The sequence below is a fragment of the Adiantum capillus-veneris genome, chromosome 1, assembly GCF_014529385.1.
Source record: "Adiantum capillus-veneris isolate H3 chromosome 1, ASM1452938v2, whole genome shotgun sequence".
In the NCBI taxonomy this organism is placed as follows: Eukaryota; Viridiplantae; Streptophyta; class Polypodiopsida; order Polypodiales; family Pteridaceae; genus Adiantum; species Adiantum capillus-veneris.
This window is the reverse complement of record NC_140931.1, coordinates 134,477,565-134,621,743: the sequence shown is the minus strand read 5'-3', so window position 1 is coordinate 134,621,743 and position 144,179 is coordinate 134,477,565. Positions and strand designations below refer to the sequence as shown.

Below are 144,179 nucleotides of genomic sequence, written 5' to 3'. Positions count from 1 at the left end.
CTCTCTATAATGTGGGTGCCCCTCAGTGCAATGTGCGTGACAATCTCACTCAAACAAATGGAAACTCTCAAACAGAATGAAACACAAAAACAATGGATAACAACAGAGACACAACAGTGGACCAGAACATGTGGAATCGACTAGCTCAAAGGACCATGTATAGACTTTGGCGTGGCAGCACACTCAGCTCCAGTCCAGGACTCACAGGTACAAATGGGGTGTCGAGGCTCAGATGTGCTGGGATGGTGAAGCAGTGCTCTGTGTAAGACTCGCTCTAGACGACTACGTACAAGATAATCGAACTGGCCCCAAACGACTACTCATATGTACAACCATAAAGAGCCACCAACGGCTCATAAATGCCCAGTCAGCTAAGTCTATCTCCAAACTGAGTGGTGGTGGTGACCTGGCCACGATGTCCACTAGACCACCGTAGGTACCTTGCCACGTGTCACTCCCAACCCAAAGGGCCCGTCCAGTGTGAACCAGACCAACTGCAGCTAACTGTCCAACTGTCTGCCTGTCCTGTGAAGTGACACTGTAGCCCTACTACACAATGATGGGAGTCTTAACTCTGAAGCCAGCTCCTATAGAGGAAGTATGGTTAGACAATCTACCTTATGATATGGACATGGATGTACAATCCTTATATGGGGATTGCGAATCTGAAGCTTCATGGAAGTATAAACCATTGACCTTGAAAACACTACCCTTTTTACTTAGGAGATAACGAGGATGAATCCATAGTGTGTAAAACCAATAAAGTAAAAAGAGCAGAACAAACTTTAGAAGTAGACAACATCATTCAATCATGTCTACACCCATCCAATGCACTCTTACTTTGGGAGAGCTATTGAAAATCAGGCCATATCTATGGAATGATCTACAGAAAACCCTAGAGAAGGTGAGAATAACATGACTAATTTCAAAAAAATTGGAAAAATTGAAACACGAAATGGACAACAAAAAGATTTGATCTGTTCCAAAGAACAAAGTCTAAGCATACTACAAAGGGCAAGAAGGAAAGACAACCCTTCCCGTGAAATATAATGACATAGAAACCATGGCAATACTGGATAGTGGGGCAGTCATACCCATAGCCACGAAAGCAGTATGGGAATCCTGGGGACAACCAGCCATTAGACAAACTCGAATGAAATTGCAATTGGTTGATGTACACATTGAAAGACCATTAGGATTGCTTTGAAAAAGTGATAGATAGTTAATTCCTGTGGGATTGAATATCAACATACTTTTGCCATAGTAGACTTTGGAAAGAAACTCAATTACGAAATCATATTGGGAAGACCTTTCATGCGACAAGTACACCTCATTCAAGATTGGGGAAACAACTATCTATACCTGAAACAAGTGGGATCAATAACCAGGGTTAATCTAAAGGATCACACTTATAGAGATGTCATGAAAACATCAATACAAGAATTCGATTCAGTCTCTTCGGCTGAAACTAAGCTTCCATCTTGGTCGAACATACACTTCTATTTGGATGTGTGGAGCTTCAGAAAATGGGATCTTAAAACGAGAAGAATGTATCTTAGAAAGGGATTGCACAGGCGAAGCTTATGTACCTGAACTCTTTTCAGAGTATCTGTTTGACACATTTGAGTGGACTCAAATTTTAGCGACAATGGATGTATGTGTAAATACATCTATGCCTACTTAATTTTGCAATGAGGACGGCTATAACACAATTCCTATACGAATGATGTCAATCCTCCACATTGAAGACGAAATTTAGGAATCCAAGGACTTGATGAAAGCTTAACAACTCTTTTCAGACCTCTACTATGATGCAACAAATGAGTTAGAAGAACAATTAGCTACTTCTGATGATTCGGAGTCGGAAAAAGAATTTGTGCGAGCCAAACTACTCATGAAAAGAGGAGAGGAAAAGTTTTTTGACTTTCCTAACCAGAAACCAAGAAGACAGAAATGGTATAGACGAAAAAGAGACACTAGAAATCTGAAAGCTAGACCTATGCCATTAATCTCTAGTAGAACACGATTCTTGATGCAGATAGATGCACATGATTATGTCAATGACAAAATCAATGGTAGATATCCTTTAAACAAAGATCATGAAATGACGAAAACATTAAGAAAAACGAGAAAAGAAACTCAGGCAAAGTAAAAAAAACAGGACAAGTATTCAACCACGACAAGAGTAGAACAAAAAAAAAAAATCAAGAGTTAAGAAAAGCTCTAAAGGACATATATACGACTGAAATGCAAACCACTGAAGAAGATGGTAAAGATGTAATGAGTGTTCCATCCCATTACAAGAAATATACTCTCCAAGATCGAAGAATCATAGTCGAACAACTTGTTAGAGAACTACAAAAACAGAACGAGTCCTACGAAGGACCTGAAAACGCAAAAAATATAGATTTGGTCGAACCAGGAGAAGAGCGTAGACCAGCCTATATCGCAAATGACCTACGGAAGAAGGAGAAGGGCTTTTGTTAAGCTTACTGAAAGAATACCAAGATATTTTTGCTTGGTCTTACAAGGATCTCAAGGATGTTGATCCAGAAATCTATCAACATACCATACGTATGAGAGATGACATAAAACCAAGTAGACAAATGTCATCCACATACAATGAAATATTTGTTAGGAAGATCAAAGAAGAGATTGAAAAGCTAAGGGAAGCTGAATTCATTTATGAAATTAAACACACAGATTGGGTGTCTCTAATTATGGTATTACCCAAGAAAAATGAAAAATTACGAGTGTGTCAATCTCAAGAAAGTGAATGCAACTACCATTAGAGATAACTTTCCTCTTAGAATCACTAAGCATGTTTTAGAACGAGTCGCAGGAAAAGAAGGTTACAGCTTTTTAGATGGCTTTCCCGGATACAATCAACTTTTGATTGACCCAAAAGATCATCATAAAACTACTTTTGCAACAAAATGGGGTATTTTTGCCTATCGGGTTATGCCTTTAGGGTCAACTAATGCGTCGGTCATCTTTCAAAGATTAATGAGCCATGCTTTAAAGAATATCTGATGAATTTTTTGGAAGTATATATGGATTATCTATGCGTACATTCATCAATCCGAGCTAATCATTTTGAACACCTCAAAAAGGTATTCAAAAAATGTAGACTTTATAGGATTTGTTTAAATCTCGAGAAGTGCACTTTTTTTAAAATGTCATAGCTACTGATATGGACAAAATTCATGTTATTGTTGATTTGCTTAAACCGACAACAGTCAAGGGGGTTCAAGCCTTCATGGGACATTGTGGATATTACAGACGATTCATTTATATGTACGCTATAATTGTAAAACCCATGTATAGCTTGATTACACACACTATAGACTGATGAGTGTGAAGAATTCTTCATGAAGCTTAATCAAGCTCACTTCAGCTCCAATATTGAAAGCACCAAATTGGAATAAGATATTCCACATACATGTAGATGCTTCCAATTTTGCCATTGGGTGTATACTAGCTCAACGAGGAGACGAGAAATTTGATTTTTCTATTTCTTATGCTAGTCGACATTTGAACATGGCGGAAAAGAATTATACCAACACAGGAAGGGAAGGATTATGAATGATCTATGCCGTAAAAAAGTATAGACATTACCTATTAGCAAATAAATTTGTGTTTTTTGTGGACCACCAAGCTTTATTATACTTGGTCAACAAGCCATGCAACAGAGGAAGAATAGTGAGATGGTTTATCATTCTTCTGGACTTTGATTTCACTGTAGTTGTGAAAAAGGGCACTACTCATCAAAGAGCAGATCATTTGTCAAGGGTTGTTTCAGGGAACCACCTAAAGGAGTAGATGATGATCTACCAAATGCATATCTATTCTCCGTGGAAATGATACCTCGATGGTCGGAAAATATGATGTCATTGATGACCATAGCTCAAGTGGAATCACAAATACCACTTCCTATTACAATCAAATTAATTGAGCAATCGGCTATGTATTAGTTACTAGCTGGTAGGATATATAAAAGAAATCAAAAAGGAATATTGCTCTTATGCATCAATTCTAAGGAAAAAACCCAATACCTAAGTCAAGCACATATTACCATAGTATGGCTTCACGTTGCAGAAGATCAAAACTATGCAACGGATTTTGAGACTTGGAGTATTTTGGCCAACTATGAGGAGTGATGTTCATTCTTTTGTGAAAAATTATCTTCGATGTTAAAAACAAACACCCATACCTCATGTAACATTGTCCCAAATGTCGCATGTTCTTAAGTGGAGTAACTATCTAGTTACTTACTTATACAACCGAACATTTCCTGAGGATATGAGACGCCGTCAAAGAGCAATTGAAACAGAAGCAAAAGACTATGCTCTTATTGGAAACCAATTGTATCGGAGAGGTAAGGATCAACATTTGCGTCTTTGTACAAATGAAGGCGAATATATTCCCATTATAAAACAAGCACATGCTGGATTAGCTAGATGTCACTTTTCTAGTGAAACAACCACAAGAGCAATCTTAATGGCATGAATATGGTGGCCAACACTTTTTGCAAATGCCAAGGAATATGTTCGAAGGTGTGATGCTTGTCAACGAGCAAAAATGCCAACACGTGTAGATAGCATACCCTTAAAACCAATGATGGGGGTTAGAGCTTTTGCAAAATGGGGTATAGATTTTGTTAGACCAATACAGATCTACTTATAAAACCCAAGCTCAGTATATCATTGTAGCTATGGACTATTTGACCAAGTGGGCCGAGGCTAAAGCAACTCAAAATAATGATGCCCGAACCATTGCCGCATTCTTATATGAGTATGTGTTCACAAGATATGGAATGCCAATAGAAAGATTGTGAGTGATAGGAGAACTCATTTCCTCAATGAGGTAATTGAGTATCTGCTTAATGAATTTATGGTCAACCATAATAAATCAACTCCCTATCACCCACAAGCAAACGGACAAGCTGAGCATATGAATAGAACTCTTAGCTCGGTATAGACAAGGTTAAAGGATGCAACATTTAAAGCTGTTTTGAATGAAACTCGATAAACCCAGAGAGAAACATGGAGATTCATTTCTCAGTCTGTCCTTCCTGAACTAATCACTTTAGTCAATACCGAGCTAAGAATCTTATTCGTATGCTCAGCTTGTATGTTTGTTTGTGGGTGATAGGGAGCTGATTCGTTATGGATGACCATAAATTCATTAAGCAAATACTCAATTATCTCATTGAGGAAATGAATTCCCCTATCACTGACAATTTCTATTGGCAGTCCATATCTTGTGAACACATACTTATATAAGAACGCGGCAGTGGTTCGGGCATCATTTTTTTGAGTTTCTTTAGCTTCGGCCCACTTGGTCAAATAGTCCATAGCTACAATGATATACGGAGCTTGGGTTTTATAAGCAGATGGCTATATTGGCCCAACAGATTCTATATCTCATTTTGCGAAAGCTCTAGCCCTCATCATTGGTCTTAAGGGTATGTTATCTACTCGTGTTGGCATTTTTGCTCGTTGACAAGTATCACACCTTCGAACATATTTCTTGGCACCTACAAGAAGTGTTGGCCACCATATGCCTACTATTAAGATTGCTCTTGCGGTTGTCTCACCACAAAAGTGACCTCCATCTAATCCAGTACGTGCTTGTTCTATAATGGGAATATATTCGTCTTCATTTGCACAAAGAAGCAAATGTTGATCATTACCTCTCCGATACAATTGGTTTCCAATAAGAGGATAGTCTCTTGCTTCCGTTTCAATTTCTCTTTGACGGCGTTTACTCATATCCTCAGAAAATGTTCGGCTGGATAAGTAGGTAACTAGATAGTTACTCCACTCAGGAACATGCGACATTTGGAACAATGTTACATGAGGTATGGGTGTTTGTTTTTGACATCGAGGACAAATTTTCACAAAAGAATGAACATCACTTCTCATAGTTGGCCAAAATATTCCAAGTCTCAAGATTCGTCGCATAGTTTGATCTTCTGCAAAGTAAAGTCCTACTATGGTAATATATACTTGAATTAGGTTTTGGGTTTTCTCTTCAGGAGTGATGCATAAGAGTAATATTCCTTCTCAATTTCTTTTGGATAGCCTACCAGCTACTAGTAACTGATACATAGCCGATTGCTCAATTAATCCGATTGTAATAGGATGTGGTATTTGCGAATCCACTTGAGCTATGGTCATCAATGACACCATATTTTTCGACCATCGAGGTATCATTTCCACAGAGAACAGATATGCATTTGGTAGATCATCATCTACTCCTTTAGGTGGTTCCCCTGAAACAATCCTTGACAATGATCTGCTCTTTGATGAGTAGTGCCCTTTTTCAGAACTACATTGAAATCAAATTCCAAAAGAATGATAAATCATTTCACTATTCTTCTTGTGTTGCATGGCTTGTTGACCAAGTATAATAAGGCTTGGTGGTCCACAAAGAACACAAATTTTTTAGTATGTAATGTCTATACTTTTTTACGGCATAGATCATTCCTAATCCTTCCCTTTCTGTAGTGGTATAATTCTTTTCCGCTATGTTCAATTGTCGGCTAGCATAAAAAATAGGAAAATCAAATTTTTCGTCTCCTAGTTGAGCTAGTATATACCAACGGTAAAATTGGAAGCATCTACAAGTATGTGGAATATCTTATTCCAATCTGATGCTTTCAATATTGGAGCTGAAGTGAGAGCTTGCTTAACCTTCATGAAGGATTCTTTACACTCATGAGTCCATTCAAAGTGTGTAATCAAGCTATACATGGATTTTGCAATTATAGCGTACATGTAAATGAATCGTCTGTAATATCACAATGCCCCATGAAGGCTTGAACCCCCTTGACTGTTGTCGGTTTAGGCAAATTAGCAATAACATGAATTTTTATTCATATCAGTAGCTATACCATTTTTATACACTATATGTTCAAGGATGTTTCCTTGTCTACCTATGAATGTGCACTTCTCAGGATTGAAGCAAATCTTATAAAGTCTACATTTTTCGAATACCTTTTTGAAGTGTGCAAAATGATCAGCTCGGATTGATGAATATACACATAGATCATCCATATATACTTTCAAGAAATTCCTAAGAGATTCTTTAAAAGCATGGTTCATCAATCTTTGAAAGGTGGTCGGCGCATTAGTTAACCCAAAAGGCATAACCCGATAGGCAAAAATATCCCATTCTGTGTAAAACCAGTTTAATGCTGATCTTTTGGGTCAACCAAAAGTTGATTGTATCCCGAAAAGCCATCTAAAAAGTTGTAAGCTTCTTTTCCTACGACTCGTTCTAAAACATGTTCAGTGATTGGAAGAGAAAATTTTTCTCTAATGGTAGCTGCATTCACTTTCTTGAGGTTGACACACACTCGTAATTTTTCATTTTTCTTAAGTACTACCACAATTGGAGACACCCAATCTGTGTTTAATTTCATAAATGAATTCAACTTCAACGTAACTTTTCAATCTCTTTTTTGATCTTCCTAGCAAATGTTTCATTGTATGTGTATGGCCTTTGTCTACTTGGTTTTACATCATCTCTCATGGGTATAGTATGTTGACAAATTTTTGGATCAACATCCTTGAGATTCTTGTAAGACCAAGCAAAGATATCTCGGTATTCTTTCAGTAAGCTTAACAAAAGCCCTTCTTCTTCTTCCACAACGTCATTTGCAATGTAAGCTGGTCTACGCTCTTCTCTTAGTTCGGCCAAATCTATCTTTTTTTTTTGTTTTCAGGCCCTTCGTAGGACTCGTCCTGTTTTCGTAGTTCTCTAACAGGTTGTTCGACTATTTTCTTCGATTTTGGAAAGTATATGGATGGAACACTCATTACATCTTTACCATCTTCTTCAATGGTTTCCATTTCAGTCGTATATATCTTCTTTAGAGATTTTTTTAACTCTTGATTTTATTTTATTTTTCGACTTTTGTCATGGTCGAATCCTTGTCCTGTTTGTTTTTGCTTTGCTTGAGTTTCTTTTCTCATTTTTCTTAATGTTTTTGTTATTTCAAGATCTTTGTTTAAAGAATATCTACCACTGATTTTGTCCTTGATACAATCATGTGCATCTATCTGCATCAGGAACTGTGTTCTACTAGAGATTGATGGCATAGGTCTAGCTTTCAAATTTCTAGTATCTCTTTTTTGTCTATACCATTTCTGTCTTCTTGGTTTTTGTTAGGAAAGTCAAAAACCTTTTCCTCTTAGTAGTTTGGCTCGTAAATGTTCTTTTTCTGACCCCGAATCATCTGAGGTAGCTGAGTGTTCTTCCAACTCATCTGTTCCATCATAGTAGAGGTCTGAAAAGACTTGTTGAGCTTTCATCAAGTACTTGGATTCCTGAATTTCGTCTTCAATGTGGAGGGTTGAGATCATTTATATAGAAATTATGTCATAGCCGTCCTCATGGCAAAATTGAGTAGGCATGGACGTATTTACACATACATCCCTTGTCGCTAAAATTTGAGTCCACTCAAATGACTTAAACAAATGCTATGGAAAAGGTTCAGGTACATAAGCTTCGTCTGTGCAATCCCTTTCTAAGATATATTCTTCTCGTTTAAGCTCTCGTTTTCTAAAGCTCCACACATCCAAATAGGAGTGTCTTTGTTCAACTAAGATGGAATCTTAGTTTCAGTCGAAGAGATTGAATCGAATTCTTGTACGGGTGTTTTCATGACATCTCTATAAGTGTGATCCTTTAGATTAACCCTGGTTATTGAATCCACTTGCTTCAAGTACAGATAATTGTTTTCATAATCTTGAATGAGTTGTACTTGTCGCATGTAAAGTCTTCTCAATATGATTTCGTAATTGAGTTTCTTTTCAAAGTCTACTATGGCAAAGTGTGTTGATATTCAATCCCACAAGAATTAACTATTATTTTTTCAAGCAATCTTAATGGTCTTTCAATGTGTCCATCAACCAATTGCAATTTCATTCGAGTTTGTCTAATGGTTGGTTGTCCTCAGGATTCCCATACTGCTTTTGTGGCTATGGCTATGTCTGTCCCACTATCCAGTATTGCCATGGTTTCTATGTCCTTATATTTCATTGGAAGGGTTGTTTTTCCTTCTTTCTTTTCGTAGTATTCTCCGACTTTGTGAATTGGAACAGATTGAATCTCTTTGTTGTCTATTTCATGTTTCAATTTTTTCAAAATTTTTACGATTAATCTTGTTATTCCCACCTTCTCTAGGGTTTTCTGTAGATCATTCCATAGATATAGCTTGATTTTTTATAGTTCTCCCAAATTAAGAGTGCATTGGATGGGTGTAGACATGATTGAATAAATGTTGTCTACTTATAGTGTCTGTTCTGCTCTTTTTACTTGAGTGGTTTTATACACTATGGATTAATCCTCGTTATCTCCCAAGTAAGAGGGTAGTGTTTTCAAGGTCGATGGTTTAAACTTCCGTGAAGCTTCAGAATGGAATCCCCATACAAGGATTGTACATCCATGTCCATATCAGGAGGTAGATTGTGTAACCATACTTCCTCTATAGAAGCTGACTTCAAAGTTAGACTCCCATCATTGATCTCTCTAACTTTTTTCCATAAGTGTTCTGGCAAGGATTTTTTTTCTACGAATGGAATTCCGTCTAAGGCCTCTTCACTGTTCGGCACTATAATTTTTGGCTCTTTTGTTTCAAGATGGGGTTCTACTATCACTTCGGATTTTTCTTTATTGTCTCTTACCACAAGCTCCTCAGGTTTTGCCATACTTTCGAGCTTGGGCTTTTGCTTTTCCAGCAAATCTTGCGTGATTCTTATCAAATTTTAATAAGATTCAAACTTAGCTGCTTCCATGTCTAGAGAAGGATAGTTTTTCCATTTGTTTTCCATGTTTTGGCCTTCTTTAAGTCCAGCTTGGTAGGCTTCCAAAGCTGCATATATAGGCTCAAAAATTTTATCAACCAAAATTGATCCTTCAGATTTCACGGTGGTTTCTTTGATTTCACTTCCAGTTTCTTTCACCTTTTCTTGGAATAGCTTTTTTGCTTTCTCCTCAATTTTTGCCCGTTGTTTCTGTTTGCTCATCTCATCCTTTTGTTTCTGCTTCTTTTGGTCTTTTGAGAGGTAATTTTTGTATTCTCCGAATCATCAGAGGAGTTAGGTTTTTTTTTTTTAGCCAGGACTCTGGTGATTACCTTGATTGGAACAATCAGTTCACTTTCAGATGAGCTACTAGGTATCACTTGGACTACGTTCACTACTGTTTTACCCTTGTTTAAAAGATTTTTAGGACAATCTTCTCGGAAGTGTCTCCCCTTTGTACAACATTGTATGCAATAAGCTTCAATTGGCTTGAGGGGCTTGTAAGGCTTTGGGTATTCATTTTTCCAATGATCATCTGCACCACAATTATGACAGTTTTCAGTTCTTGGCTTAATCATGGGTCTTACCATAGGAGGTATAACACCTTGATTAGATACATAATACATTGGTGCAAGCTTTGGTAGAGTATAAATCACAGGTTCTTTCATTGGTGGTGGATGTGGATTATACCAATCTTCTTCTACCATTACTGTAGATGGACTAGGCTCAACATAGGGTGTAACATGCACTAGTGCTTGTTCATCTATGACTCCTTCCGGATGCATGTACTTTACAAGCACTGCATTATGTTCAAGATATGGAGGTTGTTGACCCAACACGGGTTGAGGTATTTCCATTCCCATCGGTGATCTTTGAGCTAGGGCCATATTAGCCTGATATTTGTACATGGGTTGTCCTTGTGACCTCATAGGCATGTATTGAACATTCCTATCATACTTTGGTCGATAATAGCACTCATTAGTCTCATGGTTGGTCCATTTGTCCTCGATTTCACACCATTTTTGCGGTCTAATCGGTTGTCCCTGTTGAAGTATCCCTTGTCCTGGTCCCCTCATAGGTGCTTTTTTCATGTTATTCATCATGTCATTCATCCTTTTGAGCATGTGTTTTATGATTGAAAGTGGTGCTGCAGCAGTAGTACACACTTGTGCTGGTTTAGTGGATGCTGTTTTCTCACTTTGGTTATCCTTAGGGATATCTTCTTCGTTGAAAATATCACAATTGTCTCCTGAGTCAATAGCATCTGACACTCATTCTTCTAGGGTTGTACGTTTCTTGCTATACAATATAGCTTGAAGTTGTTTCTTTAGCAGTCCCTCTAGAAACAATGATACTAGTCGTTCTTCTGCAGGTATCTCTAGCTCTGGACATCTGACAATATATTGTTTCATTCGAGTTGCACAATTCCTAACAGACTCACCTTGTTTCTGTTTAAAACTGTAGATTTGAGGTACCGTATTGTGTTTGATGTCCGTTTTGAAACAAGCAGCTACAAATCCTTCAGCTAATGTGTTCAAGTCCATGATTGACCTTGGTGGAATGTTTTGGAACCATGTTAATGCTTTTTCATTCTAATGACATTCCAAACCCCTCAATTTGAGTATGGAAATCGAATATGCATTTTGCTCTCAACATTTGCTTAAAGCTTGCTAAGTGGTCATAGGGATCCCCAGATCCATTGTATTTTTTGATCCATTTTTGAAAATTAGCTGGTCTAACACGTATGTTTGGTTCAACTCTCGGTCTCTTGGCAGTTGGTCCCGTTTCGAGTCCTTCAAACCAGTTTGTTGGAAATAGTGACTCATGTAGTCCTGGATTGGTTTTAGTGTCACCCGGTTTTCTTCGTGATGAGGTGATTTCTAGTTTCTTAACATTACTCTCAGAAGATCTCTCCCGGTGTTCTTCTCTTGGAATAGTTTCTGGGCCTTGCCCAATATCCAATCCCTTATGGAGTCTCCTGGGTATTTGGTTTGTTCCACCTCCTCAAGAGTCATCATAACAAAGTTGTTGTTATAACAATCTCTAAACATGTAGATTGGTAGATCTACTAAACCCTTATCTTTGATCTTGAAGATATAGATGATCTTAATGGGTGGTTAATTGTCCTAATTTGGCATGCGAGGTCCACGGAAGATCCTTGACGTTTCTATCCTCCCGACAATAGACTCCAATCCTAGGATTGTTTGTACTAAGCCATTTCAAAGGTCAAATCAACTTGATCGTATCCCTCAAATTCTAAAGTTGGTGGTCCTTCTTTTGATGCCATATCTGGAATTATGGTGTTTTCTTCTAACTCCCATTTGTCTATCACGTCAGGGTTTTCGACTTGTAAATACTGAGTTCCGTTTTTATCCATGTACATTTTTTCTTGTTTGTTTGCCCTGAATTCCTCTTCGAACTCAATACCATGGTCATCAATGCGAATAGCATACTCTTCGTTAGAATCCAAGTAAACCTAAGCTCCATGGTGATTAGTCTTATAAAAAGAGAGTATATGCTTATAGCGCACTGCCGCTCCGATTTCTGAGTGAGTCAAATAGGAAGATATTTCAAATGTTGAATCTGAAAAAGTGTCCGAGACTTCTTCAAGGATAGTGTGCTAGGGATTGCCTTGATTCACACTCTCTTCGGTGGATACTCTACTAGAGGTTTCTCCAAATATGCCTTGGTTTCCTAGTATATGACCAGATCTAAGGTTCATATAGACTTGTGAAGCTCTAGATAGAGTACTTACCGTCGGATTGACTTGTTATCAGCTTTTTTTCCACTTGACTGGATTGCAACTTCTATCATGCTACCGATTCCTTATGTGCAACCTGATTCCTGTATCAATCTTGATTAAGTTAGCTATTCTTTCACAAAGACTGTATAGTTTTTGCTAACTATTGTGATTGGTTTATGTGTATCACTTCAAACCGAGCTAACTGAGTCAGCAATTGAGACTTTCAGATTCTACTTTGGCAAAAAATCAAAAGATTAATCTGCAACCTAGAAACCAAGTGAACATGTACCAATTTGGATGCGATTGAACTCAAAATTTCTCGGTGGCCTTGTATTATATTGGTCTATCACTGTACAAGTTCAAAAGTCAATATCGGTGTCTGTGTCAAAGTAGTAAATACGTTTATACTTTTTGGCTTGATTTGCCAAGTATACAACCTGTTAAGGTCCTTGGACAAGTTTCACTAAGTTTGGGCAAAATCTGTTCAAGTTTTGCAACTGTTTCGTGTCCGAAGACTCTGATTTCAAGAATCTGGTTTAAGTCTCACTTTTGTGATTCAAAATCCACCAAAATTGATTTGTGTGGTCTAATTAATATGCTTGACCTTGTGATATACTCAAATGTGCAAGATTATCAATTTTTGAAGCAGATGTAAATAATCGCGATTATTTACTCCAACTAATTTTTTGCAAGTTTTTATCCCAATCTTGACACAGATCTGTTAAGCACCTCAACTTAAGGTCTCTAGCCAAGTTTCATCAAATTTGGACAAAATCTTTCCCAATCTACACTCAAATTCCCGAAAGTCAGTACAAACTTTAGCTTTTACCCACTTTTTTGTCAGTTTGGTGATCCAAATTCTATGTGCCTTTACAAAAGTTGTTCGTACACATGCAATGAGTCACCGGTATCAAGCTTGGTAAGTTTTGAGCTAAAAGTATAAAATCGCGATTATTTACTTTAGGCCTAAAATGAACATTTTTTTGTACTTTTTAAATGGACAGTCTTTTCATGAGCTATTTTAAGTTTATGAATCAAGTCAAAACTTAATTTGACATAAAATATCAAGAAAAAGTAAATAACCTGAGTTTTGTAAACTCTTGAAATTTTTACCTCAATGTGTCATTGAGCTTACCCATTGGCTCATACAACTTTTAAGCATACTCTCCAGTCGATTGAGTGGTTTAGAATCTTTTCGTGTTATTTCTCGTCGTAGACCTGAAATTCTGCAACTTCAAATAATAACTCACAATGATTTCTTGAGAGAGCAATGTTTTGAAATCCATCTCGGATTCTACTTACCCTACTCCTAGGTTCTATTGCAATGGGGTTGTGAAAAGTGTCCACAAACACTTGTTTTCTTGTTTTTTATGGTTTTTTGAGCTTTGATCTTAAGATTTGTCTCGTCCATCAATCATTCTCAAAATCTTAACCTAGTTTTATAATCTTAAAGGTACTCAGCAAGTACGATTACTTCCAAGCTACCTTTACACAGCAAAAGACGACAATATTAAGCTATACGGTTTCTTAAAAAAAAAGTTTTTACTCTAAGAGATCTTAAACGAAGTTAAAGGATAACTTCACAAGATGTTCGTGTTTTTCTTTAGTTTAGGTCTCTTTGATCTTCGGTAGCGGTGTCAAATGTGGGACGGGTGTCTAACCTCACTTCTATCTTATTGCAGATTTATCAAGAACCATGACTAAATTATCAATCCATGGGACGAAGCTGACTCGACTAGTACATAGAGGCTACAAGAGGTTGTCAATCTCTCGGAAAACAACAAACAACTCGCATTTAACTCAAGCTACACTCAAGTGATTGAAATCACCAAAAGCGAATCGCTCATTAGCAAACAAATTATATCTGTTACAGCATTACATGACATCCAAATGTGATGAAACTTCTAGGACAAGTTTATAAGACCTAAGTACATATGCTTATGGTCTCAAATTTTACTTTAGGTCAAGTGAAAAAATTGTGAGTATTAACACCAATGGATTTTTGACCTAGTCGTTTTCAACCCAAAATGCATCTAAATGCTTAGCAATGATGCCCCAATATCCCATCTATACTTAGTTTTTTATTTTAAAGTGTAAATTCCTACTTATGATGAAATGAGATTGCAAGTCAGCGACGCCAAAAGCTACAAAATATTGTGAAATGCTTATGTCAATGCGTAGAGCTCTTACCTGTGGCTGCAAGGCAATAGACGCGACTGTAATGTGATAACCGGAGAGGGAGTAGGAAACGCGAGAAGGAGAGAAGTGAGCGTCGTTAGCTCAGGCTATCATTATCCAAAAACTTGAAAATAACTTACAAAAATTGGCTTCTATACCTTAGCCAAGGTTTTTGGTGGTCAAAACTAATAATATGTGAGCTCTAACTACAGATGGGTAAAGACATGTTGATACAATCTGAAAGCTTGTAGCTCTGGCTTATCAATTATAAGGTTTATTCAAAAAATAGGAGTTACAATATTTTCGATTTATCAAAATAATAAGTGTTTTTACAATGAAAGCTCCAAAAAATGGTATCTGAGTTAGCTTGCTGCGAACATCATGCACTCTCAGATCAGAGACAGTTGGGACGCTACGTGTTGGAGATATAGAGACACATGGATACTCTTCTATAGCCACCTACAGAGACACGGGGAGGGGGGAGGGAGACAGTCACGACTTACATATTTTTTCTAGAGGACCACCTCCTTTCCACTCCTAGATCCACCGAAGGGAGTGACTCCACTGAGGGGAGTGACTCTCAAGCAGGTTGAGACGAGCTAGGCCAGATGACGCCCATGTGTTACTGGATGTTGGGCCCCACGACTTCACCGTAGAGAGATTGAGGAGATCCATGTCCGAGCATGTTGAGTTACTGAGGAGAGACGAACCCAACTGATGGCTCACCTAGGGTTCATCCGAGCAACCCTTACGACCCTCCCATGCACCACATCTTACATCCTCCCATCGACACAGGATCGAGCTAGCCAGCCTGATGCATCTACACAGTTGTACTACCTGAGCATATAGAATGCAAACATCTCTAGTATTAGAGCTACATTGCTCCCCCCCCCCCCCCCCCCCCCCCCCCCCCCCCCTCCCCCCCCCCCCCTCGAGCTCCCTGTAAAGAAACGAAAACAGGGCTTGTACTCTTTTGTATTAAATAAGCTGCAACCATAGGTCATGATACAAACATATGGGCAAAAACGTATACTAAGGATATCAATGAGAAAAATGCCCATACAATCACACGATTCAAAAATCATGATCAAATAGCGAGGCGAAAATGACATGAAGTCCACTCGCTAATTCAAACCTTCATGACTTTGTCAAATGCTCGATCCTCACAAAATAATGTAGCGAGATCATCCAATTAAGCCTTCCTTACTACAAGGACCTCAATTGTACCTTCAAAGACGATTTGGGATAATTACTCGGGTGGGTAAGAGCCTTTTTTTTCCTACGCACCAGAGGGCCCATCGGGGGCTTCCAAATATTAGCCATGAAATATGGTCGGGCAAGGGCCATGTACCATCGGGCAAGAGCCACATGGGGACTTCCAAATATTAGCCATGAAATATGGTCGGGCAAGGGCCGTGTACCATCGGGCAAGAGCCACGCGTAGGCATCACCATGGCCACCTAATTGATGCACCACGTGTTGGGAACGACAGAGATAGCAACCAGCTAGGAACCTCCTCCTCCTATGACCCACCCGAGGATGAGGAGAGCCCTAGCAAGGTGAGCACAAGGTGTCCCTCTAGAGGTGACCCAACAAGGGATTTGAACAACCCGTAGATTGAGAGGCCAAAGCCTTACCGCTAGACCAACTCTTTGGGGACAGGTAGGTAAGAGCTTGAGTATGATGTTTAGGTGGCATCTTATAGCCTGTTGCTAGCACTACTGGTGTGAAGCAAGGGTGTCCACACTCTTGGACATTGTTTGGTCCCTACGTTAAAGCAAAGTATGATATTTGGGTAAGGAACAAGGACATGGATCTAGCACACATCCCTATTCAAATTGTGGTATGTCATTGCCTCCATCTTTATCGCTCTTTTGTTAGTTGAGTTATTCACCCGCTTTAAATTATAGAGCTGATTTCTACTAGTTCAAGAGGCTTTGATTATATGAAATGCATGGTTTTCCCTTGTCAAGAGTTCTCACAAGCATAACCTTTGATACATTCTACATTAAAGCACTGTGCAAGGAAAGTTTTCAAGGATGGTCATGGACTTCTAGTGAGTTTATGCCAAAAGAATTACATCATAAATCTCTTGAATTTTAGGACGACATATCACTTTCTCATAAATAAATTCCAATGTGTACCAAAGCCTTCTTGAAGTCCGTAAGCAACAATACAATCCTTCTCCTTTAAATCAACTATCCTCCATGACAATTTGAAGGGTAACAAGGTGCTCAATGATGTTATGAACTTTCATGGAAACCTGATCGCCTACTTTTCTTCAATTGGTGCACTTAATTTTTCTTCTAGTATAGCTCCAAATAGCTTTGCAATAAGGAATCCAACCAGTAGGTGGCCAAAACGATTTTTTCATTTCCATTATTATCGTTGATAGTTATCTACTTTGTTTATGTCTCGTCTTTATGTAAAGACTTGATCCAATAGTGGTCCAATCATAAGGCATGCCATGATGATTAGAAATATTAAGCATTTTAAACACATTTAAGCATTTTTGGATTCATACCTTGCAATCCCCCTACCTTGTGGCGGCCAAGTTTTTATTTCTCCACATATATACTCAAGACGGTCCCCAAAGAAATGGTCTAACGGTAAGGCTTTGGCCTCTCGACCTATGGGTTGTGGGTTTAAATCCCCTGTAGGGACATCTTGTGTTCACATGGTGATCATGTTGGTAGGGCTCTTGCGCTTGGACACTCAAGCGTATCCTCTTGGGGTGGGTCGCCTGAGGAGGGGGTTCTTGGCTGGTTGCTACGAGTTCTCTTTGTCATTCCTAGCACATGGTGCATCAATTAGGTGGCCATGGTGATGCCTACGCATGGCTCTTGCTCGATAGTGCACGGCCCTTGCCCGGCCATGTAACATGGCTAATATTTGGAAGGGATAAGCACCTCCCCCTGTGGGCCCTCTGGTGTGTCGAAAAAAAAATGTAAAGACAAAAGATGCAATATGAAAGAGAAACCTTATCGTGACATCTCGCCTACACTTAGTTGAGCATATTGTTCACTTCGTCCCACGGTCTTCTCTTTTGTAGAGAAACACGCTGAATGCATTTACATAATTTTGGTAAGTTTCTTTATCATCGTTTGCATCTAAACCCATTGAGATTCTTTACCCAAACATTTCTTCCATGGACAATGTTGAAACCTCTAAGTGGCATGTATTTTATGCTACACATTTCTTTTGTATGTTTGTCTTTTGTAGAATTTGTTAAATCATAGAAGCATGTATAGGTGCTTGGTCAAATTCAGTGCAAAGCCGAAATGCTATGCATGATGTTTTTGACAGAAGCATATAGCCAATCACACTATTCTTGATGCACTTTCTACATGTAAATCCATTAGTGTCTTTCCATAGTACTGCACCGTTTTCAAAAAGCATGCCGATAATATTACAACAAGTGAAAGGGTCACGAACGCTTTAAAAAACAATAAGAAAGTGATAAAATTGTTAGGTTGAATTAAACTGGTATCAGTGTTTGGGAAAGGATTGCCTCAACTTAGTCTTGAGCCGATTGAAAATCGAGACTAGCTAACTGCAAACCATGGTAAACGGAAGAAAAACCGATGAAATATGTGAGAAAGTCGTCTAAAAATTTTGCAAATCTCAGAATTTCTGCTAGTATTTTTTATTTTCTTCTTTGCGAGGAAGAACCTCGATCAACAGCCGTTTAATAAAAGTGACTTTCTCAAACGTTAACACTGACGGGAATCAAGCTATAAAATACAAGAAATGTAAAGCCACGTGAAGTTGTGAAATGAAAGGTGAACTAAAAAGAACTAATTAATATATATGCGTGTGTATAGAATTTATTAGAATTATGCAAAGTGAAGCTTCACTTTAGCATTCGAAAACAATAGAATGCAAAAAAAAACATGTGTGTCTGTGTGTGTATGTAAAATTTTCTAAAATGTATGCAGGTGAAGCTTCACTTTAGCATTCTAAAACAATAGAATTCAAGAAAAGTAAAGACATGTTAGGATGTGAAATGAAAGGTAAGTCTCCATCATGTCAGGATGTGAAATGAAAGGAGTCTGCCTAACCCAACACAACACTAAGGGTTTCTTTTAGAAAGCCAAAAATACAAAATCCCCCGCCCTCCCCAACCCCCACAAACACACACACACACACACACACACATGAGTTGAAAAGTAAGGGCACAATTAGAATGAGAGAGAATTAGAGGGAGAGCTAGAATAGAACGAGATACAAACAAAAGAATTGAGGTATATATATATATATATATATATATATATATATATATATAGAGAGAGAGAGAGAGAGAGAAGGCAAAAAAAAAGGGAGAGTTACAAGAACAAAAGGGAAACCAGGGATTGTAAAATGCTTGCAAGGATGTTTCTATAACTAGACATGCTATGATTCCCTCGAACACTTTGTTTTGGCATCTCTCTCTCTCTCTCTCTCTCTCTCTCTCTCTCTCTCTGCATGTGTTGGAGATGGACTATGTCTTATGACTAACCTTTTCTGTGAACCTCCACTTGGTCCTTTGATATGAGTATGAAATGAGTTTACGTGAAAATTTCTTATAGACATGTGGGATGCCGTGTTTGCAAAGTCATCCAAAAAACAAGATCAAAGCCTTGAGATGATACTATTGAGCCCTTATTTATTTGCATTATTAGCATAATCACTTCCTAGCCTATGAGTAATTGCTTAAGTATGGCCATGTTCTTGGGCATCCATTGAGCCACTAGCCTCTTTAATGAAACTACCAGTGATCGATGAAGATTAGGTTCTTGCTTTAGCATTTGGGGCTTCTCTTAATCTATATTCATTGACTTCCCAATAAAACCCTAGATTTATTTATTCACTACACACTCATTGGGAAAAGTTTTGGGGTCACCCTTGGGTCTATAACCCTCAACTAGAGGGTTTCTAGTGCTTGGAATCATCTCTAGTTCAATTTTTCTTTAGTTTCTATTTTACCCATTTTTATTTAGCTCCATCTCTCATGATTGTGCTCATCTCATTGCATTAGATGTGTGTGTAAGAGGCCCTCACGACCACCTTCTCGTACAGCCTCTAAGATCTTGATTTGGGGGTAATTTTACACTCCACTCAAGAGGGAGATTAATAGTGTCATTGGGGTGTGTGTCACCTTGCTTAACAAAATTATAAGAGGCTTTGGTCAAGGTTTTGCCACTTGAATATCCCCATCAACCTTAAGTTTGTGTGGTTGTGTGTGTGTATAGACAACGTATTGTATAACAACTAAAAATTCTTAATGTGAACAAGATTTAGGACATGATAAAAAGGATTAAAGACCAAAAACTTATCCATAATCTTCAAAAAGTATCAAGCTGTAACGTACGTAAATTTAATGCCTCATCTGAGCATTTATAGCAAAACTTGGAGATGTTACTGCATTCATCATGCACAACATAAAACCAATTATTATTTTGCCATGCATGAACTATAGGATTTGAGTCTTCAATGCACTTTTAATCGATGTCCACTGTGGGAAAGAATTAAGCTTGTTACTAGCCATATCCATGTATGTTTGGTTGGAGAAGTAGGGGCCAAGAAGGTAGTCTTCACACTGTGTAGCCTTGTGATTGCACACTACCACCTTTATGTAGAACATAACAAGTGGTTCAATGGTGTTTTTTGAAAAATAAGTGGAGTGATGGGGACATAGGCGAGAGCGAAGTGGTTTTTCATCAACATGGTAATGGGGGTATCCTCCTACACATCATGATTTTTGATAGTGGGTGATCATATCCTAGATCTTATGGTAAATTTTAAGCGTGTTTACATCCTTTCAGGTCTTTCCCATGTATCTGTAGAAAAAACGGGTGGAGCACATTTTGGTAGTCAATTACAACTAAACATGGTTTTGGTCTGAAAAGCAACTTATCATATTGAGTACCCTTTTGACAGACTTCAATCCAACTTCAATAAAGCTCAAAGAGTGCTTAATATTGGGCACTTTCACATCGTGGGTGGTCAACCTGTTGAGCTTTGGGAACCCAACTTATAGGGTGCTTAGTCTAAACTTGTCCATACATAAACATGTAGGCCTTTGACTCCGAAGTGGATATACTCCACCAGACGAAGAAAAATCCACTACAAGAAATTTAACATAGGTTTAGTAGGAGAGCACCAATTTGAATGTTGTTCTTGCAAGGGCCCCTTCACACAATTAAAAGTTGAGATGTTTAAAATCCCTTTTACACCAGACATTTTGAGCCATGAAAATTGAGGCATTACATCCTTCTATCACAAGCACCATTCTTTGGACTCCTTCCATGTCAAAGCACTAAAAAACCTCTTCCCACTTTAAATGACACTCCCCCAATGTCTTTTAGTAGCAACGTTTATGTGTGCACTGCATAAGGAACCCAAGGTACTTTTCCTAGATAGCTAAGCAGGCACCCTTGTAGTTGGAGATGTTGTCTATCGCAATAGCTACTGCCTTTTTGGCCCCCAAGGCAATTGATGGCATACTCATACACATTTTCCAGTTAGAGTTCTTCTCTTTGAGAAAGGAGTTAATAGTATCCATAAACATTGATACCTTGACAACGAATTTTTTTGGCATCTTGTCCATTTGTCAAGCTCTAGAGTAAAATTAAATGTCAAGACAAAGTTAATAACTCTTTACTTCAGTGTAGCCTCCGTGTTGCTCTTAACTTTGTCCACGTAGGAAATCTAGATTTTAGTGTAATTGGACTTAAAAAGGCATTTTCTTTTGAATGTGGACATTAATGCGTCTCTGAAGAGGGGATTCCTTATGACATTGAAAGGAATGCCACATGCCATGAAGGCTTGTGTCCACTTTAGTTGTATATTTAATATCATTCTTGTCAAATGTTGTATGCAATTTTTTGTGGGATAGAGGCCCTGCTAAATAGACCAGAGCTCCAAACAACCCCTCCACAACTACTGATTGCAAAAGAGTAAGGACCTTATGGGGGTTGAGGTGATTACATTGGAGCTTGATGTCTACATCCTACATTCTATGTATGTGCACATTGAAGTGATTCCATTGGAGCTTGTTGGCTGCATTCTATGTATGTGCACATTGCTCATAAGTTTGCCCCGATGTTGCTTCATTCATTCCCATCCATCATTTGAGGAAACCTAGCTTTTTGCATTTTTTTGTTTCATAAGCTACTAAGGTACTTGAATGTCTCGAGGTGAGTCGTTGTATTCCGCTGCATTGGTGCCTACACCAAACATGTGCTCCTTGTTGTGGTTTGCATTATCATGAAATGTTTGGTTGCAACTCCTACCTTGGAGATGAAACACACCTTTTCCATTCTGTGGCTCATTCCTATACATCCATTCCTTGACTTGCACCATGATTCATAGTTTTTGCAAATGGTTTCCTAAAAAAAAACAAAAAAAACAAAAACTTAAGCTTTCCATTTTTTTTAAAAAAGAGAGGAAACCATACAGCTAAAATCTTCGTCTATAGAAGAAATGTGAAGGTATGAAAAATAATCACCAATGGAGGTGACAATAATAGTTACTTGGAGGGGGGTGGAGGAGAGTTTTCTCATACTTAAAACCGTAGGGTGCCAAAAAGATTATACAACCTTTAGAAGTACCAATGGAATTCTTTCTAAAATCCAATGTGATTTTATGGGACTAAAATGAATTAAAAATGGGTTCTAAATGGCCTTGAAAGGGTGTACGAATGCCAACTAAAAGGGGGTTGTGGGCTAGCTTGAACATGGCTTGAGAAAGGAGTGGTGAATATTTCTCAATAGGAAAGTAGTGGATAAATAACTAAAGGAAAGGTTTAGAAGGGGATGAACAAAGGAGACATAGTGATGCTATTTTCAAAATATCTTATGTTAGAGAGTTGATCTCTATAAATGGTGCAATTCAAATAAGAAATGGCGAGATCTACAACTTTCGTGTTGAACACTTTTCAAATAGAGGAGTGCAAGAGGGTGAAAAAAGTGAATTATTGTTGCACAGGGGGACTAATCGTAGCCTTCAGAACAAGGCATCTTCCTTTCAAAAGGCTCTCTCTCTCTCTCTCTCTCTCTCTCTCTCTCTCTCCACAATAAAGATCTCCATATCTACTTTTCTCTGCTATGACTCTCATCGAGCTCTATGCATCAATGGTATCACTTTCATGTTTTAATCATATCTACTAGTTTTTATAGTAGCATCTCTGCTTGCCAGTCTCAAAGAAGACTATGGAGAAGTTATTTGTAATAAATCATCCATGGAACTCAGTAAGCATGGAACCCTATAAGTAAAACTCTTCTAAGGAGAAGCATGCATATCTTTCTGAAGATATTTGTGTGTGTTTTGTGATGCTTCTATAGGAGGAAGAAGAGATGTCAAAGAAGAGAGAGAGAGAGAGAGAGAGAGAGAGAGAGAGAGAGAGAGAGCTCATAGCTGCAAATTTATTGGTAGAGCCATCTCCCCCCTCCCCTTCTTGATCCACATTCTCTTGTTTACATCTCCCTCCCCTAAGCACAAAAACGAGCATAAATATACACGCCCACATGTACGTAGAAATAGATCCACACATTTACTGTGATGTACACACACTCATATGCACACAAAAATATGCAAGAAGAAGATATACATTAACTTTGTTTAGTTCTGGTTAATTTGTGTGCTAAGTACTTTTGTTTTGATAATCTATTTATTATTTGACTTTTTAAAAAAATTTAGGATACTTTGTAGCCAAATTTTGCAAATCATGTTTTTTGACTAAGAATTTATGCTAAGTTCAATTAGTTTGTTGATTAATGTACTCATTTTAGTTTATGTTTCATGAAATACTTAGTTAACGTAGGGATAATTTAGAGCTTGATTAGGGTTTAGGGTTAGTTTAATTTTAATGTTTTTAGGTTTATCTTAGGGTTTGTTTAGGTTTAGTTTATGGTAAATGATGACTTAGTTTAGGATTATCTTAGGGTTTAGAGGTTGGTTTGACTTAGTTAAGGATTAGTTAAGAGCATGTGGTGCCCTCCTTTAAAGTTTAGGTTAGGCTTTAGGGAGACATAGATTATGGTTTAAGATGGCCTAGTTCAAGATTAGTTTAGGATTTAGGTTGACTTAGTTAAGGTTTAAATAAGTCTCTTTATGGTGCAACATTGAAATTGTCATTGGTTATCATTATCAACTTTTTGATAAGAAATTTACTAGATCCAACTATTATAGATCAATTTATTCCAAAAACAATTCATCGGTATGTTTGGGCCGAGAAGAATGATCCACCTTGTGCATGTATTTCCGATTTTGTGTTTGAATACCAATTGATATCAATTTATAAGGACTCTAAAGGTGGCCATCTCATAGACATTTTGCAACTTGCAAGGCAAAAATAGCAAGGACCGTGCATTTTGGATGGATGTTCTTTCTAGAGAGCTTTATGAAAGCATGAGAGGGCTTCATGTATCAATTGGCACACCCATGGAAAGCATGGTTGAGGGTTGACACAATTTCTCTCTTTTTTAAAAAAAACCAATATAAAAATATGTTATTAATTAAAAAATTATTTAAAATTCAAAAGGCCATTACCCCTTTTGACAGGAATGGAAATCCTTGTGTTTTTTTAATTAATAAGATGTGTTTTTCGTACTCATGATCATAAAAACAGTATTTGAGTAAAGTATGAATTCTTTCAAACATATGTAGGATTTCTTTTTTATAGTTAACACAGCTAACAAGACGTATACAACCCAACAGTATAGTTAGAAGGGGTTATGAACAACCAATTCCCTTTTAAAAAAAGTCCAAAATCAACCAGCTCTCAACCCTAAGCTTTTACATTTATACAAGTGATGCCTCTTAAAGCATACCATGATAAGAAGAGTATCACCTAAGCTAGAATACTGAAATTTTTCTTTCAAAATATAGGTGAAAAATAGTCTCACTCTACCCAAAAAGGCTCTTTTACCAGAAAAAAATTCAGAAGCATCTAGTTTTTTTTCCAACACACCAGAGGGCACACAGGGGGAGGTGCTTATCCCTTTAAAATATTAGCCATGTTACATGGTCAAGCAAGGTCCACGTAACATCGGGCAAGAGCCACACGTAGGCATCACCATGGCCACCTAATTGATGCACCATGTGCTAGGAATGACGAAGAGAACTTGTATCAACCAAATAGGAACCTCCTCCTTCAGTGACCCACCCCAGGAGAAGGATGCACTCAAGTGTCCAAGGGCAAGATACCTAGCAATGTGAACACTAGGTGAGCACAAGGTGTCCCTCTAGAGTGTGACCTAACTGGGGATTTGAATCCACAACCCGTAGGTTGAGAGGCCAAGCCTTACAGTTAGACCAACTCTTCAGGGACGAACCATCTAATTTTTTCTCCCGCACATCTTGATGTGGATTTGCTCATGGTCTTAAGCCGGTATTGATTGATGTGATCTAGATTTCATTGCCATTGTTTTGGTAGAGTAGGGTTTTCCCAAAAAAATTGTTGAGTTTGTGATAGGTTCTAGACACGTGCTTGAGCTCGGTTTTGGCTCGTGTTTACATATGTTCTTTTGTTTGCACTCTCATTGGCAGTTGTCACACTTATGCATTGGTGATAGTGTGTTTCAGAAGAGAGATTTTGTGGTTGATGTGGTTTATGCATCAAAAGTGCAATGCAATTATTTTGAGGTGCATCTTAGGACCTTAGGGTGCAAAAAAGATGATGAAGCCTTTTAAAGTGCAATTATTTTGAGGTGCATCTTAGGGCCTTAGGGTGCAAAAAAGATGATGAAACCTTTTAAAGTGCCAACAGAAATAGTTTTGGATTTCAATTTTGGACACTGCTTGATCAAGCAATCATTAGCTTTACAATAATAGCAACACATCTTCTTTTTGCCATTTTCACCAAAATTCCCAAACAAAGTGCTACCAACATAAGCATTAGGAACAGGTGATTTACCACTTGCAGAAGAACCATGAGAAGTGGCTACATTGTTGTTATCATTTTTCTTTGAGTATCAATAAATGCATGTTCAATTGCACCCTGTTTAGCCCATTTTCTACACTGTGACTCTTACAAAATCAATGTACATAATGCATCAAACTTCACAACTTCAAGATTTTCTTGGGTCATAAGTCTCCAAGTACTAGCAAAAGTCTTGTAAAAATCTGGCAAAGCATAAAAAACAGCCTGCACAAGGGAACTGTCGGGAATGACTTCTCCTGCATAAATAAGTTGCTCATTAATATCCTTGATACCAGCAAGGAAAGTGTCCATTTCATCTTCCTCATGCATAATCTTGGACTCCAGTTCTTTACGCAGCAATGCGATTTTAGCCTCATTGTGACTTGCATAAAGACCAACCAGAATACCCCAAGCTTGTTTTGCAGATTTAGCTGAATGAATTTGAGGAGTACTAGTGCGCTTCACAAAGAACGCAATCAATGCATGAGCTTGCGCATCTCTAACATCCCAATGAGTCTGCTCAGCCATAGGCAAAACAACTCAGGCAACATCAACCCTGCCACCAAAACATGCAACATCCTCAACATCACCTGCATCCTCAGAACCAAGACATACATCAATGCCCTGCACAACATTCCAAACGCCCTTTGACACAATAACATGTTGAATCATGTAAGCCCACATTGAATAATTGTCCCCATCCAATTTATCCTCAGTAGAGCAAACATCTTGAACACATCTGTGTTGTTGTCAGCCATGGTGAATGCCTGCACGTGATGTGAAAACTTCCCGAAAAGAGGAGAAACAAAGCAAGACCAACATGTGCTATATAGCACAACCTTTAGAAGACTATAAGGGACCTGCTATGCAAAAAACGGCAGTGACAAAAATTTTGCACAAAATGATGAAATTGCCTCTGCATTGCTTGTAATAGAAACGGAGGCCGAAATAAGCTAGAATGGAAAATCTGAATAGACTAAGCTCCATGAGCTTGCCCCAAGTAATTTTTGACATGTTGACGCTCACCAAAGCTCATTGAAAACTGAGAAAGTGAGCAGGTATGTGCTAGTGATGCTGATGACTAAGCCCTGGAGTATGCAACATGCTCAGATACCAATTGTTGGAATAGGGTTGCACACATCTTGGAGAAGACAACGGAAGCTCAAGGCACACAACAAAAAGTAGTAGTACTTAGTGTCCAATGAAAGATAAGATAGCCCTAGAGTGATGGCGTGTATACAATGCATTTGGGGGGGGGGGGGACCTCCTAATGAGGGAAAAATTTCCCCAACGGTTCTAAGTGTGTTCACACACATCATTACCACATGTATATGGTAACAAAATGTAATGGGAATGGTTATGCCTTGAATCTACATAAAGTTTATGTTTTTGGAACAATCCAAACCCATTACGAATATGATTTAAAGCTAATTTGAGTTGAAGGATTTAGTCAATGCTTACAATGTATTGCATGAAAAGTAACCGTCAATGTAAAATTTGCAAAAGCAAACAAAGAAAAAGATTTTCTCTTGCTTGACTTTAATTTTTAAAAAATTCTTCATTTACATTTTAAAAGTTTCAAAGTATATGCATACAAAAGGAAGGACATTTGCGGAAACTATGTCTCTCAAGTAGTACTAAGTATACTTACTTTCTACTGCAAAACGATATGCTAGCTACAATGATTGGACATGCTTGCAAAAACCTTTCCTTCCACACATCGAGTACTAGTTATTTATACTACGGAATGGTGTCAATGTGCTAAGCTAAATGAAAACGGACCTAGTTCACCTTTTCTCGAATAAATATGCATAGTCAAGGATGACTATGATTCGAAGGGTGAAGTAGTGCCACCAAATTTAACTTTGGTCAAATGATTCTCTCTCTAGAATTGGCCCTTATAAAGAGAGGAAATAGAATAAGTAGAAGGACCAAGTTTACAAAGATGGTTTTAAGATGCTTTTCAAGGCCTTAGGGTAACAAAAGAGTGAAGCAACCTTCAAAATTACCAATGCAATCAGTTTAAGGTGCATCTCAAAATTGTAGGGTGCCAAAGAGATGATGTAAATTTTAGAAGCACCAGTGGAATTCATTTTGGAATCCAATTTGATTTTATGAGAATTAAATGATTTAAAAATGGATTTTGAATGCCTCTGAACATGAACGAGAATGCTAGCCAAAAGGGAGTTGTGGGCGAGCTTGAACATGGCTTGATGAAGGAGTAGTGGATACTCGTCAAAAGGAAAGTAGTGGGGAAAGAAGTAAAGGAAAGGTCCAGAAGTGATTGAATTGCCAAAAGGAGATCTTGTGATGCTATTTTTGAATATCTTACGATAGATAGCTGATATCTAAAAACGGTGCGATCATGATTAGAAATGGTGAGATCTACACCTTCTCGTGTTGAGCACTTTTTGAATAGAGGAGTGAAAGAGGGTGAAAAAAGATAATTACTATTGCACAGGGGCTAATCACAGCCTACAGAGCAAGGCTTCTTCCTTTCAAAAGGCTCTCTCTCTCTCTCTCTCTCTCTCTCTCTCATGTTTTCATCATGTCCACGAGTTTTTATAGAGCATTTTTGCTCACCAAGTTTGGAGAAGAAAATGGAAATATTTGTCATACTTAAACCATCCATGGAACTTTGTAAGCATGGAACCCTGAAAGTAAAACTCTTCTAAAGAGAAGCATACACATCTTTTTGAAGATCTTTTTGTGTCATTCGTGATGCTTCTATAGGACGAAGCAAAAATGTCAAAGAAGGAAGTAGATGGCACTCCTTCAAAGAGAGGACTCCATGAGTCTATGTTTCTTATGAGAGATGACCAAAATTGGCTCGGTTAGAGACATAATGGCGTTCTCTAACCATTATAATGGTAGAATGAAAAGACCACCTTATGGGCAAGTTGGTGCACCATGATTGTATTTAGCTTCATTAAGAGCTTCATAATACAAAAGCCCCTATGGAGGAGGGGAGTTGACCATCTGGACCCTTAATACTCTCTCTCTCTCTCTCTCTCTCTCTCTCTCTCTCTCTCTCTCTCTCTCTCTCTAAGTTTCTACTCATGATTATGTGATTATGTTATGAAGCTTTTTTTAAAAAATCATTATTTACAAGCAATAGATTACTCAAATTTTGTTTTGATTATTTATAGACTGAGGAGATGAATCTGTTGGCAAAATGTTAGGGATGCCTAATGTCATTTGCATGCAGAGGGGTGAGAGAAGAGAAATCCTAGGCAGATGACCTGTGCGGTGTAGAGAGGGGAAGAGAGAGTATCACTTTGAGGTTCGGCAAGAGGCACTTAATGCCTCCTCAATACCCAAAGCAGGTCAAGTCGCCCAACCAAATATACTTTCAAGGGCAAGTTCCCACTCAAAAAGCATTTCCATGAAAGTAGCAAAAGAAGACTGGCAAGGGAAGTTCACACCCAAGTGAGCACCTCCATCCAAGGAGATACATCCCATGAAGGGAGAAAAATTATATGGCACAACCCAAAAGCCAAAGAAATAACATGGTTCCACTGATCGCAAGGTGTAGGGTTCAAATTTGTCCTATTAAAAATTACCAAAAAGTGTTATAGTTCCAAGGAGCACCCCCATTTTTTTTCGCAGAGTGACATTCTTCAAGACAAGAAAATTGTCCTCACTCATGGTCTAGAACCAAGCTTTTAGTTATGAATGGCCCAGAACTATAGTCATGTGTATAATGCCAGGTATGTACAAGATGTAATCATGTACTATCTAATGCCAGTCATCCCAAACCAACAGAGACAGTAAGCGAAAAAACTGCTAGTGTAAGCCTTAGTGTAAGGCAACCTATTCCAATAGTTCAATATCCTTGGTAATCAAACCTGCTCTTTTTTTTTTTTTTAAGTATGCTTAATGCACTTAGTTTACTGCGAGCCCGCACAAAAAAACCAGAGTGCAGAACGAACGAGTTTTCTTTTCAAAAAATTACTAGTATGGTTGCTAAGCCAAACCATTTAGATGATATATATAAAAAACCAGAGCCCCTATTAAAAATATAGAGAGTGCAGACCTGAGAAACGCCTTTCTTGTTCACAAGCTCCATCGTTATGCAGTATGCAAACTTCAAAAACCCTCAATCGCTCTTTATATCAACACTATCACAACGCAAAGAAGACTAAGTGAGGGGCTCATGGCCAACCCTCACCTTTTATAGAGGTTTTGAAAATGATGTAGACCAACAGTCGGTTCCTTCCCCAAAGTGTAATGCATTAAGCAACAGCCGCCTCGGCCCCATAGGGGGATTGAGAGAAGAAGATCCTCATTACGTAGTAAGCGGTTCCAGAGGGTACCTCTGTGTGCACTATACAGGAAGCGACAGGCGTGATCAGCACCGCAAACCTATCAGCGACCGCCTAAGCTCATAGTGAGATTAAGTGGGAGAGGGGAGGTGGAGCGCATCATGCAGTAAGTGTGATGCATAGAGCTCCATGTGTAGAATAAATTGTAAGCGACAGGCGTGAATGCCTTGATCTACTCAAGAATAGTTATTGCCCTGCTCAGTGCTGTCCGCCAGTGCATTAAGGTCATTATTTTAACTTTTGATGCTCCTTTTTTAAGTTATAAGTCCAGTTTATGCTCTAAGGGGCCAAGCCCACAAGGCAAGGCCGGGGGGGGGGGGGGGGGGGGGGGGGGATTGGGTGGGTGTTTTTTTCTGTTTTTATAAAAAATCATCTTTTTTTTGGGTAAAAGAGGAGTCCTTTAATTGTAAAAAAGGTTCAAGAGATGTTTTTATAAAGAAAATAGAAGAAAATATTAGTTGTAAGAAGATAACTTAAGAGTGTGTGTGTGTGTGTGCGCGCGTGCACGCACGCGTGCACGTGTGTGAAGCATTGTTGAGTCAAATTTAAAATACTATGATTTAGCCTTTGCAACACAAGTAAAGGCATGCGGTGTGGTGGTTTAGTGTGGCAACTAGATTTGGAAGGGCTCAAGGTTGTGGGTTCAATTTTCCATCATCTTGCAACTTTATTGAACTTCAAGGATCTACAATACTTCCTTTAAGGTGCCAATCATGGACCTTGTCTTTGCAGGCCGGCTAAATCTTTTTGCTATCGGACTTCACACTCTTTTGGTCCAATATAATTTGTTTGAGGTGCTCTACCCAAAGGGCACATAAAACGACTCCAAGGGCTACAAGCTTCTTTGGCATTAGTGCCAAATGCCATCAAGGGCTTATTCCCATAGTTCCTTTAGGTAATTTCTTTGTTAAGGGGATTTAACACAACCCAAAAACAATGACAAAATTTGCTCCAAATCCTACCCTCCAAAGTTTTTTGGGCACAATTTTGAGTAGGTTTTTGTACAAAACCCTATGTGCTCACTTTGTACTAAATTTCTTTCAGGTACCCTTCTCCTCGCTCAACTTAGGCTCTAAGGGTACTATATACAACTATGTTTGTACCCGGTGTGAGAGGAATAGGCAGTACCTTGCTTAAGTAAGACCTTCCTTAAGGGTCGTAAAGTTATGCATATTTAATATTTAATTGAATCCTACCGAGAAATCAACAATATGTGATAAGCCACTCATGGCGAGGACGTGCTAAAGGGGAGGACAAAAGACAACAAGAAAAATAAGCAAAATATCAAAAGACAAAGACGTAGACCAACAACAAGGACATGAAAGAAAAATAACAAGTATATCATGGCAACAACCAAGATAAAGAAGAAAGTCAACTTGTGTAGGGAAGATCATCCTCCAATCAACAAAGAAAAATAAAACTCACGTGTAAATGTGAAGCTCTTTTGTATGTCTCTATAACCCTCTTTGTGTAGGAGAGGATTGTGTCTCTTTACTCTAGTTGTAAAGGAAGGCTTGTATGTGCCTACACCCTGTGTGTTCAAGTGGATTGTGTGTATATACCCTTTATGTCAAGAAATAATTGGTGTTGTGTACCTCATCCTTCGTGTGTATTGACTCGTGAGAAGAGGCAGTGTCTTATGATTGATCAATGCAACAAATACCACAAAAGAAGGGATGTTGAGATGTGAGCTTTTGTTGCATCTCTTGTGTGTAAACACCCTCTACTTGTGTGGAAGCTTAGGTGGACAAAGCCATGTGTAGACCATCTACAGACCATGTGAGTGGTTTTTGTGGCAAGCCTAGCCATTAGTCTTAATCTTACTTGCATGTGACATCACCCTTTGCATATGCCCGAGATGCCTAGCTCAATGCTATAAAACAAGCTTATGTGTACACTTTTCAATAAGATAATCAACTAGTATGTGTTGATATTATGCCTCTCTTGCATTGACAAATAAGTAGGCTCCTAGTATGAATGAATGTTATAGTTATGTATCCGCCATATCCATGGGTGACTAGCACGTACAAATATAAAAGAGCCGGGCATGGGCTTTTGATCAATATCTTTGGAATGTTTCTTAGGATGGCCTAGACTCCTTTTCATTGCTTCTCACATTAATGAATTATCATTCTTTCACATTACTTCAGTGCTCCTTTGAATCTCAAATGTTATAGCAGTTGTGAAACACACACAAGAAATTCCAACTCTCATAGCTATCTTGCCACTTTTTTTTTTTTGTTCATAACTCCTCTTCAACCACTAGTCACTAGTAAAGAAGAAATCGTCTTCAACCACTAGTCATTTAAAAAACAATTAAAAAAAAACTTTTTAAGATATATAGCATTAATCAATGTAAGACATCCAATTTGTCCTCCATGATCAACATTTAGAAAATATTATTGTTGTCAACCCTCAATGATTGCACTTAATGCAAAAGTTGCTCATGTAGAGAAAAATATGCACAAAACCAATGTGTCTAATATAGAACAATCCGAAAAACACTGCAAAGTACTAATTTGAAATAGTTTAAATTATGAAAAAATAATGTACTAAAGGGGCAAAATTGCTTGCAGAGTACTACTTGTTGTAAAAATAGAGGTCAAAATATGCTTGAATTGCATTCAAAAAACATCAAGACAGCCTTCCCAAACATTATGTCACTCCACGAACACTCATCAATTATCACCTCAACCAGAAAAAGTGAGGTAGGAGGATAACGGCGATGTTGCCTAGATATTGAAATTAGGGGTAGCAGGAATGCACACAAAGCTTGGAGAAGAAGAAGACAAAGCTCCAATGGCATACAATCTAACGAGTATAATTGATTGTGCTTGTACAAAGATAAAGCTTGTCCTAGGGATACGGGCATGAATAGAAATTAAAAAAAAAACTAACGAGTGAGGAAATAAAGTGCCTTAATGGTCCTAAGTGTCTGCATGCACATTGTCATGATAATAGAAAGATGTGTAAATCAGTGAGATTTGAAAAAAAAAAAAACTTTATTACCATTGTGTGATATTTGCATTACAACTATGTGTAATCTGTGAGAGTAAGTTAAGCTTAACATCACAATTCCATATGGGCTATATTCAAAACGTAAAAAAACTTTTGCCTTTTGTTTTTGTACATATATAAGCAATGCACTTCTCAATCTTTGTGTAGACTCCATTAGAAGCCTTTACGTTCCATCTACTAGCTAAAGACTACTAACACGTTATATAAAGCTCTTCACAAAGGTAGTTGATTTTGTGTGAGTTTATGACACTCTCATCCATTCAATCTATCATCAGTTGTGTTTCATGCAAGTTTATAATACATAAATGAAGGATGATAAGAAGCTTCATCATAGCCAACTAAATGACTAGTTTAGCAAGCTTCTTCTATACATCAATATAGCACTTAAAACATGCCCCCAACACCCTCTTATTGAAAATCTCCAACAATATAACAGCCAAAGGGATAGGCGCCGAAAGATGCTCAAGGTTCAAAGCAGCTAGTGAGACAACATTGTTCAATTACTACAAGCCTTGTGTGAAAATTATTTTTCAATACTATGCAGCTACGAGAGGCCTCGTGAGCAAATTATGTTAATGGATACATTAGACCTGGAAGATCCTATTCTTCAAGAACGACCTAATCTTGGGAGGAAAATTTTGGAAAAACCAAGCCATCCTAATCTGCACACAAATTGACCACTTCTAATATCTCAAAAAAGTTTGGAAGTCTAGGAACTGGCGCATCTTCGAAAACCCCACTCAACGGCCACTTTCAAAGATATTATTCAAGAAAGTAAAGAAGGGATCATTTCTATTCGAAAACACAAGAACTCTGAAGAGTGGAATCAAGCAATGAAAGCCCTCGGTTCTCTTATCAATCCCTAGAATGTAACTATCTAAGAAACTCTCGCATGTAAAGGGTTGTGTAGCTATGAACCATGTGTTATCACCCCTCAAGGCACATACCATACTTGAGGATAAGTATACATTTCTTTTTGAGTTAATATAGCACCTCCACTCACATTGTGAACATGGCCCACAAAAAACAAAAATCAATATAGCATTTAAGTCCTCTTGGACAATAAATTCTAGTTGGATTTTAACTACAAATGCAACCGTATGCATTGGTAAGAGTTGCCAAAGCTATGTGTTAGTTAAGAGGTGTTGTGAAATGTACTTGAAACCCTTGGAGATCGACCTTCTAATTTCTTGCTATTCGTAGAGATAAATAAGTAAGGTCTCTTAAGAGCCAGAGTAACATCATCTCTTGCATAAGGATTTGGAAGACTATTAATAACCTTAGCACCTTTGAAATTCTCATAGGAGATCACAAAGATATAAGGTCCTTCATTTTAACCTTTTTCAAAGCTTCCAAACACATATTTTTCAAGTGTATAAAGACAGTTTATGCTATAACTAGACATTGGGCTTATCCTTTGAGGCAAGAGCAAAACAAGGAAAGATAAAATTTTGAAGATTTGGCAAGAAAAGAATTTTTACATAATCATACAATACTAGACTCATATGATACAAGCACACTTCAGATACAAACCACACATTCATAGAGAATCCAAATGAAAAAGTATGTTGTGGCCTTAGCACAAGAAGTTTTAGATAATCTCTCACAATAATTCCCACATTGTACCTCAACATCATGAGCTTCTGCGAGGGAGGCACCGCATACCTAGCTAGGTACGATTGGAGGCAGGGGACCGTCGGCCCGGTGGGGGGGGCGGCGGTCCCCTGCCCCCAATTGTACCTAGCTAGGTGTGCAGTGCCTCTCGAGAAAAAGCTCATGATGTTATGCATTGTAAGAAAAACACTGAAAAAGACTCTGTTTTCCTACATGAGAAAATTTCTAAATCTTCAATACAAAGAACAATTATGCTGAATTGAGGCTAAGAATCAAAATTAGTGTTCTACATTGACAACTTCAATCTCAACTTGTTTGGTAGGTAGAAGGCAAATACCTTTAAAATCTTAGGCACCAGTTACCAAAGCAAGTTCTTAGTCAATAAGCATAGGCTGTGATACCATTCTTTGACCGTCCCTCGTGAGTAAACAACGTGCAAAAATCTTGCACAGTGACTCATGATCCATGGATAACCTTATCCTTCCATTTTGTCCAATTACAACATGCAATTGTGAAGCTTTACATGTCAAGTAGATGCTTAACAGGTAAAGTTTTTGTCCCCCTCCTGATGTAGCTTTAGACTTTTCTCTATCAATACTTCAATGAGACGAAGTGAATGGTGTTATAAATGATATAAAGAGCTTTTGGGCTTTTTCTCTTTTGGTCCCTTGAGAGCTGGATAATTTTTTCAATGATGTCTATAATGGCCTTGTTACCTCAAAAGTACTTTTGTCAAGTAAGAGACGACTTATTGAAGGAAAAAAATCCAAATTGATAAAAGCCAAAACATTTTTAGAGGCTTCAATGTCATTATATTACAAAGGACTATAGGATCAAAAGAGCACTCCAAAATGTAGGAAGTAAGTATAATTGTTCCCAAAGGTTAAATATGATAAATGGATACAAATGAAACATGCCACATGCTCTATGAGAGAGAGAGAGAGAGAGAGAGAGAGAGAGAGAGAGAGAGAGAGAGAGAGAGAGAGAGAGAGAGAGATGTTATATTAACGTCTTCGAAAGGCCAAAATGACCTATGAAACCAGAAAGTTACAATTAGTGAATCTGATACCATGGCTGAGTACGGCAAGTACAAAGAACTAAAACTAAAACACTAAGGAAATGGATCTGAAGCCGATCCGGAACCGAAACAAGATAGAGGGAGGGGGTGGTGGGTTCAAATGAAATCATTCATCGGTCGTTGTCGTTGTCAAATCTCATCAATATCCTCCATGGTCAGTACTCTAACTGGGCGTTTTGCATGTCGAGCTAGAGTGATCTGGATCTTCTAGTGCAGCCTTCGTTGATGGTGGGAGATCCCCCGAGGTCGTGGACGTCTGCATCTGCCTAGCTCAATGGCTCGATCAATCAACGTACCTCTAGTGTGAGTGGACTCTGAGATGTGCTGTGATGCCTGCTCCTCTGGTTCTCCCCTGGCTGGTGTAAAGAAATCTGTGATCTGTCTCTGAGATTGTCTCTCCCTTGCTCAACAAGCTCTCCGTAAATCTGTGCAGCTCTAGTAGAAACAATCTGAGACATCTCTGATCCTCGTATCTCATGAGTCTAGAAAATGGTCAAAACCCTCTCTGAGCAGACAATGGAAGCGGCCTCGTATGTTGGGCAATGACATGTGTAGTGCAGCTCTATCTCTGGCTCTAAGCAACATAAGTGACATACCCTGGCCCCTGCTCGTGCTTCTCAAAATCGACCAATCTCAATCTGGAGCTGATGTGAGAATGTGCGTATTTGACCAATAGCGCATCCTATCCCACGAGATAAGTGCATATCCATGTATGCAAGCCTAGTCACAAAATCGTCCTCCGTGAGTTGGAGAAGATGCTCTCTGTAGAAGGCCATCTTCGTGCCCAAATCCTGTCGTTTGTATCCATGTGATCCTGGTATCTAGCTGAATCAGATCATAACGTATCAGTCTGGTGATCTCTGTCCGTGTGAGAGATAGGGAGGGTGCATCCAGGGAGGACTGAAATGGAGGCAAATCTATCCATGTTGAAACCATGCGACTAAAACCACGTTGTCATATGTCCATACCAACATGCTGTATCGCCTTGTAGCACTAGTTGTCGAGACGACTCCAAGGCAAGCTGAGCATATCTATCTCTGGGGAGGTCCCATAAACTGTGCATAAAGGATACTAATCTAGTCAATGCCTCGACCACGAGGGGGGGGGGGGGGTAGCTCGACTCGGATAATCTCATGCGGCACTGAGGCCTTAGCCCGAATCATCCGAGCGATCATAGAGACCAAAGGCCTCTCCATATATCTCCATCCATCTGTGCTGCGAGATCTCCCATGATGGGCTGCTGAAGGTCCCCATGCTTGAACTCCGTAGATCATAGCTGAGGTCATTAGAGTGTCAAAAAGCCAAAGCTTTGTTCGCGGTTCCTGAAACTGAATCTGCGAACACATCTTCTCCAATCTCCCAAGGCTGCATAGGCTCTCATCAGTAGTCTTTGATGCTCTCGTCAGTGAAAATACCGGTCTACTGAAGACTACCCCAAGATAGGTGTATGCATCTGTGTACTCCATAGTCTCGTGGCCATACGTAAATGTGGGTGCTGACCTCTTGACCCACTGTGATGTGGTGTTGAAAACCATAACCTTGGTTTTCCCAAGGTTGATAGATAATCCATTATCACGAGCAAATGTGTGCAAAGCATCTAAATGACGTTGCATCCCCTCTGGAGAGTCAGAAATCAACACAATATCATCAACATATAGTATTAAGGGAATCCATGCCCTTGCTAGCTGAGCCCCTCTATCTCCCTGTTGCTCTACATAGTCTGAAAACTCATCCACATACATCCCAAAAAGAGTCAGAGATAGGGGGCATCCCTTCTTCACTCCAATAGTGGAGTGGACCATTGCAGACATTCCCTCAGTAGTGCGTACTTGCCCCATCATTGTCTTGTATAAAGCCAAAATACCCCATATCAGCTCTATAGGCACATCCATGTCCTATAGTCTATGTATATGTCTAGCTCTCGGCATTGTGTCAAAAGCTTTGCGGATATCCACAAAGCTACAATAGATCTTCTTGCCATGGTGTCAACCCTCCTCAATTATTTAGCTCTGAGTGTATTTGGTCAAGAGTGGAGAAACTTCTCTTGAATCCTGTCTGCCCTGGTACTCGTATACCTTCTCGCTCTGCCCATCTAGTTAGCTCTTGCTCCAGAGTGGATGCATACAACCTAGCCAATGTGTGACCAACCATGATGATGCAATAATTCCCAAGAATCATGGGATCTCCTTACTTGAAAATAGGCACAATCGTAGACATACTCCAAGTCTCAAGGAAGCCTTCATACATGGCTCAATTAAACATCATAGCCAAGAAGTTCTACAAGCATATCTCTGGCATGGATGAAGTGTTCTACTACCAGGACATCATGATCATGTGCTCTCCCTGTCTTTATCCTATCAATGGCTTTCCTTACCCTCTCGGCAATAAAGAAAGTACATGTCTTAGGGCATGTCTTTGGTGGGCCCAACAAAGGTGACTGCCTAGAAATGTTGTGTAGAGAGATGTGGCATATTCCCCCCATGTCTCTACGGAGGTGACGGCTGGTGTTGGTGAATGCTCATGGAATAGCCTACATGTTTTGCCTGAGTCTTGACTCATAAATAGTTGGTAATACCCATGAGCACTTCCCTCTGTAGTTTGATCCTCGTCTCTCTACACACATCATACTAATTGTTCTGGGGCATACTCCCAAATCGTCTCCGTGTAGACTAGCTATGGGGGTATGCCTCTGATGGTGCATCATGGAGCGTCTCTAAAGTATCATAGAATAATGTATGGTGATGGGCAGTCATAGCATTGAAGTCCCCTAGTATGATAATGTCACCATCTCTAGAGGCATGTCATTATCCAAAATAGCAAAGGGGGATTGTCCTCTAGATGGTGCATATACTAACGTGCGAGGAGGAAAATAACAAATAGCAATGTAGAGGTATCTTCCTATCTCTGCCTTTAGCCTCACCCACACGTACCTAGCCTACTCATCCCTGCACGCTATATATATCAATGGCTACAACTCATTGAATAAAACTGCCACTCCCCCTGAGCCCCGCCCTTGATGCTCTGATCTGGACTCCTATCTGCAAGTTGTCTCCCATGTATATCTACTCACCTGTGGCATGGACTACCCAAGGCCTTGATGTGTCTCAAAATAAAAAATGATCTCTCCCCCAATGAAACTATCCTCAAAGGCACCTACATCAAGACAGAGTGACCCACTACAATTCCGCGCTGCCATCTTTAGTGTGGTCCCATAGGTCTCGCACCGTCATGCGGAGCGCCACTCCAATATCACCACCCTTCCATCACGATACAAGGCAATCTTCCCTTTGTCCCTTGCCGCTCTAGTTTCCGGCATTACCTCTTGCATAAGAGCAATCTGCAAGAGGGTGAGGTCATCTCCAAGAAAGATGCCCGTCTTCAAGAAGTCCTTCGCTTCCATGGAGAGAGAAGCTTTATAAACATAAAAATCTACGACCTGGGTAATAGAATGCTTATTCTAATTCCCTCTTCTTATTCAAGGAGAGACATCCGTGTGTGTGTGTGTGTGTGTGTGTGTGTGTGTGTGTGTGTGTGTGTGTGTGTGTGTGTGTGTGTGTGTGTGTGTGTGTGTGTGTGTGTGTGAGAGAGAGAGAGAGAGAGAGAGAGAGAGAGAGAGAGAGAGAGAGAGAGAAAATAATATTATCTATAGTACAAAGTTATTCATCTTCAGCCTACCTTTTTACATATTAGAAGAAACTTATTCTGTCTTAGCTGGATCATAGAGTACTTTTAATTCTGACAATACATTTGAATCGAGACGTAGAACATTGCGTCTTTGTGTAAGGACCCCCTAACATTAGTGCTCAACCCTCTCGACAATTACATGGTTAAGGATGACGAGAGTGACAACATAATCTCTTAGAGAAATTGTTCAGTAAAAAGCATTATAACTTTCCCTCATGTTTGTATCCCAAACAAATTAAGTTCCCCAAAAATTCTAGCACTAAGAAAAAAAAAACTTATTCTGCAAATTGAAAGCCCAATGAGAATCAATACCAAACACTCAATCTAAAAAATAAGTCTCCTCCCAAACTTCTACAAACACCTCCCATAGTGTTCAGGAGAAGCATATCTCAGCTTTAGCATTGAGCCGGTTGCAAATTCAAGTAGGCCAATTGAGAGAAGCGTAAAAAGAAAATTTCCAGTTGAGTTTTGCAAGAAAATAATTTGATTTACAAAATTTCTGATTAAGAATTGGCTTAAAGGGATTTGTGTATGTATAAGGTATCTCTGGACGAAGGTTTGCAACCACCAGTAGCTATGTAACTTATGTCTATCCATTGTGGGAATGATGATAATCCATTACAAACAGCCTGGTTCATGTACCTATTAAATAATCTGTATCTACGTAAACCTCACCGAGAGCCGGCAGTTCCTAGATTGTATTACAGATTATGTGCATGCCATTCAGCAAGCCAAAAATTAAGCTAAAAAGCTAACAAAAATTTCACATTCAGGGGAAGTCAATATCCCTGGTAAGCTTCCTGACAACCAAGCTCCACTATAACCCAAAATATGGCAGGCCAAAAGTAACAGATTCTAATTTCATCATTAAGTGTGACTACCTGGCATATGCAAGGTCAGTTAGTGTGATCAACTAGTTTCTCATTACAATCATATATTTTAAAAGGATCAGCATTCAATCTCAACATATCACCCACAGATGGCCAAAGATGACAGGCCCATATGGTGCTATATATAATTATACCGATTGGTATCCGAGGACCAGCACTACTCCATCGTTTATCCGCAAGGTCCAGATTCCACCAGTAAGCTCATCAAAACAATGTAGGTTATAAATAATAGCCTATCAAAGCTTTGTAGGTCAGATTGCACCGATAAGCTTGCACGCAGTAAAACGCTCATCATGAATCACACTAGAAATCAACAGAAAGAAACCCAAGACTAAGAGAGGAGGAAACTGCTCACCTGAGTCTATATCATGGTCTCCAAGTGTGCCAAGGCAGGGCATCTCAAAAAATGGACATCTTGTAATGTTCCAGATACCACATGCAGCAATATACAGAGACCTTGCATGTGTTTAGACAGTCTTTTTTATAGATAAATTGTCCAGGTTAATCGTCCACCCACTATAGGCAACCACGGCCCAGGTAACCAAAAATGTCACTCATAGTAATGGTTAGTAAGAGAGGTAATTTTCAAAAACGCTCAATTGGTCAAGCTAACGAAACATGTTAACAGAAGGGCTTAGTCAGGTTTCTTAAGGAAGTGTTCCTACCAGCCGAAGTGATTATCAAAAGATTGGGTTAAGGTTGCTGCCAGAAATGGAAATTTTGAGGGATAAAAGCTGTGCGCGCGCGTGTGTGGGTGGGTTGTGGGAATCACTTGGATACAACCATTTTACAATTCCCACATTCATCGCCTTCTGAATTGTAAAAAACAAGGTGATGGCAAAATAGGACTTGAACTCAGCATGCTCAGTTTGGAGCTTAGTGGGCCGTGGCAAGGCTGCTGGGTTAAAAAACAAACACACAAACACAGAGAGAGAGAGAGAGAGAGAGAGAGAGAGAGAGAGAGAGAGAGAAAAGAAATGATATACTAACATCTTCAAAAGGCCAAAATGACCTATGAGACCAAAAAGTTATAGCGTGGTGAATCTGATACAATGTCTGGGTACCAAAAATAAAAAAGGTACTGAAAAAAGGGCTACTATAGAATCCTAAACTGCTAGATGCGAACTAAGCAGCTAGCTGGAACTGTGTAGGATATGAGTAGGGGGTGATGAAAGTAGTAAATGAGGGCTAATACAACACAGTGTGTAAGCTGATACAAAGGTTGGTACAAGATGAGCAGGGTGTACAATCCTCAAAAGAGCTAAATCACAAGAGATCCATCATCCGTCTCGCTAGCAGATCTAAGCAATCTCCTCCACGGTCAGTAGTATGACAGGAGGTCGTGCATGTCGGGCTAAAGTGATCCGAATCCTCTGATACAGCTTCTGTAATGTTGTGTAGTCCTCCGCAATCATGGGCGTCTGAATCTCCCTAGCTCGGTCGCTCTATCGATCGCGTGCCTCTCGTGTGAGGAGAATGTGAGCTCTGTTGTGGAAGCTGCTCCTCCGGCTGCCCAGTGTTCGCTCTAAAGAAGTCCGTGATCCGTCTCTAAGACTGGCTAGCCTCTCCTCTCATCAGGCTCTCTCCGTGTCTGTGCAGCTCGAGCAAAAACAGTGCCAGACATCTCTGGTCCTCGTACCCCATGACTCTAGAGAGTGGCCAAAGCCCTCTCTGAACAGGCAGTGAAAACCGCCTCATATCTCATAGTAAATTGGGCACTGGCATGAGAAGTGCAACTCTGTCTCAGCTCCATGTGACATAGGGGACATGTCCTGGCCTCTACCCAGTACTCCGTTGTATCTACCAGTCTTGACCCGAAGCTGGCGTGAAGATGTGCGCATCTGGCCAATAGCACATCTTGTCCCACGAGATAAGTGGGTCTCCATGTATCTGGGCCTCATCACAAATACAGCTTCTGTAATGTTGTGTAGTCCTCCACAATCATGGGCGTCTGGATCTCCCTAGCTCGATCGCTCTATAAATCAGCGTGCCTCTCGTGTGAGGAGAATGTGAGCTCTGTTGTGGTAGCTGCTCCTCCGGCTGCCCAGTGTTCACTCTAAAGAAGTCTGTGATCCGTCTCTAAGACTGGCTGGCTCTCTCTGTGTCTGCGCAGCTTGAGCAAAAACAGTCCCAGACATCTCTGGTCCTCATACCCCATGAGTCTAGAGAGTGGTCCAAAGCCCTCTCTAAACAGGCAGTGAAAACGGCCTCATATCCATAGTCACAAGGGACGCATTCCGGGACGGGGGAACGGGGGACAAGGGACGGGGCTGAAATGGATTTTTAGTGTAAAAAAGAGAGCGGGACGGCAAGTGGGGACGGAAAAGTGGGGACGGGAAGCCCGAAAAAGGGCATCCCCTGTTACTATGCTCATATCTCATAGTAAACAGGGCAGTGGCATGAGAAGTGCAACTCTGTCTCGGGCTCCATGTGACATAGGAGACATGTCCTGGCCTCTGCCCGGTACTCCATTGTATCTACGAGTCTCGACCCGAAGCTGGTGTGAAGATGTGCGCATCTGGCCAATAGCACATCTTGTCCCATGCGATAAGTGGGTCTCCATGTATCTGGGCCTCATCACAAAACCATCCTCAATTAGCTGGAGAAGATGCTCTCTTCAAAAGCCATCTTCATGCCAACTCCTGTGCCGGCTGTATCCAAGTCCTCCTAGTATCTAGTTGAGTCAGGGCCTGATGGATGAGCCTGGTGATCTTGGACTGTGTAAGAGTCAGAGAGGGTGCATCCCATGAGAACTGGAAGGGGGGCCAATCTGTCCATGTTGAATCCATGTACTTGAAACCATGATGTCATCTCCCCATAGCAAAATGATGTATCTCCATGCATAGCTAACTGTCGAGAGGACTTAAGTGCTAGGCGGGCACATCTATCTCTAGGGAGGTCCCATAAGCGGTGTCTAAAGGAGACTGATCTGGTGAGCGCCTCAACCACTAGTGGGGGGACAGCTAGCTCTGCTCGAACAATGTCATGTGGTACTGAAGCCTTGGCTCTAATAAGCCGCGAGATCATAGAGACCAGAGGCTTCTCCATTTCTCCCCATCCATCAGTGCGACCTGACCTCTCATGATGGTCAAATGAAGGCCCCCATATCTGAACTCCATAGAGCAATGCAGAAGCCACCAAAGTGTCAGAAAGTCAGAGCTTCGTCCGAGGCTCCTGAAACTGAATTTGTGAACACATCCTCTCCAATCCACCCAACGCTGCATAGGCTCTGGTCAGTCTAGTCTCTGCTTCTCTCCTCAATGAAAATGCTGGTCCACTAAAGACCACCCCAAGGTAGGTGTAAGCATCTGTATACTCCACTGTCTCATGGCTGTATGTGAATGCGGGTGCTGATCTCTTGATCCACTGTGGGGTGGTGTTAACACCATAACCTTGGTTTTACCAAGGTTGACAGACAAAGCACTATCGTGGGCAAACCTATGCAAAGCATCCAAGTGACGCCGCATCCCCTCCGAAGAGTCGGAGATCAACACAATATCATCAGCATATAACAATATCGGGGGGGGGGGGGGGGGGGGAGAGAGAGAGAGAGAGAGAGAGAGAGAGAGAGAGAGAGAGAGAGAGAGAGAGAGAGAGAGAGAGAGTTTGTCTTGAATGACTGTTTATTCTGATTATAAGGATATATGTTTTAATCATAAAACATGAACATATACCACTATTGGTGCATTATACAGGCTGCCCCAGGACGATCTCCTGAAAAAAAGCCAAAAACTATTAAAACTACTGGAATATAATTTATCTTTGAAATATTGTAGAGGAAATCACAAGTGATATCATTGACTTGTGGTAAGAGTTGCTGAGCAATACCGTCACAAAGGGCTTCATGTGAGATTTGAATCTGTGAATATAATTGAGGTCTAAAATAGTGAGAATATTTGATCACTGTGGTACTTCATAACTATACAAACTGGTCGACTTGTAAAAGAGAGGTGTATGTATTGTGTCAGTCTACATCTACTCTATGTTCCCAACTGCGAGTATTTGTCTAGGTTACCGCCGCAAAGCCTGGAAAAGAAATGCAAAGAAGGTTAATGTAATAATGCAACAGGGAACATTAACCGAACGCACTAAAAAAGCATAATTCAACCACTACAAACAGGTGAACAGAAATGATTCAAGCCGCATATTCATTTACTGCTTGATCTACAGATCCAATCTACTATGCTAAAACTCCCTAGTTCATAAAGATGAAGCTTAATGTCAATGCAATAAGTACAGGGTTCATATAATAATTCCCATGCCTTTCATACTCAATAATCATTGATGTAGCTCTGATAAACCCCAAGCCCTTTCATACTCAATAATCATTGATGTAGCTCTGATAAACCCTGAGCCCTTTCATAATTATATCAATACCTCCATGGTTGCAATAGAAACAAACAAATGCTTACAAACTTGGAACAGAAATTGCACCTAACACAGGAAACGAGCTTGAGTATTTTGAAGCCATTTAAAGAGACATTTCTGCAAAACATACCGTGCATACATGCCACAAAGTGCTTGAATTCCTGGAAGTTTGCCCTTTCAAGAAGAGAAGGGGTGAGCCTCGAGTACAAAAATGATGACAAATGATGAGCCTCTGGGTCATCATAAGGCTTGGCATCTGCCACAATTTTTGCGAAATATCCTCTGTCACAACTGGCTCTTGTATTAGTGCTTGAAACCTGAATTCCTGCCTCCCAACAAGCATTGAACACCTGCATTCATTTTTGAAGGCCTGTCAGGCAAATTATACTTTGCAGAGAAGAGTAAGACAGTAGAGGATCTTTTTTCTTGCTAGCAACCATAGGCACAATCTCCTCCTGGCAGTGTGAGGTTTTGACATTACGAATCATAATCGTATCAAAGGAAGAGATCACTCAGAGATGTTCAAGGAACAATGATTTTATATCTTTGCCAATTGATGGCCTTTCTTCACACCTAGCTTTGCCTCTAGTACTCTCTCAGTGTGCACAAAAAGTGGAAACCCAGATCTGCTTGATAGTGCTTGGCCCATGACACTGTCACAAAAACTATGTACAATCCCACTCGACAAAAGAGGGCACAAATCGCTCGCCAAACCATATGTGCATGTGGGAAAATGTTAAGGCTTGGACACTCCAACCGAGAAATCAAAAGCAACACACGAACAGAAATTGCAACAAACTGAACTTTAATATATATATATATATATATATATATATATATATAGATAGAGAGAGAGAGAGAGAAATGAAATGAAATGAAATGTTATATTAACGTCTTCAAAAGGCCAAAATGACCTATGAGACCAATCAGTTACAAAATAGTGAATCTAATACCATGTCTGGGTACAAAAGAACTAGAAGTGGAACAAAATACTACTACTACTACTACAATCTAAAACTACGTGGGTGTAGCAGCTGATACAATAGGTACCCGGTAAACTGGATGTAACAGTGTGAGAAACAAAGATGGAAGAAATGGTGAGGATCCATCCTCATCTGCACTCTGGATGTCGAGAGAGTATGGCTCGAATCTTCTGTTGTAGTCTCCGTCGATGCTGTGTAGCTCCTCTCCTCAGTCGCGGTCGTCTGTATCTCTGTAGCTCCAATGCTCGGTCGATGAGAGTGCCAGTAGTGGTCGAATGAGTGTGGGACGAGCTCTGCAGTGGTGGCTGCTCCTCTGGCTGTCCCATATCTAGTGAAAAGAAATCTGTAATGTGTCTCTGGGACTGCCTCTCTCTAGCTCTCCCCAGTAAAGTGTCTCTATACCTGTGTAACTCAAGTAGATATAGTCCAAGACATCTCTGATCCTCATAACTCATGACCCTAGATAGAGGACCAAAACCCTCTCTGAATAAGCAGTGGAAACGCCCCCGTATCTCATAGAACACTGTGCAATGACATATGTAGTGCAACTCTGTCTCTGGCTCTCTCTGGCATAATCGGCATATCCTGCTGTCTGCTGGTATCCCTCTGAATCTACCGGTCTCAATCTCGAGCTGATGTGAGGATGTGCGTATCTGACCAATGGCACAACGCAAACCATGAGACATATGTGTGTCCATGTAGCTGGGTCGAATCACAAACCCATCTCCTGTGAGGTGGAGAAGATGCTCTCTATAGAAAGCCATCTTTGTGCTCAACTCCTGAGGCGGCTCTATCCATGTCCTCCTAGTGTCGAGCTGGATCAGGTCCTGACGAATGAGTCTAGTGATCTCCACCCGTGTAAGAGACAGCGAGGGTGCCTGAAGAGAATACTGGAAAGGGGGCAACCTGTCCATGGTGAAGCCATGCGTCTGAAACCATGAAGTCATCTGTGCATACCAGCATGAAGTGTCCCCCTGTAGAGCTAACTGTCTGGAAGACTCAAGGGCCAATCTAGCATATCTGTCTCTAGTAGTATCCCATAGGCTGTGCACAAAGGACACTGATCTGGTAAGCGCCTCAATCTCCATGGGGGGGGCAGCTAGCTCTGCTCGAATGATCGCGTGAGGTACGGAGGCCTTGGCTCTAATCAATCGGGAGATCATAGATACCAAGGGCCTCTCCATACCTCTCCAACCATCCTGGCCTACAGAAGGTCCCCATACCTGTACCCCATACATCATAGCTGAGGCTACTAAAGTATCAAAGAGCCATAACTTTGTCCGAGGTTCCTGGAACTGAACCTGCGAACACATCCTCTCCAAGCCTCCCAAGGCCGCATAAGCTCTGGTCAGTCTAGTCTTTGCTGCTCTCCCCAAAGAAAACCTCGGCCCAGTGAAGACTATCCCAAGGTAAGTGTATGCATCTGTATACTCCACAATCTCTTGACCATACGTGAAGGTCGGTGCCGATCTCCTGATCCACTGCGGTGTGGTGTTAAACACCATGACCTTGGTTTTACCAAGGTTTACAGACAATCCACTATCCTCTGCAAAACTGTGTAATGCATCCAACTGTCGCTGCATACCCTCTGGTGAGTCAGAGATCAAGACAATATCATCAGCATATAACAACAATGGGATCCACGTCCCTGCCAGCTGGGCACCTCTATCACCCTCTCTGTCAATGTAATCAGACACCTCATCAACATACATACCAAATAGAGTAGGAGACAATGGGCAACCCTGTTTCACCCCGATAGTGGAGTGAACTAAGTCAGATATCCCCTCTGGGGTGCGTACATGTCCCATCACTGATCTGTATAAAGCCATAATCCCCCAAATCAACACTGTGGGCACCCCCATCTCCTGCAGTCTGCGCATCAGTCGAGCTCTCGGTACCATGTCAAATGCTTTGCGGAAATCCACAAAGCTACAATAAATCCGTCTCCCATGTGACCTGCCCTCCTCAATGATAGCTCTGAGTGTCAGAATATGGTCAAGAGTGGAGAAACCCCTCCTGAAACCTGCCTGTCCCTTTGCCCGTACACCCTCACCCTCTGCCCAGTTACTCAACTGCTGCTCAATAATGGATGCATACAATCGTGCCAGTGTGTGTCCAACCATAATAGTGCGGTAATTTCCAGGCTCTGTAGGATCACCTGCCTTGAATATAGGCACAATAGTAGACAACCTCCAAGTCTCAGGTAATCCCTCACACATGGCACGATTGAACAACACTGCAAGAACCTCCATCAGCATATCCCTAGCATGTATAAAGTGCTCCGCTACTAGACCGTCATGATCGTAAGCCCTCCTGGTCCTCATCCTGTCAATGGCTCTCTTTACCATCTCAGTGGTAAAGAAGGTGCTCGTAGGTGGACATGGCTCTGTAGGATCTGGAAGGGGATCCTGCCCAGGAACCGTATATAACGATGTCGCATACTGGCCCCACACATCAGGAGAAGTAATCACTGGGGGAGGGGAGTGCTCATGGAAGAGTCGCCATGCCTCGCCTGAGTCTCTACTCAAGAACAACTGATACAAGTCTCGCTCCATCTGGGCCAGGTAAGCTCGTTTCTTCTTTCGCACAAGGCGCCGGAAAGCAATCCGCGACTGTCTGTAGGTGATGACTCCTAAATGAAGATCCCTCTGAAGCTGGGCTCTCATCTCTCTGCACTCCTCATCATACCAACTATTCTGGGGCATGCTCCCAGAATGTCGCCTCCGATCCGGTTGAGTGTGTGGGTATGCCTCTGATGCTGCATCATGTAGTGTCTCAGTCAATAAAGTAGTGCACTCCTCTACTGAGAGGCCTGGAGCAACTGTGCATAGACGATCCCAGATCGCCTCTGTATAAACCGAGTCAGTCTCTGGTGTAAATGTATAACGGGTGTGTGACCTGCCTCCTGATTTCTGGGCTGTACTAAACTGAAAAGATACGGACAGTGTCAAGAGAGCATGATCCACTGCTACGCCCACTGGTCTGGCTCCCACCGTGAAATCCTGAATACAAGGAATAAAGCTCGGCTGTGTCATAACATAGTCCACTGTACTGGCCCCATGTCTGTGTGGAAAGCATGTGAAGCCTGCTGCTCCAGGAAACCGCTGTAAGCCATTAAGTATGGCTAGCCCATGTGTAGTCGTCATCTCCGTGAGGTATCTCCCATACTCAGTCTGCTCTCTGTCATGTGAGCATCTGTCAAACCCCAGCTCATCCACATCCAACTCTCTAAGCATCTCATCTGAGGTGTCGTAGAAGACTGTCTGACAGTTGCCCGTTCGAGCATTGAAGTCTCCTAGGAGGATGATATCACCATCCCTAGAAAACTCCCATATATCATCATCTAGAATTGAGAAAGGCGACTGCCCTCTGGATACAGCATATACTGACGTACTGGGGGGGAAGTAACATATAGCAATATATAGAAATCGACCTGTGTCAGCTCTCAGCCTCACCCACATGTATCTAGCCTGATCATCTCTCCGTACAATATGTAGTAGTGGCTGTAGCTCCTCCCTAAACAACACCGCTACTCCTCCTGAACCTCTACTCCCATGCTCAGATCTCGTGACTGTTCTGTGGGCTGTCTCCCATTTGTATCCCACCACATGTGGCAACAGTTGGCCAGGGGCCTGGTGAGTCTCTGAAAAGAAAACAATGTCCTTGTCTCTGAAACTGTCCTCAAAGGCACCAACATCCAACCTCATAGACCCATTACAATTCCAAGTCGCCATCCTCAATGTGGTCCCATAGGTCTCGCACCGTCATGTAGAGCGCCGCTCTACAATCACCACCCGACCATCTCTGTAAAAGGCCATCTTCCCCTTCTCCCTTGCCGCTTGAATCTCGGGCATTACTTCTCTCATATGCGCAAGTTGTGAGAGAGTGAGGTCATCGCCTAAGAAAATACCTGTCTTCTTGAGAGTAGGTCTCTTCCTCAAGAATTCCTTCTTCTCTTCCAATGAAGGGAAGCGTAGTATGAGAGCTCTTTCCTTTGAAGATTCTCCGGGGCCCTCACTCTTCTTGCCCACTCTCCATGCCTTTGTGTGTGAAGGCTTCTCCACCCCCATCATTGATGTGAGGCTTGTGACCTCTTTTTCCACATTGTTTATGTCCTTGAGGCCGGTTACCCTCACATGTAGAGCCCGCACCCTCCTTCTTTGTTCCTCTTCGAGGGTCATGTTGATAAGAGTGGGTGTACAAGGAGCTTCCTTACCTTTCCCTTTCTTGGCAACCTCAATCCATTTTTCGGCCTCCTCTACTTTCTTTTGCGTTTCGGATATGACCGCGGCCCATGACTTCTTCTCCTCATTGATGTTGTCAATTTCTTCCCTCAAAGAGGGCTGAAATTCCCCCTCTTCAAGCCCATTTTTTGACCGTGTTTCCAACACTTCTCTGTGGAGGTCCAAAATGCTATTCTCCAACGTGGCGATCTTGTTGAGAAGATGATCCTTCTCGTCCTTCCACCTCTTCTCCTTTTCTTCATTTTCTCGGAGGAAAACGGTCTTCGCGTTCCTCCAATCTTCCATCTCTTTTCTCCATGCTTTCATTTCCAATTCAATGATGGAAATTCGTTTGGAGTGAAGCATATATTTGAGTTTGCTTGTTGCCATAGGTGAGGTTGGGGATGACATGAGAGAGAGAGAGAGAGAGAGAGAGAGAGAGAGAGAGAGAGAGAGAGAGAGAGAGAGAGAGAGAGAGAGAGAGAGAGAGAGAGAGAAAATGAAATGAAATGTTATATTAACGTCTTCAGAAGGCCAGAATGACCTATGAGACCAGAAAGTTACAATGTGGTGGATCTGATACAAAGTCAGAGTAACAAAAATGACAATGACAAAATAAAATGACAGAATAAAATGCTATGGAATCTGAAACAGCTAGGTGTGATCTAAGCAGATAGGTGGGATAGCTAAATCACAGATCACAAAAGATCCAGCTAGGTGGGATAGCTAAATCACAGATCACAAAAGATCCAGCTAGGTGGGATAGCTAAATCACAGATCACAAAAGATCCAGCTAGGTGGGATAGCTAAATCACAGATCACAAAAGATCCAGCATCGGTCGCTGGCGGATCTCATCAATCTCCTCCATGGTCAATAGCCTGACCTAGCGTCGTGCATGTTGGGCCAAAGTGATCCGAATCCTCTAATGCAACCTCCGTCGATGCTGTGTAGTCCTCCACACTCGTGGGCGTCTAGATCTCCCTAGCTCGGTCGCTCGGTCGATCAATGTACCTCCGGTGTGAGGCGGCGAGCTCTCCTGTGGTAGTAGCTACTCCGGGTGTCCAGTGTCTGCTCTAAAGAAGTCTGTGATCCGTCTCTGAGACTGGCTGGCCTCTCCTCTCATCAGGCTCTCTCTGTGTCTGCGCAGCTCGAGTAAAAACAGACCAAAGCATCTCTGATCCTCGTACCGCATGACTGTGGGGAGTGGTCCAAAGCCCTCTCTGAACAAGCAGTGGAAGCGGCCGCGTATCTCGTAGTAGACGGGGCAGTGGCATGTGTAGTACAACTCTATCTCAGGCTCCAGGTCACATAGGAGGCATGTCCTGGCCTCTGCTGGTACTCTGCTGTATCTCCCAGTCTCGATCCGCAGCTGGTGTGAAGATGTGCGTATCTGGCCAATAGCACACCGTATCCCATGAGACAAGTGGGTGTCCATGTATGTAGGTCTCGTCACAAAACCGTCCTCCGTAAGCTGGAGAAGATGCTCTCTGTAGAGAGCCATCTTCGTGCCCAGCTCATGTGCTGGCTGTATCCATGTCCTCCTGATGTCTAGCTGAGTCAGGTCCTGGCGGATGAGCCTGGTGATCTCGGACTGTGTGAGAGTCAGAGAGGGTGCATCCAATGAGTACTGGAAGGGGGGTAGTGTGTCTATGCTCAACCCATGCGCCTGAAACCATGATGTCATCTCCCCATACCAGCATGCTGTATCTCCCTGCATGGCTAACTGTCGAGAGGACTCAAGTGCAAGGCGAGCATATCTGTTTCTGGGAAGTTCCCAAATGCGGTGTATGAAGGAGACAGATCTGGTGAGCGCCTCAACCACTAGCGGGGGGGCAGCTAGCTCTGCTCGTATAATGGCACGTGGTACTGAAGCCTTGGCTCTAATGAGCCGTGAGATCATAGAGACTAGTGGCTTCTCCATGTCCCCCCATCCATCAGTGCGACCTGTCCTCCCATGATGGTCCAATGAAGGTCCCCAAATCTCAGCTCCATAGAGCAATGCAGAAGCCACCAGGGTGTCAAAGAGCTAGAGCTTCGTCCAAGGCTCCTGAAATGAAATGTTATATTAACGTCTTCAAAAGGCCAAAATGACCTATGAGACCAAATTGTTACAAAATTGTGAATCTGATACCATGTCTGCGTACAAAAAGACTAGAACAAAAATACTACTACTACTAGAATCCATCATGGCTCGAACCTCTGTTATAGTCTCTGTCGATGTTGTGTAGCCCCTCTCCTCAATTGTGGCCGTCTGGATTTCTGTAGCTCCAGTGCTCGATCGATGAGAGTGGTCGAATGAGTGTGGGCCGAGCTCTGTAGTGATGGCTGCTCCTCTGGCTGTCCCATATCTAGTGTGAAGAAATCTGTAATCCGTCTCTGGGACTGTCTCTCTCTAGCTCTCCCTAGTAAAGTGTCTCTATATCTATGTGAAGAGAGAGGAAGAAGAAGAAGAAGAAGAGAATTCTAACGTCGTAGGAAACTATCCCCAGAGACCTTAAAGATCTATCCAACGAGGAGAGTTGAACTCAAGACCTGTTATTCAAGAGGGAAATGGCATAACCAATCTACCACACTTGGGTGATAGAAAGGTTATACCATTTTCCTCTTTTTATTAGAGCACACACACACGCCCGAGAAAAAGAGAATTTTAATGTCGTAGGAAACTATCCCAAGAGACCTTAAAGATCTATCCGGCGAGGAGAGTTGAACTTAAGACCTGTTATTCAAGAGGGAAATGGTATAACCAATCTACCACACTTGGGTGATAGAAAGGTTATACCATTTTCCTCTTCTTATTAGTGCACACACACACACAACCGAGGAGAAGAGAATTTTAACGTCGTAGGAAACTATCCCAAGAGACCTTAAAGATGTATCCGACGAGGAGAGTTGAACTCAAGACCTGTTATTCAAGAGGGCAATGGCATAACCAATCTACACACTTCGGTGATAGAAAGGTTATACCATTTTTCTCTTTTTATTAGCGCGCGCACACACACACCCGAGAAGAAGAGAATTTTATCGTCGTAGGAAACTATCCCAAGAGACCTTTGAGATCTATCCGACGAGGAGAGTTGAACTCAAGACCTGTTATTCAAGAGGGAAATGGTATAACCAATCTACCACACTTGGGTGATAGAAAGGTTATACCATTTTCCTCTTTATTAGCACACACCCCCGAGGAGAGAGAGAGAGAGAGAGAGAGATGAAATGAAATGAAATGTTATATTAACGTCTTCAAAAGGCCAAAATGACCTATGAGACCAAAAAGTTACAATTGGTGAATCTGATACCATGTCCGAGTCCGGAAATAACAGAGTTACTGAGAACTAACACTAAAACACTGAGGAGAAAGGAAATGGGGGGGGGGGGGGGGGGAGGGGGGGTTTGTGGGTTCAAATGAAATCTCTCATCGGTCGCTGTCAGATGTCATCGACCTCCTCCATGGTCAGTACTTTGGTTGGGCGTCTTGCATGTCGAGCTAGAGTGATTTGTATCTTCTGTTGCAGCCTTCGTCGGTAGTGGGAGACCCCCCGAGGTCGTGGACGTCTGGATCTGCCAAGCTCAGTGGCTCGGTCAAGCAGTGTACCTCTAGTATGAGTAGGCTCTGAGATCTGCTGTAATGACTGCTCCGTTGGCTCTCCTCTGGCTAGTGTAAAGAAATCTGTGATTCGTCTTTGAGACTGTCTTTCCCCTGATGTCCTCAGAAAGCTCTCCCTAAGTTTGCGCAGCTCTAGCAAGAACGATCTGAGACACCTCTGATCCTTGTATCTCATGACTCTAGAAAAAGGTCCGAACCCTTCTCTGAACAGGCAATGGCAGCGGCCGCGTATCTCATAGTATGTCGGGCAGTGACATGTGTACTGTAGCTCTATCTCTGGCTCTAAGTTACATAGGTGACATATCCTGGCTCCTGCCGGCACCCCTCGAAATTGGCCAGTCTCGATCTGCAGCCGATGTGAGGATGTGCGTATCTGTCCAATAGCGCATCTTATCCCATGACATAGGTGTGTATCCATGTATGCAGGCCTAGTCACAAAGTCGTCCTCCGTGAGTTGGAGAAGATGCTCTCTGTAGAAGGCCATCTTCGTGCCCAACTCCTGTGTCGGCTGTATCCATAAGCTCCACGTATTTAGTTGAGTCAAATCCTGACGTATGACTCTGGTGATCTCTGTCCGTGTGAGAGACAGGGAGGGTGCATCCAGGGAGTATTGAAGCGGAGGTAATCTATCCATGTTGAGACCATGTGACTAAAACCATGTTGTCATCTGTCCATACCAACATGCTGTATCGCCTTGTCGAGCTAGTTGTCGAGATTAGTCCAAGGCAAGCGGAGCATATCTGTCCCTGGGGAGATCCCATAGACCGTGCATAAAGGATATTGATCTCGTCAATGCCTCCACCACGGGGGGGGGGGGGGGGGGGGGGGGGACTAGCTAGGCTCGGATAGTCTCATGTGGTACTAAGGCCTTAGCCCGAATCATCCGAGCGATCATAGAGACCAGAGACCTCTCCATACATCTCCATCCATCTGTGTTGCCAGATCTCCTATGGTGGTCTACTGAGGGTCCCCATACCTGAACTCCATAGAGCATAGCTGAAGCACCAGAGTGTCAAAAAGCCAAAGCTTTGTTCGCGGTTCCTGAAACTGAACCTACGAGCACATCTTCTCCAATCCGCCCAAAGCTGCATATGCTCTCATCAGTCTAGTCTCAAATGCTCTCCTTAGTGAAAGCACCGGTCCACCGAAGACTACCCCAAAATAGGTATATGCATCTGTGTACTCCACAGTCTCTTGCCATACATAAATGTGGGTACCGACCTCCTGACCCATTGTGGTGTGGTGTTGAACATCATAACCTTGATCTTCCCAAGATTGACAGACAATCCACTGTCACGAGAAAATGAATGCAGAGCATCCAAATGACGTTGCATCCCCTCTGGAGAGTCAAAAATCAGCACAATATCATCGGCATATAGTAATAGCGGAATCCATGTCCCTGCTAGCTGAGCCCCCCTGTCCCCTTGACGCTCTACATAGTCCGAAAACTGATCCACATACATCCCAAAAAGAGTCGGGGATAGGGGGCATCCCTGCTTTACTCCAATAGTGGAGTGGACCATGTCAGACATTCCCTCAGTGGTGCGTACCCGCCCCATCACTGTCCTTATAGAGCCAGAATACCCCATATCAGCTCTGTAGGCACACCCATGTCTTGTAGTCTGCGTATAAGTATGGCTCTCGACACTGTGTCAAAAGCTTTGCGGGAAATCCACAAAGCTACAATAGATCCTCTTGCCATGGTGTCTACCCTCCTCAATAATAGCTCTGAGTGTCAGAATCTGGTCAAGAGTGGAGAAACCTCTCCTAAAACCTGCTTGCCCTTGTGCTCTTAAGCCCTCTCGCTCTGCCCATCTACTCAGCTCCTGCTCAAGAACTACCTGCTTCAAGAAAGATCGTAGTAGATACATTAAGCAGGAACTACAGTTGTATCTTGATCCCTGGAGAGGTCAGAGAGATGTGTTACATGGAACAGGATAGCGAGGTTGTTGGGTGCTCCGTAGAATCAAGAGCTCACCATTGTACAGATGCGGTACCTAGTGGTTTTCTTTCACAATTTTTCAGTATTCCTCTCACCGGTGGGCAACCTGTAGCAAGCTACAGTGTCACTTTCATAGGACACACAGTTAGTACAGTTGGTCTGGTATGGTTCACACTGGACGGACTCTCTGGGCTGGCAAGGATACGGACGGAGGTCTAGTGGACATCGTGGCCAGGTCACCACCACCACTCAGTTTGGAGATAGACTTAGATGGCTGACATTTATGGGCTCTTTATGGTGGGACATATGAGTAGTAGTTGTTGAGTCATCATTATCATCTTCTTCATATATGGTCCAACGTCGTCGTCTAGAGTAGAGAGTCGACACACAGCACGTCTGCACCTTCCCTTCACATCTGAGCCTCGACACCCCCATTGTACCCGTAAGTTCTAGGCTGGAGCTGAGTGTGTTGCCACACCAGAGTCTGTATTGGTTCCTTTGAGATAGCCGAGTCCATATGTTCTGGTCTGCTACTGTGTCTTTGTGTTGATTTGTTGTTATTTGTTGTTTCCTGTGTTTTCATTTTGTTTTGAGTGAGATGTCACGTACATTGCACTAAGGAGCACCCACCGTAGAGAGCACGACACACTATCCACGCTACAGTATGCTAGAAAACCTCTGAACTACGTAGACGGGATGTCTGGGGAGCGTTTGGTTGTATGCTTGAACCTCCAAGCGACACAGGCTACGGTCCGGGGAGCGTTTAGTTGTATCATTCCTCCAAACTCATGGCCCAGACCTTTTAAGGTTATTTGCGAGGGGAGTGACGAGGTTGTCGTTGAGTAGCTTCATACCGCAGACCATCTATTTCAGGGAGTGATCAACGGCGTTGTTCGTTGTATCTTGTAACATGCATATGTGAGCATTTGTGTTGCATAGTGATGTGCCAACCACAGAATATTCCTTATTGGATGAGATTTTTCTGAGAAGCCAACGACCCAAGATATCATGAGCTCCAATCTGGAATGAGACTCCTTATTGGATGAGATGTTTCTGGGAAGCCAACAACCCAAGAGATCAAGAGCTCCAATTTGGAATGAGAAAATTGATTGTCCCTCGGAATGTCCCTCGAAATGACCCTCGAAAATTTTTGAGCTAACTTGAGTTGTTTTACAGGTATGTTGTAATCGAGGACGATTACTTTCTTTTAAGAAGGGGGGATGTCACAAATTGCTGACGTGTCAAGTCACTGAAGAACGTAGCCAACGTGCTGATCCTTGTCGAGGGGCCCAAACCCTAAGTGAAGAAGTAGAACCAGCAGAAGTTTTACCAGCTTGCAAAGTCTTGCCAAGTGGCTTATTTTTAAAGAAGAGTTCCCACCAACTTATAAAACCCCATCCGATGGGGCCCAAGTGACTGAAGGCATTAAAATAAAGCATCCAGAAGACCTGTGAATTCAACTGATGACGTGGCAGCAACTATATGGACGCTTCGTAAAACGCGCTGACATCCTGTACGGAATTCTGCAATTTGCGCTGACGTGGCAGACTGTACCGAACTCCACGTTTTACGTTGTAAGTGCTGACGTGGCAGACTGTACGGATTTTCGCAATTTACAGGCTGGCAGCTTTTCGACAGCAGATGCTTTTAGAACTTTAAGCTTTTCATGTAACTGCTTTTGAATGGCCAAGGGCCTTTAAATATGAAAAGTGGACTCTCACTCTAGCATTCTACCGCGGGCAGATGCAGAGCAAGAGCCACAGAGTGTACCTTGTTCAAGCAATATAAAGAAATACCGAAAGGGGCACCACGGCTTAGGGCCAGTTGTAACAGACTTGGACACTCCAAGTCAAGAATCAACCGCGACAGCACCAAATAACCACTTCAAAACAATTCACAGATCACAATAGATTTGCACTGGCCCAGCGGAGTTCCGTGCCTAGAGATATTGCCCCCAAAGACTGGCGCCCCTTTCGGTATTTCTTTTTGTATTAATCAATCATCAAAGTACAAGAGAGCAGTTAGGGTTTCACTCTCAACTCTGCGTCCAGATGCTCTGAGAAGTGAGGCCCTCACCCCACTTATTTAAAGGTTACAAGGGATGCCCAAAAGCAAAGCCCCAAAAGCTTCAAATCAAAAGCAATTGCTCTCTCTCTCTCACTCTCACAGAGAGTCAAAACTTGAAAGCAAAAGCATTCTCTCTCTCTTTCTCATTAGGTAGAGAAAAAGCAAAATTTGCGTCGCTCGTCTTTCTATTAAAAAATTTATAGCCTCCGCGATTTCCGGAAATTAGGGTTTCTGGTAGAAATTAGGGTTTGCAGGAATTTTAGGGTTTTTGGCAAAAATTAAGGTTTCTGTTGTCCGCCACGGCATCACTTTGTGACATACCCCCCTCTTGAAAGCATTGTAATCGACCGCGATTACACCTGCAAAACCGACAAAAGCCATAAACCGTCTTTAGCAGACATTGACTGTTAGTACCTGCATACTAGGAGCACACATCTAGCACATGTACAAAATCGACAATCACAACACACGACATCACAGGACATCACCAGACATCACGAGACATCACATGACATTCAACATTCATTCGGATCTTAGACCATGATTTATCGGCAATGTAGCTAGCAATCACATCTAGGTCCAAACGGGACCTCAACGATGTCCAATTGACTAACCCCTATTGCAACCATGTCTATTCGAGATCAATCAGACCAAAATGCTGCAGTCATTTCGGCTATCAGTTCCTGCACTCACAAGAAGTCAAGAACAAATCAGTATCATTATCAGGAATTCCATTTCATAAAGTCATCCAGCAGAATACTGTCAGCTCTCAGTATCCCTGAAGCTCAAAGAGACATCAGTGACTTTAGTATCAAAATCGAGGCATCTGTTGACAAAGGAGCGGAGTAACTCCCCTCTTGTGCATCCCACTGCACCAGATCTTCGGCCAAGCTGAGTTTCTGGGTTCCGTTTGGAGTAAACTATGCTAAACCAAAACATCGAGGTAAAGTTTCACAATCCGAGGAGTATCCGCTAGCTCCTTCTCCTCCATTCACTTCGCATCAAATGCAGGAAAGTTCTTGAACTCAACCAAGAACCGCCTTCGGACTTTACCTTTCTTCGTATCATTATGTGCCAAAATCTGTTCAGGAACAAGGATCTCCTCGTTTTCTTTCACTGCGGGTTGCTCATCAGGCTCCCCATCATCAGGCACATCACCCTTAACACGGTTCAAGAGACTCACATGCAATGCATTATGAATCCTCCAAGTATCTGGTAGTTTCAATCGGAACGAGACATCATTTATCGTCTCAGTAATCTGGAAAGGTCCGTAGTATCGCATACTAAGCTTTGGAAAAAGCCTCTCCTTTCCCTTTTTCTTCCATAGGCGTGCATTCTCAAAAGTAAGAGCACCCAATCATCCTCCTTCAATTTCAAGTCGCGACGATGGCGATCCACTGCCTTTCTCTGTCGTTCTTGAGACTTCTGCAAAGTCTCGCGAACCTTGGCAAAAGTCGAATCCAAATCTCGCGAATATTCATCTGCTTCCAATATCTAATCTTTCGTGCTCAGGAAGGATGGAACCTTCGCAGCACTTTCAACAATCTCACATGGCATCTTCCCCGTCGAAGAGTGTATCATGTTATTATAGGCAAATTCCACCAAAGGTAAGTTCTTTTCCCATTGAGTCTTCTGATCCAAGATACAACACTTCAATAAATCTAAAATCACTGAATTGGCAATCTTAAATTGCCTGTCAGTCTGCAAGTGGAACGATGACGAGAACTGCAACCGCGTGCCAATGTTCTCCCAAATTGCCTTCCAAAACAAACTCATAAATCTGGGGTCTTTGTCGGAGACAATCGTCTCAAACGTGCCATGTAATCGGAAAATCATCGTGATCATTCGGTGTTCTTGGGAGATCAAAAATGAAATCCATTGCAATACTTTCCCAGGGGTGGGTAGGTACGGGTAAAGGCTGTAACAATCCCCGTGCCTTATGCCTGTCAAACTTGACCTTCTCGCATACCAAGCAACTGCGCACAAACTCTTCCACATCCTTTTTGAGTCTCGGCCCAAAGAAGTATTTCTCTACCCCCTTCATGGTGGTAGCAATGCCGCGGTGACCCGTAAAAAGTGGATAGTGGCATTCAGTCATAACCTTTTCCCTCAACGGCTGTGTAACGCACAACATAGTCTTTTTCATCAAGTAGCCTTCCCGAAGGGAGTATCCAGCTACTGTCTCCCCATCCCGTATCCGTGTGAAAATATCTGCAAAATCTGTATCTGTGGCATACTGATCGACCATATCCTCGAAGCTCCTATGATGTATTGCGAAAACAACCAGAACCAACGGTTTCCGAGACAAAGTATCTGCCACAATATTCTTTTGTCCCTCACATGGACAATCTGGAAGTGGAACTGTGACAAGATGTTCGCCCACCACATCTGCTTTTCCGAAAGCTGCTTCTGTGACAAGAAGTAGCGCAAACTCTGATGGTCTATAAAGACAGTAAAATCCGCTCCGAGTAGGTAATGCCGCCACTGAGTAAGAGCATGGATAACCGCCAAAAGCTCTTTCTCATAGATCTGTGCTATCATCTCCGGCCTAGAGAACAAACGGCTCTCGCAAGCTATGACATGGCCTTCTTGCATCAAGACCGCACCCAGCCTACGACCACAAGCATCACAATATACTTCAAATGACTTCTGCAAGTCCGGCAAAGTCAAAATAGGTCCAGTAGTCAATTTCTCTTTCAATGTCCGAAAGGCAGTCACCTCTGTGGTCCCCACGAAAAAGGTACTCCTTTCTATGTCAAGGTATGCAAAGGAGAAGCACCCTCTGCAAAGTTTCGTATGAACCGCCTGTAGTACGAACACAGTCCCAAGAAGCTTCTAACTTCATGGACATGTCTTGGCCGGGTCCATTTGCACTCCTGCTGCTGACACAATGTGTCCCAAAAAGTGTATCTCTGGTAGGAAAAATTCACTTTTCTTTGCATTAATCACTAACGTGAGATCTCGTAATGCCTGAAAGACTTGAAGCAGATGATCTCTGTGTTCTGCCTCATTCTTGGAGAAAACAATGATGTCGTCAAAGCAAGTGCCAACAAATAGCCTGTACTCTCGAAAAATCATGTCCATCATCCGGTTAAATGTCGCAGAAGCATTGGTTAAGCCAAAAGGCATCACCAAAAACTCAAATAGCCCAAAAGTCGTCCGAATAGTTGTCTTGTAGACTTCTCCTGGCGCTATCCTGATCTGATGATATCCACTCTTCAAGTCAATCCTGCTAAAGCACGAGGATCCCTGTAACCTGTCGAATATATCATCGATCCTAGGAATCGGAAATCTGTTCTTGATGGTGATTTCGTTGAGAGTGCTATAATCGATGCACATTCTCCAAGATCCGTCTTTCTTCAAAACCAACAACACTGGAGAGCAATACGGTGAAGTACTAGGCTGGACAAGACCCTTTTCCAAGAGGTCTTTCACTGGGTTCATAATCTTTTCATTCTGTACTCGGCTCACACGGTAAGGTGGCCGATTTGGTGGCGTGCTTCCAGGTATCAGATCAATGGTTTGATCTTCAGGCCCTCTGAAAAGCAATCGGCATGAGTGTGGAGAGAAATCTTGCTGTTCTTTTGATCAGGTCAAAACATATTCAACCTTTATTCATCGTTCAGTTCTCTTCCAAAAGAATGAGTAGGAAACTGAAGTTCATCAAGTACAATCTCTAAGCCCTTCATTTATCAAAGTTGCTTTCTCGGCCCGGTAGTCAACCACGGCGTAGTTCTTGTGGTACCAAGGGATCCCGAGTAGAACGTCACTCGCGTGCGCTGAACACCCCTGTCATTGCAAACAAAGTTTGCCAATGCTCGGTGTAATGGCAACATCCCATCCGGGTGCAAGTAGACCTACCTCCGCCTATGGCGTCAGTCTGTTGGGCGTAATTTCCAAATCGAGCCGTCAATTCCAAGTGAAAAGAAGTTGGCCTTGGCTCCTTCAAAAGAGCTTCCTGATCCTTCACTTTGCCCCAAAAGTGGCAAAGTTTGTACTTTCATTCATTAGATTCAGTGCAGGTCCCACGCCATGTGGTACCAATTCTGCTTTTCTATCTGCCTTTTCTGCCACATTCCTCAGCTGCTCTCGAACTCTCAGGCCTATCGTCGTCTTTATCATTCTGTTCTTTCTATGCCTTATTATGGCAGTTCGCGGAGATATGTCCGTGTTCCCCGCATCCAAAGCACTTCCCCTCTCTGATGAAGCAAGCTCTCTCCTCAAGAGTAAGCTTGGGTCGTGCATCATTTTTCTCTGGGTTGCTCTTTTTCTTTCTACTTTCATTCCCAAAAGTCTGTTCGGCTCGTTGTGTCATGGCCTCATCTGTGGGGTAGGTCAGACTGCCAGAGTGAATGGCAAAGCCCCGCTTCGCATGACTCATCAACTCCTTAATAGAAGCTGACTTCTGTTCCAAGCAGTGATCTCGGATCTCTGTAGGTAGACCCAAGGTAAACCGCTCAATCTATTCTCTGAACGAGATCTTCTTGAATGAAGAGGCGGGTAGAAAAGAGTTCCAGAATCTTTCACAATAAGCATTGACTGTATCTTTCTTGGTCATCCGAAGATGGTTCCAAGCAGCTCGTACATCTTGTTCATATTCTTGCGTCAACCAAGAAGAAATAAAAAGCTTCTTAAATTTCGGCCATTTAACTGGCGCACTCTTGTTAAAAGAAGCGTGGACCACCAAGTACGAGCATTCCCCTTAAGGTAAGAGGTAGCTCTCCCAATCTTGGAGTGCTCTGAATAGCGTCCTCCCGCGAAAGCGATGTCAAACTGTTGTATAAAAGACAAAGCCTTCGAAGCATCTGGGTATCCTGAAAAGTATCAAACTTGTTCGAGTGGCCACCTTCCTTAAACTCTCGGACTTTCTTGCTTTTATCTTCAAGAAAGTCATACTGGTTGGCTTTGTAAAAATTCTTCTTGTTCGCATAAAACTTTCTGTCATCGGAATCTGAGCTGTCTGTAGACGAGTCCTCAGTAGAACTGTCAGTCTCTGGGCGAGATGTAGTAGCCTTCTTCTTGCCCTTTCCGAAGCTTTGTTTCTTGCTTCGCTTTTTACCTTTTCTGTCTTCTTCGCTCGAATCTGAAGAGCTAGAAGAACTGTCAGAAGAAGAAGAAGAAGAAGAAGAAGGAGAAGAACTGGGTACTCCTTCAAATCGAACACGCTTCTTCTGTTTCTTTGCCTTGTCAAAAGTCGATTGACGACCCAAATATCCCTGGAAGTCGGCACTTTTCTTCTGCTTTTTTTTTTTGCGGTGCTTTCGAGCTTTCTTTTGCGCGTCAAAAAGCTGAGCAATCCGTGCATCAACCACGTTCTCCAATTCCTTCTCCGTATATCTCTTGGAGGCAGAAGGTTTCTTGAGAGCGGGTTTCGGGAGTGGTGTTGTGGTTCTCTGCCACTCCATCTGTACCTCTTCCAAAGAGGTCTGGTTCATATATTTTGCCATCTTCGGGTCCTTGGCAAAACTGAGCATCATCTTCGTTGCATCGCCAATCAATTGACGACGCGTCATCTCTCTTTGCTCCGCTTGAGTAGGCCGAGGCGGGCCATACTCTCTGCCAGAATTTTCGTTGTGATCCCAACCCGCATCTCTAGATGCGGAGGGAGTCGACTGATCATTGCCTGAAGCCATAGGTGCCGCGGAAAAAAATTCGGGGATCGGATTTCCCGTAGAAGAGAAATCGGCCGTGCTCTGATACCACTGTAACAGACTTGGACACTCCAAGTCAAGAATCAACCGCGACAGCATCAAAATAACCACTTCAAAACAATTCACAGATCACAATAGATTTGCACTGGCCCAGCGGAGTTCGGTGCCTAGAGATATTGGCCCCAAAGACTGGCGCCCCTTTCGGTATTTCTTTTTGTATTAATCAATCATCAAAGTACAAGAGAGCGGTTAGGGTTTCACTCTCAGACTCTGCGTCTAGATGCTCTGAGAAGTGAGGCCCTCACCCCACTAATTTAAAGGTTACAAGGGATGCCCAAAAGCAGAGCCCCAAAAGCTTCAAATCAAAAGCAATTGCTCTCTCTCTCACAGAGAGTCAAAACTTGAAAGCAAAAGCATTCTCTCTCTCTTTCTCATTAGGTAGAGAAAAAGCAAAATTTACGTCGCTCATCTTTCTATTAAAAAAAAAAAAATTATAGCCCTCGCAATTTCCGGAAATTAGGGTTTCTGGCAAAAATTAGGGTTTCTACTGTCCGCCACGTCATCACTTTGTGACACCAGTACTCTCTGGGGTGGACTTGTATGCCACATGGAGTTGCAGAGGGAGGGGGGAGTACAGTCGACTATATTCTGGGACCCAGGGAGGCTACACACCTTATCACATCCTTCACCATTCCACCCATACCCATCGGAGCCGACCACACATACCTCTCTTTCTCCATCACCGGAGATACCATCCCACACAGCTCCACAGCACACACTCCACACACCACCATCCATTTCACACATGAGCTAGCCTCTCTTTACTCGGCCGAGGTCGAGCATGGCCTATGCCTCCTCCACCCATCCACACCACTCTCAGTTCTCACATCACATATCTCTTCCGTTCTCCACACTTCAGCTATTAGCTCCTTTCCACACACCACTCACACAGGACGCACTCCCCCCCCCGGGACTATGCCTCAGAACCGCTGGTATGATGATGAGTGCAGAGAGCTATACCGACGCCTCCGCGCACAGCGAGCCTTAGGAGAGATCACAGAGAGAGAGGCCAGACGGCATATGAAGACGCTGACACGCCAAAAGCGGCGAGCATTCGAAGAGGCACAGGAGCTTGAGCTATACCGCCTATTCATGAGCATGGATAGCGCGACAGCATGGCGCACCCTGCACGAGCCACGTCCGACTACAGCTATTGAGGATCCACAGATATGGCATGATTATGCAGAGCGACTTTACGAGGTGCCAGGACAGCCTCCTATCCCACAGCCACACGAGCCACGCCCCACGTGCTCCTCCTTCTTTACAGCACAGATGGTAGAGAGGGCCATACGCCGCATGCAGCACAGACGATCAGCTGACCATACTGGATTACAGAGTGAGCACATCATTTATGCGGCCTCAACTATAGCCCCGTTGATTGCACATGTCTTCAACCGGGCTATAGGGGAGGGCTTCCCAGAGGAGTGGACACAGCACACCATAGTGCCTATCCACAAATCTGGCGACACCCTAGATCCAGGGAACTACAGGACTATCATGATTGGCCACACGATGGCCAAGCTATATGGAGCAGTACTTGAGGCACAGCTCAGCTGCTACGCAGAGATCGAGGGTTTACGAGCTCCAGGCCAGGCAGGTTTCAGACGAGCTTTCTCCACCACTGATCACATCTTCGTTCTGCGCTGCCTCATTGATGGGGCAAAGGCGCGGAAGAAGAGGCTTTACTGCTGCTTTGTGGATTTCCGCAAGGCCTTTGACACAGTCCCACACGAGAGACTCTTCCAGCGCCTTCACAGCATTGGGGTACCAACAGAGATGATTTGGGCCATATATGCTCTCTACGAGAAGGTGACGGGTCGAGTTCGTTGCCCAGGCGGTTTTTCAAAGACCATTGCTAGCACCATTGGTGTTAAGCAAGGATGCCCACTCTCCCCGACACTCTTTGGGCTCTACATCGACGAGATCTCCGACTACATACTGCGAGCAGGGGGAGAGGGGAGCGACTTGGCAGGTACTCCGGTCCACATCATGTTATATGCTGATGATATTGTGTTGATTTCAGAGTCACCCGAGGGCTTGCAACGCCATCTTGAGGCCTTGGACGAATTCAGCACACACAGGGGGTTGACTGTGAACCTTGGCAAAACCAAGGTTATGATCTTTCACACATCCAGTGCAGTGAGGAGCGCTGCCACCTTCACAGCAGCAGGAGGAAAGGTTGATGTAGTCACCTCCTATGTCTACCTTGGCATCACATTCACCAGCCTACCAGGACCCTTCACTATGAGGCAGGCTGCTGCTGACAGGCTCACCCGAGGATATGCAGCTCTGGCCATGCTAGAGCGGAGATGCCACCAGGCACACTTTCAGGAACCCCGCACGAAGGGGTGGCTTTTCGACACCTTAGTCACCCCGGCCTTGATGTACTCGGCGGCAGTATGGGCACCAGGATTGACAGCTGACCAGTGGACACAGCTTGAGAGGCCACAGGTATGAATGATCTCACGCTTGCTCCGCAGCAAGAAGACAGTGCCACATGACATTATTAGAGCCGAGCTCGCCACACACCACCCATGGTGGTAGAGGCACTATTCCAGACATTCTGCTTCATCCAGAGGATGAGAGAGCTACCTCCTGACAGACTTACTCGTAGAGCATTTGAGGCAGCTATACAGCTATCAGAGAGTGGGCATGAGAGAGCATGGTACTCACAGGTCAGAGCATGGTTTGAGGGACACGGTCTTGACATGGAGAGCCTACCACCATTCCAGTACGACCCCCACTCACCATATGTTCACCTCTCTCGCAGTGAGAGGAACTTGGTACTGAGACAGGATCTGTGGCAGCTATACACTAGGAGAGTCTGGGAGTCACCTGGCTTGGGGACGAGGATGTCAGATTACAGAGACCAGTTTCTCACCATATTGTCCGGGGGGTTCATACAGAGACCACGCTACATGGACACATATATGCCACATAGCTCACGGGTGGCGATTGGTCAGCTGAGAGTGGCTTCACACAGGTTAGAGATTGAGATCGGGCGACATACTGGTGTTCCCAGGGAGGAGCGCGTCTGCAGAGCCTGCACAGAGGAGGTGGAGAGTGAGGAGCACTTTGTATGTAGATGCAGAGCATACACTGAGATCAGAGGCAGGTATGAGGCCCTATTCAGAGGACAGCCCACTCTCCGAGAGATCATGGACTCTCGAGATCAGAGACAGCTCGGACGGTTCTTACTAGAGATACAGAGCCATCGGGACACACTACTACAGCCACACACAGCTACACAGACAGAGGGGAGACAGTCGCAGCTCACAGACTTCTTTCAGAGGATTACCGCCCCTCCCCCACCAGACACTCCGAGGGGAGTGACACTCCCACAGGCGGAGGTGAGCCGAGCTAGACGACGACCACGAGTCACAGGCTACAGGGGCGCGAGCTCCCACCACCGACAGATCGAGGAGATCCGAGCCCGGGAGCGCCGTGCCACTGAGGAGCGAGTGGCCCGGATGAGGGCCGACCCGACAGCTTTCATCCGTGCAGCCTTGGCACCAGACCCGCCCATGTACCACATCTTACATCCCCCCATTAGTACAGGATGGAGCTAGATAGCTTGATGCATTCTCATGATTGTACTACCTTGAGCATATAGACATGCATATACCCCTAGAGATAGAGCTCCATCCCTCCTCAGATACCCCACTACCTACACTCAGTTCAGTTTTGTATCAGTTTTTGTTTCATTTGTCTTTCCGATAGACGGATGACATACACACCATGTACATTTGATTTGTCTCATAGGCCGATTTCGGCCTGACATAGACGTTAAAAATCTTTCTTTCTTTTTTCTTTTCTCTCTCTCTCTCTCTCTCTCTCTCTCTCTCTCTCTCTCTCTCTCTCTCTCTCTCTCTCTCTCTCCTCTCTCTCTCTCTCTCTCTCCTCTCTCTCTCTCTCTCCTCTCTCTCTCTCTCTCTCTCTCTCTCTCTCTCTCTCTCTCTCTCTCTCTCTCTCTCTCCTCTCTCTCTCTCTCTCTCTCTCTCTCTCTCTCTCTCTCTCTCTCTCTCTCTCTCTCTCTCTCTCTCTCTCTCTCTCTCTCTCTCTCTCTCTCTCTCTCTCTCTCCTCTCTCTCTCTCTCTCTCTCTCTCTCTCTCTCTCTCTCTCTCTCTCTCTTCTCTCTCTCTCTCTCTCCTCTCTCTCTCTCTCTCTCTCTCTCTCTCTCTCTCTCTCTCTCTCTCTCTCTCTCTCTCTCTCTCTCTCTCTCTCTCTCTCTCTCTCTCTCTCTCTCTCTCTCTCTCTCTCTCTCTCTCTCTCTCTCTCTCTCTCTTCTCTCTCTCTCTCTCTCTCTCTCTCTCTCTCTCTCTCTTCTCTCTCTCTCTCTCTCTCTCTCTCTCTCTCTCTCTCCTCTCTCTCTCTCTCTCTCTCTCTCTCTCTCTCTCTCTCTCTCTCTCTCTCTCTCTCTCTCTCTCTCTCTCTCTCCTCTCTCTCTCTCTCTCTCTCTCTCTCTCTCTCTCTCTCTCTCTCCTCTCTCTCTCTCTCTCTCTCTCTCTCTCTCTCTCTCTCTCTCTCTCTCTCTCTCTCTCTCTCTCTCTCCTCTCTCTCTCTCTCTCTCTCTCCTCTCTCTCTCTCTCTCTCTCTCTCTCTCTCTCTCTCTCTCTCTCTCTCTCTCTCTCTCTCTCTCTCTCTCTCTCTCTCTCTCTCTCTCTCTCTCTCTCTCTCTCTCTCTCTCTCTCTCTCTCTCTCTCTCTCTCTCTCTCTCTCTCTCTCTCTCTCTCTCTCTCTCTCTCTCTCTCTCTCTCTCTCTCTCTCTCTCAGTTCAGTTGTTATTAAAGTGCTAAAAGTCTGTTGAGTCTGTTCTTTCCGTTGGCACGTGGTGCCCGTTCCCGTGACAGCAAATCAATCTCCGCAAACTTTCTAATGAACCGATTGACTGCCGACGTGAACAACCTTTTGAACTTTTCCAATGTCTTCGAAGCTTTCGTATGTAAGAACAGGATCGACCACCATGTTTGAGCGTTACCTTCCTTGACGGCTTCTAAGAACCGACCCCCAAAGAAAGCAGTGTCAACCTGTTGTATGTAGGCAAGAGCTCAATGGGCATCCTTGAAGCTTGAGAAACTGTCAAACCATATGGCTTGACCCCATTCTTGAACTCTTTGGTCTTCTTTTTCTTCTTTTTCGAGTAATCAAATTGCAAGTTTTTCTTAAAGGAGATTCAATGTCTAGGTCATATTGTCTCCCAAACAGGAATTTGACTGGACCCTAAAAAGTTGAACACCCGCAAAAGGAAATTAAGGGGTCTACAGAGTACCTCTTTCTCAAAGAACCAACAACCTGGATTGACTCCCAAACATCCCCATCAACCATCATGCATAGGCATATCCGAGTAGTCCCACGATAACTGGCACCAATCATCTGGAATGGCATCCTTAATCTCAACTACCGGAGGTGCAATCCCCTTGCGAATAGAGAAAAGCTATGCAATAAAATCCACATCAACGCATCTCTACTGCATCCACTCTGCCAAGAAGGATGTTTGGGCAGCATCCCATCCCACCCAATCAATCTGGGTCTGCTCCCTTACAATAAGGAGTTCTGTATCACAGGAGGCTGATGCACTCACTCCTTTGCTGTGCTAGGCCAATGATCAAGCCCAGTCGCATGAACCATCACTAACCTCAAGACTATTCGCAATAAATGGAGAGCGCTCCGAAAGCTGTAGAGGGGCCTCAACAAAAATGATGCACCATGAGCTCCGCCACTGGCTATCAGCCACCTGTCCATGTCTAGGTATGCAACAATCTCTCAAATACACGGTAAAACCATGGATGGGAGCTGGTAGCATATCCAGTGTCCCTCGCTTATATTTAAGTTCTGTCAGCAATGTATATTGAGTCCACACCCACGGTCCCACCCCCTCCTAAACAGGCAAGAGCCAAGGAACTCGTAGCTGCCTTAAAGGAAGCTACAGCCTACTTTTGGGAATAACCTCTTCTAATGATGCTTTAACCGCCTTGCAAATATGTTTCTTCAAGAATCTTTTTCGAATCTGGTCCTAAGGTAAACAATCGTGAATGTTTACCTGCCATTGAAGACCTTCGGGACAAACTAGTGGATTGTAAAAGCTGTCCTGCTGAGATACTGATATGGGCTCTACAGGCACAAAACTCAGACTTGCATTTTGCTTTGCCAGCAATGTGACGATTTGAGCATACCCATCACGATTACAACTATTATAGAACCCTGCTGTCAACTCTGCTGCATGGCTGGGGGCATTGTAAGTCCAATGAACTGCCGATACCTGAAAATTATGCGATCAGCTCATCAATAAGCCGCAAGGCTGTTAATATTGAGGAGCTTAATTACAGAGTGCAGCATACATACTTTTGCGGCTAATTTTGTGCCCTTGAACAATATATTTGCCACTGATAGCACCTGCTCACCATGGTCAAGTAGCACTCCTGAATACCATTGAAGGAAAAATCGACCATAAAATCTATCATAATCACCTCCATCAGCAAAAAAAAGAGCATCCTGAGGTGAAGAATTATAATATCCAGCCGTCTCTGGCACCCTTCCCCACTCAACACACCCACGAGCAGCAGCTGCTAGCTTTAGGCTCTTGTCAAGATACTTGTCAAAGCACTACACATGAACAAAGTTTAAGGTTACTAACTCACAGCTACAAAACCCCACATTCCATAACAGTAAACATTGTACACGGAGCATCATGAAACATGGAATTTGCAGGCAATGAAACCCATATGTGGAAATTGTGAAATTTGGCTCTCTATATCTATACCTAAATAAACATGGAAAAGGCCTAAATTTACATGGGAGAAAAATGCAATTTATAGACCTTGGTAAACATGCACAGACAACATAACTATCAATCATACATGTTATTGAGTAGATACTATGAAATCCCCACTAAAGTCATCCAATAGACATTGAGTAGACATCCAATAGTCATCCATACATGTTATTGAGTAGATACTATGAAATCCCCACTAAAGTCATCCAATAGACATTGTAGAACTAGGCACCACCACTCCCTCCCCCTCTTTCCCAAAAGACACACGCACATCTGTCAAGAAACACAACCATTTTTTGATGCCAGCATGCTTAAGATCGAGGTATAACATAAATAACAATGTCATTGTTTTCCAGATTTTTTTATTCTTAGACAAGCAAATTTTATTAATGTAGTGTGCAACCTGAAATTGTCCAATGCCAGGGTAAATCCAGCCATGCTCCTTGCAATGGGAAGGATACTGAAGTTCCCCTTTTGCCCCTAGACCAACTTCCACACAGATTATTGTCTTATCCTGAAAGAAGTGCTCAAAAGTCTGCCGGAAACTTCGCATAAAGTCATAATACACCTACAATATGCATTCACATTAAAACACTGAAGATAGTGTGCAGGACTCACATTTGATATACAAAATGTAAGAGGCATCTTAAATCCTTTAAAAGTAGAAAAAAATGATTCTGCAATAAAGACAGAAAAGCCTGTAATGTTACCTCCATGCCTGTTCTGCCATTCAAAACCCGTTCCCTGTCCACCCCCCACGACAGGCATTGTCTGTTACGACGACCCTCTCGATCTGTGAAAAAAATGTCTGGGTTCTCTTCTCCAATGTCCAATATCCACCCTGGCAGAGAGATAACCATGTCGTTTTCAACATACTCATGAAAGGATATGGCCACCTGATTTGATAAAACCATAAGTCAAACCAATTAAAATCTATATTCACACAATTCATTGGCTACAAAATATGAATGAACAAATTAATGCCTGTAGCTTCAGTTCTGCTTCCCGTATGGCATGGAAAAGTTTCACATAGCCAGACCAATCATATTGTTGAGGATTCTCTCTCTCCACTAAGCCCCAGCAGCATTCAACCATAATCCCATCAATATTTGCAGACTTGATCTCACAAAGACTACGCTTCAACCCTTCTGAGCTCACCAACTGGTTCTTGTCCTTGAAAACAGAAAGCTGCAAGACAGATGACTCGGTCTTCATGACTGCACCTTGCAAAATATGAATGATTGACGTTCTTCCATAAAACAGATTAACACAATGACCACACAAAATACAACCTATGCAATATATTGTAAGCCCACTCAAAAACCGTCCAGCATATGATTAAAGTAACAGGAGAATTGCTGTGCGTGCAAAACCTACCCTCATAGCCACTCAACTTTAATTCATAAAATCTAAAAGATTCAAGATAAAGCCAAACACAATAAACTCTGTCGCCAAATGATACGTGGCAAGACCCATCCTGCAGATGGACAGACCAGAACAGAAAACAGAGCGAGAGAGATTGCTGCTGTGAAACTGTATGACCCGTGAAACGTGGCACAAAACGCGGCATCCATATTGATGTGGCAGTGGCTAAGCGTCCTAACATGGCACATTTCATGCATGCTTTTTATTGTAGATACCCTATGGGTTATTTTAAGTGCTTTTAAGGACTGTCGTAAATATCATATGCTTTCGTATTGCTTTTGGGGCCGGTGCTATAAATCAAAGGCCATGGGCCTCATTAGTTTTGAAATTATGTGAGTGGGCTCACACAAAACAATTATAACCACGACAGCTCATCAATGTAAAAAGAAGTTAACTGCAATACACTTCTTGTTAACAACAATTGTTAACAAGAAGGGTCCCGATTAACAACTTGTGGCATTTGCTGGTGCATCAGCAGGACAATGCGCCGACAGAGCTTTGCAGAGCCTGAGGCAAAGTGAGGGACCAAGAGGCCTTGATCTTCTTCGACATGGGTGCCAAGATCAGCGTTATTCCACCAGAGATGGCGGCAATGAAGCCTAGGGAGATGGGACCATAGATGGATGTGACTTGGGCACTAGGGGATGAGGTGGTAGTGACACCTTTGATTGGCGAACTCCGTTTGCATGTTTAAGGGTAGGACTTTCATATTATGCCTTTGGAGGGGTGATATTCTTTTCACGATGCCGATGCCCTGGCACCACAAGAAAAGTGACAGTGTGGGCTCAGGCTCAAAAACTCTAATTGAAGAATCACACCAAGGACCTTGTCATAGATGACTTTGACGGGAGTCTGTCCCTATTGAATCTCCTTCTACAGTTTCTAAATTAATAAAATCACATAACTCTCCTTACCTAATCTTTGTCACACAGAGGCATTCATCCAAGTGCAATTCTAATGTGTCTAACTTAGAATCTGAGTGTTTTATTTTCTCGAGTCTTATCAAGATTGTTCTTTGGAGTCTTCCTGGCAAGCTTCTTCTTGAATGGCAAGACCAACTGTCACAAATCAGCCCTAAAAGTGAGGTGCACAACACAAATCAACCCTTTGTTTTATAAGCCAAGGGGTTGGATAATTGAAAAGCCAAAGGCCGAACAAATGAAAAGCCAAAGGTCGGTCAAATGAAAAGCCAAAGGTCGAATAAATGAAAAGCCAAAGGTCAGACAATTGAAAAGCCAATGGTCAGGGGCACTCAAAAGGCTAGGCCAGTACCTGTTTAAAGACTCCTTCGAGAGCATGTAAGGAGGAAGAATGGAGCATCCATTGCCCATCTCTTTGAGCATGTGTGAAGACAACCAAGGCTTTGAGCTTTCTTGAAGACGACGAAGGCTGGAGCACTTGTGAAGATCAAGAAAACCTTGACAGCAACTTGTATTAGCCATCTTTTGCAATATAAAAGAAATACCCTTCATGGACACTGGCCAACACTTCTCGAGAAGAAACTCCGCAATCCTATGTCTTTTTGGATAGTCTACGACGTTAAAACTCTCTTCTTCTTCTTCTTCTTCTTCTTCTTCTTCTTCTCTCTCTCTCTCTCTCTCTCTCTCTCTCTCTCTCTCTCTCTCTCTCTCTCTCATTTTGTCATTTCATTTTGTTACTCTGACTTTGTATCAGATCCACCGCATTGTAACGCTCTGGTCTCATAGGTCATTTTGGCCTTTTGAAGACCTTAATATAACATTTCATTTCTCTCTCCCCCCTTGAAGTGTCTGCTATTGTGATTCACCGTCCATTCTTGACGTACAGAAAGGTTTCAATGATATTAGAGCTCAGTCGATTGTTCTTCTACAAACAATTCGATCTTTCCAAAGGTAGCAGAGTGCGATGACTTTAAAGGCAACCTCATGCAAAGATGAAGAGGAGAACAACATCAATGATGTGGATAACGCGGATGCGCTTGATTTGCTATTAAATTCACCAACATATATGGCTGAAATGTTTTTTTTTTAATTCTATTCAAATTTCGCCGCACCAAAGTTATCTAACTCTCCAAGATGATAGTACAGCACCATTTGGAACGTGGGCAAAGTAGGGCTGATGATCTGTTTTAACCACTGAATCTGTGCCAAGAAGGTAATGTTTCCAAGTGCAATAAGCATATACAATAGCCAAAAATTCCTTATCATATGCTGGGTATCGCATCTGTATTGCTAACACGATCATTTTGCATGAGAACACCACCTGATGCTCGATCAGAAGCATCTGTCATCACGTCACATGGTTGAGTAGGATCTGCAATTGCTAAGACAGGTGTTGTCGTCAAAGCATGCTTGAAATTCATTGAAGGACTTTTCTGCTTCGGGAGTCCAATGTAACTTATCCTTCTTTGTCAATTCCGTTAGAGGAGAAGCAATATCTGAGAACTTATAGACTTTGGTGTGATAAAAATTAGCAAGACCCAAGAAAGATCGCAAATTTGTACTAGTGAGAGGTAAAGGCCAATCAACAATGACCTTGATCTTCTTTGGATCCACAGCAATCCCTGTAGCAGAAATCACATGTCCAAGGTATTCACGTGATCCTTGAAAAACTCACTTTTCTTCTTGTTGATGTACAATACATTTGTACGTAATGTCTCAAAGACAATCTGCAAGTGTTCTTTGTGATCTTCCATAGTTTTGCTGAAGACAAGGATGTCGTCAAAGTATACTATCACAAGTTTATCCAAATAAGAGCCAAAAATTTCATTCGTCAAGGTCATAAAGGTTGTTGGGACATTGGTTAACCCAAAAGGAATGACCAGAAATTTATAATGACCATACTTTGTCCAAAAAGTTGTTTTGTATTCATCGCCAATTCTAATGTGAATCTGGTGATAACCTGACTTTAGATCGATCTTGGGATAGACCCTTGAACCCAGTAGTTCATCGATGGGAGGTAAAGGAAATTTTTTTTTTATCGTCAACTTATTGAGAGCACGATAATCAATGCAAAGATGCATGGAGCCATCCTTCTTTTTTACCAATAAGACTGGAGCGCCAAAAGGACTTTTGATGGGACGGATATGACCTTTATCCAATAAATCTTCCAATTGTCACTGAATTTCTTGAGATTTTGAATATGAAACGCGATAAGGAGCTCGAATTGGAGGAGGTTGTCTGGGAATCAAATCAATGGAATGATCCACAGGACGACGAGGAGGTAATGTAGTTGGGAGCTCATCAGGAAATAAGTCCATGAATGGTTTAGAGAAGGACTGTTGCAAGTAAGCAGTGGGTGATGTTGAGGATTTTGATGTGTAATCTGTTTCTGCTTCTTTTTCTCGCAACATAACCAAGGTTGTTGCACAATCACGCTTGCGAACCAAACGCTTAACTTGTAAAGCTAAGACTAAGGTGATAGGCTTTGCATTAAAAAGACCACGACGTTCCACTTCTCGATGATCATGATAAAGCCGAATAGAATGATCTCTGAAGCTGATGACAGGATCATATTGGTACAGCCAAGATTGACCAAGAATCATGTTCTAGTGTGATAATGGCATTACGGCAAAGCTTAACTGATCCTGATAATCCTGAATCTGAAACTGTAATTGTAATTGTTGAAGCTTCTTGTTGCAGTTCAAAAACGAACCATCTGCAAGTTCCACTTGAAAAGCTTCCAAATTCTGTTGGGTTGGTAGGTGAAGCTTGCTCACTAAGGAAGTGCTCACAAAATTTGTGGAACATCCACTCTCCACGAGCACATTGATTGGATGTTGACCAATGAAACCAAGAAGGCTAAGAACCTGGTTAGAAAGATCAATAGGAACTGAGGTGCGATTGTGGGCATTTAGCATCAAGGCGCTAACCACTTTGGATACTCGAATCGCATGAACTTCCTGTTTGCCTTTGTCCATTACAGGAGGTGGACAATGTTCTGAATCTGACACGACTCCATATTTGAATTTTGCCGTATATTTGAAGGGTTTGGATGCTTCGGGCATTCATACTGTAACAGACTTGGACACTCCAAGTCAACAATCAACCGCGACAGCACCAAATAACCACTTCAAAACAATTCACAGATCACAATAGATTTGCACTGGCCCAGCGGAGTTCCGTGCCTAGAGATATTGGCCCCAAAGACTGGCGCCCCTTTCGGTATTTCTTTTTATATGAATCAATCATCAAAGTACAAAAGAGCGGTTAGGGTTTCACTCTCAGACTCTGCGTCCAGATGCTCTGAAAAGTGAGGCACTCACCACTAATTTAAAGGTTACATGGGATGCCCAAAAACAGAGCCCCAAAAGCTTCAAATCAAAAGCAATTGCTCTCTCTCTCTCTCATAGAGAGTCAAAACATCAAAGCAAAAGCATTCTCTCTCTTTCTCATTTAAGTAGAGAAAAAGCGAAATTTGCGTCGCTCATCATTTTCCCAAAAAAAAATAATAATAATAATCCGCCTCATCGATTTCCGGAAATTAGGGTTTCTGGCAGAAATTAGGGTTTCTGTTGTCCGCCACGTCATCACTTTGTGACATACCCCCCTCTTGAAAGCATTGTAATCGACCGCGATTACGCCTGCAAAACCGACAAAAGCCATAAACCGTCTTAGCAGACACTGACTGTTAGTACCTACGTACTAGGAACACACATCTAGCACATGTACAAAATCGACAGTCACATCACACGACATCACAGGACATCACATGACATTCAACATTCATTCGGATCTTAGACCATGATTTATCGACAATGTAGCTAGCAATCACATCTAGGTCCAATCAGGACCTCATCGATGTCCGATTGACTAACCCCTATTGCAACCATGTCTATTCGAGATGAATCAGACCGAAATGCTGCAGTCATTTCGGCTATCAGTTCCTGCACTCACAAGAAGTCAAGAACAAATCAGTATCATAATCAGGAATTCCATTTCATAAAGTCATCCAGCAGAATACTGTCAGCTCTCAGTATCCCTGAAGCTCAAAGAGACATCAGTGACTTTAGTATCAAAATCGAGGCATCTGTTGACAAAGGAGCGGAGTAACTCCCCTCTTGTGCATCCCACTGCACCAGATCTTCGGCCAAGCTGAGTTCCTGGGTTCCGTTTGGAGTAGACTATGCTAAACCAAAACATCGAGGTAAAGTTTCACAATCCGAGGAGTATCTGCTAGGTCCTCCTCCTCCATCCACTTCGCATCAAATGCAGGAAAGTTCTTGAACTTAACCAAGAACCGCCTTCGGACTTTACCGTTCTTCGTATCATTATGTGCCAAAATCTGTTCAGGAACAAGGATCTCCTCGTTTTCTTTCACTTTGGGTTCCTCATCAGGCTCCCCATCATCAGGCACATCACACTTAACAGGTTTCAAGAGACTCACATGCAATGCATTGTGAATCCTCCCAAGTATCTGGCAGTTTCAATCGGAAGGAGACATCATTTATCTTGTCAGTAATCTGGAAAGGGCCGTAGTATCGCATACTAAGCTTTGGAAAAAGCCTCTCCTTTCCCTTGTTCTTTCGTAGGCGTGCCTTCTCAAAACGTAAGAGCACCCAATCATCCTCCTTCAATTTCATGTCGCGACGATGGCGATCCGCTGCCTTTTATGTCGTTCTTGAGACTTCTGCAAAGTCTCGCGAACCTTGGCAAAAGCCGTATCCAGATCTCGCGTATATTCATCCGCTTCAAAGATCTTATCTTTCGTGCTCAGGAAGGGTGGAACCTTTGCAGCACCTTCAACAATCTCAAATGGCGCCTTCCCCGTCGACGAGTGTATCGTGTTATTGTAGGCAAATTCCACCAAAGGTAAATATCTTTCCCATTGAGTCTTCTGATCTGAGATATAAAACTTCAATAAATCTAGAACCACTGAATTGGCAATCTCGGATTGCCCATTAGTCTGCGGGTGGAACGATGACGAGAACTGCAACCGCGTGCCAATGTTCTCCCAAATTGCCTTCCAAAACAAACTCGTAAATCTGGGGTCTTTGTCGGAGACAATTTTCTCAGGCATGCCATGTAATCTGAAAATCTGGGCCACAAACAGTCTCGCTAAGTTATCCGGCTTGACTGTTTTCTTCACTGGAATGAAATGAGCCTGTTTGCTAAATTTGTCAATAACAGTCCAGATACCATCATGACCACTCTATGTTCTCGGGAGATCAAAAATGAAATCCATCGCTATACTTTCCCAGGGGCGGGTGGGTATGGGTAAAGGCTGTAACAATCCCTGTGCTTTATGCCTGTTAAACTTGACCTTCTGGCATACCAAGCAACTGCGCACAAACTCTTCCACATCTTTCTTGATGTCTCGGCCAAAAGCAATATCTCTCTACCCCTTTCATGGTGGTAGCAATGCCGCGGTGACCCGTAAAAGGTGGACAATGGCATTCAGTCATAACCTTTTCCCTCAACGGCTGTGTAACGCACAACATAGTCTTTTTCATCAAGTAGCCTTCCCGAAGGGAGTATCCAGCTACTATCTCCCCATCCCGTATCCGTGTGAAAATATTTGCAAAATCTGTATCTGTGGCATACTGATCGACCATATCCTCGAAGCTCCTATGATGTATCGCGGAAATAGCCAGAACCAACGGTTTCCGAGACAAAGCATCTGCCACCACATTCTTCTGTCCCTGCACATGGACAATCTGGAAGTGGAACTGTGACAAGATGTTCGCCCACCGCATCTGTTTTTCCGAAAGCTGCTTCTGTGACAAGAAGTAGCGCAAACTCTGATGGTCTGTAAAGACAGTAAAATCCGCTCCGAGTAGGTAATGCCGCCACTGAGTAAGAGCATGGATAACCGCCAAAAGATCTTTCTCATAGATCTGTGCTGTCATCTCCGGCCTAGAGAACAAACGGCTCTCGTAAGCTATGACATGGCCTTCTTGCATCAAGACCGCACCCAGACTACGACCACAAGCATCACAAAATACTTCAAATGACTTCTGCAAGTCCGGCAAAGTCAAAATAGGTCCCGTAGTCAATTTCTCTTTCAATGTCCGAAAAGCAGTCACCTCTGTGGGTCCACGAAAAAGGTACTCCTTTCTGTGTCAAGGTATGCAAAGGGGAAGCAACCTCTGCAAACTTTCGTATGAACCGCCTATAGTACGAACACAGTCCCAAGAAGCTTCTAACTTCATGGACATTCCTCAAATCGGGCCAATCACGGATAGTCTCTATCTTGGCCGGGTTCATTTGCACTCTTGCTGTTGACACAATGTGTCCCAAAAAATGTATCTTTGGTAGGAAAAATTCACTTTTCGTAGCATTAATCACTAATGTGTGATCTCGTAATGCCTGAAAGACTTGAAGCAGATGATCTCTGTGTTTTGCCTCATTCTTGGAGAAAACAATGATGTCGTCAAAGAAAGTGCCAACAAATAGCCTGTACTCTCGAAAAATCCTATCCATCATCCGGTTAAATGTCGCAGGAGCATTGGTTAAGCCGAAAGGCATCACCAAAAACTCAAATAACCCAAAAGTCGTCCGAAAAGCTGTCTTGTAGACATCTCCTGGTGCTATCCTGATCTGATGATATCCACTCTTCAAGTCAATCCTGCTAAAGCACGAGGATCCCTGTAACCTGTCGAGTATATCATCGATCCTAGGAATCGGAAATCTATTCTTGATGGTGATTTCGTTGAGAGTGCTATAATCGATGCACATTCTCCAAGATCCGTCTTTCTTCAAAACCAACAACACTAGAGAGCAATACGGTGAAGTACTAGGCTGGACAAGACCCTTTTCCAAGAGGTCTTTCACTGAGTTCATAATCTTTTCATTCTGTACTCGGCTCACACGATAAGGTGGCCGATTCGGTGGCGTGCTTCCAGATATCAGATCAATGGTATGATCTTCAGGCCCTCTCAAAAGCAATCGGCACGAGCGTGGAGAAAAAAAAAAAATCTTGGCGTTCTTTTCTTCAGGTCAAAACATATTCAACCTTTATCCATCGTTCAGTTCTCCCAAAAGAATGAGTAAGAAAACTGAAGTTCATCAAGTACAATCTCTAAGCCCTTCATTTATCAAAGTCGCTTTCTCTGCCCGGTAGTCAACCACGGCGTAGTTCTTGTGGTACCAAGGGATCCCGAGTAGAACGTCACTCACGTGCCCTGAACACCCCTGTCATTGCAAACGAAGTTTGCCAATGCTCGGTGTAATGGCAACATCCCATCCGGCGTCAGTCTGTCGGGCGTGGTTCCAAATCGAGCCGCCAATTCCAAGTGAAAAGAAGTTGGCCTTGGCTCCTTCAAAAGAGCTTCCTGATCCTTCACTTTGCCCCGAAAGCGGCAAAGTTTGTACTTTCATTCATTAGATTCGGTGCAGGTCCCACCCCATGTGGTACCGGTTCTGCTTTTCTATCTGCCTTTTCTGCCACATTCCTCGGCTGCTCTCGAACTCTCAGGCCTGTCGTCGTCTTTATCATGCTGTTCTTTCTGTGCCGTATCAGGGCACTTCGCGGAAATATGTCCATGTTCCCCGCATCCAAAGCACTTCCCCTCTCTGATGAAGCGAGCTCTCTCCTCAGGAGTAAGCTTGGGTCGTGCATCCTTTTTCTCTGGCTTGCTCTTTTTCTTTCTATTTTCATTCCCAGAAGTCTGTTCGGCTCGTTGTGTCATGGCCTTATTTGTGGGGTAGGTCAAACTGCCAAAGTGAATGGCAAAGCCCCGCTTCGCATGACTCATCAACTCCTGAATAGAAGCTGACTTCTGTTCGAAGCAGTGATCTAGGATCTTTGTAGGTAGACTCAAGGTAAACCGCTCAATCTGTTCTCTGAACGAGATCTTCTTGAATGAAGAGGCGGGTAAGTTCCAAAATCTTTCACAATAAGCATTGATTGTATCTTTCTTGGTCATCCGAAGATGGTTCCAAGCAGCTCGTACATCTCGTTCATATTCTTGCGTCAACCAAGAAGAAATAAAAAGCTTCTTAAATTTCAGCCATGTAACTAGCACAGTCTTGCTTAATAGAAGCGTGGACCACCAAGTACGAGCATTCCCCTTAAAGTAAGAGGCAGCTCTTCGAATCTTGGAGTGCTCTGAATAGCGTCCTCCCGCGAAAGCGATGTCAAACTGCTGTATAAAAGACAAAGCCTTCGAAGCATCTGAGTATCCTGAAAAAGTATCAAACTTGATCGAGTGGCCACCTTCCTTAAACTCTCGGACTTTCTTGCTTTTATCTTCGAGAAAGTCTTACTGGTTGGCTTTGTAAAAATTATTCTTGTTCGCATAAAACTTTCCGTCATCGGAATCTGAGCTGTCTGTAGACGAGTCCTCAGTAGAACTGTCAGTCTCTGGGCGAGATGTAGCCTTCTTTGCCTTTTTCTTGCCCTTTCCGAAGCTTTGTTTCTTGCTTCGCTTTTTGCTTTTTCTGTCTTCTTCGCTCGAATCCGAGGAGCTAGAAGAACTGTCAGAAGAAGAAGAAGAAGAACTGGGTAGGTCTTCAAACTTGACGCGCTTCTTCAATTTCTTTGCCTTGTCAAATGTCGACCGACGACCCAAATATCCCGGGAAGTCAGTGCCTTTCTTCTGCTTTTTGCCGTGCTTTTTGGCTTTCTTTTGCGTGTCAAAAAGCTGAGCAATCCGTGCATCAACCACGTTCTCCAGTTCCTTCTCCGTATATTTCTTGGAGGCAGAAGGTTTCTTGAGAGCGGGTTTCGGGAGTGGTGTTGTGGTTCTCTGCCACTCCATCTGTACCTCTTTCAAAGAGGTCTGGTTCATATATTTTGCCATCTTCGGGTCCTTGGCAAAATTGAGCATCATCTTTGTTGCATCGCTGATCAACTGGCGACGCTCTATCTCTCGCCGCTCCGCCTGAGTAGGCCGAGGCGGGCCATACTCTCAGTCTGAATCTTCGTTGTGATCCCAGCCCGCATCTCCAGATGCAGAGGGAGTCGACTGATCATTGCCTGAAGCCATAGGTGCCGCTTAAAAAAATTCGGGGATCGGATTTCCCGCAGAAGAGAAATCGGCCGTGCTCTGATACCACTGTAACAGACTTGGACACTCCAAGTCAACAATCAACCGCGACAGCACCAAATAACCACTTCAAAACAATTCACAGATCACAATAGATTTGCACTGGCCCGGCGGAGTTCCGTGCCTAGAGATATTGGCCCCAAAGACTGGCGCCCCTTTCGATATTTCTTTTTATATTAATCAATCATCAAAGTACAAAAGAGCGGTTAGGGTTTCACTCTCAGACTCTGCGTCCAGATGCTCTGAGAAGTGAGGCCCTCACCACTAATTTAAAGGTTACAAGGGATGCCCAAAAGCAAAGCCCCAAAAGCTTCAAATCAAAAGCAATTGCTCTCTCTCTCATAGAGAGTCAAAACATGAAAGCAAAAGCATTCTCTCTCTCTTTCTCATTTAAGTAGAGAAAAAGCGAAATTTGCGTCGCTCATCATTTTCCAAAAATATATATATTTTTATTTTTTTTTTAATAATCCGCCTCCGCGATTTCCCGAAATTAGGGTTTCTGGCAGAAATTAGGGTTTCTGCTGTCCGCCACGTCATCACTTTGTGACACATACCACCTGTGTGGACCACCACAAATTGTGCACAATCTTGTGCGGTTGGACTGAGAGGTGGAGGGAGCCGATGAAGAGGCTTGTTGCTCTACTGAATCATTACAACGGTCGTTACGTCGACGGTCGCGGACCGAAACTGTCCTCGATTCCAATTGTTGTTGCTGGAAGAGGAACCGTTATATGAAGCTGCTGCTTGTCCAGAGAACCGAGGCCGAAAACACTGTTGTCTAGAAAATTGTTATCCAGAAGACTGAGGCTGCTGTGGTGAGCGCCGATTAGGATTAAAGTTGTTTGGGCGACCACATTGAGAAAAGCGACCACTGGTTGAAGACTGATTGCCCATAAATGAGGTCCGTGATGGACGGCGATTGTCTCCAAGCCGTTCGACATAAGCAATGGCAGCATCCAGTGTAGTTGGGTTAAACTTTTGCACATCATCCTTCAGGTTGGGTTCTAGTCCGTGGATAAAACTGTGTAGTTTATCCGATGAACTGAGGGTCTCTATCTCCAGAGTTAGCCTTTGGAACTCTGTGATATACGCGGCCAAGGAACCTGTTTGGTTCAGGCGGCGGAGAGCAGACCGGGCATGAAAGTCTGCATTCACAGGCTCAAAGGCTTTACGAATGGAACGCCGGAATTTGTCCCATGAAGGGGTGCGTTTATCGTCAGCAACTCTACGTTGCCACCACAGGAATGTTGTATCTTTTAATAATGAACTGGCCAATGTAACTTTCTTACTTTCCACCAAGTCCGTATTGGACAGGTAGAGTCTAGACCTCCATCTTAAATATCCATTGGTCTAGCACGCGCTTGTCGCGGCGACCATTGTATGGTTCTGGCAGCTTAACATCGAGCTTCTTTTTTTGTGCAGAATTAAGAATTTCTTAAAGAAGTTGTAATTCATTATTGTCTACCTCTGTTGTAGGATCTGGTTCGTCTTCGTGTGCGTCCACTGAAGCTTCTGAAGAAGAGGGTGAAGCAACAGAAGGGTTTGCTCGAGAAGTAGTGTGAGTCTGCTGCATCTGCTCCAAGCGAGTGTTGAGGGAAGCAAGACTTGTTGTAAAGTCTGTTGTAATTTGTAAAGCTTCCATTTGTTCCTTGAGGAGAGCAAGCATCGGTGCTTGTTGGCCATCATCTTCTGCTTGGGACGTCGACATAGTTCTGCCTCAGAGAGAGTACCGAGGAGAAGCTGGAGAAGTATGGGGCACGCAGATAGGAGAAGCCGCTACTGAAGATTCGCCAAACTCTGGTATGAAATCTGGATCCACGTTCGAATCCGCGAGATCCTCGATCTCGTCCAATGGAGGTGTTTCCTCTGGAGCGGGCGTCAAAGATGTATAATCTGGAATGAGAATCTCGCTGTGAACACGCACCAGTGGCTGGAGTGAAATAATATTGTTGATCACGTCCACTCTGCACTCTGTCAGTGAGTAGGCGAGATGAGGGGTCCGACCAAGGAAGTACTCGTAGTGTTGAAGATGCTATGCCACACCACCCAAGTCTGGAACTGTGTCGAGTGGCGGTGGGTGACGTATAATAGGTACTGTTGCGGAGCCGGTACAACCTAGGGTACAGGAACCGGTATCTCTGTTGGAACGGGAGTGCTTTCGGAAACTAGAGCGTTCACGGGAACAGGGTCGGGTTCCGGCGAATCGGGATTGATAATAAATTCGGGTTCCGGAGTATCGGGAATTACATTGACTTCGCGTTCCGGCAAAATTTCGTCCAGAATCTCGTCTATGTACGAGAGAAAAGGGATTTGGAACGTCGAAGGCATTGTCAGCCATATCGGCGAAGAATCCCGCGCGCACAGAGTACTCCGAAGGCCAGGGCGAAAAAGTAAGGGAGAGTGTAGTGCTGGCTGGGAATGAGCGCTGGCAACGTACTTTGGAAACGTACGCTGGCTCTTCATGTTTTTTTTTTTTTATTGAATAGGTATGTTCACATAGGATTAAAAAATTGGGTATGGGCAGCCACTTTAAACCAAGTCTTGGCCAGGAAATTTTTTAATAAAGCCCTTTTAAAACTTGCGCTGAATTTAAAGTGTAATCAGCCCAGCGTACAAAAAGTCCAGCGCGTAGAGTTTTTGATGCTGCCGCTTGAGAAAAGTGACGCTTGGGAGAGGTGAGGTGCCGCTTGGGGAAAGGTACCATGCGGAGGGACACCAACGAAGGGACACCAGCTAAAGGGTGCCAGCCCGTATGCAATTCAGCCCGTATGAGCAGAAATTCCGCCTAAGGGGTGCTCACACGAAGGGGTACTCACATGAACAAGTACACCTTATAGCTTAAAAGGGCACACTTTTGCTCTTACCCATGCAGCAGCACGAGAATCACGCTTGCACACAGCCATGCTACTGTCTCTGGTGGGTTGTAATATGTTTTATACGAGAACAGAAGTAAATTATGTTACCTCATGTCGAGTGTGTGCGTAGGCCACCGTTCTTCAGATTCCATACAACGCCGAGAAAGGGGTAGAGTGTAGCGTCAAGGGTGAGAGGCTCACAACTATAGGGTTCGGGAAAACTTTTGCTCTGATACCACTGTGAGGATTCTAGGTACTAATCCTTTATTAAGTACTTAACTCATGATTAAGACTTAAGAAACTGAACTGAACTCAAAGAAAAACTCAGAAGACTCTGTGTTTGACTGATTCAAAGTGTGATACAAGGGCTCCTTATATAGGAGACGAAGAGACATAAATGAAAAGACACGCCTCTTGGTGAAGAGACATGACTTTAGACGTAAAGACACATCCTTTCGGCAAAGAGCTGCAACCGTTGGGCGAAAGGTCGCACTCGTAGAGCGAACGGGTGTGACCAGTCATCGAAGGAGTGTGGCTTTTGGTGAAGAGGCACGTCTTTTGGGCGAAGGGGTGTGACCATCCAAGCGTAGGGGTTTTGCTTGGCATGGCACTTCGCATATCTGCATCAATGAGTAAGTATATAATGTAACTAAGTCGCAAACGTGACAGTTTCATTCGAGAAGTTACAGCAGGCACTCTCTTCGTAGAGTGTGGTGGCTGTAAATTCTCTGTTTTCAGCCCCTAATCATCTCTTTTAGGGTGAATTTCAGCAAAGTACACATAGAATCTAGTTCTTCTCTACCTACACTACACATACACAAAGTTTGGTGCGATTCCATCGCGAAAAAGGTCTCTATTTCGGCATTGGAACATGCTCACGTAACATTTTCAGGTTATATGCAGAAAATTACAGCAAGCATGTGTGCGTGCATTTTGCGTATTTCTCCCTTGTTTTTATTGCACGAATGATTATGCATAAAGGGACACAGTTAGCGAAAGGTAGACTCTCGTTTATGAGAGCTTCCGTTGAGTTTTTTGGAAGATAGACTCTCTTTTTCAAGAGCTTCCCAAAATCTCATAGCAGAGGGAAAATCCTCTTAGTATTCAGAAAGTAGCTTTCGCACTCTCTCAGTCAGAAGCAAAAAAGATAGAATAGAGGACGGGCTTTTGCCCCGTTCTTGTGCTTGTAAAGATTCTCCCTTAGTAATAAAGATAATCTCTTTATGGGGGGGAGCCAACCCATCTTCTGGTCCCCTATGAAGTGTCAAGCTCTCTCTCTCTCTCTCTCTCTCTCTCTCTCTCTCTCTCTCTCTCTCTCTCTCGTATTTGAAGTATAATTAAAAGTCAATTTACGCTTCCGTATTTTTGTGACAGTGGTATCAGCAAGGTCATCTCTCTCTTTCTTAAGGGATTGACGACTCTTGGCAGACTGCAGAAATGGAATGACGCGAGATAGAGTTCCCTATCCTTCAACAACAGGTGGCAGAGTTGCAAAAAGCTCTCTCCCATCCAGAAGTCCAGAAGATTCTCCTTACCCTTGAGAAAGGGAAGGAGAAAGTGCAAATGGGGTCCGGAGAAATCCCGCAGAACCCAAAGACGCAAGAACCAAAGAAAGATCCTTTAATTGGAACCTCCCGCATGTACGAGAGGCAGAGGAAACCTCCAGAACGTCATGTGCGATTTAATCCAAAGGTTCAAGAGCAGGATCATCCTGATTCTCCTCAGTTTTCTTTCATGAAGGATCTGGATGACATAGTCACTCCAGAAGACATGTTTCTTGACAATCCGTCGCAGCAGGAAGTGCATTGAATGGAGAGGACTCCTGTCCACAAGGAGTCTTAAGCATAGAAAGAAGGAGCATCATAAGAGGAAGCACCACAAGCAGAAAACATTCAAATCAAGTGACAAAGATGTAAAATTCGACACCTACAACGGACGGCGTGATAATGACAAAGCTTTGGCTTTCATCCGCCAATTTGAAGTTGCATTTGCAGAAGAGGACTTTAAAGAAAGGTCCAAGCTTCACCATGTCAGTATGTACCTGAAAGGCACCGCCAGCAATTGGTGGTTAACCCTGATCCTAGAAAAACGCAAACCCCAAGATTGGACTGCTTTCAAGAAGGAGTTCTACGCACAGTTCCTTCCTCTAGACTATGAGGAAGAGGTAAAGAAAGAATGGGATCGACCCTCACAGTCAGAGAACGAAACTGTTCCACGCTATGTGGATAGGTTTTGGGACGTTCTCTTGACGGTCACTCCATTCAAGAAGATTGAAGATTCGGGGAAGATGCGCAAGTTTGAAGCAGGATTGCATGAAGCCTTGCAAAAGGCTATGACTTTACCCCCGAGGTAACTTGCAGATACTTATGGAATCAGCTCGCATAGATGATGGAATACATGACAAGGGTACTCCTAGGAAGATGGAGCAAAGCACCTATCACGCCAAGCAGAAGGCTCTCCATGAACAGTCTACCTCTACTTCTTTTCAAAAGAAGAAAAGAACCGCTTCCGATGCAAAAGCAAAGCCAAATCAGCCCGAGAAAGGGAAATATCTCTCTCCTGCTAAATTGAGACCCTACATCAGCGAAGGAAGATGCTTCAAGTGTGGACAAATTGGACATATGAAGGGTGATTGCCCTACCAAAACCCCACAACCACCCTCTTCCAATGCAGTCCCAGATGTACAGGGGGAGACAACCAAGGATGGAAAAGAAAGAGGCCGTGCTCGTCGGGGATCTGCAAGACCTTCCAACTTTAAAAGAGCACATCTTTCACACCCAAGCTCCGTTTGACGAGCCGTCTGGACGGGCTTCTAGAGCCTCTTGAACACTACATTTTAGGGCACTTTTCCGACACTTTGACCTTCCATTCTAATTGGGTTTCTCTGAAGCCCCCCTTGGCCTAAAACACCACATTAGGCATACATTTCCGTTGTGCCTACATTTGGACACCCCCCCCAAAACTCTGCTTTTTCCCTCGCCCAAAAGCTTGCCCAAAAGTCGGGTAGCCATATCCTCTAAAGAGGTCAAGAGAAAAAACAAGCAACTACGAAAGAGTCATAATATGAGGGGAGCTTGTCCCTTTGGTCCACTGGCCCTCGCCCCTTTCACACTAGCCATGCATAATCCTAGGACCACAAGTCTTGTCACTAGAACGTTTCAAGAGCTTTGGGGGAAAAGAAAAACTAAGCAAGTAAATAAATGGAAGCCAAGAAACACCTCCTAGAGGCAATACGTCCAAGTTCAATGGTAATTGTCTTGTTTGCACCATAGTTTTTTTCGTTCGTGTACGGAAGGCTTGCCGTACTGCCGTACGGGTACGGGTACGGGTACGGATGAAGTATGGATGGGGATTTCGTACCTGCAGCCAGCGTGGCAAAAAATTTGGGGCAAAAAGGTTTCGGCTGCACTTTTTTGGCCGCGCGCTCGTATAGTCTGTAGGCGAATGTCTCTGCATAGAATATACACAGATTGCAGAGACTCAGACACTGTCACAGAGCGTGTATGAAGTGAGATTTGGACATCAGCCCGCCCATCCTCTCGAGTCTCCGCCCTCGGGTCGCACTCTCTCTTGCCTCCAACCTCTCCCGCCAACACATAGCGCAGCAGCCAACTCGGTACTCCAAGGCTCAAGCTCGTTGCACCATCTTCCAAGTTCCAACTTCCAAGCCGAATTCTTTGCAAGTTTGCAGATGGGCCGAGCCAAGCGTCCCGAGTGGCAGTATGTGCAGCAAGTGAAGAGTCTTCCAAAAGGAAAATGGACTTGTAAATGTAATTTTTGTGGGCATTCATGGGACGGTGGTCCTTTGCGTATCCGTGCACATATTTTGGGCATTGCTGGCCATGGTGTGGGAGGCCCATGTGATGAGGCCCCAGCAGATGTTGTAGAGATTGTCACAAGATTGCATGCAGATGCAAGGCCAGAGGGAGAAGACAGAGCTGCTTTTGTAGATGCATTGGTCAATGATTTGGAAGGAGATGCCTCTCAAGCTGAAGGAGGTGCTTCAATGAGTACACATGCTAAGGGAACAACTAATGTGAGTGGCTCTTCCAAGTCCAATGTGGGGTCCTCAAACAAAAAGAGGAAGGTTTCTCAAGGGGGTTTGGCGAGTGCATTTGGCTTGCAAACACGGAAGCAAGCAGACCAAGCCTTGCGCAGGTTTTTTTATGCTGAGGATGTTCCTACATGGAAAGTAAGGAGCCCTTACTTTTTGCAAATGGTGAAAGCTATTGGGCAAGCAGGTCCTTCGTATGTTCCCCCCTCTTATCATGCTTTGCGCACCACAGAATTGAATGAGGAGGTTAAATGCGTAAAGACTGAGATAATGGGTGTACGCGAGAAATGGAAAAGATATGGATGCTCTATTGTGTGTGATGGATGGTCTGACACTAGGCGCAGGCCTATCATTAACTTTCTTGCATGCTCGATTCATGGGTCAGTGTTTTTGAAAGCTGTAGACACATCTGGGGAAACAAAGACATCGGAATTTATTTTTAAGCATCTCACACAGGTTATCAGAGAGATTGGCCCAGCAAATGTTGTGCAGGTATGCATGGACAATGCAACCAATTGTGTTGGTGTTGGGGAGATGATTGAAAGGGAGTGGAAACACTTTTTTTTTACCAGATGTGCTTGCCATTGCTTGGACCTTTTGTTTGAGAACATTGGACAGATTGGTTGGGTTGGAAAAGTGCTTGAGGATGCAACAAAGATTGTCACATTTGTGACAAGAAAATCTACTGTGTTGGCATTGTTTCGGCAACTTAGCAAGAAGAACTTGGTCAAGCCGTCAGCCACTCGATTTGCGTACTACTTTATTATGTTGGCCAATCTTGTGGATGAGAGATGCATGCAAGGTATGCGCAAGCTTTTGATTGATGACAAATTTGTTAAGATGAAGAGATCCAAGACTCAAAAGGCTACAGAGGTCTCGAACATTGTGTTTAATGCATCCTTTTGGCAAGAGGCAAGGCTGATTTTGAAAATGTGTGCTCTGATTTTGAAAATTCTCCGTTTGGCTGATAGGGAAGGAGCCACCATGGGGCTTATGTACGAGCTTACGGATCGCATGGTAGAGCAAATTGAAAACATGCAAGGCATTGATGCTGCAAGGATGAGAGATCTATGCATTGAAAGACGGAATATGTTGCACACACCGTTACATGCTGTTGGATACATGTTGCATCCCATATGGCGAGGAAGAGGGCAAGAAATGATGGCGAGGTGCATGAAGGATGGATGACATTCTTGGACAGGTACACCAAGGGTGATTTGACCTTGCAAGGCACCCTAATTGATGAGTTTGACATTTATAAAGCTGAAAGCAAGTCATTTGCTCATCCAATTGCAAAAGATGCATTGAGGATGCAAGAGGGAGTGAAATGGTGGGAAACTTTTGGGGCTTGCACACCTGCTTTGCAAGCTCTTGCTTTGAGAGTGCTTTCGCAAGGGACATGTGCCTCTCCATGTGAGAGAATCTGGAGCACCTTCTCTCATTCATACCAAGAGAAGAAATAGGCTACTCCCATCTCATACAGAGAAGCTTGTGTACATACACACGAACTTGAGGCTCATATCCAAAATCAAAGAGCGCGGCTATGAGAGAATGCAGGTCACATTGGAAATGCTGTAACAGACTTGGACACTCCAAGTCAAGAATCAATCGCGACAGCACCAAATAACCACTTCAAAACAATTCACAGATCACAATAGATTTGCACTGGCCCGGCGGAGTTCCGTGCCTAGAGATATTGGCCCCAAAGACTGGCGCCCCCTTTCGGTATTTCTTTTTATATTAATCAATCATCAAAGTACAAGAGAGTGGGTCGGGATTCACTCTCAGACTCTGCGTCCAGATGCTCTGAGAAGTGAAGCCCTCACCACGTATTTAAAGGTTACAAGGGATGCCCAAAAGCAGAGCCCCAAAAGCTTTTTAAAATAAAAAGCATCAGTTCTCTCTCTCTCTTAGAGAGTCTTTTCTCTTTTTTTATTAAAAAAAAAAAAAGCAAAATTCGCGTCGCTCATCATTTTCCAAAAAAAAATCAGCCTCCGCGATTTCCGGAAATTAGGGTTTCTGGTAGAAATTAGGGTTTGCAAGAACTTTAGGGTTTCTGTTGTCCACCACGTCATCACTTTGTGACATATCCCCCTCTTGAAAGCATTGTAATCGACCGCGATTACGCCTGCAAAACCGACAAAAGCCATAAACCGACTTAGCAGACATTAACTGTTAGTACCTACGTACTAGGAACACACATCTACCACATGTACAAAATCGACAGTCACATCACACGACATCACATGACATTCAACATTCATTCGGATCTTAGACCATGATTTATCGGCAATGTAGCTAGCAATCACATCTAGGTCCAATCGGGACCTCATCGATGTCCGATTGACTAACCCCTATTGCAACCATGTCTATTCGAGATCAATCAGACCAAAATGCTGCAATCATTTCGGCTATCAGTTCCTGCACTCAAAAGAAGTCAAGAACAAATCAGTATCATTATCAGGAATTCCATTTCATAAAGTCATCTAGCAAAATACTGTCAGCTATCGGTATCCCTCAAGCTCAAAGACACATCAGTGACTTTAGTATCAAAATCGAGGCATCTATTGACAAAGGAGCGGACTGAGTCCCCTCTTGTGCATCCCACTGCACCAGATCTCCGGCCAAGCTGAATTCTGGGTTCTGTTTGGAGTAGACTATGCTAAACCAAAACATCGAGGTAAAGTTTCACAATCCGAGGAGTATCTGCTAGGTCCTCCTCCTCCATCCACTTCGCATCAAATGCAGGAAAGTTCTTGAACTTAACCAAGAACTGCCTTCGGACTTTACCTTTCTTCGTATTGTTATGTGCCAAAATCTGTTCATGAACAAGGATCTCCTCGTTTTCTTCCACTTCGGGTTGCTCATCAGGCTCCCCATCATCAGGCACATCACCCTTAAGAGATTTCAATAGACTCCCATGCAATACATTGTGAATCCTCCAAGTATCTGGCAGTTTCAATCGGAAGGAGACATCATTTATCTTGTCAGTGATCTGGAAAGGTCCGTAGTATCGCATACTAAGCTTTGGAAAAAGCCTCTCCTTTCCCTTTTTCTTTCGTAGGCGTGCCTTCACAAAAGTAAGAGCACCCAATCATCCTCCTTCAATTTCAAGTCGCGACGATGGCGATCCGCTGCCTTTTTCTGTCGTTCTTGAGACTCCCGCAAAGTCTCACGAACCTCGCCAAATCCGTATCCAAATCTCGCGAATATTCATTCACTTCAAATATCTAATCTTTCGCGCTCAGAAAGGATGGAACCTTCGCAGCACTTTCAACAATCTCACATGGCGTCTTCCCCGTCGAAGAGTATATCGTGTTATTGTAGGCAAATTCCACCAAAGCTAAGTTCTTTTCCCATTGAGTCTTCTGATCCGAGATACAAGACTTCAATAAATCTAAAATCACTGAATTGGCAATCTCAAATTGCCCGTCAGTCTGCAAGTAGTACTATGACGAGAACTGCAACTGCGTGCCAATGTTCTCCCAAATTGCCTTCCAAAACAAACTCATAAATCTGGGGTCTCTATCGGAGACGATCGTCTCAGACATGCCATGTAATCGGAAAATCATCGTGATCATTCTGTGTTCTCGAGAGATCAAAAAAATGAAATCCATTTCAATATTTTCCCAGGGGCGGGTGGGTATGGGTAAAAGGGTATAACAATCCCTGTGTCTTATGCCTGTCAAACTTGACGTTCTGGCATACTGCGCACAACTCTTCCACGTCCTTTTTGAGTCACGGCCAAAAGAAGTATCTCTCTACCCCTTTCATGGTGATAGCAATGCCGCGGTGACCCGTAAAAGGTGGACAATGGCATTCAGTCATAACCTTTTCCCTCAACGGCTGTGTAACGCACAACATAGTCTTTTTCATCAAGTAGCCTTCCTGAAGGGACTATCCAGCTACTGTCTCCCCATCTCGTATCCGTGTGAAAATATCTGCAAAATCTGTATCTGTGGCATACTGATCGACCACATCCTCGAAGCTCCTATGATGTATCGCGGAAACAGCCAGAACCAACGGTTTCCGACACAAAGCATCTGCCACCACATTCTTCTGTCCCTGCACATGGACAATCTGGAAGTGGAACTGTGACAAGATGTTTGCCCACCGCATCTGCTTTTCCGAAAGCTGCTTCTGTGACAAGAAGTAGCGCAAACTCTGATGGTCTGTAAAGACAATAAAATCCGCTCCGAGTAGGTAATGCCGCCACTGAGTAAGAGCATGGATAACCGCCAAAAGCTCTTTCTCATAAATCTGTGTTGTTATCTCCGGCCTAGAGAACAAACGGCTCTCGTAAGCTATGACATGGCCTTCTTGCATCAAGACCGCACCTAGACTACGACCACAAGCATCACAATATACTTCAAATGACTTCTGCAAGTCTGTCAAAGTCAAAAATAGGTCCCGTAGTCAATTTCTCTTTCAATGTCCGAAAGGAAGTCACCTTTGTGGGTCCCCACGAAAAAGGTACTCCTTTCTGTATCAAGGTATGCAAAGGAGAAGCAACCTTTGCAAACTTTCGTATGAACCGCCTGTAGTACGAACACAGTCCCAAGAAGCTTCTAACTTCATGGACATTCCTCAAATCGGGCCAATCACGGATAGTCTCTATCTTGGCCGGGTCCATTTGCACTCCTGCTGTGCTGACATAATGTGTCCCAAAAAGTGTATCTCTGGTAGGAAAAAATCACTTTTCTTTGCATTAATCACTAACGTGTGATATCGTAATACCTTAAAGACTTGAAGCAGATGATCTCTGTGTTCTGCCTCATTCTTGGAGAAAACAATGATGTCGTCAAAGAAAGTGCCAACAAATAGCCTGTACTCTCGAAAAATCCTATCCATCGTCCGGTTAAATGTCGCAGGAGCATTGGTTAAGCCGAAAGGCATCACCAAAAACTCAAATAACCCAAAAGTCGTCCGAAAAGCTATCTTGTAGACATCTCCTGGTGCTATCCTGATCTGATGATATCCACTCTTCAAGTCAATCCTGCTAAAGCACGAGGATCCCTGTAACCTGTCGAATATATCATCGATCCTAGGAATCGAAAATCTATTCTTGATGGTGATTTCGTTGAGAGTGCTATAATCGATGCACATTCTCCAAGATCCGTCTTTCTTCAAAAACCAACAACACTGGAGAGCAATACGGTGAAGTACTAGGCTGGACAAGACCCTTTTCCAAGAGGTCTTTCACTGGGTTCATAATCTTTTCATTTTGTACTCAGCTCACACGGTAAGGTGGCTTAATAGAAGCGTGGACCACCAAGTACGAGCATTCCCCTTAACGTAAGAGGCAACTCTCCGAATCTTGGAGTGCTCTGAATAGCGTCCTCCCGCGAAAGCAATGTCAAACTGCTGTATAAAAGACAAAGCCTTCGAAGCATCTGGGTATCCTGAGAAAGTATCAAACTTGATCGAGTGGCCACCTTCCTTAAACTCTTGGACTTTCTTGCTTTTATCTTCGAGAAAGTCATACTGGTTAGCTTTGTAAAAAAATTTCTTCTTGTTCGCATAAAACTTTCCGTCATCGGAATCTAAGCTTTCTGTAGACGAGTCCTCAGTAGAACTATCAGTCTCTAGGCGAGATGTAGCCTTCTTTGCCTTTTTCTTGCCCTTTCCAAAGCTTTGTTTCTTGCTTCGCTTTTTTACCTTTTCTGTCTTCTTCGCTCGAATCTGAAGAGCTAGAAGAACTGTCAGAAGAAGAAGAAGAAGAAGAACTGGGTACTCCTTCAAATCGAACACGCTTCTTCTGTTTCTTTGCCTTGTCAAAAGTCGACTGACGACCCAAATAACCTGGAAAGTCAGTGCTTTTTTTCTGCTTTTTGCCGTACTATTTGGCTTTCTTTTGCGCGTCAAAAAGCTGAGCAATCCGTGCATCAACCACGTTCTCCAATTCCTTCTCCGTATATTTCCTTGGAGGCAGAAGGTTTCTTGAGAGCAGGTTTCGAGAGTGGGGTTGTGGTTCTCTGCCACTCCATCTGTACCTCTTCCAAAGAGGTCTGGGTCACATATTTTGCCATCTTCAGGTCCTTGGCAAAATTGAGCATCATCTTTGTTGCATCGCCAATCAATCGACGACGCTCCATCTCTCTTTGCTCCGCCTGAGTAGGCCGAGGCGGGCCATACTCTCAGTCTGAATCTTCGTTGTGATCCCAGCCCGCATCTCCAGATGCAAAGGGAGTCGACTGATCATTGCCTGAAGCCATAGGTGCCGCGGAAAAAAAATTCGGGGATCAGATTTCCCATAGAAGAGAAATCGGCCGTGCTCTGATACCACTGTAACAGACTTGGACACTCCAAGTCAAGAATCAATCGCGACAGCACCAAATAACCACTTCAAAACAATTCACAGATCACAATAGATTTGCACTGGCCCGGCGGAGTTCCGTGCCTAGAGATATTGGCCCCAAAGACTGGCGCCCCTTTCGGTATTTCTTTTTATATTAATCAATCATCAAAGTACAAGAGAGTGGGTCGGGATTCACTCTCAGACTCTGCGTCCAGATGCTCTGAGAAGTGAAGCCCTCACCACGTATTTAAAGGTTACAAGGGATGCCCAAAAGCAGAGCCTCAAAAGCTTTTTAAAATAAAAAGCATCAGTTCTCTCTCTCTCTTAGAGAGTCTTTTCTCTTTTTTTATTAAAAAAAAAACAAAATTCGCGTCGCTCATCATTTTCCAAAAAAAAAAAAAAAATCAGCCTCTGCGATTTCCGGAAATTAGGGTTTCTCGCAGAAATTAGGGTTTTTGTTGTCCGCCACGTCATCACTTTGTGACAAATGCTCAATAAGGAAAAAGATGAGGACCGCTTGCTTGCCTTGCAAGAGATTCAGGAGGCCATTGCAGAGAGTACTACAGATGCGATAGAGCCTATTCCCATTGCTGGGACCAGTCATATTGGAGCATCATGCTCAGTTGGTGGTGATGAGGATGAGGATGAGGACGAAGACAAGGACAAGGAGGAGGATGATGCTGCTTATGATGATGAGGATGTGAGCTATGGTGAGAGTTAGAGCTCGCTGTGCCTGGCCACTTGCTTATGGAGTCTAGAGTCTGGACCATGGTTTTTGACATTTACTTATGCCGTTACCCGTATGGTGTTCTGTTCACTGTTGACTCTAGAGTCTACAGTTTAGATTCTAGCCTCTGGTCTCGCCTCTCTACTTATGTTTTGGTTTCAGCCTTCAAGAGACTACACTCCTGATTCCTGAATGTTTTTGGCTTGCTTCTATTGTCCTGACTCTTGACTCCTTTCTGTTTGGAGGTTACTTTATGAATCATTACTTAGAGGTCTGAGGCACCATCTTGATTCTCTCCAGTCTCGACTCTCTAGAGTCCACTTTTAATTTCTGTTTCTATGGTTTTAAGTTTTAACTTTTGTTTGTCTATAAACTTATAAAGTTTTAAACATGGTGGTGCAGTAAGTATTTCTACAATTACTATGTAGCATCCTAAGACTGACGTGTGGAATTTTGGGTGGTCTGATCCGTACTTATTCCGTACTTCTGTACCCGTGTGCGTCCGACGTGTGATGACGTATGGAAAAACTATGGTTTGCACTTTCAAGCTTCTTAGTACAAAAACACTAACACTTGTTAAGTGTTGGCTTGTATGAGCAAAAGCCTCCCAAGCTAGGACTTTCTGCATTTGTCAATGCTTGTCTGAAGATTTTCATTGGTAGTATACTTTGAGAAAATGGCCTATGTCACTACAACATAGGCATTTAAAGAACATATTAGCAATATCCACCCGTCAGGTGGATCAACATCGTTAAGCAAAAGACCCAAAGGAGTACGTTATAATTGAGTGTTACTTTATAGTAAAAGGAGGACGATAGAAAATTGACAAGGTAGACCTCTGAAATATGGACTGAAAATAAAAAGCAAAAAGGGAGACAAACAAATAGAATGAAAGACAATGAACAAGACAGGGAACCAGAGGCATGAGTGGGCAGAAAAGCAGGGGCTGATGGTGCGATTAAAAGTTTGGTGTCAAAGAGGAACAGGAAGAGAACAGTATGACTGGCAAGTTGAGCAGAGGGAAGCCAAGGATAAGAAGCATAGAGAGAGGAGCTTAAGCAAACCTAAGTTGCTTAGCATTAGAAATGAAGATGGTTCTTAAAGCCTTCGCCTCAAATCTCTCCCCCACTCTTTAATTTAATCGACACACACTCATTGCACCAAAGGGGAACAAAAGAGACTAATCAGACCTCAAAAATGCATGAGATTTCTCTATAAGGCATGCTAGTCTTTAAAGCTTCAAATCTTCTTGAGGCAAAGTCTTAAGAAATTGACTTACAGGAACTGTTACATACACTGGTATATAGGGGGAGCCTGAATAGTCTCTGTTAAATTCTGAATGTGTCCATTGTTTAACCTGCACCACGAATTTAAAAATCTTATAAATGACCTGATTAGATACTAAAGTTTTGCGATAAAAGAGTAGGCTACATATTTCAAAAGGAGAAATCTAATTCTACCTCTTTATCAACCAGAATCCTCTTATATTTAACCAGCATATAGCTTTTGTATTTCATAGATAAGCCAAGTGGTTATTATATCACCCTTGTGTCGTGGCAAAATAAAGAGCAATTAAGCTAGAGAACATGGATGTCGCAATTAAGCTAGAGAACATGGATGTAGCAAACCCCAGAGCGTGACGTCAACAAAACCCTTTTTTTAGGAAGCCAGGTTTGCAAATTGCTATCATTGTCTGCAACTTTTATCTAAAGGTCTCAACTCAATTGTGTCATTATTGAGCTCCAGCATGCCAATGAAAACACAAACCTTTGAACGAAATGTTGTGCCATCAAGTTCAACAGTCCAGCCCGCCTCGTGTGCAAGAGCTTTTATCACATCATTTATATCAGCTCGTACAGGTAGACTGTAATTGCCATAGCGCCTCAATCCTGCCAGAATGTTGGATGTGATCAAGCGGCGACGCCTTTCTCTCAACTTGGTCCTCTCTTTCTCCCTCTCCCTTGACCTTCCTTTCCTGATTGTGTTATCAATTACCAAAGAGTCTGTAAGAATTTCAATTTTATCATCTGCTTCTCCACTACTTCCACTCCCGCAAGCCTCTAACTCCATGTCTTTGCAACCACCCCTCTTGATGCACTCTTGAATTCATCTGTCAGGGCTGCCTCAGAAATGCTTGAAAGACCAAAAAGTTCTCCATAAATCAAGAACAGTACCAACTTCAGTTGGAACCTAAATTGGAACTTTGAAGACTAAGTTACAATTGCCCAAGGAGGTGAAAGATCAGTTGCTGACAAGGCCATGTTGTGCCCTCACGTCATTTAACTCATACTGATAAGATATCTCCTACTTTGACACTGCAACTATTAAGCCACGCTGATCCAAACCTCCTGTATGAACACCAAATACACGCATAAGGTCAAAAAACTTCGAACTTACAACTATAAGGGGGGCTAAAACAATAGTACAAACACACAATTAACTTATTAAGACATACCAAGACCTAAAGAGGAAAGAAGCTGATGAAGTGACACTAATTTATTACTTAATTTGTTTTGTACAGCAATAAAACAAAACAAAAGCTGCTTAACAACAACTATTACGAAGGAGGGGTCAAAATAAATGAAGAAGCTTACTTAATCAAAACTTTTAAGTCAATCAAATCAAGAACAAGACAGTGCAAAGACTTAATTGACAGTGCCTTCAGGTCATTACAAGTTTCATCTAGAGACACGACTAGAGAGACGAGAGGCCACAATTTATAGGCTTTGCATGGAAAGCAACACCAAGACACAGTATGTGGGACAGTATGTGGGACACACAAAAACTAGGCACTGCAAAAGGCAGCCAGTACCCTCTGCTCATATGTCTCAATTTTGTGCAACCAAAAAGTAAGATACTTATCCTGGTACCTCTCTCTCTACACTTTGCCCTGCATTTGGCCAATGACCACTATACCAACTGCAACTAAGTTAGCGATCGCTTTATAGTCTATAATTATTTTTATGCACATATGAATCAATGATATTTTTAAAATTCTTCATGCGGTGCATCTAGTCGGGAATTTTCAAAGTCCGGGCAATAGAGCATTGTCAGAATAGCCGGACAGAGTGCAAACGAAGCTACTCTGTTTTGTAAGTTGCAGCGGACTGAATGATGAACTTTGCTCAAGACGAGTGCTCCGAATTGTGCTCAAGGTTCCTTTTTACTTAGGGAAGGGAGAGCCTTCCGTTCTTTATTAGAGAGTGCAAGTGATCACAAACAAAGTGAATGGACACTGTGAGTGAAGGTGCTTAAACGGCTGTGCAAAATCGCCAAGGCAAGGCTGGAAAAAACGCTAGATCTAGCTGTCCATAACACTGGCTTGCTGGCATGAAAACACTGCTGAGTGGCTATCAGAAACGTTGAATAGGCTGTCCCTTTGCTGGCTGAATTACCCTGCTGAAATCGCCAAGGTACAAGGCTGAAAAACGCTGGTATGGCTGAGGGAAAACGCTAGCCTTCTGAGTGGAAACGCCAGGCTATGGGGGTTCTTGTCTTGCTTGAGAATCGGCCTACTGAACAATGCTCCTGTTGCCTCCTCTGCCAGAAAGTGCTAGCTCTGGTTTGCTTATATATTATCTTAGCAAAATTGCCCTACCTAGTTCCCAACAAAAGTCGCTTAAAAATAATAAGTGAAAAATGTCAAAAATAGGGAAAATAGGTTTAATGCACTGGAAAATGCTCCTGATGGGTTCTAATGGAAATCTGATGATCATGTTGTGTGCAACCGGAGGATATGCATCTAATTTAAGTGTCTGGTCATGCACGGTTTGCGAACACACTCACAAAAGTGTCAGATCACTTCCTATTCTAGACTGACTTGACTAACTGAACCCTGGTCATATTGTAGCTTGTCCACGGACACATAGGGTTGGATGTGTCACGTGACATCCCCTCCTTCTCAAAGTGAGGTACTCGTATCCATCTGTATGGCGTCGAGGGAGATCGCTAACAACATTTAGAATCCTCGAAAGGACTCTTCGCCGGCCCACTCTGATGCGTGGGTCCTATGATACGTAAACTTCATAAAGGTTTGCAATGCTTGCTTCTTTGGGCCGCGCCGAAAGCGACACAAAGTCTTCTGTAGCTCCTTCCATGCTTCAACTTCGTCTAGAGTCATGCTTCTTCCTTCTTCAAGAATCTCCATGGCTGAAAATTCATGAAACCACTTCCAACACAAAAACATGAACATACCCATTCCATGTAAAGTGAATGGAAAAATTCTTGTCTTTCTCAAAGACTGTGCATGCAATGTAGATGAACGTAGAGACGGAGTGCCAAACCGTTCATCAAACACATGCAAACAATGAGATCGAATCTTTTCTTTCTGACCTAAATCAATCAACTGTGGCAATTCACAACAAAAATGCCCATACTTGGTGCTCATACTTTCTTGTGCTCTTTCTACAACTGTGTCGTGCCAAGGGAGAAACATGGAATGTGACTTCCTTGAATGCATACCTTTCAGGTTTTCTTGAATAATCCGCATATATCTGTGCTATTTCATGAATGCAACGCGCTGCGCTCAACGTACACTATGTCATGCCTAGGAAAAGGGATCACATAAAGACGCTGACTAAAATACAAGAAACGATCACGGATGAAACACTCGAACAATGCGTGTTGACAAATCATTCGAACACATAGTACTTCCTGTAAGGGTTCTTTGGACCTAGGCTCGAGAGCCAAGATCGGTTCGTCGTGTTTGATCAAATCTGCCTTGGGGGGGGGGGTGCTGTGGACCTCGACTCGAAAGCCAAGATCGATTCTTCGTGATTGATCAACTCTGCAACAAGGTTAGCTTCGCTAGAAAAAGCATCAACTAAACCATCATCCTTGTGAATAATCGCGTTATCTTCATCGTGCAAATCATCATGCTTGTGAGAAATCACATCTTGATCATGCAAATCATCATGCTTGTCCTTATCATCCAAATCATCATGCTTATCATCATACAAATCCTATGTGTCATGCTTTGGAGAAGACGAGACCGAGAGTCTCCTGCTCCTGAATCCGTTTAATCTTCGCCTGCACATTCGAAATGAGAGATGGAGAATGAACAACTTGCTCTCCACGAATGAAATGGAAGAGTCACTTTTGGCATTGAAAGTGAACGTATTTTCCGCCCAATCAATGAGAGGGTTATGCTCACGAAACCATCGAATGCCCAAAATCATATCACATCCTGAAAGAGAAGAGATGAAAATTTTCTACGGAAAGCAACTTCTTGAACACTAAACAACACATCAACGCACTCTTTCGTGATGAGAGAGTCTATACCAGGAGCAAAGCCAGAGACCTCAAGAGGAGAATTCTAACTAACCTCTAGGCGGGCTCTCTCAACAAGAGAGGGACTAATCACATCATGCATACTGCCTGGGTCAAACAATATGACAAAACGCTGCCCCATCATATGACCATAACATTTAATGAGAGACTCATCAATGGGAGGATCATGAGAAACTTGGGGCACACTCATGTTGTCATTTATTGCATTGACAGAGGAAGTGGGTTCTGTGGATTCTTTAGATTCATTCGATTCAAGCTTAGGACATGTTCTTTTTATGTGACCCTTGATGTGACAATGAAAACAACGACCTTCCTTAGAATAAGTGCTTTGCTCTTCCGACGTGATGTATCCTCCTAAAATTCCTTGTGCTACCTTTTCATCTAGAGTGAGCTTAGGTTTAGCAATTGTGTTAGCTTTACCCTTAGGTTCATTGGAAGAGTTCTTTTCTGAGAGACTATTGGAAGATTGGTTAGAAGAGTTACCGTTCTTACCGTTCTTACCATTCTGAGGGCTCTGAGAGGTCTGAGAAGTACTTGTCGAAGTCTTGTTTTCCTTAGGCTTTCCCTTGTTGTGCTTCATCTCCTGTGTGAGAGCAATCGCTACCGCCTTGTTGAGATCAATTGGATTGAGCACCTCGACATCATACTTGATATACTTGTCCAATCCATAAAGGAATGCCTCCTTGCGCTCCGCATCCGATTTGCGTAATTGAGTGCCGAGCTGCAAATGACGATCAGAGAAAGACACAACTGGCATACCATTTTGCTTGAGAGCGCGCCAATCGTCCTTCAATCGTGCAAGGTACTGAGGTGGCATAAACCGCGCCTTGAGCTTGTCTTGGAAATCGGCCCAATTGAAGAAACGGGGCGTGAATTCGTCAGCTTCCTCTAGGTGCACGGCTAACTCTGCCTCTTGCCATGCGTGGTACCAATTGATGGCATCACCGGCAAGGTACATAGCTGCCGTCAAAACCTTGCTATTTCCTATCTTCTTAGTTGTCGCAAAATAAGCATTGAATTGATGCAACCAAGAATGAATAACTGTAGCATCCATCTTACCATCATACATACTGAACTGGATCTTCTCTGTGACTGGGTTCTTGGAGTCCGAATCTCGGCTTGCGCCACTTGATGAACTACCAACATCTTTGGTTGGCTCGGACTTCGAGGCGAGAACATGTCGTACAAACTCTTGCATGCGTTGTTCACTCTGTGCCGCACGCTCTGCCTGTCTTACTTCAACCGCCAAACGCGCTTGATCACGCTCACGCTCAAAGGTGTCTTGTCTGAGTTTGCATTCACGCTCCAAGGTTTCTTATCTGTCTTGGCGTTCACGCTCCAAGGCTTCCTGTCGTTCTGCTTTCCTTTCTAGATGTGCCATCGCAACACGATTCGTTTCTTGTTGTTGTGCCATCATCTCTATCATTGACTTGACCATCGCCTCCATAGGATTTGGTACAATCCGTGGCGTAGATGGGGAAGGGGGAGGGTCGGGAAAACCTCCTGGTGGGGAAAACTGTTCTCGCCACTCCCATGCTCACCACCTCCATGCGAAGTATCCATTCCGCTTCGAGTGATGACCATACACTATGATCTTGGTTCTTAAGTTCGTGAGGAACTTGGGTTCTTGTGAGTTTTGGGTTCTTGGGTGCTTGGGAGTCTTGAGTTCTTGAGGTTCTTGAGGGTCTTGAGTTCTTGGGTTCTTGGGGGTCTTGAGGTTCTTCTTTCGCTTGCAATCTATGTTAGAGAAGAATCTTCTCTTCACCTGAGTTCTGCTCTTTTCTGCGGGCGCACCCCTTGGCGGCCTTGCGCTCACACCAAGGTTGCTTTTTCTCACCTCACGTCGATTGGCCGGCTGCTAAGTGCACGGTCCGCTCTCAATGAGTGAAAAGAGGCACAAGGGGAGGCTGGACAAGCCCTTCTTTCTTGGGTTTCCTGTCACTCTTCAAAAACACGATTAGGAATCGACACGCCCAAGTGAACTTGGGTTCGTGCGACCTCAACAAGCAAAAAAAATTATGTGGTTCTTGTGGTTCTTTCCTTGAGTGATACAGAACACTGCCAAAGCTCTGGTACCAATGTAAGGTGCAGCGGACTGAATGATGAACTTTGCTCAAGATGAGTGCGCTCAAGATTCCTTTTTACTTAGGGAAGGGAGAGCCTTCCGTTCTTTATGAGAGAGTGCAAGTGATCACAAACAAAGTGAATGGACACTGTGAGTGAAGGTGTTCAAATGGCTGTGCAAAATCGCCAAGGCAAGGCTGGAAAAAACGCTAGATCTGGCTATCCATAACACTGGCTTGCTGGCATGAAAACGCTACTGAGTGGCTATCAAAAACGCTGAATAGGCTATCCCTTTGCTGGCTGAATTACCCTGCTGAAATCGCCAAGGTACAAGGCTGAAAAACGTTGGTATGGTTGAGGGAAAACGCTAGCCTTCTGAGTGGAAACTCCAGGCTATGGGGGTTCTTGTCTTTCTTGAGAATCAGCCTGCAGAGCAATGCTCATGTTGCCTCCTCTGCCAGAAAGTACTAGCTCTGGTTTCCTTATATATTATCTTAGCAAAATTGCCTTACCTAGTTCCCAACAAAAGTCACTTAAAAATAATAAGTCAAAAATGTCAAAAATAGGGAAAATAGGTTTAATGCACTTGAAAATGCTCTTGATGGGTTCTGATGGAAATCTGATGATCATGTTGTGTGCAACCGGAGGATATGCATCTAATCTAAGTGTCTGGTCATGCACGGTCTGTGAACAGACTCACAAAAGTGCCAGATCACTTCCTATGCTAGACTGACTTGACTGACTGAACCCTGGTCATACTGTAGCTTGTCAACGGACACATAGGGTTGGATGTGTCACGTGACATGTTTTGTCCGTGCCACCACAGTGTCAAATTCTCTACATGACGGTGTCAGACCTATGGGACTACACTGAAGATGGCTACTTGGAATTGTAATGGATCTATGAGGTTGGACGTTGGTGCCTTTGAGGACAGTTTCAGAGAGGGACATTGTTTTCTTCTCAGAGACTCATCAGGCCCCGGGACAGCTTATGCCACATGTGGTGGGATACAAATGGTAGACAGCCCACAAGACAATCGCAAGATCTGAGCATGGGAGTAGAGGTTCAAGAGGAGTAGCAGTGCTATATTAGGGAGGAGTTAGAGCCACTACTACATATTGTACGGAGAGATGATCATGCTAGATACATGTGGGTGAGGCTGAGAGCTGACACAGGCCGATTTCTATACATTGCCATATGCTACTTCCCCTCAATACATCAATATATACTGCACCCAGAGGACAGTCGCCTTTCTCTATACTAGATGATGATAAATGGGAGTTTTCTAGGGATGGTGATATCATCCTCCTAGGGACTTCAATGCCCGAACGGGCAACTCTCAAAGAGTCTTCTACAACACTTCATGAAACCGGCCCGTAGGGCGGTAGGCGTTGGCTTTCACCCGAAATTCTTTACTTTAGACACACACACAGAGCACTTTGCAAAGAGAACCTGCGACGGGAATTAACACTTGAATACACACAACTCAAAAGCTAGAATGCTCCGAGCAGACACCGACAACCTGTAGGCCCCAAAATTGGCGCCCCTTTCGGTATTTCTTTATTCCTTAGGAGGGTAAAGTACAAAGAAGAGTCCTGGGAATCCTTTGACTGTATCCCACTAGATACCGCCTGTTTTGGCCAAATTTCGGCAGCATAACAACCCCAAAACTTGCGCGAAACCAATTCCCCTGCTGGAACTCGCTTCTACTGGCATATACCCTCTGATTCCTGTCCAAAAAACAGTAAATTCAGCACGCTGTATTTACTGGCTTTTGCCCTGTTTTCAGCCCCAAACAATCCCCTAACTGTCCTCTGCCCAGTGGGGCACGATTCCCAAGTGGCGTCCGTATGGCTGAAAAACAGTGAAATTACAGCACATACACAGCGCTGATTTAGCACCTGTACGGTGAGGTTATGACCCGCACCAGTGCCTGCTTTGGAGCAGCAGCTAGCTACCCCTGTTCCTGCTCAAGGAGGCTCTTGCCTCAGCACAAAAGCATGAACCCACACAACTGTACATCAGTCAAATGAATAGCCCTCTTGTGGGGCATCACATAACTGCACGTAGGGGGGAGAGAGAGCAGTGTAGTGTGCAGGGCATCACTCCTAGCACCACACTGTACATGAGAGGGAAAGGAATCACTCCATAGCTCTTAACCTGTGACAGATTGCATAATGAGGCCTTCCCAGCTTAAAAATTCAGCGCCCATTTTTCTGGAAGAGGCAAGTGCATGAAAATGTGACACTTGGCGCATTTACAAGCATTTTCCCGTTTCGGGTTCGCCGCTTAAAAATATCCTGACCGGTTGCCCAGTTGACTTCGCGGCAGAGTTGTAAAATGTTCCCCTAGTCATACCGGAGGTAATGACGCGAACACATTTCACGGCCCAAAATAGCAGTTCCCTAAATTTCAGGAGATGCTTCCGTTGGGCTCCCATTGGTCTTCTGACCATCTATCCTCATTGGGACCGCATCCAAAAGTGCAATGTGGCCCAACTGTCGAATACTTTTTGTTGGTAGTCCCACCTTGACTTTACGCCTTAATTGAGTTCACTTCCTAGTATCCACCAACTTGCTAAGTGCGACGGGGGAACCTATATGATCTTGCTCTGAGCCTAGACATCCTCTTACCATACGAATTCCAGTGCCGACCACTTCCCGTCTGCGGGTGAATGTACCGTTCACATTGGCCATACAATGTCCGACCATTTGCTACTTCAAAAAGAGGGTCTCAAAACAAATAAAATAAACCCCATTTGGAAAGAAACCAACAACCAAGGTTAGCAATTGCCACATCTCTATGACATGGTTAATAACTGCCACGTCCTCGTGACATACCCCCCTCTTGAAATCGCAAACGTCCTCGATTGCATACCATAAATACACGCCAGTGATGATCTTGTGCTATTAACACTCTTTTATCATCGCGTGTATCCGCAAGAAAGGTCGTAACATACATAGATACAAATGACTTAATGAGGCCTTCATACTTTTGTCATTTCCATCTATGGCACTGAATTCATATGTACATTTGATGTACTAGCTCTATCATTACCCCTCTTTTGCACACGTTGGGTTGGGGCATAAGTAGGCTGTAACCCAAAGGCTTCAAGGTAAAGCTGCAATACATTTGGTGACTCTGACAGTTCATGCTCTTCCATCCACTTTGCATCCATAGGTGGATAGTTCTTGAACTTCACCAAATAGCGTCTTGCAACTTGTCCTTTAACTTTTCTGTCCTTATGTGCCAAAACTTGCTCAGGTACCAGGATCTCATCAAGTTCCTCAACTTCTGGCTGATCCTCAACTGGCATATCTTCTGGCACATCACCCAGGAAGGGTCTTAGAAGACTCACGTGAAACGCATTATGAATCTTCCATGCATCAGGCAATTTCAGCCTGTAAGCCACATCGCTCATCTTGTCAAGCACTTGAAAAGGCCCATAGTAACGCATGCTGAGCTTAGGAAACAGCCGTTCCTTGCCCTTCATCTTCTTTAACCTTGCCTTTTCGAACCTTAACAGTACCCAGTCACCAGGTGATAACAGCAATTCACGACGGTGACGATCAACAGCCTTTTTCTGCTTTGCCTGAGTCTTCTCCAAGGCGACTTTAATCTTCTTATACATCTCATCCATGTTCTCAACATATCGATCTGCCTCAAAGATCTTGTCCTTTGTATGCAAAATGGGAGGAACCTTTTTGCCGACTTCAACAATTTCAAAAGGTGCTTTGCTAGTAGACGAATGCACCGTATTATTGTACGCATACTCAAGCATAGGCAAATACTGTTCTCACTTGCCCTTATTATCTGACACATAGCATTTCAGCAGATCTAAGACAGTAGAATTAGCCTCTTCTGACTGTCCATCAGTTTGTGGATGAAACGAAGACGAGAACTTGAGCGTAGTACCCATGTTCTCAAACAATCCTCTCCAGAACAAACTGGTCATGTGAGGATCACGATCACTGATAATCGATTGTGGCATACCATGGTACTTAAACACATTGTACATGAACAAGCGTGCCATCTGATCAGATTTTATCTTCTTCTAGACAGGGATAAAATGGGCCTGCTTGTTGAACCAGCAGATAATGGTCCATATACCATCATTCCCTGTTGGCGTCCTTGGAAGATCAAAGATAAAGTCCATAGCAATGCTTTCCCATGGCTTATCCGGAATCGGCAGTGGTTGTAACAACCCTGATGCCTTTTGCTTGTCAAACTTGACCTTTTGACAAACTATGCATACTCGCACAAAGGCATCCACATCTCTCCTCAAGGTAGGCCAATAGAAGAATGTCTCTACGCTTTAACTGTCGCATCAATGCCACGATGCCCTGCATACGGTGGGACATGACTCTCTTCCATGACCTTATGTCGCAGTGGCCCAGTGACACAAAGTCTGCCATGCATCATCATAAAACCATCTCTGAGGAGGTAGTGCTCGTGATGTTGCCCCTCTTGTAACTGTTCAAAGATCCTTGCAAAATCTTCATCAGCAGTATACTGTTCCTTCATGTCATCTAACTCATGATGATAAGGAATTGACACAGCTGAAATTTGTGGCTTTCTTGATAACGCATCAGCCACAACATTCTTCTTGCCTTCCACATGCATAATCTGGAAGTGGAACACGGAAAGAATGTTTGCCCATCGCATATGCTTTTCGGATAACTTTGATTGTGTCAAGAAGTATCGCAAGGTCTGATGATCTGTTTGGACAACAAAATCAGCACCTAAGAGGTAGTGCTTCCAGCTAGAAAGCACATAAATCACGGCCAAGAGCTCTTTCTCATAGACTTGCATAGTCCTCTCTGGCCCTTGCAAAATTCGGCTTTCATAAGCTACTGCCCGTCCATCTTGCATTAGCACTGCTCCGATGCTACTGCCACACGCGTCACACTGGACCACAAATGACTTCCTGAGATCTGGCAAAACAATAACTGGATCTGAAGTCAACTTTTCCTTTAAGAGACTAAAAGCTGAAATCTCTTTTGGGGTCTATCTGAAAGTGACCTCTTTCTTTTGCAATGCGTGAAGAGGCGATGCTATCTCTGCAAAATTTCTAATAAACCTTCTATAGTAGGAACACAATCCCAAGAAGCTTCTGACATCGTGCACAGTCTTCAAGTCTGGCCATGTCTTGATAGCTTCGACCTTTGCGGGATCATTCTAACACCATCCTTTGAGACTATGTGGCCCAGAAAGTGGATCTCTTCGAGGAAGAATTCACTTTTCTTAGGATTGACAAGTAACCTGTAACTGCGCAGCTCTTCGAACACAATGGTCAAGTGACGCCTATGTTCCTCTTCATTCTTCGAATACACTATCATGTCATCGAAGAACGTTCCAACAAACTGTTGATGCGAGCGGAAAATCCGGTCCATCATTCTGTTGAACGTGGCAGGAGCATTTGTTAGCCCAAACAGCATCACTAGAAACTCATAAAGACCAAACGTCGTTCTAAACGCAGTCTTGTGCACATCCTCTAGGCTTATACGAATCTGATGGTACCCACTCTTAAGGTCTATCCTGCTGAAAATTGCAGCACCCTCTAAACGATCGAGAATATCATCAATGCGAGGAATAGGAAACCTATTCTTGATGGTATTCTTATTCAACGCACGGTAATCAATACACATGCGCCATGAGCCATCCTTCTTCTGCACTAGGAGCACTCGGGAGCAAAAGGGTGAAGAACTAGGCTGAATCAGCCCCTTCTCTAATAACTCCTCAACCTGGCCCATAATCTCTTTCTGCTGCGCCGCACTAACCCTGTAGGGAGGTCTATTTGGTGGGCTACACCCTCGCACCAAATCTATCCGATGGTCCTCAGGTCTCTCTGGCGGCAATTGCAACGGTAATGAATCAGAAAAACAGTCACTAAACTTTTGCAAAAATGCTAACCTTTCTTTATCTAACACAGATAAATTTGACTGATCACTATCTGAGACATCACGTGCAAAAATCAAGTACACAGAAAGATGATTCTTTATTACAGAAGTGATAGCAGAAGCAGATACAATAGGGATTGACTCTCCTTTAAGCTTTACATCCAAGATGTGAGTTTTGCCCCTATGCTGTACAGTGATCTTTTTGTTGTAGGCAGCTAAGACTCCATGCACTCGAAACATCCACGGGATCCCCAACAAGGCGTCACAACCTTCCAGTGGCATGATGTAAAACTCTTCTGTGTCCACATACGACTGAATATGCAGACGGAGTTTTCCAATGATGGGAGTAACACACTCTGAGTGGCAAGGACATGCCAACCCTGCCTCTGCTGTGTACCCCATCTCTTCAGCTCTAATGCCCAGCTTCATAGCTAACTCTCGTGAGATAAAGTTGGCTTTGGCACCTGGATCAAAGAAGATGAGTGCCGTCTGATCCCTAACTTTACCCCATGCCCTGCATAACTCACTGGCATCTGTGCTGGGCCTGTCACCCACCATGTCTGGCACTAAACCTGCCGTGGGTTTTAGCTTCTTGCCTTTCTGGTCTTCTTTATCCTCTGAGTCAGCTGGCCTTTTCCTTTGTGGACAATTGATAGAAAAGTGACCAGGCTGCTCGCATATAAAGCATTTGTTCTCAGCCATTAGGACCTTCTTTTCCTCGAGCGACTTGCGCACAAAAGGCTTCCTTTTCTGTTTCTTTACCTGCGCTCCAGAAGTCCCGGCTGAATCCTTGTCTTTGGTGGCCTTTTCTGACCCCTGTGACGCGTCAGGAGCCGTTTTCACAAAGGGCTTCTTCGCTGAATTTTTCTTTTGCTGCCCTCCTTTGTCACTGCTCGGAAATCCACTGTCCTCTCCTTTCAACAAGGCAAGACCAGTGTTCGCAACTTCCATAAGCTGAGTAAGGGTAGCCACTCTGTTCTTTGTACAGTAATCGCGAAGCCCTTTAGGCAGCCCACAATAGTACTTCTCTATCTGCTCTGTCAATGGCACAAATCTGTAGGAGGTCACTGAGAGTAACGCTTTACAAAACCTCCTATTGTACTCCAGCAAGCTCTTGCACAAAGCTGAAGTAAGCTGGTGTCAATCTGTCAGGACGTCGGCTTCAAATTCATTTGATAGCCAAGCAGATGCAAACATTTGCTTGAAGTAAACCCAAGTGGCGGGTGCCTATCCTTGCATTAACAATGTCGTCCACCATGTAAGCGCATTGTCCTTTAAGAAAGTGGCAGCTTTCCTGACCTTCGAGGCCTCTGTAAAATTCCCTCCCGCATAAGCTGTATCAAACTGCTGGAGCAAAGTGAGTGCCTTTGTCTTATCCTCGAAACCACTGAAGGTACTGAACTTTACCGTTGCACCACCTTCTTTGTAAGCCTTCGGCTTCTCTAGTGCCCCCAAGTTGTCATACGGAATGGTCTGCAACATGGGCACTGTACTAGGCATGATCGGCACGTGTTGGCCATTCACATTTTGCGTCAGAGGTGCGATATCTGGCTGCTGTCCAGAAAAACCAGCCATGCCAAAATGACCCTGTGGCACCCCAAATTGGCCCTGGTTGCAGTGGAAACCTTGCTGCATGCCGATACTACCATACATGGGGTTTGACATGATGCCTTGCATACCCCCGAACATTGTTCTTGACATGTACGGCTGACTTCCAGGCGCATAACCAGCCATACTTTGGAACATTGATCCACCCCCGAAATACCCACGATGTGCCGTGGGTGGTGGAAAAACTAAGTGCATAGCCTGGTATCCAGCTCCCTGTCCATTCAAGACAGCATGCTGTGTAAGAAACTTGGACACTCCAAGTCAAGAATCAACCGCGACAGCACCAAATAACCACTTCAAAACAATTCACAGATCACAATAGATTTGCACTGGCCCGGCGGAGTTCCGTGCCTAGAGATATTGGCCCCAAAGACTGGCGCCCCTTTCGGTATTTCTTTTTGTATTAATCAATCATCAAAGTACAAGAGAGTGGATCGGGATTCACTCTCAGACTCTGCGTCCAGATGCCCTGAGAAGTGAGGCCCTCACCACTAATTTAAAGGTTATAAGGGATGCCCATAAGCAGAGCCCCAAAAGCTTTTAAAATCAAAAGCATCAGTCCTCTCTCTCTCTTAGAGAGTCTTTTCTCTTTTTTTTATAAAAAAAAAGCAAAAGCAAAATTTGCGTCGCCTCCGCGATTTCCGGAATTTAGGGTTTTTGGCAAAAATTAGGGTTTGCAGGAATTTTAGGGTTTCTGGCAGAAATTAGGGTTTCTACTGTCCGCCACGTCATCACTTTGTGACATACCCCCCTCTTGAAAGCATTGTAATCGACCGCGATTACGCCTGCAAAACCGACAAAAGCCATAAACTGTCTTAGCAGACGCTGACTGTTAGTACCTACGTACTAGGAACACACATCTAGCACATGTACAAAATCAACAGTCACATCACACGACATCACAGGACATCACCAGACATCACAGGACATCACATGACATTCAACATTCATTCGGATCTTAGATCATGATTTATCGGCAATGTAGCTAGCAATCACATCTAGGTCCAATCGGGACCTCATCGATGTCCGATTGACTAACCCCTATTGCAACCATGTCTATTCGAGATCAAGTAGACCAAAATGCTGCAGTCATTTCGGCTATCAGTTCCTGCACTCACAAGAAGTCAAGAACAAATCAGTATCATAATCAGGAATTCCATTTCATAAAGTCATCCAACAGAATACTGTCAGCTCTCAGTATCCCTGAAGCTCAAAGAGACATCAGTGACTTTAGTATCAAAATCGAGGCATCTGTTGACAAAGGAGTGGAGCGACTCCCCTCTTGTGCATCCCACTGCACCAAATCTTCGGCCAAGCTGAGTTTCTGGGTTCCGTTTAGAGTAGACTATGCTAAACCAAAACATCGAGGTAAAGTTTCACAATCCGAGGAGTATCTGCTAGGTCCTCCTCCTCCATCCACTTCGCATCAAATGCAGGAAAGTTCTTGAACTTAACCAAGAACCGCCTTCGGACTTTACCTTTCTTCGTATCATTATGTGCCAAAATCTGTTCAGGAACAAGGATCTCCTCGTTTTCTTCCACTTCGGGTTGCTCATCAGGCTCCCCATCATCAGGCACATCACCCTTAACAGGGTTCAAGAGACTCACATGCAATGCATTATGAATCCTCCAAGTATCTGGCAGGTCCAATCGGAAGGAGACATCATTTATCTTGTCAGTAATCTGGAAAGGTCCGTAGTATCACATACTAAGCTTTGGAAAAAGCCTCTCCTTTCCCTTTTTTTTTTTTCTTAGGCGTGCCTTCTCAAAAGTAAGAGCACCCAATCATCCTCCTTCAGTTTCCAGTCGAGACGATGGCGATCCGCTGCCTTTTTCTGTCGTTCTTGAGACTTCTGTAAAGTCTCGTGAACCTTGGCAGAAGCCGTACCCAAATCTCGCGAATATTCATCCGCTTCAAATTTCTAATCTTTCGTGCTCAGGAAGGATGGAACCTTCGCAGCAGTTTCAACAATCTCTCATGGCGTCTTCCCCGTCGAAGAGTGTATCGTGTTATTGTAGGCAAATTCCACCAAAGGTAAGTTCTTTTCCCATTGAGTCTTCTGATGCGAGATACAAGACTTCAATAAATCTAAAATCACTGAATTGGCAATCTCAAATTGCCCGTCAGTCTGCAAGTGGAACGATGACGAGAACTGCAACCGCGTCCCAATGTTCTCCCAAATTGCCTTCCAAAACAAACTCATAAATCTGGGGTCTCTGTCGGAGACAATCGTCTCAGGCGTGCCATGTAATCGGAAAATCATCGTGATCATTCTGTATTCTCGGGAGATAAAAAAAAAATGAAATCCATTTCAATATTTTCCCAGGGGCGGGTGGGTGGGTATGGGTAAAGGCTGTAACAATCCCTGTGCCTTATGCCTGTCAAACTTGACCTTCTAGCATACCAAGCAACTGCGCACAAACTCTTCCACATCCTTCTTCAGTCTCCGCCAAAAGAAATCTCTCTCTACCCCTTTCATGGTGGTAGCAATGCTGCGGTGACCCGTAAAAGGTGGACAGTGGCAATCAGTCATAACCTTTTCCCTCAACGTCTGTGTAACGCACAACATAGTCTTTTTCATCAAGTAGCCTTCCTGAAGGGAGTATCCAGCTACTGTCTCCCCATCCCGTATCCGTGTGAACATATCTGCAAAACCTGTATCTGTGGCATACTGATCGACCATATCCTCGAAGCTCCTATGATGTATCGCGGAAATAGCCAGAACCAACGGTTTCCGAGACAAAGCATCTACCACCACATTCTTCTGTCCCTGCACATGGACAATCTGGAAGTGAAACTATGACAAGATGTTCGCCCACCGCATCTGCTTTTCCGAAAGCTGCTTCTGTGACAAGAAGTAGCGCAAACTCTGATGGTCTGTAAAGACAATAAAATCCGCTCCGAGTAGGTAATGCCGCCACTGAGTAAGAGCATGGATAACCGCCAAAAGCTCTTTCTCATAAATCTGTGCTGTCATCTCCGGCCTAGAGAACAAACGGCTCTCGTAAGCTATGACATGGCCTTCTTGCATCAAGACCGCACCCAGACTACGACCACAAGCATCACAATATACTTCGAATGACTTCTGCAAGTCCGGCAAAGTCAAAATAGGTCCCGTAGTCAATTTCTCTTTCAATGTCTGAAAGGCAGTCACCTCTGTGGGTCCCCACGAAAAAGGTACTCCTTTCTGTGTCAAGATATGCAAAGGGGAAGCAACCTCTGCAAACTTTCGTATGAACCGCCTGTAGTATGAACATAGTCCCAAGAAGCTTCTAACTTCATGGACATTCCTCAAATCGGGCCAATCACGGATAGTCTCTATCTTGGCCGGGTCCATTTGCACTCCTGTTGTGTTGCTGACACAATGTGTCCCAAAAAGTGTATCCATGGTAGGAAAAAATTCACTTTTCTTTGCATTAATCACTAGCGTGTGATCTCGTAATGCCTAAAAGACTTGAAGCAGATGATCTCTGTGTTCTGCCTCATTCTTCGAGAAAACAATGATGTCGTCAAAGAAAGTGCCAACAAATAGCCTGTACTCTCGAAAAATCCTGTCCATCATCCGGTTAAATGTCGCAGGAGCATTGGTTAAGCCAAAAGGCATCACCAAAAACTCAAATAACCCAAAAGTCGTCCGAAAAGCTGTCTTGTAGACATCTCCTGGCGCTATCCTGATCTGATGATATCCACTCTTCAAGTCAATCCTGCTAAAGCACGAGGATCCCTGTAACCTGTCGAGTATATCATCGATCCTAGGAATCGGAAATCTGTTCTTGATGGTTATTTCGTTGAGAGTGCTATAATCGATGCACATTCTCCAAGATCCGTCTTTCTTCAAAACCAACAACACTGGAGAGCAATACGGTGAAGTACTAGGCTGGACAAGACCCTTTTCCAAGAGGTCTTTTACTGAGTTCATAATCTTTTCATTCTGTACTCGGCTCACACGATAAGGTGGCCGATTCGGTGGCGTGCTTCCAGATATCAGATCAATGGTATGATCTTCAGGCCCTTTCAAAAGCAATCGGCATGAGCGTGGAGAAAAAAAAATTAAATCTTGGCGTTCTTTTCTTCAGGTCAAAACATATTCAACCTTTATCCATCGTTCAGTTCTCCCAAAAGAATGAGTAAGAAAACTGAAGTTCATCAAGTACAATCTCTAAGCCCTTCATTTATCAAAGTCGCTTTCTCGGCCCGGTAGTCAACCACGGCGTAGTTCTTGTGGTACCAAGGGATCCCGAGTAGAACGTCACTCACGTGCCCTGAACACCCCTGTCATTGCAAACGAAGTTTGCCAATGCTCGGTGTAATGGCAACATCCCATCCGGGTGCCAGTCGAACTACCTCCGCCTGTGGCGTGAGTCTGTCGGGCGTAGTTCCAAATCGAGCCGCCAATTCCAAGTGAAAAGAAGTTGGCCTTGGCTCCTTCAAAAGAGCTTCCTGATCCTTCACTTTGCCCCAAAAAAAAAGCGGCAAAGTTTGTACTTTCATTCATTTGATTCGGTGCAAGTCCCACGCCATCTGGTACCAGTTGTACTTTTCTATCTGCCTTTTCTGCCACATTCCTCAGCTGCTCTCGAACTCTCAGACCTGTCGTCGTTTTATCATGCTGTTCCTTCTGTGCCGTATCAGGGCACTTCGCGGAAATATGTCCATGTTCCCCGCATCCAAAGCACTTCCCCTCTCTGATGAAGCAAGCTCTCTCCTCAGGAGTAAGCTTGGGTCGTGCATCCTTTTTTTTTCTCTGGGTTGCTCTTTTTCATTCTACTTTCATTCCCAGAAGTCTGTTTGGCTCGTTGTGTCATGGCCTCATCTGTGGGGTAGGTCAGACTGCCAGAGTGAATGGCAAAGCCCCGCTTCGCATGACTCATCAACTCCTGAATAGAAGCTGACTTCTGTTCCAAGCAGTGATCTCGGATCTCTGTAGGTAGACCCAAGGTAAACCGCTCAATTTGTTCTCTGAACGAGATCTTCTTGAATGAAGAGGCGGGTAGAAAAGAGCTCCAGAATCTTTCACAATAAGAATTCACTGTATCGCTCTTGGTTATCCGGAGATGGTTCCAAGCAGCTCGTATATCTCGCTCAAACTCTTGAGTCAACCAAGAAGAAATAAAAAGCCTCTTGAATTTCAGCCATGTAACTGGCACAGTCTTGCTTAATAGAAGCGTGGACCACCAAGTACGAGCATTCCCCTCAGAGTAAGAGGCAGCTCTCCGAATCTTGGAGTGCTCTGAATAGCGTCCTCCCGCGAAAGCGATGTCAAACTGCTGTATAAGAGACAAAGCCTTCGAAGCATCTGAGTATCCTGAAAAGTATCAAACTTGATCGAGTGGCCACCTTCCTTAAACTCTCGGACTTTCTTGCTGTTATCTTCGAGAAAGTCATACTGGTTGGTTTTGTAAAAATTCTTCTTGTTCGCATAAAACTTTCCGTCATCGGAATCTGAGCTGTCTGTAGACGAGTCCTCAGTAGAACTGTCAGTCTCTGGGCGAGATGTAGCCTTCTTTGCCTTTTTCTTGCCCGTTCCGAAGCTTTGTGTCTTGCTTCGCTTTTTGCTTTTTTTTCTGTCTTCTTCGCTCTAATCCGAGGAGCTAGAAGAACTGTCAGAAGAAGAAGAAGAAGAACTGGGTACTCCTTCAAATCGAACACGCTTCTTCCGTTTCTTTGCTTTGTCGAATGTCGACTGACGACCCAAATATCCCGGGAAGTCAGTACCTTTGTTCTGCTTTTTGCCGTGCTTTTTGCCGTGCTTTTTGCCTTTCTTTTGCACGTCGAAAAGCTGAGCAATCCGTGCATCAACCACGTTCTCCAGTTCCTTCTTCGTATATTTCTTGGAGGTAGAAGGTTTCTTGAGAGCGGGTTTCGGGAGTGGTGTTGTGGTTCTCTGCCACTCCATCTGTACCTCTTTCAAAGAGGTCTGGTTCATATATTTTACCATCTTCGGGTCCTTGGCAAAATTGAGCATCATCTTTGTTGCATCGCCAATCAATTGACGACGCTCCATCTCTCGCCGCTCCGCCTAAGTAGGCCAAGGCGGGCCATACTCTCTGCCTGAATCTTCGTTGTGATCCCAGTCCGCATCTCCAGATGCAGAGGGAGTCGACTGATCATTGCCTGAAGCCATAGGTGCCGCGGAAAAAAAAATTCGGAGATCGGATTTCCCGTAGAAGAGAAATCGGCCATGCTCTGATACCACTGTAACAAACTTGGACACTCCAAGTCAAGAATCAACCGCGACAGCACCAAATAACCACTTCAAAACAATTCACAGATCACAATAGATTTGCACTGGCCCGGCGGAGTTCCGTGCCTAGAGATATTGGCCCCAAAGACTGGCGCCCCTTTCGGTATTTCTTTTTGTATTAATCAATCATCAAAGTACAAGAGAGTGGATCGGGATTCACTCTCAGACTCTGCGTCCAGATGCCCTGAGAAGTGAGGCCCTCACCACTAATTTAAAGGTTATAAGGGATGCCCAAAAGCAGAGCCCCAAAAGCTTTTAAAATCAAAAGCATCAGTCCTCTCTCTCTCTTAGAGAGTCTTTTCTCTTTTTTTTATAAAAAAAAAAGCAAAAGCAAAATTTGCGTCGCTCATCATTTTCCAAAAAAAAAAAATTATTTTTTTTTTTTTAATAAACCGCCTCCGCGATTTCCGGAATTTAGGGTTTTTGGCAAAAATTAGGGTTTGCAGGAATTTTAGGGTTTCTGGCAGAAATTAGGGTTTCTACTGTCCGCCACGTCATCACTTTGTGACATGCTGGCTCTGAAAGGTGGCGGGCTGAACTGGCATAACCTGTGGAATAGGCGTTCTAGCCACATGTTCAAGCACGGGAGGAACCTGCTTTGGAGCCCCCGACTCCGCAACATGCGAGTGTTCCCTTTCCTCCTGCGCCACATGAAGTACCTAGACTTGAGCATCAACAAGCTCCGTACGCGGCGTAGGTTGCCTATTATGAAGTTGCACTGGTGGCGCTTGCAAGAATTCCATAAACCTCGAATTCTGCACCAGCTGCGAAAAGACATTCACCGCGGCAACTAACTGAGTCTTGAACGCATCATCCTCAAGTTGCCCTGTCATAAAGCCCTGTACTACTGGAGGGACATTCACGTTGACAGGAGGTACAGACTGACGTGGCCGTGAGCTCTCGCCAATCTCAAAAACCATAGGAATCTCCTGCCTGTCCTTTGAAGAGGAACCCTCTTCCATAATTCCCTTCCCCTTGTCGGCCATAGTGTAATCCCCGCGTTCCTGCACTGTCTTTTTCCCAAAACAATCTAGGCTCACTCTTTAAGGAAAAAGTGATTGATGTCCCGGCGACGGAACCATGAAACCGGCCTGTAGGGCGGTAGGCGTTGGCTTCCACCCGAAATTCTTTACTTTAGACACACACACAGAGCACTTTGCAAAGAGAACCTGCGACGGGAATTAACACTTGAATACACACAACTCAAAAGCTAGAATGCTCCGAGCAGACACCGACAACCTGTAGGTCCCAAAATTGGCGCCCCTTTCGGTATTTCTTTATTCCTTAGGAGGGTAAAGTACAAAGAAGAGTCCTGGGAATCCTTTGACTGTATCCCACTAGATACCGCCTGTTTTGGCCAAATTTCGGTAACATAACAGCCCCAAAACTTGCGCGAAACCAATTCCCCTGCTGGAACTCGCTTCTACTGGCATATACCCTCTGATTCCTATCCAAAAAACAGTAAATACAGCCAAATTTCGGTAGCATAACAGCTCCAAAACTTGCGCGAAACCAATTCCCCTGCTGGAACTCGCTTCTACTGGCATATACCCTCTGATTCCTGTCCAAAAAACAGTAAATTCAGCACGCTGTATTTACTGGCTTTTGCCCTGTTTTCAGCCCCAAACAATCCCCTAACTGTCCTCTGCCCAGTGGGGCACGATTCCCAAGTGGCGTCCGTATGGCTGAAAAACAGTGAAATTACAGCACATACACAGCGCTGATTTAGCACCTGTACGGTGAGGTTATGACCCGCACCAGTGCCTGCTTTGGAGCAGCAGCTAGCTACCCCTGTTCCTGCTCAAGGAGGCTCTTGCCTCAGCACAAAAGCATGAACCCACACAACTGTACATCAGTCAAATGAATAGCCCTCTTGTGGGGCATCACATAACTGCACGTAGGGGGGAGAGAGAGCAGTGTAGTGTGCAGGGCATCACTCCTAGCACCACACTGTACATGAGAGGGAAAGGAATCACTCCATAGCTCTTAACCTGTGACAGATTGCATAATGAGGCCTTCCCAGCTTAAAAATTCAGCGCCCATTTTTCTGGAAGAGGCAAGTGCATGAAAATGTGACACTTGGCGCATTTACAAGCATTTTCCCGTTTCGGGTTCGCCGCTTAAAAATATCCTGACCGGTTGCCCAGTTGACTTCGCGGCAGAGTTGTAAAATGTTCCCCTAGTCATACCGGAGGTAATGACGCGAACACATTTCACGGCCCAAAATAGCAGTTCCCTAAATTTTGGGAGATGCTTCCGTTGGGCTCCCACTGGTCTTCAAACCATCTATCCTCATTGGGACCGCATCCAAAAGTGCAATGTGGCCCAATTGTCGGATACTTTTTGTTGGTAGTCCCACCTTGACTTTACGCCTTAATTGAGTTCACTTCCTAGTATCCACCAACTTGCTAAGTGCGACGGGGGAACCTATATGATATTGCTCTGAGCCTAGACATCCTCTTACCATACGAATTCCAGTGCCGACCACTTCTCGTCTGCGGGTGAATGTACCGTTCACATTGGCCATACAATGTCCGACCGTTTGCTACTTCAAAAAGAGGGTCTCAAAACAAATAAAATAAACCCCATTTGAAAAGAAACCAACAACCAAGGTTAGCAGTTGCCACATCTCTGTGACATGGTTAATAACTGCCACGTCCTCGTGACACTTCAAATGAGATGCTTAGAGAGCTGGATGTGGGTGATTTGGAGCTTGATAGATGCTCACATTGTGAGGATTAGTGGTGCTAATCCTAAAATTAAGACTTAAGACTTCATACTTAAGATCAAACTGAGACTCAAGAGACTGAATGTGTGTTTGATTGATTGAATGAATGCTTGAAAACTGAGTTCAATTGGCTCCTTATATAGGAGACGAAGAGACACAAATGAAAAGACACGTCTCATGGTGAAGAGACGCGACTTTAGAGGTAAAGACACATCCTTTCGACGAAGAGCTGCAACCATTGGACGAAGAGTCGCAACCGTAGAGCAAAGGGGTGTGACCAGTCGTCGAAAGAGTGTGGCTTTTGGCGAAGAGGCATGTCTCTTGAGCGAAGGGTCGTGACCATCCAAACGTAGGGGTTCTCCTTGGCATGGCACTTTGCGTATCTGCAACTAGGAGTAGATGTAACATAGCAACATAGTCACAATTGTGACATTCCCTCCCATGTAAAATGAGAGCCTCAACTAAAGGAATGCCTTTTGATGTTGATAGAACTCTCGAAAAGCATTGAATCTTCGAAAATCTTCAGTCTTTGAGTTATATCAAACCTTTGTCTTCAACCTTTGCTTCTTGCGAAACCTTTTTGCTTTGATTGCTAAATCCCATGTCATTTCATTGTTCAAAGACTTTTTAGAGGAATCTGGCATAATCAAGTTGGCTGTCACAAAGTGATGACGTGGCGGACAGCAGAAACCCTAATTTCTGCCAGAAACCCTAAAATTCCTGCAAACCCTAATTTTTGCCAAAAACCCTAAATTCCGGAAATCGCGGAGGCGGATTATTATAAATTAAAAAAAAAATTATTATTATTTTTTTTGGAAAATGATGAGCGACGCGAATTTTGCTTTTGCTTTTTTTTTTAATAAAAAAAAAAGAGAAAAGACTCTCTAAGAGAGAGAGAGAACTGATGCTTTTGATTTTAAAAGCTTTTGGGGCTCTGCTTTTGGGCATCCCTTGTAACCTTTAAATTAGTGGTGAGGGCCTCACTTCTCAGAGCATCTGGACGCAGAGTCTGAGAGTGAAACCCTAACCGCTCTCTTGTACTTTGATGATTGATTAATACAAAAAGAAATACCGAAAGGGGCGCCAGTCTTTGGGGCCAATATCTCTAGGCACGGAACTCCGCCGGGCCAGTGCAAATCTATTGTGATCTGTGAATTGTTTTGAAGTGGTTATTTGGTGTTGTCGCGGTTGATTCTTGACTTGGAGTGTCCAAGTTTGTTACAGTGGTATCAGAGCACGGCCGATTTCTCTTCTACGGGAAATCCGATCCCCGAATTTTTTTTTTCCGCGGCACCTATGGCTTCAGGCAATGATCAGTCGACTCCCTCTGCATCTGGAGATGCGGGCTGGGATCACAACGAAGATTCAGACAGAGAGTATGGCCCGCCTCGGCCTACTCAAGCGGAGCAAACAAAGATGGAGCGTCGTCAATTGATTGGCGATGCAACAAAGATGATGCTCAATTTTGCCAAGGACCCGAAGATGGTAAAATATATGAACCAGACCTCTTTGAAAGAGGTACAGATGGAGTGGCAGAGAACCACAACACCACTCCCGAAACCCGCTCTCAAGAAACCTTCTACCTCCAAGAAATATACGGAGAAGGAACTGGAGAACGTGGTTGATGCACGGATTGCTCAGCTTTTCGACGTGCAAAAGAAAGGCAAAAAGCACGGCAAAAAGCAGAACAAAGGTACTGACTTCCCGGGATATTTGGGTCGTCAGTCGACATTCGACAAAGCAAAGAAACGGAAGAAGCGTGTTCGATTTGAAGGAGTACCCAGTTCTTCTTCTTCTTCTTCTGACAGTTCTTCTAGCTCCTCGGATTAGAGCGAAGAAGACGGAAAAAAAGCAAAAAGCGAAGCAAGACACAAAGCTTCGGAACGGGCAAGAAAAAGGCAAAGAAGGCTACATCTCGCCCAGAGACTGACAGTTCTACTGAGGACTCGTCTACAGACAGCTCAGATTCCGATGACGGAAAGTTTTATGCGAACAAGAAGAATTTTTACAAAACCAACCAGTATGACTTTCTCGAAGATAACAGCAAGAAAGTCCGAGAGTTTAAGGAAGGTGGCCACTCGATCAAGTTTGATACTTTTCAGGATACTCAGATGCTTCGAAGGCTTTGTCTCTTATACAGCAGTTTGACATCGCTTTCGCGGGAGGACGCTATTCAGAGCACTCCAAGATTCGGAGAGCTGCCTCTTACTCTGAGGGGAATGCTCGTACTTGGTGGTCCACGCTTCTATTAAGCAAGACTGTGCCAGTTACATGGCTGAAATTCAAGAGGCTTTTTATTTCTTCTTGGTTGACTCAAGAGTTTGAGCGAGATATACGAGCTGCTTGGAACCATCTCCGGATGACCAAGAGCGATACAGTGAATTCTTATTGTGAAAGATTCTGGAGCTCTTTTCTACCCGCCTCTTCATTCAAGAAGATCTCATTCAGAGAACAGATTGAGCAGTTTACCTTGGGTCTACCTACAGAGATCCGAGATCACTGCTTGGAACAGAAGTCAGCTTCTATTCAGGAGTTGATGAGTCATGCGAAGCGGGGCTTTGCCATTCACTCTGGCAGTCTGACCTACCCCACAGATGAGGCCATGACACAACGAGCCAAACAGACTTCTGGGAATGAAAGTAGAATGAAAAAGAGCAACCCAGAAAAAAAAAAAAAAAGGATGCACGACCCAAGCTTACTCCTGAGGAGAGAGCTTGCTTCATCAGAGAGGGGAAGTGCTTTGGATGCGGGGAACATGGACATATTTCCGCGAAGTGCCCTGATAAGGCACAGAAAGAACAGAATGATAAAGACGACGACAGGTCTGAGAGTTCGAGAGCAGCTGAGGAATGTGGCAGAAAAGGCAGATAGAAAAGCAGAACTGGTACCACATGGCGTGGGACTTGCACCGAATCAAATGAATGAACATACAAACTTTGCCGTTTTTTTTTGGGGCAAAGTGAAGGATCAGGAAGCTCTTTTGAAGGAGCCAAGGCCAACTTCTTTTCACTTGGAATTGGTGGCTCGATTTGGAACTGCGCCCGACAGACTGACGCCACAGGCGGAGGTAGTTCGACTGGCACCCGGATGGGATGTTGCTATTACACCGAGCATTGGCAAACTTTGTTTGCAATGACAGGGGTGTTCAGGGCACGTGAGTGACGTTCTACTCGGGATCCCTTGGTACCACAAGAACTACGCCGTGGTTGACTACCGGGCCGAGAAAGCGACTTTGATAAATGAAGGGCTTAGAGATTGTACTTGATGAACTTCAGTTTTCTTACTCATTCTTTTGGGAGCACTGAACGATGGATAAAGGTTGAATATGTTTTGACCTGAAGAAAAGAACGCCAAGATTTTTTTTCTCCACGCTCATGCCGATTGCTTTTGAGAGGGCCTGAAGATCATACCATTGATCTGATATCTGGAAGCACGCCACCGAATCGGCCACCTTATCAGTGAGCCGAGTACAGAATGAAAAGATTATGAACTCAGTAAAAGACCTCTTGGAAAAGGGTCTTGTCCAGCCTAGTACTTCACCGTATTGCTCTCCAGTGTTGTTGGTTTTGAAGAAAGACGGATCTTGGAGAATGTGCATCGATTATAGCACTCTCAACGAAATAACCATCAAGAACAGATTTCCGATTCCTAGGATCGATGATATACTCGACAGGTTACAGGGATCCTCGTGCTTTAGCAAGATTGACTTGAAGAGTGGATATCATCAGATCAGGATAGCGCCAGGAGATGTCTACAAGACAGCTTTTCGGACGACTTTTGGGTTATTTGAGTTTTTGGTGATGCCTTTTGGCTTAACCAATGCTCCTGCGACATTTAACCGGATGATGGACAGGATTTTTCGAGAGTACAGGCTATTTGTTGGCACTTTCTTTGACGACATCATTGTTTTCTCGAAGAATGAGGCAGAACACAGAGATCATCTGCTTCAAGTCTTTTAGGCATTACGAGATCACACGCTAGTGATTAATGCAAAGAAAAGTGAATTTTTTCCTACCAGAGATACACTTTTTGGGACACATTGTGTCAGCAGCAGGAGTGCGAATGGACCCGGCCAAGATAGAGAATATCCGTGATTGGCCCGATTTGAGGAATGTCCATTAAGTTAGAAGCTTCTTGGGACTGTGTTCGTACTACAGGCGGTCATACGAAAGTTTGCAGAGGTTGCTTCCCCTTTGCATATCTTGACACAGAAAGGAGTACCTTTTTCGTGGGGACCCACAGAGGTGACTGCCTTTCAGACATTGAAAGAGAAATTGACTACGGGACCTATTTTGACTTTGCCGGACTTGCAGAAGTCATTCGAAGTATATTGTGATGCTTGTGGTCGTAGTCTGGGTGCGGTCTTGATGCAAGAAGGCCATGTCATAGCTTACGAGAGCCGTTTGTTCTCTAGGCCGGAGATGACAGCACAGATTTATGAGAAAGAGCTTTTGGCGGTTATCCATGCTCTTACTCAGTGGCGGCATTACCTACTCGGAGCGGATTTTATTGTCTTTACAGACCATCAGAGTTTGCGCTACTTCTTGTCACAGAAGCAGCTTTCGGAAAAGCAGATGCGGTGGGCGAACATCTTGTCACAGTTTCACTTCCAGATTGTCCATGTGCAGGGACAAAAGAATGTGGTGGCAGATGCTTTGTCTCGGAAACCGTTGGTTCTGGCTATTTCCGCGATACATCATAGGAGCTTCGAGGATATGGTCGATCAGTGTGCCACAGATACAGATTTTGCAGATATTTTCACACGGATACGGGATGGGGAGACAGTAGCTGGATACTCCCTTCGGGAAGGCTACTTGATGAAAAAGACTATGTTGTGCGTTACACAGCCGTTGAGGGAAAAGGTTATGACTGATTGCCACTGTCCACCTTTTACGGGTCACCGCGGCATTGCTACCACCATGAAAGGGGTAGAGAGAGATTTCTTTTGGCGGAGACTGAAGAAGGATGTGGAAGAGTTTGTGCGCAGTTGCTTGGTATGCCAGAAGGTCAAGTTTGACAGGCATAAGGCACAGGGATTGTTACAGCCTTTACCCATACCCACCCGCCCCTGGGAAACTATTGAAATGGATTTCATTTTTTTTTATCTCCCGAGAATACAGAATGATCACGATGATTTTCCGATTACATGGCACGCCTGAGACGGTTTTCTCCGACAGAGACCCCAGATTTATGAGTTTGTTTTGGAAGGCAATTTGGGCGAACATTGGCACGCGGTTGCAATTCTCGTCATCGTTCCACTTGCAGACTGACGGGCAATCTGAGATTGCCAATTCAGTGATTTTAGATTTATTGAAGTCTTGTATCTCGGATCAGAAGACTCAATGGGAAAAGAACTTACCTTTGGTGGAATTTGCCTACAATAACACGATACACTCTTCGACGGGGAAGATGCCATGTGAGATTGTTGAAACTGCTGCGAAGGTTCCATCCTTCCTGAGCACGAAAAATTAGAAATTTGAAGCGGATGAATATTCGTGAGATTTGGATACGGCTTTTGCCAAGGTTCGCGAGACTTTACAGAACTCTCAAGAACGACAGAAAAAGGCAACGGATCGCCATCGTCGCGACTGGAAACTGAAGGAGGATGATTGGGTGCTCTTACTTTTGAGAAGGCACGCCTAAGAAAGAAGAAGGGAAAGGAGAGGCTTTTTCCAAAGCTTAGTATGTGATACTACGGACCTTTCCAGATTACTGACAAGATAAATGATGTCTCCTTCCGATTGGACCTGCCAGATACTTGGAGGATTCATAATGCATTGCATGTGAGTCTCTTGAACCCTGTTAAGGGTGATGTGCCTGATGATGGGGAGCCTGATGAGCAACCCGAAGTGGAAGAAAATGAGGAGATCCTTGTTCCTGAACAGATTTTGGCACATAATGATACGAAGAAAGGTAAAGTCCGAAGGCGGTTCTTGGTTAAGTTCAAGAACTTTCCTGCATTTGATGCGAAGTGGATGGAGGAGGAGGACCTAGCAGATACTCCTCGGATTGTGAAACTTTACCTCGATGTTTTGGTTTAGCATAGTCTACTCCAAACGGAACCCAGAAACTCAGCTTGGCCGAAGATCTGGTGCAGTGGGATGCACAAGAGGGGAGTCGCTCCACTCCTTTGTCAACAGATGCCTCGATTTTGATACTAAAGTCACTGATGTCTCTTTGAGCTTCAGGGATACTGAGAGCTGACAGTATTCTGCTGGATGACTTTATGAAATGGAATTCCTGATTATGATACTGATTTGTTCTTGACTTCTTGTGAGTACAGGAACTGATAGACGAAATGACTGCAGCATTTTGGTCTGATTGATCTCGAATAGACATGGTTGCAATAGGGGTTAGTCAATCGGACATCGATGAGGTCCCGATTGGACCTAGATGTGATTGCTAGCTACATTGCCGATAAATCATGGTCTAAGATCCGAATGAATGTTGAATGTCATGTGATGTCCTGTGATGTCTGGTGATGTCCTGTGATGTCGTGTGATGTGACTGTCGATTTTGTACATGTGCTAGATGTGTGTTCCTAGTACGTAGGTACTAACAGTCAGTGTCTGCTAAGACGGTTTATGGCTTTTGTCGGTTTTGCAGGCGTAATCGCGGTCGATTACAATGCTTTCAAGAGGGGGGTATGTCACAAAGTGATGACGTGGCGGACAGCAGAAACCCTAATTTCTGCCAGAAACCCTAAAATTCCTGCAAACCCTAATTTTTGCCAAAAACCCTAAATTCCGGAAATCGCGGAGGCGGATTATTATTTTTTTTAAAAAAAAAATTTTTTTTTTTTTTTTTTTGGAAAATGATGAGCGACGCGAATTTTGCTTTTGCTTTTTCTTTTTATAAAAAAAAAAGAGAAAAGACTCTCTAAGAGAGAGAGAGAACTGATGCTTTTGATTTTAAAAGCTTTTGGGGCTCTGCTTTTGGGCATCCCTTGTAACCTTTAAATTAGTGGTGAGGGCCTCACTTCTCAGAGCATCTGGACGCAGAGTCTGAGAGTGAAACCCTAACCGCTCTCTTGTACTTTGATGATTGATTAATACAAAAAGAAATACCGAAAGGGGCGCCAGTCTTTGGGGCCAATATCTCTAGGCACGGAACTCCGCCGGGCCAGTGCAAATCTATTGTGATCTGTGAATTGTTTTGAAGTGGTTATTTGGTGCTGTCGCGGTTGATTCTTGACTTGGAGTGTCCAAGTTTGTTACATTGGCTGCAACAAGAGGTTGATCTTCAAAATTCTTCATGTGATGTAAGACTTCTGGTTCAAAATCTTCCAATAATTGCAAAATATTTGGTGAAGAGGAAATCTTCTCAAGGCACTCTTCAGATGGGATAATTTCAACTTTGTGAATCACTATAGAGGATTTTGGGTTGAGACTGTAATCATCTTCCAATAATGAATCCCAAAATCCTTCAAAATCATTTTCAAAAACTGTCACTTCATGACTTGCAATTAGCATATCATCGTCCAGCAAAATCAAAGAAAGCATGATCGTCTTTGGACTCAGAATCTGCAACTATATCCTTATCTTTGTCTGATAACGAAGTATCACTTGGAAAAAATTCTTGCTTGAAATCGTCTTTGTCTTCCTCAATTGATTCAAGAGAAGTTTATGAATTCAAAATTCATCAATAATAATTTCTACATTTGCATCGAAGATCATATTCGTTTCATAATCCATTGTATCATATTGTTTGACTTGTACACGTGAGGCTTGAATTAGTTCACGTCCATCTTTGAACAAATTGATAGTATGTCCTCGAAAGCTAATTGTTGGATCATATTGGAATAGCTAATGCTGACCAAGAATCATGTCGTAGTAAGACAAAGACATGACTTCAAAATCCAATTGATCTGCATAATTTTGAATACCGAACTGCAACTGTCAAACCGTCTCACCACAAGTTAAAATTGATCCATCTGCTAACTCCACATCATATAAGTGAGATGTCTTCTGAGTTGGTAAGCCAAGCTGTTGAACTAATTGAGTGCTGATGAAATTATTCGATGTAAGGTGCAGCGGAAGTGAATGTTGAACTTTGCTCAAGATGAGTGCTCCAAACTGTGCTCAAGGGTTCCTATTACTTACGGAAGGGAGAGCCTTCCATTCCTTTAGTGAGGGAGTGCAATGGACACAAACAAAGTGGTGAACACTGTGAATGAAGGGGCATGAGACTGCGGGAGATGGAGAGAGAAGAATACGACACCAGAATATTGTCAAACCCTCCTCTGAAGGCCCCACTCTCTATGGCGAGAGCGGTCTACTATTGATTGCACAAATCTCTACAATGCTTAGACTTGTCGACGACGATGAGGTCGACGACCAGACGGGCTAAAATCTGAAAACGCTAATGGCTGAAATCTGCAAATCTTTATCTCCTGAATTCTGACTCTATGTCAATGATGATGTCGATGATGACGATGCAACGATGACGCGTTAAGGTCTAAGCATTGGTAGGCTTTTTATAAAATCTTTTGCTACTTGAGTGCCACTTTACATCTTGTTTATGCATATAATGGTTGAGCAAGAAGCAACCTATTGTGGTCACTTCTAGTTTTGAGGCTAAGTACAGTGTCACAAAGTGATGACGTGGCGGACAGCAGAAACCCTAATTTCTGCCAGAAACCCTAAAATTCCTGCAAACCCTAATTTTTGCCAGAAACCCTAATTTCCGAAAATCGCGGAGGTGGATTATTATTATTAAAAAAAAAAAAAGGAAAATGATGAGCGACGCAAATTTCGCTTTTTCTCTACTTAAATGAGAGAGAGAGAATGCTTTTGCTTTCATGTTTTGACTCTCTGTGAGAGAGAGAGAGCAATTGCTTTTGATTTGAAGCTTTTGGGGCTCTGCTTTTGGGCATCCCTTGTAACCTTTAAATTAGTGGTGAGGGCCTCACTTCTCAGGGCATCTGGACGCAGAGTCTGAGAGTGAAACCCTAACCGCTCTCTTGTACTTTGATGATTGATTAATATAAAAAGAAATACCGAAAGGGGCGCCAGTCTTTGGGGCCAATATCTCTAGGCACGGAACTCCGCCGGGCCAGTGCAAATCTATTGTGATCTGTGAATTGTTTTGAAGTGGTTATTTGGTGCTGTCGCGGTTGATTCTTGACTTGGAGTGTCCAAGTTTGTTACATACAGGGTAGACTTCAAAGCTACGATTATGTATGGCTTTGATGCCTTATGGCTGATTTGGGTGTTGGCCAGGACATTGCCAACATCATTTACAATGACGGTCAATGCGCACTAGCAGTTGACTGGAACCCAATGCACATTGAGGTGCATTATCACTGTCATGGAGAGACTCTCAGTAAGAGAGATCATCTTGGCTTATGTGCCGACACATGACAATCTTGCAGATATGTTCACAAAGGAGGGCTGAATCTGCAAACTACGCTGGATCTGACCGTGCGGCGAGGATCTGCTGCGGGATAGTGAGATCTGCGAGGTTTGGGACTTCTACTATGGTGACTTTATGCTGAAAACTGAAAACGCTGATGCTATCTGTGGTCTTGTCACGATGGAACTGCAAAACGCTAGGAGGTTGTGCTGATCCAAAAACCCTGGGCTGAACTGGAGTCTTGTTGCAAAAGGCTAGGCTTCTGTTGTGGTCTTGTTGTCGCCGGCTGATCTTCAATGCAAAAACGCCAGGGGCTGGACAGCTGTCAAGCTACCAAACCTGAGCGACCTGCTTCTCAATGTCCCTAGCTCACAGAAAACTTGATCTCTCTCTCCCCTTTTGCCTGGTGGAGTGTAAACTCCTGTTACCTTGATCTCTGAGATCTACTTGCCGAATCCGTGTCGAACCGCCTTCGATCCAACGCCACCAAGCACCGAACTCCGTCGCCATCGAGGGAGCACCGTCGACTGCCAAGCCGTAGCTCTGATACCAATTGTGAGTACGCGAATACTATGCGTGTGCGAAGAGTGAGAAGGGGAGAGAGAGAGAGTACACAGGATGTCGGTGGAGCTCCCAAATCTCATTGTATGAGCACAATGTGAGAATGAGTGAGAGCTCCTTATTCTTTGTATGTATAAAAAATAAGGAGATAAATGTGGGCAGCCGGACACTAGCTGGCGAACATGGGCAAAGCACAGTGAGGCACAACGCCTTTACCTAACATTAGTATCCCTGAAACCCAAAGGGGACATCAGTGACTTTATTAAAAATCAGGGTAATCCGTTGACAAAGGAGCAAAGTGACTCCCCTCTTGTAACAAACTTGGACACCCCAAGTCAAGATTCTGCAGCGACACAGAAAAGATTCACTTCAAATTAACTAACAAAACCAAAAGAGAGTCGACACGGCCCGTGGAGTTACGTGCCCAAAAGTATTGGCCCCCAAGACTAGCACCCCTTTCGGTGTTTCTTTTTATATTAAATCTTTGAGCGAAGTACAACTGCCCGCGGGTGCTCGCTCTCAGACTCTGCGTCTAGATGCTTTGAGAAGTGAGCCCCCTTGGGTCACTTATAAAGGTTCTACAAGGGTTGCTAAAAGAAGAGCCCCAAAAGCATTAACCTTCAAAAGCAATGTCTCCCAAAAGCTAGCCCTACCAAAAGCAGCCAGCGAAAATCGCGGAATCAAAGAAATCACAGAATTCTATACAGTTTTGCCATGTCAGCAGCCAACGCATTTTATGGCAATCTATACAACACCCACGTCAACATGCTCTTCGCTTCTTATTAATGGCACCTAGGCCCCTCGGCAAAGGTCCATAAGTTGGACATACCACGTCATCAGTTTGTGACACCCACCATCCTTGATGGAAAGATAAAGTAGTATGTCCCTTAATCAAGGCATGCCAATCTGGTGAAATGGCCTCATTAATCTCTCTGATACGAGCAGTAACCCCTTTGCGAATCCCATAGGTTGCTTCAATAACATGTGCCCCAACCAAGGAAGCATCTAACCAACGGCATAAAGAGCTTGCTGGTCAGTCATCCCATCTAACCCAATCAATGAGTCCTCTCACCTAGCTGACGGCCTTCTACATCTACCACATATGAATTCCATACCAGCGACTGCCTCGCTACCTCTGTCGTCAGCTTTTGCATACGAATCAAAGAAATTCCGATTGAAAGATTACATAACTGGACATGTGTTCTTGTATTTACGGAACCATGATTGATTAGACATACTTCTATCCCTAAGTGGGGAAGTATGAATGGCCATTGACATGCTTGAAAGCATAAAGGACTACATCGTTTTATCTTTTTGGGAAGAAAGATATAGATGGATACAAGTGTATAGAACGGATGGAATCTACCTAAGGCACACCACAATAAAACATGCATGATGACTTGCATTGAATGTTGTTTTTGAAAATGCATGAGTGTTATGTATTCTACTCGAAAAGCGCTTTCATTTGATACCCATATTGATATTTCATGATAAAGAATTTTCCAAAAACGGAAGGTTCTAGAAGATTCTCGAAGATGCTAGAAACTGGCCTCAATTTTCAAAAGAGACGTCAAATTTCAAAGAAGGCCTGAATTTTCAAAGAAGACATGAAATTTCAAAGGAAGTCTCAAATTTCAAAAGAGACCACCTCTCTTATAAATACAAAGCCTTCCCCTTCACTTGAACACAAGTTCCATTTGCTTAATTTTCAGCCCAACGTCACTCCAAGAAGCCTCTACACCAGTGCCCTCTACATGCTCTTTCCATAAGTCCTACATGCTCTCTCTCTCTCTCTCTCTCTCTCTCTCTCTCTCTCTCTCTCTCTCTCTCTCTCTCTCTCATGCAAGCTTATGAAGAGAAAAGAAGCCATCGAAGGAAGTGTTGCTGAAAGATTGCATGAAGAAGAATGAACAGTGATTCCATGCTGAATTTTCACCCTATACACTTGTAATTTTCTAGAGGAATAAATAATTCCTATGAAGAAGCCCAGTCGTTCCGGGTCAGCGGTGTATCACTCTCAATCTTCTCTCATTATCTAATCTGTCTCAGTCTTTCAAATATTCCATATCTCAACACATATGTGTCCCTCTCTCTCAAGCTCTAAATAGGGATTGATATTTATCCTATGTGCAAAGTGTTAATTGGCAGTAATAAGCATGTGGTGTAACGAAGTCCCAAGTTTCAACCTCCTCAACAGAAGAAGGCAAGTGTCGGATCAAAGCAAGACAAAAGTCCTTCCAAATCCGTAGTACGCAACACATAAATGGTGACAAATGGAACGTATCCAAGGGTACAGGAAAGGAAGCTGATTCTATTACTTGAAAATCTCCCAGAACGCCCAAATGGTGCCTATTCTGAGAGCAAGTACATCACTATTAACATAGCAGGCCCGTAGGCATCTCTGTATTTCTCTGTTTTTGTGTGAAAATGTCATCTCTGAAAGACTACTATATTCAAAATTGAAATATGTGCAACAAATAAAATATCAAAAGCAAGTTCATATGGATGAATCAGCGGACAGAAAAACTCAAAAAACAATCGGTTTGCCATGAATCGAACGGAAATGATCCTTTGATGCACCACACTGGTAGCTTATCAAGCCAAGTGCGGCCAAGGAGAGCGTTGCAATTTGCAAGCTTCATTAATGTGAAAATCAATCGATCCATGGTATCCTTGGACAAAAGTGGCAAATAGCAGATAAGAGGAGTGACCTTGCTAGCATCTTCCGTGGCAAGTTCGGCTTCAATATGAGATCCAAGGTGGTTGTAGTCAATCCCCAATCCTTTGAGATGAAGCTTGCAGAAATAAAGTTCTCGAAGGGCTCCAAGATCAAGGATACATTGCCTTGCCTCTTGCCTTGAGCTCTTCATAACTCTTTGGATGAATATGTCTTCTTCGCAATTGTTCTGGTATCAATCTTCTTGTCAACCGCCAAAGAGAATGAATTTTCTACACAACTTGAATTGTACTGTCCCATAGAGACAAGCTAGTCCCGCATCCGATAGGACTCTATAGTTAAGGTCCTCCCTAATACACCTTATTGCAGCTAATTTGTGCAGGTTGAGTTTCAATTCTAATGTTTGTCCAAACAATTGTCTTAGCGCAATCCATCGATCGCTTGAATCTTCCCCATGGTTCAGCCTTGATGTCCCTAAACAAGAACCATAAGGGAGCTATATGTCAAACCCTAGCCAACCAACCTTTTCCAGTTGCATGGTACAAATAGACCCTCAGCCTTAATATGTGTAGCCATAATTCTTTGAATGCCATCGACCTTGGCTTAAAAACATTGAAAGAATTATATGATAAAGTCTAACCAAAAAGCCATATCCCACAAGGTATGCACAGACCCTTAGCCTCATTCTGTGTAGCTCAATGAGAAACCATTATCATGTCTCACAACGGCAACTTTGATGAAGCGACTAAGCGTTAGACTTGCGCAGCCCAAATCCCATTTCATGAATCACTTGAGCAAGAAGCAAATTACTCACAGAATTGAAAGCTTTTCTTCATCTTGCTAAGTCGCCACCAACTGTTGCTGAGAGTAATTGAGAATACTCTATTAAATATTATGGCTAAACTTGCACGCAGAAGGCTGCCTCCTTGCATGCTCCTTACGTACGGTAGTATTAAAAGATCTCTCTCTCTCTCTCTCTCTCTCTCTCTCTCTCTCTCTCTCTCTCTCTGCACAATTCTTTTAAAACAAACAGGAACCTGCCTTTCAAGATTAAGAGCTTGCAGAAAATACGATACGCAGATCCTTCGCACGGCCAGACAGAATGCACAGCTCTACTTAGGCACGCTGCCTCCTACTCGAGAGATGAGATCGTGTGCAGCAGAGAAAGAGAAGCAGACCATTGAAGCTCGCTCCGACAGCAACAAGTTTTTTAAAAGTTTGTCTTTTCTCGCATACCATTTTCCAGGGACTCACACCAAGCTCATTTTACGAGGGGGGAGAGGAGGAGGGGACCCTCGTGACTATATGGCACGGCCATATGGTTGAGAGGGGATCTAGGGCCCAAATTTGGGGAGGCGAGGCGGCTTTAATCTCAGCCGTCGGATCATGCAGTGAACTAGGGGTGGGTGAACTAGGGGAGAACTAGGGGCGGGTAAACTAGAGTGTGATCATGTGCCATGCCAACATGGACAGCGACACGCGTTAGAGTGGTGGTAGCTTCGTGTGGCAACCGAGAGGTCTCGGGTTCGACCCACACCCCGCGAGGTGAGTGAACTAGGGGTGAACTCGGGGGTACCATTTTTGCCCCGAGTTCACCCTTAGTTCACCCCGAGTTCACTCCTGGTTCACCAAAGATCAGACGGCTGAGATCAAAGCCGCTTCGCACCCCAAATTTGGGCCTTAGATCCCCTCTCATTGACCCCGTGTAAGATAGTGACGAGGGAGGGGACCGAGTGGTTCTAATTATTGACATGGTTTGTAAATTTATTCCCTTTTTGACTAAATAGGGGGTACCTAGCTAGGAAACATCGAAAAATAAACGAAATCTGACATGATACTTTGTCGAAAGCAAACGAGAACGAAAATTTGAGAGGTGTATAGGAGGTTTCCGGCAACGCAACAGACCAAGTAGTGCATGCAAGCGCAGACCAAGTAGTGCAGAGACAGGTGTGGGCAAGGCGACTCATAGACCACGTAGTGTAGAGACAGGTGTGGGCGAGGCGACACATAAACTAGGTAGTGCAATGCTCGACGCTCACGGGGAAGCAAACATTATTTTTATAAAAAGTGGTAAGAGAGCAACGTGATGGTCCATTGCAGTGGTTACAAGAGCAATCTGGGAATTGATTTTGCCAGTGTGAGGGTTCAACTCCGTATCCTTCTTTTGTAAGGGTGGTGAATCCTTCAAAGGGAATCTTAGGGAATCTTAGCAAGTAATTGAATAATCTCAGAAACCTACTAGTAGCTAGTAGCGAGTGTAATTTGCTATTACAACAAAAAAAAGGAGAGATGAGAGGGTACACTGTGATTGTGGGTGAGTACACTCCCTTGTAGCGACATCCAACAAATTATTGTGTGTGGGTGTGTGTGTGTGTGTGTGTGTGTGTGAGAGAGAGAGAGAGAGAGAGAGAGAGAGAAAGTTTTGCGAGCTTATTAAATAAAGCCTTTACAATGAGAAAAGTATCTCATCAAACCCTTGTAGGAGGACCCAAGGTAATCCTTTTTCTTTCTTTTTTTTTCTTCTTTAGCGACCGGGGGTGGGTTGGGGGGTGGGGGGGGGTGTCGTGGATGTAGTGCTTTTGGCTCATACTCAAGAAGATGCACAAAAGCTCATGACCATTCTTGAAACGTTTTGTCTAGATTGTGGCTTAGTGGTAAATGCCTCAAAGAGGAAGGTTATGCTTGTGAAAACTCTCAAAAAGAAGAAACATGCATTGCATATAATCAAGAGCCACTTGAAGTATTCAAGTAATAGAAAGGTTCAAGTACCTTGGCCATGAGGTTCCAACGAGAGCCACTTGAAGTATTCAAGTAATAGAGAGGTTCAAGTCCCTTGGCCTTGAGGTTCCAATCAACCACAAAAAAGGTGTGAACGTGCTATGCAGCGCCTTGAAACTTGGAAGAGAGCCTAGCTACTATGCATCTAAAAACATGTGCCAATGAGGGGATTTCAAATTTTGATTTCCAAAGAAACATCCCTTTACGGTAGAGGGACCATTAAAAAACTGGTCCTTGTACAAGGACGAAGTCCCCGCCAAAATAAAGTGCTATTAGCACCACTCATGGGACAACAATGGGTGAAAGGTGGAGTAGGTAGGCCATTGGCGATTTTATGTGGTCCGTCAGATCAATGGCTCGATCCTTGCTGGCCGAACCGCTCATTTTACCCCCCTCAATGGTGTCTTATTGGACCCATTTTTTGTTACACAGTGGTTACTTGCGCGTAACCACTGTGGGCGAGAATTCTGCTAATGATAGCTCATGCGCTCACCTTTCATTTGCGCCATTTCCCGCTCGAAACAGTGTAGCAGATTGTGACAATTTTGTAAAACCGCTTGGGTGGCCTTAAGTTGGGGGTTTTACCCTAGCACCATGGTAACGTTTGTGCTTCTCTATGGGTCGTAGCATTAGTGTTTCCACTCGGAAAGAGCTTGAAGGTGCAAACACTTTACATGCCCCTTCTGCTTTGGTCGGGGGATTATTTCCTATTGAGATTCTGAGTAGATAAAGAATGTCACATAGGCTTCCAAGAATTTCATGGGAGGCTGAAAATGTCTCCATGGGCACCCTTGGTTTAGATCGAGTGGGGGAGCATATGCCTCATGAGACTTTTAAAGCATTTTTAGCTAATCATGGGAAAAAACACCAATGTATAGTGTCATATACACCTCATCAAAATGGTGTTGTTGAACTGCAAAAGGTTATGCGCAACAAAAAGGCATTGATTATGAAGAGACCTTTGTTCCCACTTGTCGTATGACTATTGTTCAGTTTCTATGTGCATTGGCAACTCATTTCGGATGTAATGTACATCAATCTGACATTGTTACTACTTCTTGAATGGTGATATATTTGAGGAAGTTTATGTAATGCAGCCTCGCCATTTTTTGTAAAAAAGGACAAGAAAATAAAGTGTGCAAATGTTAGAAAGCTTTGTATGGGTTGAAGTAGTCTCCTTGTGCTTGGCATGAGAAAGCTGACACTCATTTGGTTAAACAAGGCTTTTGTAACGGTCCAATTGAGAGCACTTTGTATGTCAAGAGCGAGGGTAATTTATTTCTCATCGTCGTTCTATGTGTAGATGATTTGTTGTCTACTGGCCCCAATGAGACAACATGGATGAATTCAAGGCTGATTTTTTTCAAGATGAAAGATTTGGGGCTTTTGCATCATTACTAGGGCATACGATTTTAGCAGTATGATGGAGGTATTTCCTTATGTCAAACAAGCCACATAGAGACATTACTATGTAAGTTTGTCCTTGAGGATTGCAAACATATTGCTACTCCAATGAAAAAAAGTTTGAAATTAAGTCTTCATGATGTTGGTGATCTTGCTGATGTCACTCTTTATGAGTGTTGTTGGATGCCTTATTTATGCATGCCAAAAATTCAGTGTGTAGTCTCACAGGTTAGCAAATTTATGCATAGCCTAGGTTCTAAGCATTGGCACATTGTTAAGAGGATTTTCCGCTACCTTAGTGGCACTTTACATCTTGGCTTGTTTTATCCCAAGGGGGGATCATTGCCGCCAGACTTACATGCTTTTTCGGACTCAGATTGGGCTAGTTGTTATGGCACGCGAGTGTCCACAAGTGGTTTTTGTTTCATGCTCGACAGTTCATGCATATCATGGTCGAGCAAGAAGAAACCTATTGTGGCCACTTCTATTTGTGAAGCTGAGTACAATGTAGTCTTCACAGCTACAGTTGAGTGTGTATGGCTCAGACGCCTTATGGTTGATTTGGGTGTTGGATAGGACACTGCCACACTGACAATCATAGCGCATTGACAGTTGCAAGGAACCCAAGTTTTTTGTTGGAATTAGGGTTGCAGAGAAACACACACAGCTTGGAGAAGACGAAGGAAGCTCAAGGCGCACAATAGAGAGTGTATAACTTAGTGTGCAATGGAAAGATAGATATCCCTAGAGTGATGGGCGTATATACAATGCTCAAGGGAAAAAACCTCCTAAGAGGGAAAAAATGCCCCGGCGGTCCTAGTGTGTTCACACACATCACTACCACATGTATATGGTAACAAATCCCCCCTGGAGTGATGCAGTGAACGAGAGCTGGCACATGAGTAAAGGGAAGTGCCATGCCCTGAGGACATGATCAGTCCACAAAGGGGAGTAAGCCCAAAGCTTTGCCGGAAGCTTCAAGCTTCTCACGAGACAATGCCTTTGTGAAAAGATCTGCAAGGTTGTCATGTGTTGGCACATTACCCAAGCTGATCTCTCCTGCTGAGAGCCTCTCCCTGACATAATGGTAATGCACCTCAATGTGCTTTGTGCGAGCATGAAAAACTGGGTTCCTCGCAATTGCCAATGCGCTCTGACTGTCAGTGTAGATAGTGTTGGCAGTGTCCTGTCCAACACTCAAATCAGCCACCATAAGGCGTCTGAGCCATACACACTCAACCGTAGCTGTGAAGACTGCCATGTACTTAGCTTCACAACTCGAAGTGGCCACAGTAGGTTGCTTCTTGCTCAACCATGATATACATGAACTGCCAAGCATGAAATAAAAACCACTTGTGGACACTCGCGTGTCAAAACAACTAGCCCAATCTGAGTCCAAAAAAGCATGTAAGTCTGGCGGCAATGATCCCCCCTTGGGATAAAACAAGCCAAGATGTAAAGTGCCACTAAGGTAGCGGAAAATCCTCTTGACAGCCTGCCAATTCTTAGACCCTGGGCTATGCATAAATCTGCCGACCTGTGAGACTGCAAACTGAATATTTGGCCTCGTGTTGCATACATAAATGGGGCAGCCAACAACAGTTTGATAAAGAGTGACATCAGCAGGATCGCCAGCATCATGTAGACTCAACTTCAAACCTATTTCCATGGGAGTGGCAATAGGTTTGCAATCCTCAAGTCCAAACTTACATAGCAATGTCTCGATGTAACTTTTCTAACACAAGGCAATACCACCATCACACTGCTTAAACTGTATACCCAAGTAATGATGCAACAGCCCCAAATCTTTCATCTTGAAAGTAGCATTCAAATCAACCTTAAATTCAGCAATATGTCTCTCATTTGGTCCAGTGATCAGCAAATCATCAACATAAAGAACCACAATGAGAAGTACATCACCCTCACGCTTTACATACAATGTGCTTTCTGTTGGACTGTTACGAAAGCCTTGTTTGACCAAATGAGTGTCAGCTTTCTCATACCAAGCACGAGGAGATTGCTTCAACCCATACAAAGCCTTGTTACATTTGCACACTTTGTCCTCTTGTCCTTTTATGACAAAACCGCGAGGCTGCGTTACATAAACTTCCTCAAATATGTCACCATTCAAGAAAGCAGTAACAATGTCTGATTGATGTACATCCCAACCAAAATGAGCTGCCAATGCACATAGAAAACGCACAGTAGTCATACGACAAGTGGGAGCAAAAGTCTCTTCATAATCTATGCCTTTTTGCTGTGCATAACCCTTTGCAACAAGTCGAGCCTTATGGCGATCCATCTCACCATCCGGCTTGCGTTTCAACTTGTAAACCCACTTCGTACCAATGGCCTTTTTGCCAGGAGGCAAATCACATAAACTCCATGTGTCATTTTCTATGAGTGCATCATATTCTGATTGCATGGCAGCCATCCAATTTTTTGAATTCTGTGCTTCATCAAAAGACAGAGGCTCCTCAACATCATGTAAGTTAGACACAGCCAAAGCATAACAATCTGATGCATAAGATGCATGGCGAGAGCTTGAAAGAGTATGACTAGACAAAGGTGCATCCAATTTACTGTCACGCAAAGTGTGCACCATCCATTTTGGCATACCTCTAGCTTGCTCATTTTTAGCCCTTTCCTCATCAAGTACATCATGTACATCTGCATCAGTAATAGGCTGATCTAGAATATTTTCAGAAACCCCCATAGGCTGTACATTTGCCTCATTGGAACTTACATTCGTATTTCCACCACTGAAGAGAGGCAACAAAGTGTCATAAATGTCCTGTGAGCTTACATTAGTGTCTCTAGTACATGACAGCAAGAGCTGAACAAAATCTTCCACAAACACTACATCCTGAGAAACCAGAATACGTTTTGTCTGCGGATGATACAACCTGTAACCTTTGCTTTCAGCACTATAACCAACAAAAATACATTTGGCAGCCTTATCATCCAATTTTCTGCGCTGCACTTGTGGCACCAAAGCATATGCCAAACAGCCAAAAACACGCATGTGCTCAATAGAAGGCTTTCTATCATGCCATGCTTCATATGGAGTAATAGACTACAAAGCTTTTGTAGGACACCTGTTAAGTACATAAGTGGCACACATGATGGCCTCAAGCCAAAAAGAATGCGGCAAAGCTTGACTTTTGACCATACATTGTGCCATTTCCGTCAGTGACCTGTTTTTCCTCTCAGCAACAACATTTTGCTGAGGTGTATAAGGCACTGTACATTGGTGTTTTATCCCACGACTAGCCAGAAATGCATTAAATTCATGAGACATATACTCCCCCCCTCGATCAGAATGGAGGGGGCCCATAGTACATTTCGAGACATTTTCAACCATAGCCAGAAAATGTTTGAAGCACATAAAAACTTCGGACTTCGCTTTAAGCGGAAATATCCATGCATGCCTGGAGTAATCATCAATGAAAGTCATAAAGTATAGGTAATTGCCCAAGGACGGAGTTTGCATGGGCCCACAAACATCACTATGCACAAGCTGCAACCTACATGTAGCCCGAACTGAACCATCCTTTGGAAACTTAGAACACTGCATCTTACCCAAAATACAGCCTTCACAAACATGTTTGACAGGTGCTTCAAGAGGCGGCAAAGAAGCAACCATATCAGATTTCTGCAAACGTAGCAAACTGGCAAATTTCAGATGATCAAAACGTGCATGCCAAAGTTTTGCATCTGAAATAGCCCTTGAATCTGCAACAGCATTTGCAAAAATTTGTCCACACTTGTCATACAAAGTGAGCTTATACAGCCCATGGCACAAAAGGCCAGATGCAATAATTTCATCACCAAAACTGAGATCATGAACTATACATCTGTCATCCACAAATTTGACTACAAGTCCAAGTCTAGCAAGTGCAAATACAGACAAGAGATTCTTCTTGATCCCAGGTACACAAAGTGCATCAACAAGTGTGAAGGAACTACCATTTGCAGCAGTAAGCACAATATTTCCAACTCCCTGAATTGGATAAGAGGCATTGTTGGCACAAGTGACTGAATTCCCATGAGGGACAGACTTGAGAGAGGTAAACAATTCATGATGTGAGGTAATGTGCTTTGTAGCACCACTATCGAAATACCACACATGTGAATCTGCAGCAACTGACAAGCATGCATCATGGACAACAGGATTTTAAGTGCACTCTGCGCTAAAAGCCCATTCTGCATCAACATCAGCATTACAGTCTCCTTTCACAGAAGACTCAACAATGGCTGCATTTGTAGTGGAACCAGCATTTGCAGTGGCACCACCCTCTTTCTTCTTAGCCTCTTTGGCCTTCAACTTAGGACACGAGTTGATCAAGTGATCATTAGCTTTACAATAATGGCAACGCATCTTCTTTTTGCCCTTATCACCATAATTGCCAGATGAAGTGCTGCCAGTTGAAGCATTAGGAACAGAATATTTGCCACTCGCAACAGAACCATAAGAAGTGGCTGCATTGCTATTACCACCCTTTCTTTGAGAAGCAATAAAAGACTGTTCAACTGCACGCTGCCTAGTCCTGTTTTTTCTAGAAAGTGACTCTTGCAATAGCAATGTGCATAATGCATCAAACTTCACAACTTCAGGATTTCCTTGGGTCATAAGTCTCCAAGTACTAGCAAAAGTCTGGTAAGAATATGGTAAGGCATCAAGAACAGTCTGCACTAGGGAACTGTCTGAAATGACTTCACCTGCAGAAATGAGTTGCTCATTGATATCCTTGACACTAGCAAGGAAAGTGTCCATATCATCTTCCTCATGCATAATCTTCAACTCCAGCTCTTTACGCAGCAAAGCAATTTTAGCCTCATTGCGACTTGCATAACGGACCTGGTAGAATATCCCAAGCCTGTTTTGCACATTTTGCTGAACGGATGTGAGAAACAATGGTACGCTTCACAGACAATGCAATCAATGCATGAGCCTGCGCATCCTTAACATCCCAACGAGCTTGTTCTGTCGTAGGCAAAACAACTCTAACAGCAAATATCCTTGCAGCAAGACCTGCAACATCCTCAACATCGCCTACATCCTCAGAATCAGGACGTACATCAATGCCCTACACAACGTTCCAGACGCCCTTTGAAACAAGAACATGTTGCATCATATAAGCCCACATAGGGTAGTTATCCCCATCCAACCTGTCCTCAGCAGAGCAAACATCTTGAACACATCTGTGTTGTTGTTGTCAGCCATGGTAAATGTTGCACTTGATGTGAAAACTGCCCGAAAATAGGAGAAACGGAGCGGGAACAACACGTGCTATATAGCACAAACCGTAGAAGACTATAAGGCACTTGTTATGCAGAAACGGCACTGACAGAAATTTTGCACAAAATGACGAAATAGCCTGTGCAATACTGCCTGTAGTGGAAACGGAGGCCGAAATGAGCCCAAATCGAAAATCTGAGCAGATCTGCGAACGCTCGCCAAAGCTCTCTGAAATCGGAGAAAGTGAGCAGGCGTGTACTGGAGAAGCTGGCGACTAAGCCCGGGAGGATGCAACGTGCTCTGATACTAATTGTTGGAATTAGGGTTGTAGAGAAATACACACAGCTTGGAGAAGACGAAGGAAGCTCAAGGCACACAATAGAGAGTGTATAACTTAGTGTGCAATGGAAAGATAGATAGCCCTAGAGTGATGGGCGTATATACAATGCTCGGGGGAAAAAACCTCCTAAAGAGGGAAAAAATGCCCTGGGGGTCCTAGTGTGGTCACACACATCACTACCACATGTATATGGTAACATTTTCATGCTCACACAAAGCACATTGAGGCGCATTAGCACTATGTCAGAGAGAGACTCTCAGCAGGAGAGATCATCTTGGCTTATGTGCCATTACAGTCACAAAGGAATTGCCTTGTGAGAAGTTCAAAGCTTTTCGCAAAGTTTTGGGCTTGCTTCCCTTTGTGGACTGATCATGTCCTTAGGGCATGACACTTCCCTATACATTATGTGTGCTAGCTCTTGTTCATTGCATCACTCCCGGGGGTGGGTAGTGATATGTGTGATACACTTAGGACCATCGATGCATTTTTCCCCTCACTAGGAGGTCCCCCTCCCCCCCCCCCCTGTGCATTGTATATACGCCCATCATTCTAGGGATAACTTATCCTTTTATTGTGCACTAAGAAATATACTCTCTATTGTGTGCCTTGAGCTTCTTCATCTTCTACAAGCTGTGCCTGCAACCCTAATTCCAAAAATGAATAGCAAAGGTCAAAAGACTCAAAGAAACTCAAGATCTATGTAAAACATCAAGGATTGGTTCCTAAAGATGGAATGCAACTCACTTGCTTCATGATGCAAATGTCCTATAGGTTATATTAGAACTTTGAGGACAATAATATCATTTCTTCATATAATTATATATAAACATATATCTTTTGATTTTCTCATTTTTTCAATTATTACATATATGTGTTGGGTTTGTGTGCACATGTGTGTGGGTGTGTCAAATATTTTTGTGTGGGTGAACATTCATACACTCGCGCTACAAGTTAATCTTGGTTTGAACACCATCATCCATTAATGTGCACAAAAGCAATGAACGGGATGCCCATGTTAACACTTGATCCCTTGTGGTTCATTAAAGGGAGATCTATATATGACAATATCTTGGCAGCAATGGTAGGAATAGAGTTTGCATCCTTCTCCAAGCAAGAGTGCATCTTGCTGCAGCTAGACCTCGACAAAGCCTATGATAGAATAGAATGGTCCTATATAGGAGAAGTCATGGGAGCTCTGGGCTTTGGGCCTCGCCTTTGTCGCCTCATACACACACTAAGAATTGGCAGCCAATCAGAGCTCCTGATTAATGACAGAATTGTGGGCTCTTTTGAGGTTAACAGGTCTATCAAGCAAGGATGTCCCCTGGCCCCCTTGCCTTTTGCCATTGGGTCGCATCCTCTCATTACGATGCTCGAAGCCAGTGTTGCGCGGGGAGAGATTCAAGGTCTGGCATTACCAGGCAACGACCATCTACTACTGGCCAAATGTTCGCAGATGATTCAGTCCTATTCTTGAAGGAGTTCCCTCAAGTTGTCAGGAGAGCTATGAATATTGTGCAAACATTTTCCATGGCCTCAGGATCCAAGTGCAATATAGAGAAGTCAAGACTTATCTCCCTGTCAGAGAACGACTCTTTTGACCCTGCAGTCTAGACATGAGAGATTATCTCAAAAGGGAGTGTATTCAGACACCTAGGAGCCCCCATAGGGATGGACGTAACCCACATGCAAAGATTTCAATGGGTCCTTGAAAAAATAAGCTCAAAAATGAGAAGATGGGAGGTTGTTCTCCTCCCCTTCCAAATCCGGATTAGAGTGATTAATGCTTTTATGATCCCGTACATTGCTTTCCTCAGCCCCGTGCTCAAGATGGCTGAGTGTAATTGGAAAGGATTCTTAAAACCAGTGAAAAGGTTTCTTTGGAAGAATAACACAAAAAACTCCCAGCCATGGCAGTGGGCTAGATGGGAGGTAGTTGCTCGCCCGGTAGACCAAGGAGGGCTTGGCATACTTAACCCTGTATCCCATGCTAAGCCCTTTGTGCTAAATTTATGGTCTCATTGGCTAAACAGGACCAAGCTTGGGCTATCATGACCAAGGAAATGCTTGATGCAATAAAATTGGGATCGAAAGGGGGAAAGTGGAAGGGGGTTGTGATGCACGACAAACTTCTCGCCCCGAAGTGGTCTTATCTTAGATCTGGTGGACTCTCAGGGGAGCTAATGAGGAAGTGCAAAAGAGCAACTGAGGTTTTGGAATGGGGGGAAGCAACCAGATACTTTAAGAACTCCAATTTGCACTGGTCCCCTTGGCTCTCTAAAATATTGGAGCTGCTACAAAGCCCCTATTGGATAGAAATGGACAGGAATGTGAATAATAAGGGGCTTGTTCCACTAGAGCAATTCTGGGATGGCAATAGGAAGTGCTGGAAAACTACTGACTCTCTAGCCATCCAATTTCAACTGAATGGCTTTGAGATCTTACTAGTCTACAGGGTGATGAAAGAGCTTGATAAGGTGGTGATGCCAATTTGTGAATCCAACTTTTGCTCGGGGTGCAGGATAACTAGTGAAGACCTAGCCCACCTTTTCATGGGATGCCAGGCAATCAGTGGCATGGCTCGAAAAATATGCAAGTGGATTCAAAGGACATGGCAAATTAAGTTCTTCAAGACTGATCTGTTCTTTGGTAGTAACAAGTTGGGAAGTCCTGCTCTTCTTGTCTGCACACAAATAATTAGGTACTACTTCTTTCACCATATTTGGCAAGCAAGGAACCGCTGCGTG

At 43.3% G+C, this 144,179-nt stretch overlaps 1 protein-coding gene across 4 annotated transcripts; it reads right to left on the bottom strand.

Moving 5' to 3' along the window:
* Window positions 1-43,853: 43,853 nt before the first annotated feature.
* Window positions 43,854-132,938, bottom strand: LOC147465609 (beta-amylase 2, chloroplastic-like). Of its 4 annotated transcripts, XR_015189313.1 has the most exons (11): window positions 132,710-132,934; window positions 97,010-97,590; window positions 96,522-96,599; window positions 70,901-71,104; window positions 70,627-70,812; window positions 70,320-70,484; window positions 69,487-69,747; window positions 69,185-69,403; window positions 44,747-44,966; window positions 44,077-44,274; window positions 43,854-43,962 (listed from the first exon to the last, which is right to left on the bottom strand). XR_015189313.1 is itself a non-coding variant. In XM_086520863.1 (10 exons), the coding sequence occupies exons 2-10, from the start codon at window positions 97,310-97,312 to the stop codon at window positions 44,255-44,257; spliced, it is 1,656 nt and encodes a 551-aa protein (XP_086376989.1). In that variant the 5' UTR covers window positions 97,313-97,590; window positions 132,710-132,934; the 3' UTR covers window positions 43,854-44,254. The 4 variants fall into 4 exon arrangements, 3 of the variants coding, with proteins under 3 accessions (XP_086376989.1, XP_086376998.1, XP_086377001.1); XM_086520863.1 differs by having other exon boundaries at window positions 43,854-44,274; XM_086520872.1 differs by lacking the exon at window positions 70,320-70,484 and having other exon boundaries at window positions 43,854-44,274; window positions 132,710-132,938.
* Between the last annotated feature and the right edge of the window lie 11,241 nt (window positions 132,939-144,179).

Coding starts and splice junctions, on each gene's coding strand:
- LOC147465609 (XM_086520863.1), bottom strand. CDS start 97,312: ATGGAGTTAGAGGCTTGCGGGAGTGGAAGTAGTGGAGAAGCAGATGAT. Junction 69,748..70,319: donor CTGGCATTGGACAATTTCAG/GTTGCACACTAC, acceptor GTTCATGTGTAG/TGCTTTGACAAGTATCTTGA. Junction 44,967..69,184: donor CCGAAGGTCTTCAATGGCAG/GTAAACATTCAC, acceptor AAATGAATGCAG/GTGTTCAATGCTTGTTGGGA.